Source organism: Ranitomeya imitator, chromosome 4 (assembly GCF_032444005.1).
Source record: "Ranitomeya imitator isolate aRanImi1 chromosome 4, aRanImi1.pri, whole genome shotgun sequence".
Taxonomy (NCBI): Eukaryota; Metazoa; Chordata; class Amphibia; order Anura; family Dendrobatidae; genus Ranitomeya; species Ranitomeya imitator.
In genome coordinates, this window is record NC_091285.1 from 140,389,982 (window position 1) to 140,534,160 (window position 144,179).

At 44.1% G+C, this 144,179-nt stretch overlaps 1 protein-coding gene across 1 annotated transcript; it reads right to left on the reverse strand.

Annotated features, from left to right (window-relative positions):
- Window positions 1-31,192: 31,192 nt before the first annotated feature.
- GRK6 (G protein-coupled receptor kinase 6) lies at window positions 31,193-115,135 on the reverse strand. Its single transcript, XM_069763972.1, has 16 exons — window positions 114,994-115,135; window positions 111,039-111,134; window positions 104,551-104,663; window positions 104,386-104,463; window positions 90,518-90,618; window positions 90,271-90,363; window positions 87,999-88,062; window positions 64,568-64,708; window positions 62,303-62,493; window positions 60,137-60,174; window positions 59,712-59,801; window positions 59,427-59,635; window positions 39,137-39,274; window positions 38,333-38,470; window positions 37,857-37,991; window positions 31,193-34,530 (listed from the first exon to the last, which is right to left on the reverse strand). Exons 1-16 carry the CDS (start codon window positions 115,043-115,045, stop codon window positions 34,480-34,482), a joined length of 1,728 nt encoding a protein of 575 aa, XP_069620073.1. The 5' UTR covers window positions 115,046-115,135; the 3' UTR covers window positions 31,193-34,479.
- Between the last annotated feature and the right edge of the window lie 29,044 nt (window positions 115,136-144,179).

The window sequence follows — 144,179 nt, forward strand, 5'->3', positions numbered from 1 at the left end:
TATACATGGTTATTAGATCGCCCCTCAGTCGTCTTTTTTCTAGACTAAATAATCCTAATTCCGCTAATCTATCTGGGTATTGTAGTTCTCCCATCCCCTTTATTTGGTCTGTTTGTTCTTATCTCCTCCTTATCCTCCTCATCCAGAACCACAGAGACGGACTACACCTCAACAAACCTGGGAAACACACATTCGCCAGAAGACTCGCTACACTCATCAGGAGGGCGTTAAACTAGAAGAAGAGGGGACGGGAAGAAAAACATTAGACTCGAACCAAGACGACCCAGGAAAACATACTCAGAAGGGAGGTAAGAACATTTCTAAAACAATCCACAGTGAGGAGATTGGAACAAAACAAAATCCTCTAAACTGCATGCTCGCAAACGCCAGAAGCCTGACAAACAAGATGGAAGAACTAGAAGCAGAAATATCTACAGGTAACTTTGACATAGTGGGAATAACCGAGACATGGTTAGATGAAAGCTATGACTGGGCAGTTAACTTACAGGGTTACAGTCTGTTTAGAAAGGATCGTAAAAATCGGAGAGGAGGAGGGGTTTGTCTCTATGTAAAGTCTTGTCTAAAGTCCACTTTAAGGGAGGATATTAGCGAAGGGAATGAGGATGTCGAGTCCATATGGGTTGAAATTCATGGAGGGAAAAATGGTAACAAAATTCTCATTGGGGTCTGTTACAAACCCCCAAATATAACAGAAAGCATGGAAAGTCTACTTCTAAAGCAGATAGATGAAGCTGCAACCCATAATGAGGTCCTGGTTATGGGGGACTTTAACTACCCGGATATTAACTGGGAAACAGAAACCTGTGAAACCCATAAAGGCAACAGGTTTCTGCTAATAACCAAGAAAAATTATCTTTCACAATTGGTGCAGAATCCAACCAGAGGAGCAGCACTTTTAGACCTAATACTATCTAATAGACCTGACAGAATAACAAATCTGCAGGTGGTTGGGCATTTAGGAAATAGCGACCACAATATTGTGCAGTTTCACCTGTCTTTCACTAGGGGGACTTGTCAGGGAGTCACAAAAACACTGAACTTTAGGAAGGCAAAGTTTGACCAGCTTAGAGATGCCCTTAATCTGGTAGACTGGGACAATATCCTCAGAAATGAGAATACAGATAATAAATTGGAAATGTTTAAGAACATCCTAAATAGGCAGTGTAAGCGGTTTATACCTTGTGGGAATAAAAGGACTAGAAATAGGAAAAACCCAATGTGGCTAAACAAAGAAGTAAGACAGGCAATTAACAGTAAAAAGAAAGCATTTGCACTACTAAAGCAGGATGGCACCATTGAAGCTCTAAAAAACTATAGGGAGAAAAATACTTTATCTAAAAAACTAATTAAAGCTGCCAAAAAGGAAACAGAGAAGCACATTGCTAAGGAGAGTAAAACTAATCCCAAACTGTTCTTCAACTATATCAATAGTAAAAGAATAAAAACTGAAAATGTAGGCCCCTTAAAAAATAGTGAGGAAAGAATGGTTGTAGATGACGAGGAAAAAGCTAACATATTAAACACCTTCTTCTCCACGGTATTCACGGTGGACAATGAAATGCTAGGTGAAATCCCAAGAAACAATGAAAACCCTATATTAAGGGTCACCAATCTAACCCAAGAAGAGGTGCGAAACCGGCTAAATAAGATTAAAATAGATAAATCTCCGGGTCCGGATGGCATACACCCACGAGTACTAAGAGAACTAAGTAATGTAATAGATAAACCATTATTTCTTATTTTTAGGGACTCTATAGAGACAGGGTCTGTTCCGCAGGATTGGCGCATAGCAAATGTGGTGCCAATATTCAAAAAGGGCTCTAAAAGTGAACCTGGAAATTATAGGCCAGTAAGTCTAACCTCTATTGTTGGTAAAATATTTGAAGGGTTTCTGAGGGATGTTATTCTGGATTATCTCAATGAGAATAACTGTTTAACTCCATATCAGCATGGGTTTATGAGAAATCGCTCCTGTCAAACCAATCTAATCAGTTTTTATGAAGAGGTAAGCTATAGACTGGACCACGGTGAGTCATTGGACGTGGTATATCTCGATTTTTCCAAAGCGTTTGATACCGTGCCGCACAAGAGGTTGGTACACAAAATGAGAATGCTTGGTCTGGGGGAAAATGTGTGTAAATGGGTTAGTAACTGGCTTAGTGATAGAAAGCAGAGGGTGGTTATAAATGGTATAGTCTCTAACTGGGTCGCTGTGACCAGTGGGGTACCGCAGGGGTCAGTATTGGGACCTGTTCTCTTCAACATATTCATTAATGATCTGGTAGAAGGTTTACACAGTAAAATATCGATATTTGCAGATGATACAAAACTATGTAAAGCAGTTAATACAAGAGAAGATAGTATTCTGCTACAGATGGATCTGGATAAGTTGGAAACTTGGGCTGAAAGGTGGCAGATGAGATTTAACAATGATAAATGTAAGGTTATACACATGGGAAGAGGGAATCAATATCACCATTACACACTGAACGGGAAACCACTGGGTAAATCTGACAGGGAGAAGGACTTGGGGATCCTAGTTAATGATAAACTTACCTGGAGCAGCCAGTGCCAGGCAGCAGCTGCCAAGGCAAACAGGATCATGGGGTGCATTAAAAGAGGTCTGGATACACATGATGAGAGCATTATACTGCCTCTGTACAAATCCCTAGTTAGACCGCACATGGAGTACTGTGTCCAGTTTTGGGCACCGGTGCTCAGGAAGGATATAATGGAACTAGAGAGAGTACAAAGGAGGGCAACAAAATTAATAAAGGGGATGGGAGAACTACAATACCCAGATAGATTAGCGAAATTAGGATTATTTAGTCTAGAAAAAAGACGACTGAGGGGCGATCTAATAACCATGTATAAGTATATAAGGGGACAATACAAATATCTCGCTGAGGATCTGTTTATACCAAGGAAGGTGACGGGCACAAGGGGGCATTCTTTGCGTCTGGAGGAGAGAAGGTTTTTCCACCAACATAGAAGAGGATTCTTTACTGTTAGGGCAGTGAGAATCTGGAATTGCTTGCCTGAGGAGGTGGTGATGGCGAACTCAGTCGAGGGGTTCAAGAGAGGCCTGGATGTCTTCCTGGAGCAGAACAATATTGTATCATACAATTATTAGGTTCTGTAGAAGGACGTAGATCTGGGGATTTATTATGATGGAATATAGGCTGAACTGGATGGACAAATGTCTTTTTTTCGGCCTTACTAACTATGTTACTATGTTACTATGTTACTATGTATATCACAAGGGTGAACGTGGTCTGTACAGTGCATTTTAGCCAAGGGTGCTGTGTTGGCACTCTTTATTTTTTAAAAAAAGGATTTTACATTGGGGAATTGGGCATGACATTACATTGGGCCTACTTCTTAACTCGATCTCCTGCAATCTGTCCTGTACCTGCCACTAGATCACCAGGGTGAACGTGCTCTGTACAGTGCATTATGGCCAAGGGGGCTGTGATGGCACTCTTTTATTTTTTAAAAAAAGGATCCCACATTGGGGAATTGGGCATGACATTACATTGGGCCTACTTAACTTGGTCTCCTGCAATCTGTCCTGTACCTGCCAGTAGATCACCAGGGTGAAAGTGCTCTGTACGGTGCATTTTGGCCAAGGGGGCTGTGATGGCACTCTTTTACTTTTTTTTTTTTAAAAAAAAGGACAACACATTGGGGAATTAGGCATGACAACACATTGGGGAATTAGGCATGACAACACATTGGGGAATTAGGCATGACATCACATTGGGCCTACTTCTTAACTCAGTCTCCTGCAATCTGTCCTGTACATGCCAGTAGATCACCAGGGTGAACATGCTCTGTACTGTTATAGTCCAGTGAATTTTGGGTAAGGGGGCTGTGATGGCACTATTTTTTTAAGTCCAAAAAGGACAACACATTGGGGAATTGGGCATGACATTACATTGGGCCTACTTCTTAACTCGGTCACCTGCAATCTGTCCTGTACCTGCCAGTAGATCACCAGGGTGAACGTGCTCTGTACGGTGCATTTTGGCCAAGGGGGCTGTGATGGCACTCTTATTTTTTTAATAAAAGATCCCACATTGGGGAATTGAGCATGACATTCCATTAGTCCGACTTCTTAGCTTGGTCTCCTGCAATCTAAAATGTACCTGCCACTAGATCACAAGTGTGAACATGCTCAGTACTGTTATAGGCCGTTGAAGTTTTTGCCAGGGGCATGCGATGGCACTAGTGTATTTTTTAAAAAGGTACCCCCATTGGGGAATTGTTTGGCAGATCATGCACTGCATTACAAGTCTCAGAGACCCACACCACTGCATTGGCCCTAATTCTTAACTCTGTCTCCTGCAATGTCTCTTCCTTATCTCCAATGACATGGCCTGGGTAAACATGCTTTGTATTGTTATAGCCCCTTGAAGTTTGGGCATGGGCTGTGATGGCAATAGTATATTTTTAAAAAAGGTACCTTCATTGGTGAAACCACATCCTTGATGGCAAACACTTCATATTTGTGTACCTTGAAGAGCTCACTTGAAAAGCTCCTTTTTGTGCTGCCTGGTTGCTCAAATTGGACACAATACACTTCATATAAATTTGATAAAGCAATGCTGTTAGTTTGGCTCAGTAGTTCATTAAAAATATAGCTTTGTCCACTATTAGTTTCTCTCCTTTGAGAGCCATAACTTTGGCTGCCTCAAATGTACAAATGGCGAATATACAAATGGCGATTTATAAACAAGATTGAAATACTGTACACCGAATGTATTCAATCATATAGCTGCATGTCTTGTAAAACATTTACAGATGTGACAGACAATGCTCATAGTGACACAATCTTGATAAATGTTTGTTTACTCACTTCACAAACAGTTTGAAGCCTCTATATGTTTGCTGTTTGTCATTGTAAAACATTAAGGTTTACTGAAACTCTGCCTGTGGTGGTTTGATCTAAATCCTTGTGGCTTTTATTTTCTAGGGTTTAATGTCCTCGTCTGATGTGTCCATCTCAGTTTCACCCAACCTTGAAAAGTGGCCACTTGAAGGTCTGGGTGAAACTAGAGTTACTACATAGTGTAAATCACTATATAAGAACAGAGAAATATGACTAAGACAGATGCCAAAACTGGGGTACCTGTACATGTACGGTGTGCTGATGCACATGGAAAGAAAAATCCAGCTGAAGTCTAAGAGCGCTGTTTGTGCTCGAAACGCGTCCAGCGACTACATGGTAGCTTCCATCCAAATGATGTAACTTTTTGCTTGTCAGCAGTTTTCCATATTTTAATATGTTTAAACAAATTTTTGATACTTTTTATTCCTGGAGCTGGATTTTTCTTTCCATGTGCACAAGTTTCAACGTCAGACAGAGATGTTTTTTCCTTGCTCGGACACTATGTGGACTACAGACGAATGTTTCTACTGGCTGAGCTGAAAACTTTTTCTGCTTTCCTACAGTGTGCTGATACCTGCATAATTGGGGACGTCCATGCAGTGTAGGTAATCTCCCAGGGGTTCTCTGTCTTGGTGTTGCTTCTCGGATATTCCAGACGGATGATGTTTAAAAGCCTCTTGGTGATGATCTAAGTAGACTGTATGAAGTTAATTTTCATATATACGTAATCAGTATATTTATGTAATCCTTATATGCACTTATTAACCTTTGTATGTTGTTGTTAACATATACAAAAATGTACGCACTCACACTATTCAATCTTAATATTCCTTAAATTTTGTAGTTTGCAGTGAAATTGCTTTGTTTTGCAATGATTAGCCTTTTTTAAAGCCGTATCTGAACCTTAGTGTTAAAAACATGGCAAACACAATTGCCAAATTCTCCTGTAAATAATTCTGCAAAGAGGGCACAATCATACCATTAAAAAATACGACTGGATTTTCATGGGCCCATCCAGTATGTGGGTTCCAAGGCCTAATGGGGTGCATATGATTGCCTTGCTGGCAATGTGTAAAACCAAGGAGTACGGGATGTGACAAAACACTCTGGGATCGCCTTTGCTGGGGTCAAAGGACACGTGGTTTGTGCATTGAATCTGAGGCGTACAGCAGGTTTCTGAGCAGGCTGACCTCAGGTCAGATTTATTAACGTGAAAGCACAAAAAACAAAACATAAAAATAAATCCTAGCCTGTCCGGCACTAACTAAACAAATACGTTGCTATCTCAACAACTGGGGGGCTTCTCCCACCCAGCTAACATCATACAGATCTTGAGCAGAGCTCTTCACTCACGTTTGTCTCACACAGGCAGGCAATCTGTGTGCCCCAGGCAGAGACTGGAAACACCCAGCTGGTCATCTTTTATTCCTGCAATCATTAACCCATTAGCACCCTGAAGATACTGAGTGGCCTAATTCACATAGGACAAACACCTGGGCGAGATATACCTGCCTCCATCTACCACACCAGCATGAGTCTTACATATCCCCCCCCCCCCTTGCTCAGACCACTCCGGTCGAGCAAGAACACTTTTGAAACAGTGCACTCGGGATAGGGCATCGGCGTTCCCCATCTGCACCCCAGGTCGGTGCTCCACCGTAAAAGAGTAAGCCTGCAGGGCAAGGAACCACCGGGTTACCCGACTATTACGGTCCTTGTGGAGGTGCATCCACTTGAGAGGGGCATGGTCTGTGACCAGCCTAAACTTCCTACCAGCCAAGTAATACTTGAGGGAGTCGAGAGCCCATTTAATGGCTAGGCACTCTTTTTCAACCACCGCATACCTCTGCTCATGTACATTCAGTTTCCGACTGAGATAGAGGACCGGGTGTTCGACTCCGTCCCTCACCTGGGAAAGTACAGCTCCGACACCAGTATCAGAGGCATCAGTTTGTACCACAAACTCGCTGCTGAAATCAGGAGTCACTAGTACGGGCTGAGAGCACAAAGCCCGTTTCAGGCTGTGGAAGGCCTCTTCAGCAGTTGAGGTCCATTTTACCATGACGGAACCCTTCCCCTTGGTAAGATCCGTCAAGGGAGTAGCCATGGCTGCAAAATTGGGTATGAACCGGCGATAATAGCCGGCAATCCCCAGGAAAGCCTGCACTTGTTTCTTGTTCACTGGTTGTGGCCAGCCCTGAATTGCCTGTATTTTGTCGATCTGGGGTTTAACCACTCCTCGGCCAATCACGTAGCCCAAGTATCGGGCTTCTTCAAGCCCGATGTGGCATTTCTTGGGGTTTGCCGTTAAACCTGCATCTCGCAGGTCATCAATCACGGCTTGTACCTTCTGTAGATGAGTTTCCCAGTCCATGCTGTAAATTACGATGTCATCCAGGTAGGCAGAAGCGTACTGTCTGTGAGGTCTCAAGACTCGATCCATCAATCTCTGGAACGTTGCGGGAGCTCCGTGAAGTCCAAACGGCATATAGACATACTGGAACAGACCTTCCGGTGTAGCAAATGCCGTCTTCTCTCTGGCCGCCTCGGCCAGAGGAATCTGCCAGTACCCCTTTGTTAAATCCAGGGTCGTAATGTATCGGGCTTTACCAAGCCGGTCGATCAACTCATCGACCCGGGGCATAGGGTACGCATCAAATTTAGAAACTGCATTCAGTTTCCTAAAGTCATTACAAAACCGGATGGAGCCATCCGGTTTAGGTATCAACACAATTGGACTGGACCAGGCGCTGTGTGACTCCTCAATGACTCCTAAGTCCAACATTGCCATCACTTCCCGGGAGACGGCTTCACGGCGGGCTTCCGGAATCTGGTAGGGCTTCACATGAACAGTGACGCCAGGCTCTGTGACAATCTCATGTTTCACCAACTTCGTCCGGCCAGGTTTTTCGGAGAAGAACTGTCGGTTCTGTAACAAAAATTGCTTAACCTCAGATTTTTGTCGTTCTGAGAGAGTCTCAGCAACCTGCACCTCTGGTACAGTAGGTGAACAAACCGGACGGGGCAGATCCGCCGTTAGGGCAGAGCGGTCTTTCCAGGATTTTATCAGATTCACATGATAAATCTGTTCCGGTTTTCTCTTACCCGGCTGGTACACTTTATAGTTCACTTCACCAACTCTTTCTCGGACCTCAAACGGGCCCTGCCATTTTGCCAGGAATTTACTATCCACCGTAGGGATTAGGACCAACACCCTATCGCCGGGTGCAAATGTACGGACCTTAGCGCCTCTATCATAACTTTGCCTCTGGGCTCCCTGGGCCTGTAACATATGGTCCCTAACAATGGGCATGACAGCGGCAATACGATCCTGCATTTGTGTTACATGGTCGATCACCGTTTTAAAGGGAGTGACTTGACCTTCCCAGGTTTCTTTTGCGACGTCCAGCAGTCCCCGGGGACGACGGGCGTACAACAGTTCGAAAGCCGAAAATCCTGTGGAAGACTGGGGAACTTCCCTAATGGCAAACAGCAAATAGGGTAACAAGTAATCCCAGTTCTTCCCATCTTTGTCTATCGCCTTCCGGAGCATCTGTTTTAAGGTTTTGTTGAAGCACTCAACCAGGCCATCTGTTTGAGGGTGATAGACAGACGTACGCAACGGGTCTATTTGTAAGAGCCTGCAGAGCTCCTTCATTACCCTCGACATAAAGGGAGTCCCCTGGTCGGTGAGTATCTGTTTTGGAATTCCCACCCGACTAAACACTTGTACCAATTCCTTGGCGATCGTCTTGGTAGCTGTGTTACGCAAAGGGACGGCTTCCGGGTAACGAGTGGCATAGTCCACGATGACGAGGATATGTTGGTGCCCACGTGGGGATCGGGGAAGGGGCCCAACCAAATCTATCCCAATTCTCTCAAAAGGGACCCCGATGATAGGAAGGGGTACCAAAGGGCTACGGAACTGAGATTTAGGGGCCGCGATTTGGCACTCTGGACAGGACTCACAATAGTTACGCACATCACAATGTATTCCAGGCCACACAAAACAATGCAATATCCTTTCTGTGGTTTTCTGTACCCCCAGATGTCCCCCCATTATATGTCCGTGGGCCAAATCCAGTACCTTCCGCCGATAAGGTTTGGGTACCACTAACCGTTGCACTGTGTCTTCCCCTTTTTTTTCTACCTGGTAGAGCAAATCATTTTCAAGAACCATATACGGGTACGCTAGCCTGGCACAGAACTAACATCCATCTTCTCTCTTCACACAGGTATTAACTCCCTCTGCTTGCTGTCTCCTGTTTTGCAATCAAATGGTGCAACTTCCTACCTCTGATAGCTGTCCCATCTGCTGCAATAGACTCTAATGGTATTAACTCCCTCTGCTTGCTGTCTCCTGTTTTGCAATCAAATGGTGCAACTTCCTACCTCTGATAGCTGTCCCATCTGCTGCAATAGACTCTAATGGTATTAACTCCCTCCTCTGCTTGCTGTCTGTCATCTGCTGCTTTACCATCTAGAAACATAATTTAATGTGTTTGCTAATTCATTGGTATAATTTATCTGTTGCATTGCACTTAAAACTTACTGTCCACTTACAATCCATGACTGGGATCAGTGTAGATCTTATCTGGTGGAAGGTGTGAAAGTAGATTTTACCAGGCTGAGTGTCTTTGATCATCTTTTCAAAGAAAAAAAAAAACCCCTGGTGTGCTAGCCAGCTGCCAAATTATCCTCAACCAGTTCCCACAATCCATCTCTTCTGGGCTATAAATTTAGAACCTTCCTTAGGGGTGCACGCAAGTGGGGGTGGACGCTAGCGTCCCATAAGCAAAGCGTCACAGAAGATAAGCGTCGTGACACCGCAGTTATTCCATGGCAGTTAGTCAGGGCAGGAGTCAGGTAACCCACACTCTGCTCTCCCTTGTATCCATGTGCATTATTCCTATCCTCCCTTGCAATCCACATTCACTGCCCAATCTCCCCTCCATCACGACTCATATACATCAGCTCCTCTCTCCTTCCCTCTCCCATGTACAGCTCCCATGCACTTCTCACCTTCCTGAAAAACCTCAGTCCATCTTACCCAAACAGACTGCATAAAAAAACTTCATACAATCCCAAAAGCTACTTGCTTTTTATCTTCCTACTCCTGCTGATATCAGGAGACATCTCCCCAAACCCCGGTCCACCATCCACCAACCTCAACCCCTACCCTACCTCACATCGAAACCTTACTAATCTTACTAATATTAATTGCACTCCTTCATCCCCTCCTTCTTTTAATTGTGCCCTTTGGAATCCACGGTCTGTATGTAACAAGCTTCCTTTCCTACACAATTACTTTCTGAAAAACTCTCTGAATCTGCTGGCCCTCACGGAAACCTGGATTCAGGATTCTGACACTGTCTCTCCTGCTGCCATTACCCATGGTGGCTTACAATTCTCCCATTCGCCGAGACCAACAAACAGACCTGGTGGTGGAGTTGGCATACTCCTGTCCCCACAATGCACTTTCCAGGTCATCCCCTCAGTTCCATCACTCTCATTCCCTTCTTTTGAGGTCCACACCATCAGGCTCTTTCGCCCCCTCTCCCTCAGAGTAGCGGTCATATACCGGCCCCCAGGCTCACCCACCCGCTTCCTGGACCATTTCTCTGCCTGGCTGCCGCACTTCATGTCCTCAGAACTACCAACCCTTATCCTGGGAGACTTCAACATCCCCATTAACAGCCCCACTTCCACATCTGCATCCCAGCTTCTGTCACTAACCACTTCTCTCGGCCTCTCACAGCTCTCAACCTCTGAGACACACAAGGACGGTAACACCCTGGACCTGGTTTTTGCCCGGCTCTGCTCAATCTCCTACATAGATAACTCACCGCTTCCCCTCTCTGACCACAACATTCTCTCCTTCACACTCACATATCCTCGCTCACCCCAGCACCCTCCTACACACCATTCAGTCAGAAATCTACAAGCCATTAACCCTCTTACACTTTCAGACTCCCTACGCTTATCATTGTCCCCAATCTCTTCCTTTTCCTGTCCTGATCTGGCGGTACATCACTTCAATGACACTCTTAGAAGCACCCTTGACCAAGTAGCTCCCCTCACCCTCAGGACCTCCAAACACAGAATAAAACAGCCCTGGCTCACATCGCAAACCCGATTTCTCCAGCGATCCTCTAGGTGTGCTGAACGCTTATGGAGGAAAACACGCACACCAGAAGACTTCATACACTTCAAATTTATGTTAAGGACCTATAACTTTGCCCTTCACTTCGCTAAACAGACCTACTTTACCACTCTGATCTCCTCACTATCCAACAACCCCAAGAAACTTTTTGACACCTTTCACTCCCTCCTCAGGCCAAAAGCACAAGCCCCTATCACAGATATTTGTGCTGGTGACCTGGCCTCCCACTTTATAGAGAAAATAGACAATATCCGTCAGGAAATCCGCTCCCAACAACTAAGTTCAGTGACTCCCATCCCTCCCCTCATTGCCCCTGGCTCACTCTCCACATTCGATCCCATCACAGAAGAAGAAGTCTCCAAGCTCCTCTCCTCTTCTCGTCCGACTACATGCACTACCGACCCCATTCCCTCACATCTCCTCCAGTCTCTCTCTCCAGTTGTCACAAGTCACCTAACTACAATCTTTAATCTCTCCCTCTCCTCTGGCATTTTCCCCTCCTCCTTCAAACACTCTCTCATTACTCCATTACTAAAGAAACCCACCCTCGACCCATCCTGCACAAACAACTACAGACCGGTCTCCAATCTCCCCTTCATCTCTAAACTCTTGGAGCGCCTGATATACTCCCGCCTTACCCGTTACCTCTCCACTCACTCCCTCCTAGACCCTTCACAGTCCGGTTTCCGCCCCCTACATTCGACAGAAACTGCACTCATCAAAGTGACCAATGACCTTCTGACAGCAAAACGTAATGGTGACCACTCTCTGCTCATTCTTCTCGACCTTTCTGCAGCTTTTGACACTGTTGACCACCCTCTCCTGCTCTCTAGGCTCCAGTCACTAGGCATTAAGGACACTGCTCTCTCCTGGTTCTCCTCCTATCTTTCCGACCGCTCCTTCAGTGTTCTGTTCTCTGGCTCCACTTCATCTCCTCTTCCTCTCACTGTTGGGGTACCTCAGGGCTCAGTCCTTGGCCCCCTTCTGTTCTCTCTCTACACGGCCCCAATTGGACAGACCTTCAGCAGATTTGGCTTTCAGTACCATCTTTATGCCGACGACACACAACTATATACGTCATCCCCTGACCTTACCCCCGCTGTACTACAGAATGCCACTGACTGTCTGTCCGCAGTCTCCAACATCATGTCCGCTCTCTATCTGAAACTCAACCTCTCCAAAACTGAACTTCTTCTGCTCCCACCATCTACTAACCTCCCTAAATCTGACATTTCCCTCTCCGTGGGTGGCACCATAATAACACCCCGGCAGCAGGCGCGCTGTCTGGGTGTTATGTTTGACTCCGATCTCTCCTTCACCTCCCATATACAATCTCTTGCCCGCTCGTGCCGCTTACACCTAAAGAACATCTCTAGAATCCGCCCTTTTCTCACCATGGAGACAGCTAAAACCCTCACGGTCGCCCTGATCCACTCCCGCCTGGACTACTGTAACGCTCTATTAATTGGCCTCCCCCTCACTCGACTTTCCCCTCTCCAGTCCATCCTTAATGCAGCAGCCAGGGTCGTCCATCTGGCTAATCGTTACTCGGACGCGTCCGCTCTTCGCCAGTCGTTACACTGGCTGCCCATTCATTACAGGATACAATTCAAAGTACTTGTTCTCACCCACAAAGCTCTCCACAGTGCGGCACCCCCTTACATCTCCTCCCTCATTTCTGTCTATCAGCCTAACAGACCACTGCGCTCTGCAAATGACTTTCGGCTAACCTCTGCACTAATCCGTACCTCCCACTCCCGACTCCAAGACTTCTCCCGTGCTGCGCCAATCCTCTGGAATGCTCTACCCCAAGATATTAGGACCATCCATAATTTGCATAGTTTTAGGCGCTCGCTCAAAACACATTTGTTCAGAGCGGCCTATCACGTTCACTAATCAAAGTTATGTTATGTTTGTGTGTAGCCCATTCACTATCCCCATCTATTCCCCAACCCCTGAAGATGGCTGGACCATGATTGTAAATACATCATTGTAAATACACACCTGTACTTTGTATCTCCCCCACCTCATTGTAGATTGTAAGCTCTCACGAGCAGGGTCGTCTTATTTTGCTTTAATTATTGTATTGTTAACGTTGTTACTTATGACTTTTGTGTTTGAAACTGTTAAACTGTAAAGCGCTGCGGAATATGTTGGCGCTATATAAATAAAGATTATTATTATTATTAGTGTCAGGTTCTACGGGTACCCCATCTATCATTTTTACATTTTTCCTAGCCGGAGTCAAGGTAGGATCTTTCATTTGCTCGCTGTGGAAGTCATCCACCTGGACTCCCAAATCTGGCAGGCAGGGTGCCGGATGGCTGTCTGCCTCCGCCTCTCGCTGAGGTTCTTCAGTTTCCTCTGTTTCCCCCGCCATGACGGAGAAGGGGTACTGAAGGTTAGATTCACTAACCTCCCCAGCAACATCTTCCTGTGGGGTCCCCTCTAGGGACTCGGGACCTCCAGATGGCATGGGAGAAGATTCACGGGTACAGCTACCGTGAAGGAGCAACTGATTCTCCCACAACTGCCAGAAATAGGGAAAATCCCTGCCCAGGATTACATCATGTAACAATGCGGGAACGAGTCCCACTTTGTGCTGCACTGACCCATAGGGAGTAGAAATCCATATGACCGCTGTTAAGTACGAGCGGGTGTCACCATGCACACACGTCACAGAAAACTTGTCAGACGGACCAGACGGAAGTGCCACTAGACTAGCTTTAACCAGAGTCACCACACTTCCAGAGTCTAGTAATGCCACAACATTTTTCCCATCAACAGATAATTCACACAGGTGTTTCACTGTATCATTTTGACCCGCATTCACACTCACTAGCTGTGTAACCAAAGACATGCGTTTTCTAGAGTCTATAACGTCGCACTGCATGGGTTCAGCGGTAACAGGACAGTTCGCAGAAACATGACCCTTCTCATGGCAGCGGAAACCCTAACAGGTCCCCTACTGAGACCACCGTCCAATACTCTTGGTCTCGGAGTGCGAGCAGTCCCGGACTCCTCCCCCACAGTTTTAAGCGATTTTCCTTCACCCGTGGTCCCTGGAACAGTCTTACCGGTTCCACGAGGAGGAGGCACAGACCGGGGGTTGGCGGTGTCGTCGGGAAGTCCTTCTGCCACGGAATAACGCTCGACCAACTCCACAAGTTGATCCGCTGTCGTGGGATTTCCTTGGCTTACCCACCTTTTCAGCGCTGGGGGTAGTACTCTCAGGTACTTGTCCAGGACAACCCGCTGGATTATTTCGGGTATTGTCAGTACCTCAGGTTGCAGCCATTTCTTTGTCAAGTAGATCAGGTCGAACATCTGAGACCGCGCTGGTTTATCCTGCTGGTATGTCCACTGATGTACCCTCTGTGCACGGACAGCCGTCGTCACACCCAGCCGGGCCAGGATCTCAGCTTTCAGCTTCTCAAAGTCCTGAGCGACCTCCGGGTCCAAATCATGGTAAGCTTTTTGGGCCTCGCCGGAGAGAAACGGGGCAATCAAATCGGCCCATTGTGCCTTCGGCCACTTCTCTCTCAATGTCGTCCGCTCAAACGTTGTCAGATATGCCTCGACGTCATCTTCTGCAGTCAGCTTTTGCCAGTATCGACTCACATGGATCCTTCTGGACTCTGCTTCCGGGTCAGCGTCAGGCATGCTCACCAGGCGCTGCGCCACCTGTTGGAGAAGTTGGCGGTCTGCAACCGTCATGTCCAGTAACTCCTTCAGCTGTGCGGCCATCAAGCGATTAGCTCCGTGCTGTGCGGCAGTGGCCTGCTGCTGTACGGCAGTGGACTTTACTAAGGCTTTCACCACGTCTTCCATGCTGTCGCCTGTGCCACGGTATGACCGCATTCTCCACCACAATGTGACAAAACACTCTGGGATCGCCTTTGCTGGGGTCAAAGGACACGTGGTTTGTGCATTGAATCTGAGGCGTACAGCAGGTTTCTGAGCAGGCTGACCTCAGGTCAGATTTATTAACGTGAAAGCAACACAAAAAAACAAAACATAAAAATAAATCCTAGCCTGTCCGGCACTAACTAAACAAATACGTTGCTATCTCAACAACTGGGGGGCTTCTCCCACCCAGCTAACATCATACAGATCTTGAGCAGAGCTCTTCACTCACGTTTGTCTCACACAGGCAGGCAATCTGTGTGCCCCAGGCAGAGACTGGAAACACCCAGCTGGTCATCTTTTATTCCTGCAATCATTAACCCATTAGCACCCTGAAGATACTGAGTGGCCTAATTCACATAGGACAAACACCTGGGCGAGATATACCTGCCTCCATCTACCACACCAGCATGAGTCTTACAGGGAGTACAAAATGCATATTGTGAAGTGGATTTTCATGGGCACATCCACTATGTGGGTTCCAAGGCCTAATGGCGTGCATATGACTGACTACATAGCAGGGCTCGCCTTGCTGCCAATGTGTAAAACCAAGGAGTACAGGAGTACAAAATGCATACTGTGAAGTGGATTTTCATGGGCACATCCACTAGGTGGGTTCCAAGGCCTAATGGGGGTGCATATGACTTACTATGCAGCAGGGCTGGCCTGGCTGGCAATGTGTAAAACCAAGGAGTACGGGAGTACAAAATGCATATTGTGAAGTGGATTTTCATGGGCACATCCACTATGTGGGTTCCAAGGCTTATTGGGGTGCATAAGAATTGGTAGCAGGGCAGGCCTTGAATTCAATGCAACACTTTTTCAGGAGTCCCCCCTGGACATCTTATGACAGAGGTAGTGTGGTGCGTCGTAATTCTAGGCAGCCCATCCACTCACAGCATAGGCTACAACAGCTTAGGAGACCCACTGTTTCATAATGGCCCTTTAACTCCTTAAGCCCCAAGGGTTGTTTGCACGTTAATGACCGGGCCAATTTTTACAATTCTGACCACTGTCCCTTTATGAGGTTATAACTCTGGAACGCTTCAACGGATCCCGGTGATTCTGACACGGTTTTCTCGTGACATATTGGGCTTCATGACAGTGGTAAAATTTCTTTTATATTACCTGCGTTTATTTGTGAAAAAAACGGAAATTTGGCAAAAATGTCTCAATTTTCCAACTTTGAATGTTTATGCCCTTAAATCGCAGAGATATGTCACACAAAATACTTAATAAGTAACATTTCCCACATGTCTACTTTAAATCAGCACAATTTTGGTTAAAATTTGACCAGCGATTTCTCATTTTTATAACACCATAGTTTTAGGGGCCACATCACATTTGAAGTCACCTTGAGAAGTGTATGTGATAGAAAATACTTAAAAGTGACACTATTCGAAAAAATGCACCCCTCAACGTGCTCAAAACCACATTCAAGAAGTTTATTAACGCTTCAGGTGCTTCACAGGAATTTTGGGAATGTTTAAAAAAAAAAAATGAACATTAAACTTTTTTTTCACAAAAAATGTACTTCAGATCCAATTTGTTTTATTTTACCAAGGGAAATTGGACCCCAAAAGTTGTACAATTTGTTCTGAGTACGCCGATACCCCATATGTGGTGGTAAACCACTGTTTGGGCGCATGGCAGAGCTACTGCTGTGCCTAAACATTGAAACCCCCCACAAGTGATGCCATTTTGGAAAGTAGACCCCCTAAGGAACTTATCTAGATGTGTGGTGAGCACTTTTACCCACCAAGTTTATAGTGCAGAGCCGTAAAAATAAAAAATCATATTTTTTCACAAAAATGATCTTTTTGCCCCTAATTTTTTATTTTCCCAAGGGAAAGAGTAGAAATTGGACCCCAAAAGTTGTTGTGCAATTTGTCCGGAGTTCGCTGATACCCCATATGTGGGAGTAAACCACTGTTTGGACGCATGGCAGGGCTCGGAAGGGAAGGAGCGCCATTTGACTTTTCAATGCAAAATTGCCTGGAATTGAGATGGGACACCATGTTGCGTTTGGAGAGCCCCTGATGTGCCTAAACATTGAAACCCCCCACAAGTGACATCATTTTGGAAAGTAGACCCCCTAATGAACTTATCTAGATGTGTTGTAAGAGCTTTGAGAACTTTTTTTCCCCACAAAAATTATTTTTTAGCCCCCAGTTTTGTATTTTCCCAAGGGTAACAGGAGAAATTGGACACCAAACGTTGTTGTCCAATTTGTCCTGAGTACGCTGATACCCTATATGTGGGGGGAACCAATGTTTGGGCGCATGGCAGAGCTCGGAAGGGAAAGATCGCCATTTGGAATGCAGACTTACAGTCATGGCCAAAAGTATTGAGACCCCTGCAATTCTGTCATATAATACTCATTTTCTTCCTGAAAATGATTGCAAACACCAATTCTTTGGTAATATTATTTTCATTTAATTTGTCTTAAATGAAAAAACACAAAAGAGAATGAAGCAAAACATTGATCATTTCACACAAAACTCCAAAAATGGGCCAGACAAAAGTATTGGCACCCTCAGCCTAATACTTGGTTGCACAACCTTTAGCCAAAATAACTACGACCAACCACTTCCGGTAACCATCAATGAGTTTCTTACAATGCTCTGCTGGAATTTTAGACCTTTCTTCTTTGGCAAACTGCTCCAGGTCCCTTATATTTGAAAGGTGCCTTCTCCAATCTGCCATTTTTAGATCTCTCCACATGTGTTCTATGGGATTCAGGTCTGGACTCATTGCTGGCCATCTTAAAAGTCTCCAGTGCTTTCTCTCAAACTATTTTCTAGTGCTTTTTGAAGTGTGCTTTGGGTCATTGTCCTGCTGGAAGACCCATGACCTCTGAGGGAGACCCAGCTTTCTCACACTGGGCCCTACATTATGCTGCAAAATTTGTTGGTAGTCTTCAGACTTCATAATGCCATGCACACGTCAAGCAGTCCAGTGCCAGAGGCAGCAAAGCAACCCCAAAACATCAGGGAACCTCGGCCATGTTTGACTGTAGGGACCGTGTTCTTTTCTTTGAATGCCTCTTTTTTTCTCCTGTAAACTCTATGTTGATGCCTTTGCCCAAAAAGCTCTACTTTTGTCTCTTCTGACCAGATAACATTCTTCCAAAACATTTTAGGCTTTTTCAGGTAAGTTTTGGCAAACTCCAGCCTGGCTTTTTTATGTCTCGGGGTAAGAAGTGGGGTCTTCCTGGGTCTCCCACCATACAGTCCCTTTTCATTCAGATGTTGACAGATAGTACGGGTTGACACTGTTGTACCCTCGGACTGCAGGGCAGCTTAAACTTGTTTGGATGTTAGTCGAGGTTCTTTATCTAACATCTGCACAATCTTGCGTTGAAATCTCTTGTCAATTTTTCTTTTCCGTCCACATCTAGGGAGGTTAGCCACAGTGCCATGGGCTTTAAACTTCTTGATGACACTGCGCACGGTAGACACAGGAACATTCAGGTCTTTGGAGTTGGACTTGTAGCCTTGAGATTGCTCATGCTTCCTCACAATTTGGTTTCTCAAGTCCTATGACAGTTCTTTGGTCTTCTTTCTTTTCTCCATGCTCAATGTGGTACACACAAGGACACAGGACAGAGGTTGAGTCAACTTTAATCCATGTCAACTGGCTGCAAGTGTGATTTAGTTATTGCCAACACCTGTTAGGTGCCACAGGTAAGTTACAGGTGCTGTTAATTACACAAATTAGAGAAGCATCACATGATTTTTCGAACAGTGCCAATACTTTTGTGCACCCCCTTTTTTATGTTTGGTGTGGAATTATATCCAATTTGGCTTTAGGACAATTCTTTTTGTGTTTTTTCATTTAAAAGAAATTAAATGAAGATAATAATACGAAATAATGTGTTTGCAATCATTTTCAGGAAGAAAATGAGTATTATCTGACAGAATTGCAGGGGTGTCAATACTTTTGGCCGTGACTGTAGATGGATTGGTCTGCAGGCGTCACGTTGCATTTGCAGAGCCCCTGATGTACCAAAACAGTACCGTTCCATGTTTAGTAAAATTGATAAAGCAGTTTTATTCTTCGAGTCAGTACAATTACAGTGATACCTCCTTTATATCATTTTTTATGTTTTGGCACTTTTATAGGATAAAAAATATTTTATAGAAAAAAATAATTATTTTTGCATCGCTTTATTCTGAGGACTGTAACTTTTTTGCTGATGATGCTGTATGGCGGCTAATTTTTTGCAGGACAAGATGATGTTTTCAGCGGTACCATAGTTATTTATATCCGTCTCTTTGATCGTGTGTTATTTCACTTTTTTGTAGTGGTACAACACGGCACTCGTACTATCATGCAAGTTAGATGCTCAAGTAGGCCATCCAGCCCAAAGCAATCCAGACAATAGAGAAACTTGGCAATGCGCACCTCACCATGCGACTTCTGTCGCCCTCCATGTGCGCGAACACACTCAGGATTCCTCTTCGCATCCAGGCTTCCTTGAAAACTTTGTTGGAACCAGTTTTGACAGGATATACGTATTTCCCAGTATACCAGTATAATTGCCCTGTTGAAGGTCCGGATGTTGACCGAAAACGTTCAACTCTTGTCTCTATGGATGCACATTGAATAAATAACTATCCACGCTAAAGTATTTTTGAGTGCCAAGTTTCTCTATTGTCCGTTATTTCACTTTTTGTTCGGCGGTATGATAAAGCGTTTTTTGCCTCTTTTTTTTTACTGTGTTCACTTAAGGGGTTAACTAGTGGGACAGTTTTAGGTCGGGTCGTTACGGACACGGCGATACTAAATATGTGTACTTTTATTGTTTTTTTATTTAAAATAAAGAAATGTATTTATGGGAACAATATTTTTTTTCTTCTTTATTTAGGATTTTTTTTTTTTTTTTACACATCTAAACATTTTTTTTCTTACATTATCACATTGTCCCGGGGGGACATTACTATATAGTGACAGACCGCTGATCTGACACATTGCAGAGCACTGTGTCAGATCGGCGATCTGACAGGAGTGCTCCTGGCTTACAGGCCCCTGCTCTGAGCAGGCGCTTGTAAGCCACCTCTCTGAAGGACCCGAAAGTAGCCCCGTGGCCATTTTGGATCCGGGGCCTGCAGAGAGATGCTCGGTGCAAGGTGAGCACATCGCCTTGTACCGAGGGTCTCAGGGAAGCCCGCAGGGAGCCCCCTCCCTGCGCGATGCTTCCCTATGCCCCCGGAACGCTGCGATCATGGTTGATCGCAGTGTGCCGGGGGTTAATGTGCCGGGAGCGGTCCATGACTGCTCCTGGCACATGGTGCCGGAAGTCAGCTGCGATAGTCAGCAGACACCCGGCTGCGATCGGCCGCGCTCCCCCCGTGAGCATGGCCGATTGTATATGAAGTACTATCCCATCACTGGCAAGTCCCAGGTCACTTCGACAGGATAGTACATTATATGGGATTAAGAAGATTAATGCCGCCTGATTCAGCAGTAAAAATAGGCCCTATGACTTTAAGAGTCCCTCCTTTGTAAATGAAACAAGATGGGTCTGCTTATGTGTCACACACCACATAGCCAGCTTGGGGTGTTAAATGCTACAATGACATTTCACAGTGAATGCATTTGTAGTGGTTGAAAGCAATGTTAAAGTTGAAAAAAGCTTCAAAAACGCTGCGTCTGAACTAAGCCTAAGTGGGAGAGGAAATTTTCAGTATGGGGTTAAATATTTGGCCTTACAGGCAAGTCATTAACCTGCAAAGGATGTACCTTGACATATTTCCTAGAAAAACCCATTTTGGTTTCGTTTTCATGAGTTTTTTGTGGCACCGGGAAAAATGGCATGAATCTCGGAAAAAAATGATTAAAGCTGTGAACTAGGAGTCAGGAATGCTTCCAGGGGCGATCCCAACGAGGTTCCTGTGTCATTTGAGCAGTATTTCCATCATTTTCAGACGTTTTTAGACCTTAGAAGCACCCCGGGGGGGGGGGGGGGGGCGGTGGGGGGGATGGGGGACAGGGGAGGGAGGGGGTCGCGGTAAAAATCCTCGGGTCTCCGATAGACTTAGATTGGGCTCGTTGTTCTGGCCGAGTACCCCAATTTGCTCGACCCAAGCAACGAGCACCCCACCCGAGCATTTTAGTGCTCGCCCATCACTAGTAATGACTACAGACAGACCCAATGATAATCAGACTTGGGATAAGAAAAACAGACAAGCAAGAGCTACTATCTGATTAGTGGAGGATGATCAGTTAATCCACATAAGGAATGAGAATACAGCAAAGGGAATGTGGGAAGCATTGAGAAAGCTACATGAAAGATCCAGCTTAAATCACAAACTATTCCAGCTAAGAAAACTTTACAAGATGAGATTAAGTACAAGGAATGACATGCAGGAGCATATAAACTCCATAATGGAGGTGGTAACACAGCTGAGATCAGTCAGTGAAGACACTAAGGAAAGCCCTATAGCAGCAATATTATTGTGCAGTTTACCAGATTCACTGCTCTGATAAATGCACTAGAGACAATACCTGAAGCAGACATTACACTAGAGTTTGTAAACACCAGACTTATAGATGAATATCATAGAAGGAAAGAGCAAACAAACGATTCCACTGAAAGGGATAGTGAAAATGCTCTTAAAGCAACAGACAAGAAGCAATGACAGCTATTTCTCTGCAAAACAGACTTTCAAGAAAACTGAAAAAAAAAACCCATATGAACTGTGGCAAGGTAAGAAACCAAGTGTGAATCATTAAAGAGGTTTTTGCTGCAAAGTTTTTGTGTTATTCCAGAAGAAAAATGCTCCAAACTTCAAAACAGAGCCATTGAAGAAATATTTGTCGGATATAGTGACAATTGCAAAGGATACAGAATCCTAGATCCCAAGACAGACAGAATTAGTGAGTAACAGTGTAACATTCATTGAAGAAGATCTAAATGATGACATAATGACATCACTAGAAACGAAAAATGAGAGAAACGACAGTGATATAACTGCAGGAACATCTGATGGGAAAGAGAAAATCGATGAAAATAAAAAAAAAACTGAAAATCAAGAGATACAGCTCCATACAGACACAGAACCAAGACACTCCATAAGAGAAAACAAGGAAAGACCACCAACATCTTTCATACAAGGCAAGTATAAATAAAATTTATGAATCTACATCTTGGGAGGACATATTTCAACTTTCAGAAGAAGAGGCCAACAAATGGATAAAGGCTGTAGAAACAGAAATAAAATCCATGCATGATTCAAAGACATGGACACTGACAGAACTACCAGAAGAAAAAAAAGGCTATAGGATGTAAATGGGTTTTTAGGGTATGTGCACACGCTGCGGATTACTCTGCGGATTTTTCCAGACTGATTTTGGGAAATCCACAGGTAAATCGTACTGCGGATTTCCTGCAGAATTACCGCGATTTTTTTGCGGATTCCACCTGCGGATTCCTATTATAGAGCAAGTGTAAACAGCTGTGGAATCCGCACAAAGAATTGACATGCTGCGGAATAAACAACGCTACGTTTCCGCGCGTTTTGTTCCGCAGCATGTGCACTGCAGATTTTGTTCTCCATAGGTTTACATGGAACTGTAAACTCAGGGAAAACTGCTGCCAATCCGCTGCGGATCCGCAGCAAAATCTGTAACGTGTGCACATACCCTCAAAGTAAAATACCAAGCAGATGGCACAGCTGATCGATATCTAGCAAGATTCGTAGCTAAGGGGTATTCTCAGAAATATGGAGAAGACTATGATGAGACATTTGCTCCAGTTGTCAAACACACCACAATCAGAACTTTGTTTGCAGTTGCAGCAACGAAACAAATGCTGTTGAAACATCTGGATGTAAAGGCATCATTTCTGAATGGAGACTTAACAGAAGACATTTACATGGAACAACCCACAGGATTCAAGGATAAAAGGAAACTAAACATGGTTTTTAAGCTACAGAAAAGTATATATGATTTAAAACAAGCCACTAAAGCATGGAATGATAAAATCACAGAAGTACTCATAAACGAACAATTTTCAAAGATGCAAAGCGGATCCTTGTCTATATACAAAGAGACTGACAAACAGATGTAGTTAGGGCCAGAAATATTTGGACAGTGACACAATTTTCGCGAGTTGGGCTCTGCATGCCACCACATTGGATTTGAAATGAAACCTCTACAACAGAATTCAAGTGCAGATTGTAACGTTTAATTTGAAGGGTTGAACAAAAATATCTGATAGAAAATGTAGGAATTGTACACATTTCTTTACAAACACTCCACATTTTAGGAGGTCAAAAGTAATTGGACAAATAAACATAACCCAAACAAAATATTTTTATTTTCAATATTTTGTTGCAAATCCTTTGGAGGATATCACTGCCTTAAGTCTGGAACCCATGGACACCACCAAACGCTGGGTTTCCTCCTTCTTAATGCTTTGCCAGGCCTTTACAGCCGCAGCCTTCAGGTCTTGCTTGTTTGTGGGTCTTTCCGTCTTAAGTCTGGATTTGAGCAAGTGAAATGCATGCTCAATTGGGTTTAGATCTGGAGATTGACTTGGCCATTGCAGAATGTTCCACTTTTTGGCACTCATGAACTCCTGGGTAGCTTTGGCTGTATGCTTGGGGTCATTGTCCATCTGTACTATGAAGCGCCGTCCAATCAACTTTGCAGCATTTGGCTGAATCTGGGCTGAAAGTATATCCCGGTACACTTCAGAATTCATCCGGCTACTCTTGTCTGCTCTTATGTAATCAATAAACACAAGTGACCCAGTGCCATTGAAAGCCATGCATGCCCATGCCATCACGTTGCCTCCACCATGTTTTACAGAGGATGTGGTGTGCCTTGGATCATGTGCCGTTCCCTTTCTTCTCCAAACTTTTTTCTTCCCATCATTCTGGTACAGGTTGATCTTTGTCTCATCTGTCCATAGAATACTTTTCCAGAACTGAGCTGGCTTCTTGAGGTGTTTTTCTGCAAATTTAACCCCTTTACCCCCAAGGGTGGTTTGCACGTTAATGACCGGGCCAATTTTTACAATTCTGACCACTGTCCCTTTATGAGGTTATAACTCTGGAACGCTTCAATGGATCCTGGTGATTCTGACATTGTTTTCTCGTGACATATTGTACTTCATGACAATGGTAAAAATTATTTGATATAACCTGCGTTTATTTGTGAAAAAAACGGAAATTTGGCGAAAATTATGAAAATTTCGCAATTTTCCAACTTTGAATTTTTATGCAATTAAATCACAGAGATATGTCACACAAAATACTTAATAAGTAACATTTCCCACATGTCTACTTTACATCAGCACAATTTTGGAACCAAAATTTTTTTTTGTTAGGGAGTTATAAGGGTTAAAAGTTGACCAGCAATTTCTCATTTCTACAACACCATTTTATTTTAGGGACCACATCTCATTTGAAGTCATTTTGAGGGGTCTATATGATAGAAAATACCCAAGTGTGACACCATTCTAAAAACTACACCCCTCAAGGTGCTCAAAACCATATTCAAGAAGTTTATTAACCCTTCTGGTGCTTCACAGGAATTTTTTGAATGTTTAAATAAAAATGAACATTTAACTTTTTTTCACAAAAAATGTAATTCAGCTCCAATTTGTTTTATTTTACCAAGGGTAACAGGAGAAAATGGACCCCAAACATTGTTGTACAATTTGTCCTGAGTATGCCAATACCCCACATGTGGGGGTAAACCACTGTTTGGGCGCATGGCAGAGCTCGGAAGCGAAGGAGTGCCATTTGACTTTTCAATGCAAAATTGACTGGAATTGAGATGGGACGCCATGTTTCGTTTGGAGAGCCCCTGATGTGGCTAAACATTGAAACCCCCCACAAGTGACACCATTTTGGAAAGTAGACCCCCTAAGGAACTTATCTAGAGGTGTGGTGAGCACTTTGACCCAACAAGTACTTCACAGAAGTTTATAATGTAGAACCGTAAAAATAAAAAATCATATTTTTTCACAAAAATTATCTTTTTGCCCCCAATTTTTTATTTTCCCAAGGGTAAGAGAAGAAATTGGACCCCAAAAGTTGTTGTACAATTTGTCCTGAGTACGCTGATAGCCCATATGTGGGGGTAAACCACTGTTTGGGCGGATGGGAGAGCTCGGAAGGGAAGGAGCGCCGTTTGACTTTTCAATGCAAAATTGACAGGAATTGAGATGGGACGTCATGTTGCGTTTGAAGAGCCACTGATGTGCCTAAACATTGAAACCCCCCACAAGTGACACCATTTTGGAAAGTAGACCCCCTAAGGAACTTATCTAGAGGTGTGGTGAGCACTTTGACCCACCAAGTGCTTCACAGAAGTTTATAATGTTGAACCGTAAAAATAAAAAATCATATTTTTTCACAAAAATTATCTTTTTGCCCCCAATTTTTTATTTTCCCAAGGGTAAGAGAAGAAATTGGACCCCAAAAGTTGTTGTACAATTTGTCCTGAGTACGCGGATACCCCATATGTGGGGGTAAACCACTGTTTGGGTGGATGGGAGAGCTCGGAAGGGAAGGAGCGCCGTTTGACTTTTCAAAGCAAAATTGACAGGAATTGAGATGGGACGCCATGTTGCGTTTGAAGAGCCACTGATGTGCCTAAACATTGAAACCCCCCACAAATGACACCATTTTGGAAAGTAGACCCCCTAAGGAACTTATCTAGAGGTGTGGTGAGCACTTTGACCCACCAAGTGCTTCACAGAAGTTTATAATGCAGAGCCGTAAAAATAAAACAAAATTTTTTTCCCACAAAAATTATTTTTTTAGCCCCCAGTTTTGTATTTTCCCGAGGGTAAGAGGAGAAATTCGACCCCAAAAGTTGTTGTCCAATTTGTCCTGAGTACGCTGATACCCCGTATGTTGGGGGAAACCAACGTTTGAGCGCATGGCAGAGCTCGGAAGGGAAGGAGCGCCATTTGGAATGCAGACTTAGATGGAATGGTCTGCAGACGTCACATTGCGTTTGCAGAACCCCTAATGTACCTAAACAGTAGAAACCCCCCACAAGTGACCCCATATTGGAAACTAGACCCCCCAGGGAACTAATCTAGATGTGTTGTGAGAACTTTGAACCCCCAAGTGTTTCACTACAGTTTATAACGCAGAGCCGTGAAAATAAAAAATCTTTTTTTTTCCCACAAAAAATATGTTTTAGCCCCGAGTTTTGTATTTTCCCAAGGGTAGCAGGAGAAATTGGACCCCAAAAGTTGTTGTCCTATTTGTCCTGAGTACGCTGATACCCCATATGTTGGGGTAAACCCCTGTTTGGGCACACGGGAGAGCTCGGAAGGGAAGAAGCACTGTTTTACTTTTTCAACGCAGAATTGGCTGGAATTGAGATCGGACGCCATGTCGCGTTTGGAGAGCCCCTGATGTGCCTAAACAGTGGAAACCCCCCAATTATAACTGAAACCCTAATCCAAACACATCCCTAACCCTAATCCCAACAGTAACCCTAACCACACCTCTAACCCTGACACACCCCTAACCCTAATCCCAACCCTATTCCCAACCGTAAATGTAATCTAAACCCTAACTGTAACTTTAGCCCCAACCCAAACTGTAGCCCTAACCCTAGCCCTAACCCTAGCCCTAACCCTAACCCTAGCCCTAGCCCTAACCCTAGCCCTAACCCTAGCCCTAATGGGAAAATGGAAATAAATACATTTTTTTAATTTTTCCCTAACTAAGGGGGTGATGAAGGGGGGTTTGATTTACTTTTATAGCGGGTTTTTTAGCGGATTTTTATGATTGGCAGCCGTCACACACTGAAAGACGCTTTTTATTGCAAAAAATATTTTTTGCGTTACCACATTTTGAGAGCTATAATTTTTCTATATTCTGGTCCACAGAGTCATGTGAGGTCTTGGTTTTTGCGGGACGAGTTGATGTTTTTATTGGTAACATTTTCGGGCACGTGACATTTTTTGATCGCTTTTTATTCCGATTTTTGTGAGGCAGAATGACCAAAAACCAGCTATTCATGAATTTCTTTTGGGGGAGGCGTTTATACCGTTCCGCGTTTGGTAAAATTGATGAAGCAGTTTTATTCTTCGGGTCAGTACGATTACAGCGACACCTCATTTATATCATTTTTTTATGTTTTGGCGCTTTTATACGATAAAAACTATTTTATAGAAAAAATAATTATTTTTGCATCGCTTTATTCTCAGGACTATAACTTTTTTATTTTTTTGCTGATGATGCTGTATGGCGGCTCGTTTTTTGCGGGACAAGATGACGTTTTCAGCGGTACCATGGTTAGTTATATCTGTCTTTTTGATCGCGTTATTCCACTTTTTGTTCGGCGGTATGATAATAAAGCGTTGTTTTTTGCCTCGTTTTTTTTTTTTTTTTCTTACGGTGTTTACTGAAGGGGTTAACTAGTGGGCCAGTTTTATAGGTCGGGCCGTTACGGACGCGGCGATACTAAATATGTGTACTTTTATTGTTTTTTTTTTTTTATTTAGATAAAGAAATGTATTTATGGGAATAATTTTTTTTTTTTTTTTTCATTATTTTGGAATATTTTTTTTTATTTTTTTTTACACATTTGAAATTTTTTTTTTTTACTTTTTTACTTTGTCCCAGGGGGGGACATCACAGATCAGTGATCTGACAGTTTGCACAGCACTCTGTCAGATCACTGATCTGATAGGAGTGCAGGCTGCTTCACAGTGCCTGCTCTGAGCAGGCTCTGTGAAGCCACCTCCCTCCCTGCAGGACCCGGATCCGCGGCCATCTTGGATCCGGGGCTGGAGGGAGCAGGGAGGGAGGTGAGACCCTCGCAGCAACGCGATCACATCGCGTTGCTGCGGGGGGCTCAGGGAAGCCCGCAGGGAGCCCCCTCCCTGCGCGGTGCTTCCCTGTACCGCCGGCACATCGCGATCATCTTTGATCGCGGTGTGCCGGGGGTTAATGTGCCGGGGGCGGTCCGTGACCGCTCCTGGCACATAGTGCCGGATGTCAGCTGCGATAAACAGCTGACACCCGGCCGCGATCGGCGGCGCTCCCCCCGTGAGCGCTGCCGATCGCATATGACGTACTATTGCGTCCTTGGGAAGTAAAGCCCACCCCACATGGACGCAATAGTACGTCTAATGGCAGAAAGGGGTTAACTCTGGCCTGTCTATTTTTGGTATTGATGAATGGTTTGCATCTAGATGTGAACCCTTTGTATTTACTGTCATGGAGTTTTCTCTTTACTGTTGACTTAGAGACAGATACACCTACTTCACTGAGAGTGTTCTGGACTTCAGTTGATGTTGTGAACGGGTTCTTCTTCACCAAATTAAGTATGCGGCGATCATCCACCACTGTTGTCATCCGTGGACGCCCAGGCCTTTTTGAGTTCCCAAGCTCACCAGTCAATTCCTTTTTTCTCAGAATGTACCCAACTGTTGATTTTGCTACTCCAAGCATGTCTGCTATCTCTCTGATGGATTTTTTCTTTTTTTTTCAGCCTCAGGATGTTCTGCTTCACCTCAATTGAGAGTTCCTTTGACCGCATGTTGTCTGCTCAAAGCAACAGCTTCCAAATGCAAAACCACACACCTGGAATCCACCCCTGACCTTTTAACTACTTCATTGATTACAGGTTAACGAGGGAGACGCCTTCAGAGTTAATTGCAGCCCTTAGAGTCCATTGTCCAATTACTTTTGGTCCCTTGAAAAAGAGGACGCTATGCATTACAGAGCTATGATTCCTAAACCCTTTCTCCGATTTGGATGTGGAAACTATCATATTGCAGCTGGGAGTGTGCACTTTCAGCACATATTATATATATAATTGTATTTCTGAACATGTTTTTGTAAACAGCTAAAATAACAAAACTTGTGTCACTGTCCAAATATTTCTGGCCCTAACTGTATCTATGTGCTGATGTATGTGGACGATATTTTAGACGATCTGGGAAATGTGAAATTGTACCTAGGAATACAGATAAAAAGAGAAGACAGGAGTTTCCTTCTTAATCAAAATCACATTATTCAAGACATAATCAAAACACTTGGATTGAAAGATTCAAAACCAGTAAATTCTCCAATGGAAACCAACTATCTGAAGGAAATAAACAGTGAACAGAATCTGTTACAATACAGAAAGGCAATAGGAAACGGATTATATCTTGTAACTGTTACAAGGCCAAACATTGCAGCAGCAGTGGGAATTTTGAGCAGGAAGGTGTCAAAGCCAAATAAAATGGATTGGAATCCAGTGGACAGTGTAATCTGTTATTTCAAAGGGACTAGCAGGGTTAAACAAACTACCTGCAAGGGAGAAATGCATTTTAACCGGATACATTGATGCAAACTGGGCTGGAGATCCAATTGACAGGAAATCTACCAGTGGCTCTTTTCTTGCTCTCAAGCGGACCAATTAATTGCACTAGTAAGAAACAATCTATATTAACACTGTCATCGACAGAAGCAGGATATGTCGCCGCATCACACACCAGTCAAGAAGTTCTATGGTTAAGACAACTGCTAACAGACTTAGGACAACAATTGGGACCAACAAAGATGGAGGACAATCAAGGATGTCTAGTTCTTGCTCAGATGGAAAGAGTTAATCCAAGAACTAAACAGATTGATGTAAAGTTTCACTTCTTGAGAGATCACCAGGAACAAGGAATCCTAAATTTAGAGTATTGCCCAACTGAAGATATGACAGCAGATAATTTCACAAAGGCATTGAATGCTGAAAGACATCAGAGACTGATGAAGAAATTAGGCTTAACTGAGTAAGTCCTTATTGTTGAGAAAGGGTGTTGGCAGATATGCAACAGATAGACTTATTTGTGTGCAGGAGTTTACACTTTTCTGACAGTAGATGGCGATGTTACTGTTATATGTTTAGTTGAATGTAATGCATATACTTGTACTTTGGTTTCACTTTCTCTCTGGTAAAAAGGTCTTTTAGACTTCCTGTTATGCTGTATTAAGAAGCTGATGCATGTACCTCATGTTCTGTGTAGATAAAAGATGAATTACCCCATATAATCTACTCTCACAAGTTTCTTCTGCGACCCAACTATGCAACAAGTGTATTGTATGACCCACAAACTTTTTTTAAAGTTGGAGTTTGTTTATCTCTAATGACAACCCATCCATTCAGTTACCTGATCTTCGAGGTCACAAATTGGCCAACAGATGCCAATACATGCCACACTTTACTGCCATTCATCGGAGAAATTCCTCTGATGCATCTAGCATAGTGCCTCAGAGCCACTTATCAATTGTAAAAGATTTATAACAGATGCAAAATATTGCAGAATATCGTATGTTTAATTCCCTGACCTTAATGGGGTTGCGGGGGGTTTATCATCAATCTTCAGGAGCACACCGCCTCCGCCTCCCAAAGTACAGCTGCCTGGGAGAAGGGGGCAGTGTACTCTTGCTTGAGCAACAGTTTGGGTCAGTGCTAAGGTTGACCAGCTCACCCAGACAGTGCACTCTCTGAAGATACAAGTAGAGGCAATATCAGAAGAGAGGAGGGAACTGATCTAGGCAGGTTTAGAAGACTGTCCACAAGCTCTATCGGAAAAAACTTGTCATCACTGCACTGCACAAATACTGAAGACGTGACTGGAAACCTAGGACACAAGTGGTATATGATAAAATTAAAAAAAAAATTGTAATAACCAGATTTAATTAAAAAATAAAAATTCTTAATAAAACGCAAATTACAAAGCTACTGGTTTTTATGAGCACTTTGGAATTTCAAACAGTTAAGATGAGAAACCCATTCAAAGAATTTTTAGGAAACGAGTAGAATACCTTAAAAAACAAAACAAAAAACACCAACTTTTTTTTCTTTCTCTGTTTATAGTGTACTGTCAGTGTGTCAATATACTCAAAGTCTATGGGAGGGCTTATTTAAAAGCTCTATGGAGGGCTCTACAGAACTATAAATATAACAACCTCGATAGGCATTTTTTCACTTAAATGTATGTTCTTTAGCTAAAAATATTTTTTTTAATATTTGTTGTTTCAAGAAAAATCTTAAATCTTTTGGTTTTGGCAGTCTCTACGCTTGACTGTTCATAGTAGACTGCATAATGAGTTAGTAGCGAATCAGTCATTGAGCTTTCTTCTCTTGAACTTCTCTATGCGGATTTACGATCATATCAAACTTGAGCTGAATTCTAATGTGGCCATAAATCAGCTTAGCCGGTGTTCAGGAACAGAGCGAAAGGCTACAAGACCACCAAACATCTTTATTGTCAGACTCCATTCATTTATTTTGCAGCCAGCTTTCAGTAAAGCACATAGCCCACAGAACTCTTTTGACATTTTTAACGAAAGCCAATTGCACAAATTATTTTAGCCCAAAATCCATGCATTTAAATAAAAATGCTCCTGAAGGCGCCCATATATTCTAAGGCCTTCCTGCTACATGATGTACTGTTATGTCATGGAGCTGCGCCCATTCTGTCTTGACGCTGAAACATTGTGTGCCGTTTTTTCATCTTGATATGCATTTTGTCTTAGATATATCCAAGGTACTAGAAATACTTATGTTGGATTTTTTGGCATTCAGTGGAGAGCTGCCCCAAGGAGACACGGAAAGGAGTAATGCAAGGAATGTTACTACAGGGCAGATACTAGCTGTGCTGTACAGCTGACACCTGCCTCTTAAAGAGAACCTGACGACAGGGCAGTGTGTCAGGCAATGACGGCATGACGTCAGCCATGTTTGTCTGACAAATTCTATGGGGAATCAAGAAGACTTACTTTCAGATGCAGTTTGGGAAAAAGCCAAACAGGGGACTAGTGACACAGGCAGGTCCCTGGTAATTTCTCCCTGCTCGCACCCTTAAAGTGACAGGTCTCTCAGAAAGTGTGCGTGTATATGGAGAGATCTGTCAGTCATTGATATTGGGCAGTAATGCACTGGGGACCTGCTTGTCTGTCTAATCTCCTGTACCACTTGGTCCCATGTCTGGATTTTAACGTATATGCTTTTTATCTGAAGCCCCTCAAGAGTCAAACATACATGGATAAAAAAAATCATACAGCCAATGTCTGATACATGCCTCCCACGGATCGGGCAGCATGTGTCAGATGTCAAGTTCCCTTAAAGTGCAAATTCAGAACGAGCTCCAATTGCTGAACCACTGAATCTTTAACAGCGCCAGCTAAGTGGTACAATCCTGGTGGCTTGTCTGTTTTAATATTTTAAAAATATTTTAAAAATTAAATACAACATAAAACTTTGAATCACCACCTCTTCCCCCCCATGCAAAAATAATAAAAAAAAGTATATTTCCATAAAATTTTGATGTTTCAAAATATAAAAGTTACTGAACTCATGCAGTAAAAGATACAAGTGAAAACAATATTCAAATGTCAGAGTTGCCATTTTATGGTTGCTGCACCTCCCTCTAGAAACTGCAGCACAAAGCAACCAGTGTCGTAAGTACCACGACCTGTTGATGAAAACATATAAAAAAAAAAGTTATGAAGTTGAGGAAAACAAAAGTGCAACAACCTCCCCCCCCCCCCAAAAAAAAAAAAAAAAAAAAAATTGGCTTGGGTTTTAGGTGGATAAAACATTTGGACTCCAGTTTGATTCCAGTCAGGGGCAAACATATCACTGGTGCAACCACACAGGGGCCCCAAGAGGTAAGGGGGCTCTTTTCTGCGTTCTGATGCGCTACTGGGATGCAAAGGGCCCCTACACTGTTCTTGCACAGGAGCTCTGTCCCGATTGTGTCTGCCAGTGATTCCAGTACATGAGGATTTACCTGATTAACAGTTTTCATTGACAAAAAAATAAATATCCTAGTTGATGCATTATTTCGTATTGTAAAGTAAAATGGTTGTGCAAGAAATTCACCACTAGATGGCATAAAGCTAGCGGATATGAGATGTTATAAAGCCAATAGTAAACATCAAAGACCTCTTACTCCTCATTTAGACCCATGACTTAAAACTCAGCACTGTAATATGTATAGTCAAGCTTTGTGCTAATCACATGGTTGTATCCCAAACAGACACGGACAAGACAATTTTTTTGTAAGAAAATCAAAATATATAAAATCAACACGTTACAAAGAAAAAAAACAAACAAAAACAATTCAGGCATTTGGTGACATTGCAGCAGTGCTGTCAAGTAGTAGTGCTGTGGGAAAAGATAACACATACACAGATACAGAACCAAACATTCTTACAGACCAAGAATAAAAGATTGAACAACCCTGGTCAACGGTTAGCTCGGTCCTTCTTCCAGCCTGCTGGGAGGACATGTAGCTAAGAAAGTGTTAGGTACTAAAGAAGCTCTGCCGCATCATGCAACTCAGTGTTCTGCAGTTCGAGAGACGACTCTTAACAGTGTGTGACACCATGTGTAAGAAATTGCTACAAATGACTTGTGCTACACAGGCTATATATACAATAATAGGGGAGGTGGAGTTCATGGTCTACATAAGGATTGTATATAAATGTGATCCTTAATAAATAAATTACTTTTTTTTTCCTGAAAACAGAAACTATATAAATGCACAGTGCACTACAAATCTCAATCCTTCCGATGTTTGACATAATATACTAATGTCCGGCTCTTAATTCCCAGTGTGACCCTAACAAGCAATAAATTATTGACATTAAAATGACACATTACACTGCTTACAGAGTCCATATCATATATAGGGGTACTAAGAGCTCACCCTTTCTTATTTAATTTACATAGTGCTATAAAAAAAAAAATACAAAAAACAAAAAAAAAACCAGTATTTAGAAAGATCCTTTATGATGATATTTAAAAATGTACGGACCCAGCACCTTTATCATGTCTCCATCATCTCCTGCATTTGTCCCAATGACATGGTCCACACCAATTAGATTGTATATGTGTACATTGGTTTATATTCATAAAAGTCCCAATGACACCGCTGTGCCACCAGAGCATAGGTCAAGAGTCTTGTACTGCTGTTGGATCAGACTCTGCAGAAATTGGGCCAGGAACTTCAATAGGTAACTTTTCACATTTCTTTTTTTCTCCATAATAACTTTTATATAGCACTTCGGAGTTCTCCTTTGAGATGCGGAGAAAGACATTGCGTTCAGTAATCTGCACATTCCTCTCTAAATGTTTATATACATATTTTCTACATTAAAAAAAAAATACATTTTCTTCAACAAAATAAAAACATCTCTTTGGACAAAAGTAAAAAGAGGAGGACACTTGATATTGTGGATTTCACATTAGCCAGTCCTTCCTGAGAGGCCCGCTTTGGCCTATGGCAGCAACCAAGGAGTTATTGAAGGCGGTGAGGGCAAAACATTGAAAGTATATGTTCCCATATATATATATATATATGTGTTAATTTATGCATGTACAATATATTTAACACATTTTCTTTAGCAGAAGATTGAGGCACAAAAGAGAGCAATAAGTTGTAATGCCGCTCTGCCAGGAAAGTGTGGGCCAATAAATGTGCAAAAAAAGTGTAAACTCGTTTAGGTTGGTTGTCCAGTCAGGGCTATAAGCGAGTAGGTTCATCATCACTGTCGCTACAATTGCCACAACAGTCCTGAAAATGAAAGCAAAGAGATATGATTGGAAGAAAAGTCACACGTTCTCACATGTCATATGAAACCTTACCTTAAAGGGCTTGTCCACTACTAGGACAACCCTTTCTCAATATGAATGTTTCCCCACCTTAAATATAACATTAACAGCATATATAATGCACAAGTATAATTGTGCCTTTTATAAGCTGTAAAACATTTTGTGCTTTGAATAAAATTTTGTATACTTCAATGGTTACTTTTGTACATGGCAACATTATATATAGCATGCCGCTGCAAGATGCTGTGGTAGCCATGTTGGTTCAGTATGCCTTCAATTTTGAATGAATCCCCAAGAGTGTCACCAGCAAAGCACCCCCACATCATCACACCTCCTCCTCCATGCTTCACGGTGGGAACCAGACATGTAGAGTTCATCCGTGCACCTTTTCTGCGTCGCACAAAGACTCATCAGACCAAAGCAAAGATTTCCACTGGTCTAATGTCCATTTCTTGTGTTCTTTAGCCCAAACAAGTCTCTTCTGCTTGTTGCCTGTCCTTAGCAGTGGTTTCTTAGCTGTGTAAGGGCTATTTGACCAAGAAGGAGAGTGATGGGGTGCTACGCCAGATGATCACCAGACCTGAACCCTATCGAGATGGTTTGGGGTGAGCTGGACCACAGAGTGAAGGCAAAAGGGCCAACAAGTGCTAAGCATCTCTGGGAACTCCTTCAAGATTGCTCGAAGACCATTCCCGGTGACTCCCTCTTGAAGATCATCAAGAGAATGCCACGAGTGTGTAAAGCAGTCATCAAAGTAAAATGTGGCTACTTTGAAGAACCTAGAATATAATACATATTTTCAGTTGTTTCACACTTTTTTGTTAAGTATATAATTCCACATGTGTTAATTCATAGTTTTGATGCCTTCAGTGTGAATGTACAATTTTCATAGTCATGAAAATACAGAAAAATCTTTAAATGAGAAGGTGTGTCCAAACTTTTGGTCTGTACTATCTATCTATCTATCTATCTATCTATCTATCTATCTATCTATCTATCTATCTATCTATCTATCTATCGTGAAGTGCACCAGTCCCTCATGCAGCAAAACAACCCCCACAACATGACGCTGCCATCGTTGTGGTTCACAGTTGGGACGGTGTTCTTAGGTTTACAAGCTTCTCCCTTTTTCCTCCAAATGTATCAATGGTCAATATGCCCAAAAAGTTCAACTTTAGTTTCATCAGACCACAGGACAGGTCTCCAAAAAATTAAGGTCTTTGCTCCTGTGTGCATTTGCAAACATTAATCTGGCTTTTTTATATTTCTTTTGGAGTAATGGCTTCGTCCTGGCAGAGTGGTCTTTCAGCCCATGTTGATACAGTACTCTCTTCACTGTGGATATCGTCACAATCTTACCAGCTTCCGCCATCATCGCCATAAGGTCTTTTGCTTTTGTCCTTGGGTTGATATGCACATGTTGGACCAAAACACGTTCATCTCTGGGACACAGAACCTGTCTCCTTTCTGAGCGGTATCATAGCTGGACATTCCCATCTTGTTTGTACTTGCATATGATTGTTTGTACAGATGAACGAGGCACCATCAGCTTTCTTGAAATTGTACTCAAGGATAAGACAGACTTGTGCAAGTCCACAATTCACTTTCTGATATCTTGTCTGATTTCTTTAGACGTTCCCATAATGCCACACATAGAAGCAGTGTTTCAGGTGTGTATTAAAATACATCCACAGCTGCGTCTCTAATTAACTCATATGTTGCCAAAAACAGAAGCTTCCAAACACATGATATCACCATATGGGCAGACCAGAATTGTTTAAAGGGACTCTGTCACCTGAATTTGGCGGGACTGGTTTTGGGTCATATGGGCGGAGTTTTCAGGTGTTTGATTCACCCTTTCCTTACCCGCTGGCTGCATGCTGGCTGCAATATTGGATTGAAGTTCATTCTCCGTCCTCCATAGTACACGCCTGCGAAAAGCAATCTTGCCTTGTGCAGGCGTGTACTATGGAGGACAGAGAATGAACTTCAATCCAATATTGCAGCCAGCATGCAGCCAGCGGGTAAGGAAAGGGTGAATCAAACACCCGAAAACTCCGCCCATATGACCCAAAACCAGTCCCGCCAAATTCAGGTGACAGGTTCCCTTTAAAGGCATAATAATCTTTGTGTATATAAACTTTTGACTTTGCAGTAAGTAATACAAATGCCATAAAACATTCTCTCTCTCATTATTCTGGCATTTGGCAAATAATAATTATGGCAATCCTAATTGACCTAAAGTGGAAAAGGTTTATTCTGATTTCATGTCAGATATTTAAAGAAAAAAAAGAATCTTTTTATGTAGTGTCTCTATTGGTAGTTTTCCGCACCATGTAAGATAACAATACAATGGCTTTAAGCAAAACAGATGTCTGCAACTCACTAAGTTGTGCAATCTGCTACTTCAAATATGTGAATGTTTTAGAGAAATAGAAATACACATGATAATATCCCCACTTATACTAAATATTACAAGTTGAGACGGCAGTATGTCGCAAGTTAAGGTACCGTCACACTAGACAATATCGCTAGCGATCCGTGACGTTGCAGCGTCCTCGCTAGCGATATCGTCCAGTGTGACAGGCAGCAGCGATCAGGCCCCTGCTGTGCTGTCGCTGGTCGGGGAAGAAAGTCCAGAACTTTATTTGGTCGCTGGACTCCCCGTAGACATCGCTGAATCGGCGTGTGTGACACCGATTCAGCGATGTCTTCACTGGTAACCAGGGTAAACATCGGGTAACTAAGCGCAGGGCCGCACTTAGTAACCCGATGTTTACCCTGGTTACCATCCTAAAAGTAAAAAAACAAACAGTACATACTTACCTACAGCCGTCTGTCCTCCAGCGCTGTGCTCTGCACTCCTCCTGTACTGGCTGTGAGCGTCGGTCAGCCGGAAAGCAGAGCGGTGACGTCACCGCTCTGCTTTCCGGCCGCTGTGCTCACACAGACAGTACAGGAGGAGTGCAGAGCACAGCGCTGGAGGACAGACGGCTGTAGGTAAGTATGTACTGTTTGTTTTTTTTACTTTTAGGATGGTAACCAGGGTAAACATCGGGTTACTAAGCGCGGCCCTGCGCTTAGTAACCCGATGTTTACCCTGGTTACCGGCATCGTTGGTCGCTGGAGAGCGGTCTGTGTGACAGCTCTCCAGCGACCAAACAGCGACGCTGCAGCGATCCGGATCGTTGTCGGTATCGCTGCAGCGTCGCTAAGTGTGACGGTACCTTTAATCTATTATGAGAGCACGTTGCCAATTATAAACTACAACCTTCCTTTCCCTATTACCTGTCTGCCGAAGAATCGTTGTAGCAGCCCCTTTTTTGGTTCCGGGGAAGGAAGACCCCTCCAGTCCAGGTCCGGCGGGACAGATCCATCAACGGGAATGTTACTGAGTTCTGTAAAGCAGTCTGTCTCTATCATCTACAATAGAAGATATATAAACATGGATTCAACAGTTTTTCATTATGTTTTCCTTGTTATAATTGACACTGGAGAAGAGAGAAGCGATTTGCATGACTCTGGTCCACAGGCCACATCAGTAATCTGTGGCAGCCGGATAGGAGGCCACCTGAATCTCCTTGCCTCCCGGCATTACTAGCTATTCTTTTGAGCCGGGTTTGTGCAATATCATGGCAAGACGAACACACCCCAGCGGGAATGCTGGGAGATCAGGAGATTCGTAGGTCTCCCATGCAGCAGTCACAAAGTACTGACCTGGTTGATGCGACTTGACTCATCCAGCTGACGTTTGCACAACCTACCTCATCCTGCCAGGGTATTGGCACGCATCCCGTGGCAAAATTGCGATAAAAGTCACTATCGGTTTGCTCAAGCTCCACACCTTTTACGGTTGAGAACTGCTCAATATCCAGAACATCTTTGCAGTAGATTGCCTGAGGCTGAAATACAAGAAAACTACATTTTCAAACACATTTTTAGAGATTGTAGATTGGGACAGCGATACGTGTCATTCACTGTAAATTTGTACGATAATCCTTTTAAAAGAAAACTGTTACCTGGTTTTTGCTACCTCTTCTGAAAGCAGCATGAGAGAGAAACCCTGATTCCAATGATGTATCACTTAGTTTACCGGGTGCAATCACCATTTTCTTTGCTACAGATGTTGATTCCTGAATAACCCCAACCCCACACCTGATTGGCAGCTTTCCGTGTACAAGCTATATTTACAGAAAGCTGCTAAATCACTGGTGGTTGCGTAGTTGGACTAGGAGGCATGAGACATCTAGTCCCGAATCTAATCTTCTGTTGACGAAATACTGATTTTATTGAAACAACACACAGCCTAGTAATTGACACATTGCTGGAATCAGGTTCTCAGACCCTACCGTATGCTGTTCTCATATTACATAGATCAAAAGCTTGCTGACAGATTACCTTTAATGCCAGTCATGCCACTCTATGATCCTAGAACAAAGAACCACAAAAGGTGTCTCCTTAGAAGAACCACAGTCAATGATTTGTACTCCACCCTAATCATAAAGTTCTCAATAGTCCTCATCTTATACATTCTCCAAACAGGTTCAAAGATACAATGGGAAACTTACATCAGGTTTGAATGGTGGTTCTAGAATCCCAGCTTCAAGTCTCTTGAAATTAATATGCTTGAAGAGCTCGTGCTCTTTCACCTCTTGTGCACCTCGTCCACGACTCCCTAATCGTTGTTCAGGGTCTTTACACAGTAACTGCAGAAAGTAAAAGTACATATAATAGTATTATAGTCAGTTTTATATACATCTATATATATAATTGTCTAAGGGTTTTTCCGTCTGTCTGTCTGTCTGTCTGTCCAGGAAATCCTGCCTCTCTGATTGGTCGAGGCCTGTGCCCGTCGCTGATTGGTCGAGGCCTGGTGGCCTCGACCAATCAGAGACGCTGGATGTCTACGTCCTTTATGACATCATCGTCGCTGTGCCGGTCGCTGATTGGTCGAGGCCGCCAGGTCTCGACCAATCAGCGACCGGCACAGCGACGATGATGTCATAAAGGACGTAGACATCCAGCGTCTCTGATTGGTCGAGGCCACCAGGCCTCGACCAATCAGCGACGGGCACAGCGACGATGTCATAAAGGACGTAGAAATCCCACGTTTCTGATTCAGCGACGGGCACAGTATCGACGTAGATGTCATAATGGTTGCCATGGCGACGATGATGTCATAAAGGTTGCCTCGACCAATCAGCGACGGGCACAGTCTGCCGCGAATTCTGGAATCATCATTGTCCATATACTACGGGGACATGCATATTCTAGAATACCCGATGCGTTAGAATCGGGCCACAATCTAGTGTATATATAAAGGCTTAACAAAATGTAAAATGAGGTCACTTTATTAATTATTAGGCTAAATAATCAAATGTGCTGTATGCAAATGGTGAGGGTTGTGGATTTATTTGTGGCTGAAGAAATTAAGTATTAAACACATCACCAGTTTTTTTAGTAAATATATTTCTAAAGGTGCTATTGACACTAAATTCTCACAAGATGTCGATAACAACCCATACAGGCAAAATAATCAAACCACAGATGTCCATAAAGCAAGTTATGTGTAATAAATGAGAAATGACACAGGGAAAAAGTATTGAACATGAAGAAAGAGGTGCAAAAAGCCATGGAAAGTCATGGCACCAGCTGAAATCTATCAATAATTTAAAATCAATCCTGCCACTTAGTGAAAAATATCAGCTGGTTCAACTGATGGCCTATAAAAAGGTATCTCATTACCAAGGTGCCACACAAGAAACATCTCATGGTGGGTAAAACCAGTGAGTTGTCTCAAGACCTTAACAACCTTATTGTTGCAAAACATACTGATGACATTGGTTACAAAAGAATTTCTAAACTACTGAAGAGTGAGCAATGTTGCGGCCATAATCCAGAAGGGGAAAAAAAACATAATTTCACTATAAACTGGCCATGGCCAGGCGCAGCCCACAAGAGTTCAGACAGACGAATGAAAAGAATTATCAGATGAATTGTCCAAGAGCCAAAGACCACCTGTGGAGAGCTACATAAAGACATGGAATCCGCAGGTACAATTGTTTCAAAGAAAACAATAAGTAATACACTCAACATCCTTGGCCTGTGAAATATTGGGAGAATATAGTCCGGTCAGATAAGACCAAAATTGAACTCTTTGGATGCCATAATGCACATTATGATTGGAGGCCAAAAGGCACTGCATATCACAGCGAAAACACCAGACCAACAGTGAAGTTTGGAGGAGGGAACATCATGTTGTGGAGCTGCTTTTCAGCATGTCGCACTTACAAACTTCATGTAACTGAAGGAAGGATCAATGGACAAATGTACTGAGACATTCTTGATATAAATGCCATCTATCAGGATGATGAAAATGAAACGAGGATGGACATTTCAGAAAGACAATGATTTCAAACACACAGCCAAGAAAACTCTCAATTAGTTTTAGAGAAAGAAAATAAAGATGCTAGATTGGCTCAGCCAATCACCTGACCTAAATCCAATAAAATAAAAAAAAAATGTATTACAGGCACTAAAACTCAGAGTTCATAGAAGGAGCCCACAGAACTTTCAGGATTTGAGTGTTGGTGCAGAAGAATGGGCTAAAATCACACCTGAACAATGCATGCAACTAGCTTCTCCATAAAGAAGGAGTCTAGAACCGGTCTTCACTAACAAAGGCATAGTATTAACCCCTTCCAGACATGCGCCGTATATATACAGTCCAGCGAGAAGTGCGTTCCCGCAAAGCACCGCTATTTCCGGTAACCGCACAGTCACCGAATTAAGATGGCTGCGGTGTCTGACAGCAGGCCATCCCTGCACTTCGCCCCGGGTGTCTGTACCGCCTCCCCGCGTTGGCAATCACTGCGATTGGCTGACTGACCAGCCAGTCACAGTGATGTGACTAAGTTGTAAAAAAAATAAAAATAAATCATGCGACACCCTGTGATCGGTGCTGTCTGAGACAGCACCAATCACAGCAGTCACAATGGATGGTGTGATTGCGACGTCACCTCTCCTGACTAACCCCTTTGGCGCTGATTGATCAAGAACTATTATTCAGCCAATCAGTGCCAAAGGATTTAATCTAAAATAGCAATCCCCACGCTGCACGCCATCTTTACCTCATAGTTGGGGTGCAGAAGGGTTGAAGATGCCCTTTGCGTACCCGAGAGTGAGAATTGCATTGGTGGCCAGTGCGATCTCTCTGCGATACGTGCCTTGCTCCTGCGATCTCCTGCTGTGCACTGGCAGCTGTATGACTGATCTGTGATCATAGTAATAGCAGCAGTTCCCCAATCCCTGTCCCAGTCAAAAAAGGTGCAGAGTATGCTCCAAGAAGGGAATTCAAAAAGACACCATTTACCATTATAATCATTACTACAATTATGCCGCTATAAAGAATTCCTTGAGGGGTGTAGTTTACAAAATAAGGTCACTTGTGGGGGGTTTCCACTGTTTAGGCACATCACGGGCTCTGCAAACGCGACATGGCACACGCAGACCATTCCATAAAGTCTGAGCTCCAAACCGCAACTCCTTTCCTTTCATGCCCTCTTGTGCACCCAAACAGTAGTTTTACACCACATATGGATATCAGTGTACTCTGGGAGAAAATGGACCCCAAGAACTGTAGTACAATTTCTCCTGTTAGATTTGTGAAAATAAAAAAAATTTAAAAAAAAAATTTAAAAATGGGGTGAAAACATTTTTTGAGGAAAAAAGTGATTCATTTCCACGGCTCAATGTTATAAATTTTTATGAAGCACCTCGGGGTGCGAGGTGCTCACCACACATCTAGATAAGTTCCTTGAGGGGCCTATTTTCCAACATGCAGTCACTTGTGGGGGGGTTAAAGTGAAAGTGGTCAGGATTGTAAAAATTGGTCTGGTCAGGAGGAGAAAACAGGTTAAATATAATTCAGCAAGTGTGTTTAATACTTTTTCCCTGCGTCCTTTCTCATTATTACACTTAATATATGGACATCTATAGTTTGATTTCTTGTGGCTTGGATGTGTTGTTACCGACATCTGGTGAGAATGTCATGTGAATAGCACCTTTAGATATAAATTTACTTTGAAAACAGGTGACGTGTTCAATACTTATTCAACCCGCTGTAGATACTATTCCCTTAGTTCTCCCAAGCATACATTATTCAACTCTACAGTTAATTCCACACTATCATGGCAATAAAAGTAAAGTGGGAATTTTCTTAAATTTTAGCCCAAGCAGAAAAGCAAAGTATTTGATATTACCTTTTACATATCGCAAGATATGCCTTTGCTGCAGACCTCGTAAAGAGATCCGTGACCTCCCAAATCCGCCTTCTTTTCTATAGTGCTCATTATTTTATAATTTGCTGTATAAGGGAGATATCAGGCCTGGCTTCGTCCCTTATTACTCACCAACACAAATTATACTTTAAGAAAACCACAATGTAGAGGAAATGCAGGCACTTGTCAATTAAAACGCAATTAAAAGATGAGCGCCGTTGCCAATTTATCATGTCATTAGTGAAAGTAATTGGATTTCCATTCTGCTGTACACTTATTCATACATAATGAAAGTAGGCTGATGAGAAGGAGCCTTTTACATCAATTTACACAAAAAAGGGGTAATTCAGCATTTATATCAATAAAGTAAAGAAATGGAGACAGCAGGACATGGATGATCTCACTTCATCCCACAAGACTAAGCATTGAACAGCTTGAAGGGCTTTTGTGTCATTAGGTCTATGACATCACGTGAATAAAAACAGACAAGCTGAATCCTTTATGCTCTATGTAGAAACAGGAGGTCAATTTTCTCCATATAACTCATCAGTCACTGCAAAAGTCTATGGCGGGGGGATGGGCAGTGAAGAGGGGAATGATTTTTACAGGGACAAGAGACTTCATGTTTCTACATAGAGCAGATACAAAAAGAATAAGTAGCTGGGTAGAAAGGCAAAACGAGCAATTGTAAGTACACAGTGCTATTTAACATGATGACTGCAATATAATAAAAAATTTGATGGGAAAGTTTTTTTAAATAGATTTCTTATACCTCACAAGACCAGTGTACTTACTGTGAAAATCCAATGTCAGCATGGCTGTAGAATAATTTTTGAAGGCTTTCCTGCCCGATATTAAAATAAGCATTTGCTGGATTTATAAACCGCTCATCTTCAGATTAGGATTTCACAATCATACTGAAATGGATTTCCAAAGTAAGTACACCAGGCTCATCGGATCTAAGAACCCTATTGAACAATGTATGCAGTTTGTATAGTAAATAAAAGTTAACAGATCTACTTCTTAGGCTGGGTTCACACTACGTTACAGCAGCCCGTTCAACACATACGTTAAACAGGCTGCTGTAACGCAAGTGCCGACTTTGGCACATCGCAAGCGCAGAGAGAGCATCTGCTAGCTCCATCTGCGCTAGCAGTGACGGACCCGGAAACGCTGCAGCCCACATCTCAGGGTCCGTCACTCAATGACGGCACATGACTAGTGCAAGCCCATTGTGGGCGTGCGCTAGCGATGCGTCCGACATTGGAGTCAATGGCGGCGCTAGCGGACTACGTTACACCGCGTTATGCCACGGTGTAACGTAGTCCGTCTAACGGACTGGGGGAACGCAATGTGAACCCAGCCTTAGGAAGGTTCAATCCTGCAACTCTTTATTCTTAAGATTCATGGGGGTCACACAGGTTGGACTACACAGTCACAAAACAATTGCACAGCGAGCAACATATCAATTTATAAAATGAGAATATAGCTTTAATGACATCTGTTATACATGTACGGTGCAGGACGGTAGCAGATGTATGGAGGGGCGTCATACACTGCAGATAATGGCCTGTGGCTAGATGGTCAATTTTACTATATGTGGTATTGCTGTATATAGCACAAGCAATCAGACGATTGCAGGTTAAAGTTCCCAAAGGGGACTAAAATACAATAAAAAAAAAAATTAAAATATGAAAAAAATCATACATAACAGTCTTATCTATCAAAACTGGGGGGTCTGCAATAACCTATCTTGAGGTTATTACACTTGGGGCTATTTAGTTTGGAAAAACGAAGGCTAAGGGGTGATCTTATGTTAATGTATAAATATATTCACTATTCATTTGAAACAGAACAAATACTCACCATATGTATTTGTATATTCTATATCCTGGCTGCCACATTCACTCACATTCACCGCCCTTGCATAAACTCTTTACACTCCATCCATATCGGCCCCTCTGTCCTTGCCTCTCCTATGTATAGCACTCATGCTCTGTTCACATTGCTTAACAGCACAGATCCATTCAGTCCCACTATCCAACACAAGAGACGCTCTCACAAATCACTTAACCATCTGCTCACTCTTTCTATCCTCCTTCTCCTAGTCGCTGGAGACATCTCTCCCAACCCCGGCCCCCCATGTTATAGCCAGTCAAACCTCCCAACTGCTACATTCAGAAACCCCTCTAACCTTATTAATATACCATGTATGCCTTCTGTATCTTTCAATTGTGCCCTTTGGAATTCTCGCTCTGTGTGTGATAAACTCTCCTTCATTCAGGACTTCTTCCTTTCTGTCTTAATCTCCTGGCCCTTACTGAAACCTGGATCCAGCAGTCAGACACCACCGCTGCTGCTGCTCTTTCATATGATGGGCTACACTTTTCTCATACCCCAAGATCAAACAACAGAGCAGGTGGAGGCGTTGGTCTGCTGCTTTCACCCAAATGTACCTTCCAAATTATAGCCCAAGTGCCCTCACTTGTCTTCCCTTCCTTTGAGGTCCATGCTGTCAGACTCTACGTCCCCCTCTCCATGCGAGTGGCGGTGGTGTATCGTCCTCTCGGCCCCTCTCATCAGTTCCTGGATCACTTTGCCACCTGGCTTCCACACTTTCTCTCCTGTGACACCCCCACCCTAATCATGGGTGATTTCAACATCCCCATGGCTTCTCCCCTCTCCCCATCTGCTTCTCACCTTTTATCTCTAACCTCCTCTTTCGGCCTCTCGCAGCATACTAACTCTCCAACACATGAAGATGGAAACTCCCTTGACTTGGTCTTCTCCCGGCTTTGCTCAGTGGATGATTTCACAAACTCCCCTCTCTGACCACAACCTTCTTTCATTCTCTATCAAGAACTGCCATCCCGCTCAGGTCAACCCCACTGATTCTGCTCTGAAGCATTACAATGAAACCCTGCAAAGTGCCGGCGACAACCGTGGCACACGTTGCAAACACGTTTCCTGCAGCGGTGCTCCAAACATCTGTGTAGAAAATCTAATCTACCCGAAGATTTCATCCATTATAAGTTCATGCTAAAAACATACAACTCTGCCCTTCACCTCTCCAAACAAACCTATTTTAACACCCTCATCACCTCACTGTCCAATAACCCTAAACGTCACTTTGACACTTTCCAGTCCCTACTCAACCCAAGAGTGCAGGCCCCAACCACGGATCTCCACACTGACGATCTGGCCAATTACTTCAAAGAAAAAATTGACTACATTCGACAGGAAATCATCTCCCAATCTCTTCATACCATGCACTGTCCTACCTCCCTCACTGCATCTAGTTCACTCTCTGACTTTGAACCAGTTACAGAAGTAATCAGGCTCCTTGCATCTTCTCGCCCGGCCACTTGCACCAGTGACCCCATTCCGTCACATCTCCTCCAGTCCCTTTCCCCGGCTGTCACCTCTCACCTAACAAAAATATTCAACCTTTCTCTCACTTCCGATATTTTTCCCTCCTCATTTAAGCATGCCATCATACATCCATTACTTAAAAAACCATCCCTCGACCAAAACTGTGCCGCTAACTATAGACCTGTCTCTAATCTTCCCTTCATCTCTAAACTCCTCGAACGCCTGGTCCACTCCTGTCTTATCCGCTATCTCTCAGATAACTCTCTTCTCGACCCTCTTCAATCTGGCTTCCGCTCTTTACACTCTACTGAAACTGCCCTCACTAAAGTCTCTAATGACCTACTAACAGCTAAATCTAATGGTCACTACTCCATGCTAATTCTCTTGGATCTCTCCGCAGCATTCGATACTGTGGATCATCAGCTCCTCCTCAATATGCTCCGCTCCATCGGCCTCAAGGACACCGTTCTCTCCTGGTTCTCCTCCTATCTCTCTGACCGATCCTTCACTGTATCTTTTGCTGGTTCCTCCTCCTCTCACCTTCCCCTTACTGTAGGGGTTCCTCAAGGATCAGTCCTAGGCCCCCCTCCTCTTCGTATACTGCCCCTATTGGACAAACAATCAGTAGATTTGGTGTCCAGTACCATCTCTATGCTGACGACACCCAATTATACACCTCTTCTCCTGTTATCCCCCTGACCTTTTTAGAAAACACCAGTGATTGTCTTACCGCTGTCTCTATCATGTCCTCCCTCTATCTGAAACTGAACCTGTCAAAAACTGAACTCCTCGTGTTTTCTCCTTCTACTAACCTACCTTTGCCTGACATTGCCTTCTCCGTGTGCGGTTCCACCATTACTCCAAAGCAACATGCCCGCTGCCTTGGGGTCATCCTTGATTCCGAGCTTTCATTCACCCCCCACATCCGATCACTGGCTCGCTCTTCTTATCTGCACCTCAAAAACATTTCTAGAATTCGCCCTTTTCTTACTTTCGACTCTGCGAAAACTCTTACTGTTTCACTTATTCATTCTCGTCTGGACTATTGTAAGGCCATGTTCACATGTTCCTGATTTCCCTGCTGTTTTTTCTGCACTAAAAACCGCAGCTCTTGGCAGAAAACGCAGGTGCGTTTTTTGGTGCATTTTTTTATGCGGTTTTTAGTGCGGTTTTTTATGCAGTTTTCTCTGCAGAGTCTGTGTGTTTTCTAGGAAGATTTTTTAGGGTTAAATGGCTGAAAATACCCTAACCCTACCCCTACCCCTAGTTCTAACTGTAGTGGGGGGGAAAAAAAAAATTCTTTATTTTATTATTGTTACTACCTATGGGGGTGATAAAGGGGGGGGGGTCATTTACCTTTTTTTTTAATTTTGACCACTGTGAGGTTATCACAGTGATCAAAATGTGCCTGGAACGAATCTGCCGGCCGGCAGATTCGGCGGGCGCACTGCGTATGAGCTCGCCATTTTGGAAGATGGCGGCGCCCAGGGAGTAGACGGACGGACGGACACCGGGTGGCCCGGTAAGTATAAGGGGGGGAGATGAGGGCACGGGGGGGGGGGGGGGGGGCGTCGGAGAACGGGGGAGTGGGTGGCATCGGAGCATGGGGGGTGGGATTGGGGCACGGGGGGACAGCCACACTCCGCCCACGCACTTCCTGCTGCAGCGGTTCTGCACCACAAACCGCAGAAAACCCGCAGATATTTTTTTCGTCTGCGGGTTTTACTGCGGGTTTGACCCTCACAATGGAGGTCAATGGGTGCAGAACCGCTGCAGTTCCGCACAAAGAAGTGACATGGTCCTTCTTTTTTACCGCAGCTATTCAGCGCGGCTTTTTTAGTGCATTTCCGCAATGTGGGCACAGCGGTTCCTGTTTTCCATAGGGTACATTGTACTGTACACTGCATGGAAAACAGCTGCGGACCCGCAGCGGCAAAATCGCAGCGGTCCCGCAGTAAAAAACGCATTGTGTGAACATGGCCTAACTCTCTACTAATCGGCCTCCCTCTTACCAAACTCTCCCCGCTCCAATCTGTGCTGAATGCTGCAGCTAGGATCATATTCCTCACCAACCGTTACACCGATGCCTCTACCTTGGGCCAGTCATTACACTGGCTACCCATCCACTCCAGAATCCAGTACAAAACTACTACCCTAATCCACAAAGCTCTCCATGGCTCAGCACCACCCTACATCTCCTCTCTGGTCTCAGTCTACCACCCTACCCGTGCCCTCCGCTCCGCTAATGACCTCAGGCTAGCATCCTCAATAATCAGAACCTCCCACTCTCGTCTCTAAGACTTTACACGTGCTGCGCCGATTATTTGGAATGCACTACCTAGGTTAATACGATTAATCCCCAATCCCCACAGTTTTAAGCGTGCCCTAAAAACTCATTTGTTCAGATAGGCCACACAGGGATCGTTAGGTTAATGTGTTGAGGCGGTAGGCCAATCATAAAAAAACAAAAAAACAAAACAAAAAAAAACCCATAATCAGGTTCCTTGTATCATGTTCTCATACACTTTATGCAGTTAATAGCCCTCTGTGTCTGTACTGCTACATACTTAGGCAGTTAACTGGTTCATGCAGCTTTACATGAACACCTGAGCCTTACACTATGGCTGGTCCGAATAACTAAAGCAATTGTTACCATCCACCTCTCGTGTCTCCCCTTTTCCTCATAGATCAGGGGTGGGCAATTAATTTTGCCATGGGGCCGCATGAGAAAGAGGGATGGTTTTAGAGGGCCGAACTAATATAATTACCGTATTTTTCGTACTATAAGACGCACCGGTCCATAAAAGGCGCACCCCAAATTTGGGGTGAAAATTGCAGAAAATAAGATTTTTTATAAGATGGGGGGTCCGTCTTATTGTCCGAATTTACAGTATCTTACGGTAAGATTCTTACCTGAGGGCTGGCGGTGGCAGAGCAGGGTTACAGGAGGCATGGTGCCGGCAGAGGTGGGGTGATGCGGTGTGGCGTGCGCCTGAGCAGGGTCACTTCCTGCTTAGGCGGGCGACGCCAAGGCCTGGTGTCCATGGGGGGGTTGCAGCAGTGGTGGTGTGGCGGCAGAGGTGCGGTATGGCGTGCGCAGGGTCCCTTCCATCAGTGAGGTGACGCAGCGGCCAGGAATGCGATGTGCGCACCAGAGCCGGGTTGAATATCGGTGGCGGCGGCCATCTTCCCGAGGCCGCGCCTGCGCAGATGGAGTGCTCTGCTTCATGGGGCTTCAGGAAAATGGCCGCGGGAGGCCGTGCATGCGCAGATGGAGATCGCGGCGGCCATTTTCCTGAAGCCGAGATCTAAATCTGCAATCTCGGCTTCAAGAAAATGGCCGCCGCGATCTCCATCTGCGCACGCGCGGACTCCCGCGGCCATTTTCCTGAAGCCCCGTGAAGCAGAGCACTCCATCTGCGCACGCGCAGCCTCGGGAAGATGGCCGCCGCCACCGATGAATAAGTAATCAACCAGGCTCTGCTCCTCCTCAGAAAACGGCTGGCCGAGCGCGGCTGTCAGAAGTGACAGCTGGCTGGCGGGCCGCTTAAAATCATCAGGCGGGCCGGATGCGGCCCGCGGGCCGCATCTTACCCAGGTCTGTCATAGATTGTAAGCTTGCGAGCAGGGCCCTCACTCCTCTTGGTATCTATTTTGAACTGTGATTTCTGTTATGCTGTAATGTCTATTGTCTGTACAAGTCCCCTCTATAATTTGTAAAGCGCTGCGGAATATGTTGGCACTATATAAATTATAATTATTATTATTATTATTATATGAGGGGACAGTACAAAGACCTTTCTGATGATCTTTTTAACCCCTTAATCCCATATGACGTACTATCCCGTCCAGGTGACCTGGGACTTAATTCCCATGGACGGGATAGTACGTCATATGCGATCGGCCGCGCTCACGGGGGGAGCGCGGCCGATCGCGGCCGGGTGTCAGCTGCCTATCGCAGCTGACATCCGGCACTATGTGCCAGGAGCGGTCACGGACCGCTCCCGGCACATTAACCCCCGGCACACCGCGATCAAAGATGATCGCGGTGTGCCGGCGGTGCAGGGAAGCATCGCGCAGGGAGGGGGCTCCCTGCGGGCTTCCCTGAGACGATCGGTACACGGTGATGTGCTCACCGTGTACCGAGCGTCTTCTCCCTGCAGTCCCCGGATCCAAAATGGCCGCCGGGCTGCATCCGGGTCCTGCAGGGAGCACTTCCGGGTCAGGATCAGGCTGCAGCTGCAGCTCTAATCCTGCCCGGCTGTATGTCAGATCACCGATCTGATAGAGTGCTGTGCACACTGTCAGATCGGTGATCTGTGATGTCCCCCCCTGGGACAAAGTGAAAAAGTAAAAAAAAAAATTTCCACACTTGTAAAAAAAAAAATAAAAAAAAAATTCCTAAATAAAGCAGAAAAAAAAAAATATTATTCCCATAAATACATTTCTTTACATAAAAAAAAAACAAAAAAACAATAAAAGTACACATATTTAGTATCGCCGTGTCCGTAACGACCCGACCTATAAAACTGGCCCACTAGTTAACCCCTTCAGTGAACACCGTAAGAAAAAAAAAAAAAAAACGAGCCAAAAAACAACGCTTTATTATCATAACGCTGAACAAAGAGTGGAATAACACGCGATCAAAAAGACGGATATAAATAACCATGGTACCTCTGAAAACGTCATCTTGTCCCGCAAAAAACGAGCCGCCATATAGCATCATAACCAAAAAAATAAAAAAGTTATAGTCCTCTGAATAAAGCGATGCCAAAATAATTATTTTTTCTATAAAATAGCTTTTATCGTATAAAAGCGCCAAAACATAAAAAAAATGATATAAATGAGGTGTCGCTGTAATTGTACTGACCCGAAGAATAAAACTGCTTCATCAATTTTACCAAACGCGGAACGGTATAAACGCCTCCCCCAAAAAGAAATTCATGAATAGCTGGTTTTTGGTCATTCTGCCTCACAAAAAAATCGGAATAAAAAGCGATCAAAAACTGTCACGTGTCCAAAAATGTAACCGATAAAAACGTCAACTCGTCCCGCAAAAAACAAGACCTCACATGACTCTGTGGACCAAAATATGGAAAAATTATAGGTCTCAAAATGTGGAGACGCAAAAACTTTTTTGCTATAAAAAGCGTCTTTTAGTGTGTGACGGCTGCCAATCATAAAAATCCGCTAAAAAACTTGCTATAAAAGTAAATCAAACCCCCCTTCATCACCCCCTTAGTTAGGCTAGGTTCACATTGCGTTAATGGGTTAACGCTAACGGACAGCGTTGCACGGCGAAAATGTCACAATTAACGCCGTGCAACGGGTCCGTTAGCACAACCATTGACAGCAATGTGATTTTCAGGTGTAGCGCATCGCTAGAGCGTGCCATTTTCGGCTCGCGCTAGCAAGGTGCCATTCTTTTGTGGCGCGCCTCAGACGCTGCTTGCAGCGTCCGCGGCGCGCCCGAGGTCCGATCCCCGATCTTCCAGAGCGGGGACGTTAACGCGACCACTAAACACGACACCTAAAAAGACATTGTGTTAGCGCAATCCGCTAGTGCTAAACGGATTTCCCTAACGCAATGTGAACCTAGCCTTAGGGAAAAATAATAAAATTAAAAAAAATGTATTTATTTCCATTTTCCGGTTAGGGTTAGGGTTAGGGCTAGGGTTGGGGCTAGGGTTAGGGTTTGGATTACATTTACGGTTGGGATTAGAATTAGGGGTGTGTCTGGGTTAGGTGTGTGGTTAGGGTTACAGTTGGGATTAGGGTTAGTGGTGCGTTTGGATTAGGGTTTCATTTATAATTGGGGGGTTTCCACTGTTTAGACACATCAGGGGCTCTCCAAACGCGACATGGCGTCCGATCTCAATTCCAGCCAATTCTGCATTGAAAAAGTAAAACAGTGCTCCTTCACTTCCGAGCTCTCCCGTGCGCCCAAACAGGGGTTTACCCCAACATATGGGGTATCAGCGTACTCGAGACAAATTGGACAACAACTTTTTGGGTCCAAGTTCTCTTGTTATCCTTGGGAAAATAAAAATTTGGGGGGCTAAAAATCATTTTTGTGGGAAAAAAAAGGATTTTTATTTTCACGGCTCTGCGTTGTAAACTGTAGTGAAACACTTGGGGGTTCAAAGTTTTCACAACACATCTAGATAAGTTCCATGGGAGGTCTAGTTTCCAATATGGGGTCACTTGTGGGTGGTTTCTACTGTTTGGGTACATCAGGGGCTCTGCAAATGCAACGTGACGCCTGCAGACCAATCCATCTAAGTCTGCATTCCAAATGGCGCTCCTTCCCTTCCGAGCTCTGCCATGAGCCCAAACAGTGGTTCCCCCCCACATATGGGGTATCAGCGTACTCAGGACAAATTGAACAACAACTTTTGGGGTCCAATTTATTCTGTTACCCTTGTAAAAATACAAAGCTGGGGGCTAAAAAATCATTTTTGTGAAAAAAAAAAAGAATTTTTATTTTCACGGGTCTGCGTTATAAACTGTAGTGAAACACTTAGGGGTTCAAAGTTCTCACAACACATCTAGATAAGTTCCATGGGAGGTCTAGTTTCTAATATGGGGTCACTTGTGGGGGGTTTGTACTGTTTGGGTACATCAGGGGCTCTGCAAATGCAACGTGACTCCTGCAGACCAATCCATCTAAGTCTGCATTCCAAATGGCGCTCCTTCCCTTCCGAGCTCTGCCATGCGCCCAAACAGTGGTTCCCCCCCACATATGGGGTATCAGCGTACTCAGGACAAATTGGACAACAACTTTTGGGGTCCAATTTATTATGTTACCCTTGTGAAAATACAAAACTGGGGGCTAAAAAATTTTTGCGAAAAAAAAAATAAATTTATTTTAACGGCTCTGCGTTATAAACTGTAGTGAAACACTTGGGGGTTCAAAGCTCTCAAAACACATCTAGATAAGTTCCTTAGAGGGTCTAGTTTCCAAAATGGTGTCACTTGTGGGGGTTTTTAATGTTTAGGCACATCAGGGGCTCTCCAAACCAACATGGCGTCCCATCTTAATTCCAGTCAATTTTGCATTGAAAAGTCAAATGGCGCTCCTTCCCTTCCGAGCTCTGCTATGCACCCAAAAAGTGGTTTACCCCCACATATGGGGTATCGTCGCACTCAGGACAAATTGCACAACAACTTTTGTGGTCTAATTTCTTCTCTTACCCTTGGGAAAATAAAAAATTGGGGGCGAAAAGATCATTTTTGTGAAAAAATAAGATTTTTTATTTTTACGGCTCTGCATTATAAACTTCTGTGAAGCACTTGTTGGGTCAAAGTGCTCACCACACATCTAGATAAGTTCCTTAAGGGGTCTACTTTTCAAAATGGTGTCACTTGTGAGGGGTTCCAATGTTTAGGCACATCAGGGGCTCTCCAAACGCAACATGGCGTCCCATCTCAATTCCAGTCAATTTTGCATTGAAAAGTCAAATGGCGCTCCTTTCCTTCCGAGCTCTGCCATGCGCCCAAACAGTGGTTTACCCCCACATATGGGGTATCGTCGCACTCAGGACAAATTGCACAACAACTTTTGTGGTCTAATTTCTTCTCTTACCCTTGGGAAAATAAAAAATTGGTGGCGAAAAGATTATTTTTGTGAAAAAATATGATTTTTTATTTTTACGGCTCTGCATTATAAACTTCTGTGAAGCACTTGTTGGGTCAAAGTGCTCACCACACCTCTAGATAAGTTCCTTAAGGGGTCTACTTTCCAAAATGGTGTCACTTGTGGGGATTTCAATGTTTAGGCACATCAGGGGCTCTCCAAACGCAACATGGCATCCCATCTCAATTCCAGTCAATTTTGCATTGAAAAGTAAAATGGCGCTCCTTCCCTTCCGAGCTCTGCCATACGCCCAAACAATGGTTTACACCCATATACGGGGTATCAGCGTACTCAGGACAAATTGGCCAACAATTTTTGAGGTTCAATTTCTTCTCTTACTCTTGGGAAAATAAAAAATTGGGGGCGAAAAGATCATTTTTGTGAAAAAATATGATTTTTTATTTTTACGGCTCTGCATTATAAACTTCTGTGAAGCAATTGGTGGGTCAAAGTGGTCACCACACATCTAGATAAGTTCCTTAAGGGGTCTACTTTCCAAAATGGTGTCACTTGTGGGGATTTCAATGTTTAGGCACATCAGGGGCTCTCCAAACGCAACATGGTGTCCCATCTCAATTCCTGTCAATTTTGCATTTAAAAGTCAAATGGCGCTCCTTCCCTTCCGAGCTCTGCCATGCGCCCAAACAGTGGTTTACCCCCACATATGGGGTATCAGCGTACTCAGTACAGATTGTACAACAATGTTTGGCATCCATTTTATCCTGTTACCCTTGGTAAAATAAAACAAATTGGAGCTGAAATAAATTTTGTGTGAAAAAAAGTTAAATATTCATTTTTATTTAAACATTCCAAAAATTCCTGTGAAACCCCTGAAGGGTTAATAAACTTCTTGAATGTGGTTTTGAGCACCTTGAGGGGTGCAGTTTTTAGAATGGTGTCACACTTGGGTATTTTCTATCATATAGACCCCTCAAAATGACATCAAATGAGATGTGGTCCCTAAAAAAAAATGGTGTTGTAAAAATGAGAAATTGCTGGTCAACTTTGAACCCTTATAACTCCCTAACAAAAAAAAATTTTGGTTCCAAAATTGTGCTGATGTAAAGGAGACATGTGGGAAATGTTACTTATTAAGTATTTTGCGTGACATATCTCTGTGATTTAAGGGCATAAAAATTTAAAGTTGGAAAATTGCGAAATTTTCAAAATTTTCGCCAAATTTCCGTTTTTTTCACAAATAAACGCAAGTTATATCGAATAAATGTTACTACTAAAATGAAGTACAATATGTCACGAGAAAACAATGTCAGAATCGCCAAGATCCGTTGAAGCGTTCCAGAGTTATAACCTCATAAAGGGACAGTGGTCAGAATTGTAAAAATTGGCCCGGTCATTAACGTGCAAACCACCCTCGGGGCTTAAGGGGTTAATCATAGACCTGCGACAGGGACAAGGGGGCATCCTCTACATCCGGAGGAAAGAAGGTTTAAGCATAATAACAGACGCGGATTCTTTACTGTAAAAGCAGTGAGACTATGGAACTCTCTGCCGTATGATGTTGTAATGAGTGATTCATTACTTAAATTTAAGAGGTGACTGGATAACTTTCTGGAAAAGTATAATGTTACAGGGTGGCCTGTATATACTAGATTCCTTGATAGGGTGTTGATCCAGGGAACTAGTCTGATTGCCGTATGTGGAGTCGAGAAGGAATTTTTTTCCCCAGTGTGGAGCTTACTATTTGCCACATGGGTTTTTTTTTGCCTTCCTCTGGATCAACATGTTGGGGCATGTTAGGTTAGGCTATGGGTTGAACTAGATGGACTTAAAGTCTTCCTTCAACCTTAATAACTATGTTTCTATGTTACTATGTAAAATATAAAAATAATCAACCAGATCTGTAAATACAGTAAACAAAACAATTTTTTTCAAACAGAAAAGAAGTGATCGAAGTGTCATATCTATTCCAAAATGGTATCAATAAAAATGCTGTCTTACCCCGCACCTAACACATCTCCATCAACCAAAAAATGAAATTGTTACAAGTCTTGGAGTATGGCGACACAACAGATGAGGAGAATCATATCGCCAGGGCATTTTTACCACACAATGTACACCATAAAAATAATTCCTGAAAAATAGTGTCAGAACTTAGAATTATTTTTTCTGTTTTCCAGTACACGATGTGGTAAAATGAATAGAGTCATACAAAAGTACCATTGGGCTGACAAAAAACCAAGCCCTCATATGTCTATGTGGAGGAAAAAAAAAGTTCTGGCTCCTGGAAAAAAGGGACGAAAATAACGCAAAAATGGAAATTGGCCATGCTGGGAAGGAGATAATGGTTGCGGTTTCTTTCCTTAAATGGACTCTTCTTTAGATTTTTTTTTGTTTCAAATAGTCTCATCCGAAAGCCAAACAACTGAAAATGATGCACTCTTCCTTTGCCAGAAGACTAAAGTTATAGTTGAAAGATAGTGTCGATGGATAATAAGTGAATCACCCAATCATTTCAAGTCATTGCTTAAATAAAAAAAAACAGTTAGAGGACCTTTCACTAAATTTTTCATGTTGAACTGGACACACACAATGCACTAGTGGCTGCAAAGAGAAACAAAATGTTGTTGTTTTTGTGCCCGATCATACGCAGGTAGCAACACCCAATAGAAAGAAGAACATGCCCCCATCATAGCTTAGAGCAGGTTTTTAAGTGTGCGAGATGTAATGATACAGCGCCAATCTCCTTGTCCAAGATCCTACATGTGTCAGTGTGGGGGAAGGGGCAGTACAACACAGGTGACTGCTATGAAAGGAGGAGAGCTGATAGAATGGTTTGTAATGTGGCACAACTAAACTCAACTGTGCTGTCGCTTCTTTCACCCTGACTTATGCAGGAGGTTAAACCAGAAGATCAGGGCTGTATGATTATATATCACACAGGGAGAAAGCGGCTTTAAGCTTTGGTAAGAGTGTGTTCTTCTTTCCTTTGAATGCTGATGACTGCTTGTGATTATTGGAGTATTGGAGCTGCACTATATGACAAAAGCATCTCATTCTAAAAACTACAGGCATTAATATGGAGTAGGTTCCCTCCTTGCAGGTAAAACATCTGCGGTCAAACATTGATGCTGGACATATCTCACAATCTCCATTTTAGTTTATTTCAAAGATGTTTGCTGGTGCTCAGGTCATGGCTATGTGTCGCTGAGTCAAGTTCTTCCACACCAACCTCATCCAACCATGCATATTGACTTTGCTTGGTGCACAAACTATTCCCACTAAGTTAGAAACTTACAATTATTCAAAAGGTTTTGATATGCTGAAGTAGTAAGTTTTCCTTTCACTAAAGCTAAGGGGCCCTGGCCAACCGCTGAAAAACAAATCAAGAGCACTGTTCCTCCGTCAACAAACATTACAGTTGGCACAATGGAGGTAGGCAGTCTCCTGGCATTTGCCAAACACAGACTCACAAATCAGAGTGCCAGATGGAGAAGAACATTTTCTTATATTTTACTTATGAACGCATATCTAAAGTGCTTTATACCACTCCATGCTTGGCGCTGTAAGGCTTGCATTTAGCTGTTCGGCCATGGAAACCCAAGCCATGAAACTGCAGGCCAACCGTTTTTGTGCCAATGGTAATTCTAGATGAGGTCTGGATTCGGCAGCTATAGGGAAAGAGTGTTGGTTACTTTTATACACTATGCACCTCATAAGTCTGTGATATCGCTCTGCACTTTCACACAGTCTGACACTTTATGGCCGAGTTACTGTGGTTCTGAAATACTTACAATTTTCAATGATCGCACTCACAGCTGATGGTGGAATATTTAATGGGGGAAATATTTCAAACTGCAGTGGTGGAATCCTATTAGAGGACCACGCTGGAATTCACCTAGCTCTTCAGAAAGATTCATTCTTTCACAAATATTAGTAAAGGCAGACTGCATAATGAGGCACTGGATTTTATACATTGGTAACGCAATATTTTCATTTCACTGTATTTTAACCAGAAGTAACAGAATAAATAATGGCACTCTAGATAAAGATTACACAATCAAGTATTCTTCCTTTTTCTGCGGTCTTCGAATGACATAAATATTGCAGATGATAGTGGTAACTGGGCAGATCGGGCTTCCTGTTAGCAGATGCTTCACTCGTGCAGAGGTCTACCACACTAACATCCTGGACAAATCAGAGGCATAGTGACATCAAGCCCGGAGAAGATCTCACAGTACTCCCCAAACTGGTCACATTCATAAGCCTGGGCGATTAGGGCCACTGTATGTTTGGTGACGTGGAAGAACACTTCCTTTTACTTTCACCTAATAGTATAGAACTGTAATGTCAGACAGTTCTCAGTGGCATCATAATGATACAGTACCTGCAGTTTAGTGCTTATGTAATGATGGTGTGCACACAATAGGAGCTATCACCTACTCGAAAACACCCTCCTCAATTACTATATACCCCCATGTAAATTAACAGCTTGTGCTCCTCTCCTGTGCCATTCCAGCAATGTCGGCGCTGGGGCTTGCGCCACACTGTCACGTGAGCCCTGCATCCACTCGGTGGCCGATAATGAAGAGCTTGACTTGCATTTCTTTCGGATGAAAATAACAACCAGAGGAAGTCACAGCAGCAACTCAAACGTTCTTTGGTGTCAGTTTCATCTAAAGAAGAGCGAAGAAGCATCTGAATCTCACGGAGGGGTCATGTCACAGAAGAACACACACTACACATTACTTGGCCGTGGTTTGCTTTTTTCACCCCGGGGAAGCCCACCCTCTATTCTGGACCTTTCTAACGTTGAGTAAATATACTATTACAGATACTTCCGTTGAAAGGTAGCTACACAAAACAAGTATTTTTTCATACTGACTGCTGTGTAATCTATAGATATGTAAAATTGTAATTAACCCTTTCCATGAGCCTTATGGTATGCGGTTCCTTCCCTTTATTTACCGCGGATATACAAGAGCTCAGCATTTGGCTCCAGTGGAATTAGCACCCTACACAAATCCATACTGTCCATTAAGGACGTGCTACCCTACCAGTTATTTAGGTGACATAAGAACGTCACATGAACCCTGGCACCGACATCGCCGGAATGGTGCCGGAACCGAAAGAGAGTACAGGCTGTTATTATTTTACATGGAGAAATATAGTAATTCAGAAGGGGTCATTCAAGTAGTGGGCAACAGTTTTAAAGAGGTTAGTAATAGTGATGAGCGAGTGTGGCCGTTACTCAAGTTTTCCGAGCATGCTCGAGTGTTTTCCGAGTATCTTGGGTGTGCTTGTAGATTATGTTTGAGTCCCCGCTGCTGCATGATTTGTGGCTGCTAGACAGCCTGAATACATGTGGGGATTCCCTAACAAACAGGCAATCCCAGCATGTGCTCAGGTTGTCTAACAGCCGCAAATCATGCAGCTGCGGGGACACAAACATAATCTATGAGCACGCCCAAAATACTCGGAGAACACCTGAGGATGCTCAGAAAACTTGAGTAACGAGCACACTCGCTCATCAGTAGTTAGTAGTCAAGAGACAGAGAAAGGCTGACAATCAATTCATTTCTGGCTAGTATGTACTACTAGTAATATACTCACCATAGTACAGAGAGACTTTGCTTCTGGAGAAAACTTGGTAGAATATTCTTCTTGGCCCTCCTTTACAAGTCGCTCCACTTCCTCACGCTTTATCTTTCTCTTCCTCTGCTGGAATGGAGACTGTCCTTCAATCATTTCATACAGAAGACACCCAAGTGCCCACCAGTCTGGGCTGAACGTGTAGCGCTCGTTTCTGACCACTTCTGGCGCTAATAGAGAAAGATGCGTAATGTAGCAACTCTTCAAAGTCATCAAACTCACCATAATCCAGCGTTTTGGCCTTACCCATATATCCTACAGTTCCTACTCTTCCTTTAATAGTCTCACCCTCTGGAATGTGCACCGCAAGTCCAAGATCTGAGATCCGTATGTGTCCTTCAACAGCAAAACAAATCATGTATAGTCAGATAGTCATGTGCTACACAACCTTCCTGCCAATATACACCCCAAAATGGGCAACTCTACCCAGAACATAGATATGTATTAGAAGAAAATATCATTGTTCATCACTGATTTCCAGAAAATTCAGAAGAACAGAGATTATATTTCATGGAAATCCAGGGCAAGTAACCATTCCACTCAATGTAAATTTACTCTGATAATGTCACAACTATTCATCGCGTTAAGATCCTGATGCGTCTCTATGCTAGGTCTAGCCATACATTTTGGGTGGATTTTGCCTTAGTGGCATATAGTATACTTTTTCTCACCATGATCATCCAGCAAAATATTTTCTGGCTTTAAATCCCTGTGAAATAAAGAAATTTTAGCTGATTAACAAAAGCAAGTAATCACTTATTTGTCTCACCAGGGAAGATCCTAAAATTGTAGATCTGAACAGTAATTAGATAGTTCATAAAGAAAGGTTACAGTTTGGGAAGTATTAAAGGGAAGGTTTACATTAAAGTGTAACTCATGACATAGCGGTGTTTAAAAAGAGCAGGAGTGTGATATGTGGAGTACTATTATTTAAGAAGTACTCCACCTATCAAAGTTTTTATCCCCTTACTACATTGCAGTCATTATATTACACAGCACTATGTACTTACAATTGCTCATTTTGCCTTTCTACCCAGCTATTTCATCTCTTTTCCATTAGGTCTATGACATCACATGATTAAAAACTGACTACCTGAATCCTTCTAAGCTCTATGTAGGAACAAGAGGTCAATTTTCCCTGCACAAGTCATCAGTCACTGCAAAAGTCCATGGAAGAGGAAGGATTTGAAGAGGGGAGTGATAAATGCAGGGACAAGAGACTTCCTGTTTCTATATATAGCAGAGCTTTATTATATGATGACTGCAAAATAAGAGGATAGCAACTTTTATGGGCTTCTTTAAGCCCCATTAATTCCAGGGTACTGTACGTGTGACCTTGTGTTTGGGGTGCTTTTCCTCAGTCCTTTCAAAAATATTATATTGGCAGTAAATCAAGAAAACAGCCATGTCAATGAGTGCTTGGCGAAATGATCATGAACACATTAATGCATAAAAAGTAAAGCATCTAGTGATCTACATAATTTGATCCCCTCAAAAATCAGTGCACACACCAACTTATTGAGGTTTCTGGTTTTGTAGGTATCACTGGATACGTCTGAAGGTTCAAAAAGATTCTGACACCGACTGCGAGGACCTGCTGGCAGAACAAAAGTGGCCAGGTATTGCTTTTACTCCAGTCTTGCTGTTCTTCTGAGTATTTATTTTTTAATCCACCATACAGCTGCAGAGATATTGCCTTTTTATTTAATGCTAATTTTTATTGTCTTTGTCAAGGGGGAGCGGCTCACAGGGATCCCTGGGGGGGGGTGTTTTGGGGATGATCTACATTATTATCCTGAGAGCAACGCCCCTTTGTTAAAGATTATAAAAATTAGTACTAAGTAAATAAGGTCTGTGTCTTTGCAAGTGTTTGGCAGATTAAAAAAAAAAAAAATCAAATAAAAAAACGGAATAGTCAGGTGAGCAGTGGGAATAAAATCCGAGCAAAAACTGGCAACTTATGATCTGGTGACGGATCCTCTTTAAAGGTAGCCATGTACAGAAGGCACTACAGGGACAGTTCCTCCTTTTTGAATGTAGCCATTTGCATACATACACTCATGGAGGATTGGCCTCTAAGGGTCTGTTCACATGATGTGGCGTTTTTGCTGCTAATTTTTCACAGCGTAAATATGCAGGATTTTACAGCACCAGCAAAATCAATGAGATTTCTGAAATTTCATGCACACTTGCTTTTTTTAACCTTGTGCATATTTTTAACTCTGCAGATCATTTTTTCCAGCATTTTTCACCCATTCAAATGAATGGGGTAAAAAAAGTATACACATCAAAAACAAGCATATTGTATTTGGTGTTTTTCCTGTCAACATTCTGGTTTTAGGCGCAGAAAAAAAATGCTGGAAAAATGCAAAGTGTGAGGATATCCTAATCCTCACTCGCTCTTGTATGTGTGACGGTTTTCGGATAACCTTTTTTTAAATTTATCTTGTTTAATCATTTTATCCTCACTGCAAATGTATAGTCATACATAGAAGGTAACCAAAATATGCAGAGCTGCGGGGGAAGGGGGAAAAACCAGCAGGCTGCACACATGATGCGACGGGGCGAGTCTCAGACTACCTTACCATACCTGGCAGGCACTGCGATCAGTAGTCACAGGCCATAGCTGCCCTACTGGAACACAGCTAAAAGTCAGCCAGGCAGCAAGTACTGTGAAATACACCAAGTAAGGGTGATCTCTGGTACTTGCTTACACACTATATAATTAGTGGAGGCAATGACTGGACCACGGCAAGGGGAATCTGTACCTTCCAAGACACCAACACAACAGGATTTCTATGCTAAATCAAGTGATTAATGGAAAGTTTCATGATTACCTATACACTATTCTCTCTTCCTGTAGATCCTGAAGTCCGCAGCAGATTTCCGCAGCATAAAACACTGCTCGTTCCAGATCAAATCCAGCTTCCCCCATGTGATAAATGTGAAACTTCAGATCTCCACCATTCATTAGTGTTAACACCAGGCACAGGGCATCTTTTGTTTCATATGCATAGGCCAGACTGACCTGCGGTGTGAATGGGACAAGATAAGTATTCAACTTCTTATTCTTCAGCAATATTCTAGCTTATTTATTACATGTCCTGTAAGATCTGTGTACAAAGCCTCAGTCAGAGGTAGAGAGCGAAGATAGGACATGCAGACTTTCACATTTCAAACAATCCATTTTGAAAGAGGTTGCCCGCTTTTTGATGACATTTCGAAAATGACAAACAATCCTACACTGGAGAAGAAAACTCACTTATAGGCCTCCAGCTGCCATGGATTCAGCATTGAAAAACCAACTGAATTTACATTTCAGATGTATTTTAGATGATAAAATACTTTATTATTTCTCCTGATATTTAACAATTTCCTTTTACTTAACACTAAAGCAGATATCCATTTTGTTAGTATTCTTTATGGAAAAAAAGGATCATAGAAAGAACAAAAAAACAAAACATTTTTCCTAATCAGCCACATTTTTTCTACCCCATTTGAAAGAAGCTACCAGTTCACTGGACACTGAGCTCTGTATAACCCCGACCTTACCACTGATTGGCAGCTTTCTGTCTATGCATTGTGTACACAGAAAGCTGCCAATCAGTGATGTGGGCAGGGTTATACAGCGCTTATGTATGCTCTCCACGCCGAGACTATGTGCGTGGAGAGCAGTGAATATTCATTGCTCTTTAATAGCGGGCACAGTGTTAGCCGCAGGCTTCCTGCAGCTGACAGGCGTTCACGCCTATGGGAGTGGAGAGCAGTGAATATTCAATGCCTTAACTAGGGGGCAGCTGCAGGAAGCTCATGGGCGTGGAATGCAGTGAATATTCATTGCTCTTTAGCAGCGGGCACAAGAGTCAGCCGCCGGCTCCTGCCTCCTGTAACCTGCTGCTCCGCCACTTCCCCACCGCAGCCAGAGCAGGTACATTCGGACTCTAAGACGCACCCCCATTTTTGGAGGAAAAAAAGGTGTCTTATAGTCCAAAAAAATATGGTAGATTGATCTCAAAGTGGCCAATTTACATTTACATGGATGAGGTGACCATTGATATTTTTGAATGAAGACGCCTTTGATCCGATACTTGCCCAATAATCATTACTATTTACAAACTCCACATTTCCTTGGTGGTTTATGGGGATCTTCAGCGCAAGATCATGCTCTCTCCTCCATGCATAGCACAGCTGAGCATAGAGTAGCTGAGCTATGGCTCAACATGGCTGTTGGGACAATGAAGGTGTAGTGATAATATTTAGGAAGTGTTTTATTAGACAGGGCAATAGGTGCACTTGTGATTATGAATTACAAAGGGTCAGTTGATGCAAATGCAACTGATATTAAGGTGTTACAACCCAGCTGTTAAGATGTTTTATTAAGCAGTTATTAGGTGCATCTGAAAAATGTAAAATAGAATTAATTGAAGAAAGATCCAGTGGCAGCAGAGGATGAAGAGAGACTTGGGGAGCCATTATTACTGGGGTGATATTTTTAATATGCAGTGATTTACAGCTATGTTGCATTGGCACACATGATTAATTCTGTATGTCCAGAAAACTAAGGCTACCTTATGTTTTGGGGAATAACCCCTTAGGCTACTTTCACACTAGCGTCGGACTCGGCCCGTCGCAGTGCGTCGGGCCGAGGTTCCGACGCTAGCAGTGAATGCGCCGCACAACGGAGGCAGCGGATGCATTTTTCCAGCGCATCCGCTGCCCCATTGTGAGGTGCGGGGAGGTGGGGGCGGAGTTCCGGCCGTGCATGCGCGGTCGGAAAAAGCGGTCTGTCGGCAGCAAAAAACGTTACATGTAACGTTTTTTGCTCCCGGCGGACCGCCACAACACAGCGCAACCGTCGCACGACGGTTGCGACATGTGTCAATGCGTCGCCAATGTTAGTCTATGGGGCAAAAACGCATCCTGCAGACAATTTTGCAGGATGCGTTTTTTCCCCTAAACAACGCATTGTGACGTATTGAAAAAAACGCTAGTGTGAAAGTAGCCTTAAGTGTATGGATAATTTATACATAAACTGGAATAACGCATTGTTACTTAATGCTACAATTGCCCGCCCCTGGACCTACAGATGGATCTGTACTTACTACAAACCTGCTGTTGACTCTCTCCAGGATCTGTTTCTCATTCAGGGCCATGGATTCCCCTTTCCTTTTTTTAATACGTTTCTTCTCCAATTTCTTACAAGCATACATTTTTCCTGTTGCTCGCACTTGGCAGGCACAGACCTAGAGACAAGATGACATTTAATAAAGAAAGGCATTTTCAGATTTTGCTATTAAACAAAGTCTTGGCACACTCACAGCAACACAAATAAAATATGGAGTTTTAATGTCCTGTTTCCTTCAGCACAAGACACATTTGGTTGGCAATAAGCTGGACATCATCCCTTCACATACAAGAATACATCTTACTCTGTTTTTTGTTTGAATGTGTGATTTTTACATGTGACATCAATAGCCCAAACTGTATAAAGGGCAGAGATGGGAACAGGTATAACAATAAGTCATCCGCTGCATTTACACACACCGGGTCCATGGTAGGATGGTAAAAAAACATTCATCCATGCCGGAAAAAGAAAATTCTAATATTCTTTAAGTTAACCTGTTACCTGATTTATACAGCCAAACCACAGGATGCATGAATCTGCCCATTGTTCAGCCAGGTATTTTTTTCTCTGTAATGCTTTAATATACTTTAAAGGGGTTGTCCACTACTAGGACAATCTCTTCTTAAACTAAATGGCTGGCCCCAATAAAATAATAATGCTTATACTCCCCTCCCGTGCCGGCTCCAATCCAGCAATGTCAGAACTCGCGGTCCCGGTGCTGTGATGCGGTGTTATGACATGTGATGCCCAGCACCCAATCAGTGCTGGCGTCACTGTCTCCGCCTTTGTACGAACTGAACACGAAGAGGAAGTCCAGGGTCAGCTGAAGCCTTTGCTTCCTCTTCATGTTCAGTTCGTACAAAGGCAGAGACAGTGACACCAGCGCTGATTGGGCGCCGGCATGATGGGTCACAACAGCATGTCACAGCAAAGGGAGCAAGTGCCGACACTGCAGGGATGGCGCCAGCACGGGAAGTGGATATAGGTTTTATTATCTTATCGGAGCTGAACATTTAGTTTAAGATGGGTTTGTCCTAGTAGTGGACAACCCCTTTAAGATTCCTATCGGAAGACCATGCCTGAGATAAGACTCGTCTGGTGCTGCACCGGCCCACCTCCTCCCAGCACCACTCTACAAGACTGACCGGTCTCTGGTCATGCACCCACGAGATATTGACAGCTCTATAATAATAATAATTTTTATTTATAGAGCGCCAACATATTCCGCAGCACTTTACAATTAAGCGGGGACATGTACAGACAAATTCTGTACAAGATAAGACAATTTAAACAGTGACATTAGGGGTGAGGTCCCTGCTCGCAAGCTTACAATCTACAAGGAAATGAGGGGAAACAATAGGTGAAAAGTGCTTGTTATTTCAGGTCTGGCAATTATAATAAATAGGGATTTTCATATAAAGCTGCATGATCCTGTCATCAGCCCGTGTGTTTAAGTGCAATAGTCAAGTATCAAGTGCAGTTATCGTGTGCATGGAGGGTGTGGAGACAGATGAATAGTAGGGTGCAGATTCACATGCAGATAATATTTGGAAGGAGGGAACAGGACAAATTTAGTTTACTGAGTAGTTGATGTGGTAGGCTTGTTTGAAGAGATGGGTTTTTAAAGCGCGCTTGAATAGGTCGGTGCTAGGTATCAGTCTTATCGTCTGGGGAAGTGCATTCCAGAGAGCTGGCGCAGCACGAGAGAAGTCTTGGAGATGGAGGTGCGAGGTTCAGATTACGGGGATGTTAGTCTTAGGTCATTTGTAGAACAGAGGGCACGTGTAGGGCGATAGACGGAGATGAGAGAGGAGATATAAGGCGGTGGAGAACTGTGGAGAGCAGAGAGATGAGTTTATACTGGACCCTGTAGCGAATGGGTAGCCAGTGTAATGACTGGCACAAGATGGAGGCATCGGTGAAGCGGCTGGACAGAAATATGACCCTGGCTGCAGCATTCAAGATGGATTGGAGAGGAGTAAGTTTGGAAAGAGGGAGACCGATCAGAAGAGAGTTGCAGTAGTCCAGACGAGAATGAAGAGGAGCGACAGTAAGAGTCTTAGCAGTTTCTACGGTGAGAAAAGTCGGATTCTGGAGATGTTTTTAAGATGCAGGTGACAGGAGCGAGTGAGTGATCGGATATAGGGAGTAAAGGAAAGTTCGATGTCGTATATGACCCCAAGACAGCAGGCATGCTGTTTGCGAGTTATGGTTGAACCCTGCAGGGTAATTTCGATGTTGGGTAGAGTGAGGTTAGTAGAAGGGAGAAACACAAGTAGTTCAGTTTTGGAGAGATTTAGTTTCAGATAGAGGGAGGACATGATGTTAGAGACAGCAGACAGACAATCCTTGGTATTTTGAATTAGGGTAGGGGTGATGTCGGGGGAACAAGTGTATAATTGGGTGTCGTCAGCATAGAGATGGTACTAGAACCCAAATCTGCTGATTGTTTGTCCAATAGGGGCAGTGTACAGAGAGAAGAGGAGGGGGCCTAGGACTGAGCCCTGCGGAACCCCGATAGTAAGGGGACGAGGAGAGGAAGAGGAGCCGGCAAAAGATACAGTAAAGGAGCGGTCAGAGAGGTAGGAGGAGAACCAGGAGAAGGCTGTGTCCTTGAGGCCTATGGAGCTGAGCATAGAGAGGAGGAGCTGGTGATCCACAGTGTCAAATGTGATTTACCAATCACAGGCAAACAAGAACACAGGTGTTCACAAAATTAACCCCTGTGTCCGTTAGGAGATATTACCACCATAACGGTCCCGTACACACAATATGTATATAAACCTACAGATAAAGTACTGAGACAGACCTCAAAATATGAACAAATATATCAAATTTTATTAAGACATACACTTAAAAGAGACCACCATTGATGGTGCACAAAACCAGTCATAAAAGACACCATAGACATGAGGTATGTATCATATACAGTTCTTAGAGCCTCCCATATAGTCTACACCTATCGTGCCATAGTCCGTGGCGCCAATAAGGCCTACCCTAACAGTACCCGCCGATAGTGAGACAAAAAGATGGCATAATAAAGCAAAAAAGTACCTCCCTTACCTCAGGTCTAATGGTGCCACGTCCCCTACGCGCGTTTCGGCTGCGTCCGCCTTCTTCCGGGGTAGTGGCAACATCAGATCCCTGACCAATTAAATAGTAGATCCCACCCAATCAACATACGTATACAAAACGTCATGTGTCCGCCTCCCATAGAGCGGCGCATGCTCCGTACCGCCGTCACACAGCCCGAGTCCCCTGCGGCGTCATCAGGCAAGCACGCCCACACAAACGTCCACCAGGCTATCATGTGCACGCCAAGCCCGATATAGACACCCGCGGACAACGCAAGGCCAGCGACGTGGAACGCGCATGCGCACAGGAGCGGACACAGACGATCCCACCGCTTGCGTGTAAAATCCATTAACCCTACTTGCTGGCTAAAACCCGAAACTCCCATAGACCACAACGGAACGAGAAACACCATTCATAAGGAGCAACCAATACACAGTCACTCCATACAGATAAGTGAATATATACAGCACCAGATTATACATCCAATAGTGAATATATCTACAGAAAATATCATATATAAATACATAAAATGAGTACATAGTAATCACTGAAATACACAAATAAATACCGTGAGCATCCATGTGCATACAATATATCAATAATAGATATACATATATCTCCATACTATACAATCTACATAGACATGATACAAGGTGCATTTAATGAACATATCTTCCAATATTCGTCCAAATTGAATCCCTTTCAAGGTGAGCCAGCATGGACATGAATATGAACATACATAAACGGAAAGTGAAGTGCATATAGTGAGAATATCTTCCCCTTTTCGTCCAGATTGAATCCCTTTCCAGGTGGGCCAGCAATAAACATACAAAACGGAGGCTGAAAATTAACATATACATATTAAAAAAACCTTATAAAAAAACATCAAAATTAAAATCAGATGAACCACAACACACATATTAAAAGGTAACCATACTAAAGAAAAGGCGCAAAGTTTAATGTTTCATTTAAACCGTCTGGTTTCAATGTCCGAAGTTCCCAAATCCAACGGGATTCTTTTTGGGCCAGGGCTCTGCTGACATTACCCCCCCGTGGATTCAAGGGAATACAATCTATCCCCTTTACCCTCAGACCTGAAGGATCACGATCATGAAATTGTTTGAAGTGCCTGGGGACACTTTTCAATAGATCCAGGTTCTCTTCCTGTTTTCCAGCAAGAATGTCCCTTACATGCTCCCTAATCCGTATCTTAAGAGCCCTAGTGGTCAATCCTACGTAGATTTTACTACATGTACAATACGCATAGTACACCACAGCAGTGGTAGTACACGTTATTGCATGTGTGATGTTAAATTTCCGTCCGTCTGAAGACACGAATTCGGTTGCTGTATCCACATTTGGGCACGCCACACATTTCCCGCATGGTTTACAACCCCATGGGGGCCTAGTTTGTCTTTGTGACCCAAATAATGGCCGTACTTCCGGGACATACAAGCTCCTAACCAACGTATCCCTCAGGCTTTTAGATCTCCTCGCAGTGAGAGATGGTTTCTCCGGCAGGTACTGTTTAAGTACCGGATCTGCTAGTAAAATGGGCCAGTGTTTGGCCACACACTCCCAGAGTTTTGTCCATTGCGAGTTATAGGTCGTCACCAACCTTACCTGATTTGTAGCCGTTTTTTTCTTTGATGAATAAAGAAGTTGATGGCGATCCGTATTTCTCGCACGGTTGTATGCTCTTTTAATACTTCTCCGGCTATATCCCCTCTCCAGGAATCTCCCCCTCATTTCCAGTGCACGTTCTTCAAAGGCCTCCATAGTAGAACAGATTCTTCTTATCCGAAGGAATTGACCATATGGAACTGCATTGATTACATGAGAGGGGTGAGAGGAGCTGGCATGTAGAACAGAATTTACCGCAGTATCCTTACGGAAGGCATCGGAGACCAAAAGACCATTGGCGTCCCTCCTGACCACAACATCAAGGAACTCAATCTGTTCGAAACTGTGTCTGTATGTCAAATGAATATTGTACTTATTATTGTTCAAAAACTGAAAAAAGGTTTTAAGTTCAGATGATGTACCACGCCAGATCATAAAGATGTCATCGATGTAGCGGGTCCAAAAAATGACCCGCTCCATCGATGTACCCTGATCTGACGTGAATAGATCCCTCTCCCACAGCCCCAGGAACACATTTGCATACGAGGGCGCACAAGCCGCCCCCATCGCAGTGCCCTGGAGCTGCAGGTAGAGGGATCCATTAAAAATAAAAAAATTGTGCGTCAAAAGAAATTGAAGCAGACACACTAAGAAGTCGATTTCCTCCCTCGAAAAATTTGTCATGGTCAAAAAATGAGAGACCGCCCCCAAGCCATCGTGGTGCCTGATGTTAGTGTAAAGCGACTCCACATCGCAAGTCACTAAAAGCATGTCCTCCTCAATATGTACTGAATCTATCTTTTTCAAGAAGTCAGATGTATCACGAGTATATGAGGGTATGGCTTCCACCAATGGCTTGAGGAACATGTCTATGTATCTCCCGATGCCCTCCGTAAGGCTGCCTATCCCGGAGATGATGGGCCTCCCCGGAGGGTTTTTCTGATTTTTATGCACCTTTGGCAATAAGTACAGAGTCGGGATACGTGGATCTTTCACTAATAAACTCTCCCTCACCTTCTCTGTTATAATGCCTCCCTCCTCTGCTTTCTCAAGGATCTTACGTAATTCCTCTTTATATGAGGCAAGAGGATTAAACGTTGATTTTCTATAACAAATCGGATCTCTCAACATCCGATACGCCTCTGCCTCATATAAGTTAGTAGGCCAAATTACAACATTCCCCCCCTTGTCCGCAGGTTTTACCAAAATATCCTTCTGTTTATTCAGGGATTGTATTGCTCGATGTTCATTCTTAGTTAAATTGTCCCGCCAAACTATAGGTGGAATCCCTTCAAGTTCTTTTGTTACTAACTGGATAAATATGTCCACATTTGGACATAGGGACAAGGGAGGGAATTTCTTTGATTTGGGGCGGAGTGATGGAGGTACCTTACCTAAAGATGGTCTGATGTGCTCCTCTGCCAGCTCCTCCAAATCCCTCAATACAGCTTGCTCCTCAGGTAGAGGGAATAACTTCTGAATCTCTTCACTATGGTGCAATTTTTTGAACAATAACGATCTCTCGAACACATGCAAATCCTTGATCACCGTAAAGGTGTCAAGCCGCGTGCTAGGCGAGAAAGTGAGACCCTTAGATAGTACAGACAATTCCTCCACACTCAATTCATGATCTGATAGGTTAATTACCTTTAAAGCATCATTCCTGGAGCCAGAGGTCTGCGGACGTTTAATGGAATCCACCTTTTGATCTTTTTTCCTTTTATTATTCCCAAATCTAGTTTCAATTGAATACTGGGTTCCATCAGATCTCCCTCCAGATGATGCTAAAGATGACACTGAGGAGGTTCTCCTAATATGGGTCACCGACATTTTCCTCCTCCATCTATACACTCATCAATCTCAGTCTCTCGTCTGGTTCACAAACGAACTAAATTATGGTGGAATAGGGCATTCCTTGAGAACTATTTGAAAAAGAAGCTGATTCCAAGAGGCCTGAGGATCCAGGTGTTCCCCTCATTTCCAGTGCATGATGAGAGTTTTATTGCTAAATGGGAGGAGGTGTGCAATGCAGCTTCCTTCCAGTTTATGGAATTATTAATTGAACTTAACAAAAAATCTGTAACGGCCTTGGAGACGAGTCCTATGGAAATTTGAAAAAACTAACATCTGTAGAGTCCTTGCTGGCGTTTAATCAAAGTATGGATAAGAACTCAGACGAATGGGAAGCACAGATTAGGAAAGTACAGGCCAAAAAGGTGTCACGGGATAATGGAGATTTCCAACAAGGCACAGTGTATAGATGGAGGAGGAAAATGTCGGTGACCCATATTAGGAGAACCTCCTCAGTGTCATCTTTAGCATCATCTGGAGGGAGATCTGATGGAACCCAGTATTCAATTGAAACTAGATTTGGGAATAATAAAAGGAAAAAAGATCAAAAGGTGGATTCCATTAAACGTCCGCAGACCTCTGGCTCCAGGAATGATGCTTTAAAGGTAATTAACCTATCAGATCATGAATTGAGTGTGGAGGAATTGTCTGTACTATCTAAGGGTCTCACTTTCTCGCCTAGCACGCGGCTTGACACCTTTACGGTGATCAAGGATTTGCATGTGTTCGAGAGATCGTTATTGTTCAAAAAATTGCACCATAGTGAAGAGATTCAGAAGTTATTCCCTCTACCTGAGGAGCAAGCTGTATTGAGGGATTTGGAGGAGCTGGCAGAGGAGCACATCAGACCATCTTTAGGTAAGGTACCTCCATCACTCCGCCCCAAATCAAAGAAATTCCCTCCCTTGTCCCTATGTCCAAATGTGGACATATTTATCCAGTTAGTAACAAAAGAACTTGAAGGGATTCCACCTATAGTTTGGCGGGACAATTTAACTAAGAATGAACATCGAGCAATACAATCCCTGAATAAACAGAAGGATATTTTGGTAAAACCTGCGGACAAGGGGGGGAATGTTGTAATTTGGCCTACTAACTTATATGAGGCAGAGGCGTATCGGATGTTGAGAGATCCGATTTGTTATAGAAAATCAACGTTTAATCCTCTTGCCTCATATAAAGAGGAATTACGTAAGATCCTTGAGAAAGCAGAGGAGGGAGGCATTATAACAGAGAAGGTGAGGGAGAGTTTATTAGTGAAAGATCCACGTATCCCGACTCTGTACTTATTGCCAAAGGTGCATAAAAATCAGAAAAACCCTCCGGGGAGGCCCATCATCTCCGGGATAGGCAGCCTTACGGAGGGCATCGGGAGATACATAGACATGTTCCTCAAGCCATTGGTGGAAGCCATACCCTCATATACTCGTGATACATCTGACTTCTTGAAAAAGATAGATTCAGTACATATTGAGGAGGACATGCTTTTAGTGACTTGCGATGTGGAGTCGCTTTACACTAACATCAGGCACCACGATGGCTTGGGGGCGGTCTCTCATTTTTTGACCATGACAAATTTTTCGAGGGAGGAAATCGACTTCTTAGTGTGTCTGCTTCAATTTCTTTTGACGCACAATTTTTTTATTTTTAATGGATCCCTCTACCTGCAGCTCCAGGGCACTGCGATGGGGGCGGCTTGTGCGCCCTCGTATGCAAATGTGTTCCTGGGGCTGTGGGAGAGGGATCTATTCACGTCAGATCAGGGTACATCGATGGAGCGGGTCATTTTTTGGACCCGCTACATCGATGACATCTTTATGATCTGGCGTGGTACATCATCTGAACTTAAAACCTTTTTTCAGTTTTTGAACAATAATAAGTACAATATTCATTTGACATACAGACACAGTTTCGAACAGATTGAGTTCCTTGATGTTGTGGTCAGGAGGGACGCCAATGGTCTTTTGGTCTCCGATGCCTTCCGTAAGGATACTGCGGTAAATTCTGTTCTACATGCCAGCTCCTCTCACCCCTCTCATGTAATCAATGCAGTTCCATATGGTCAATTCCTTCGGATAAGAAGAATCTGTTCTACTATGGAGGCCTTTGAAGAACGTGCACTGGAAATGAGGGGGAGATTCCTGGAGAGGGGATATAGCCGGAGAAGTATTAAAAGAGCATACAACCGTGCGAGAAATACGGATCGCCATCAACTTCTTTATTCATCAAAGAAAAAAACGGCTACAAATCAGGTAAGGTTGGTGACGACCTATAACTCGCAATGGACAAAACTCTGGGAGTGTGTGGCCAAACACTGGCCCATTTTACTAGCAGATCCGGTACTTAAACAGTACCTGCCGGAGAAACCATCTCTCACTGCGAGGAGATCTAAAAACCTGAGGGATACGTTGGTTAGGAGCTTGTATGTCCCAAAGGACGGCCATTATTTGGGTCACAAAGACAAACTAGGCCCCCATGGGGTTGTAAACCATGCGGGAAATGTGTGGCGTGCCCAAATGTGGATACAGCAACCGAATTCGTGTCTTCAGACGGACGGAAATTTAACATCACACATGCAATAACGTGTACTACCACTGCTGTGGTGTACTATGCGTATTGTACATGTAGTAAAATCTACGTAGGATTGACCACTAGGGCTCTTAAGATACGGATTAGGGAGCATGTAAGGGACATTCTTGCTGGAAAACAGGAAGAGAACCTGGATCTATTGAAAAGTGTCCCCAGGCACTTCAAACAATTTCATGATCGTGATCCTTCAGGTCTGAGGGTAAAGGGGATAGATTGTATTCCCTTAAATCCACGGGGGGGTAATGTCAGCAGAGCCCTGGCCCAAAAAGAATCCCGTTGGATTTGGGAACTTCGGACATTGAAACCAGACGGTTTAAATGAAACATTAAGCTTTGCGCCTTTTCTTTAGTATGGTTACCTTTTAATATGTGTGTTGTGGTTCATCTGATTTTAATTTTGATGTTTTTTTATAAGGTTTTTTTAATATGTATATGTTAATTTTCAGCCTCCGTTTTGTATGTTTATTGCTGGCCCACCTGGAAAGGGATTCAATCTGGACGAAAAGGGGAAGATATTCTCACTATATGCACTTCACTTTCCGTTTATGTATGTTCATATTCATGTCCATGCTGGCTCACCTTGAAAGGGATTCAATTTGGACGAATATTGGAAGATATGTTCATTAAATGCACCTTGTATCATGTCTATGTAGATTGTATAGTATGGAGATATATGTATATCTATTATTGATATATTGTATGCACATGGATGCTCACGGTATTTATTTGTGTATTTCAGTGATTACTATGTACTCATTTTATGTATTTATATATGATATTTTCTGTAGATATATTCACTATTGGATGTATAATCTGGTGCTGTATATATTCACTTATCTGTATGGAGTGACTGTGTATTGGTTGCTCCTTATGAATGGTGTTTCTCGTTCCGTTGTGGTCTATGGGAGTTTCGGGTTTTAGCCAGCAAGTAGGGTTAATGGATTTTACACGCAAGCGGTGGGATCGTCTGTGTCCACTCCTGTGCGCATGCGCGTTCCACGTCGCTGGCCTTGCGTTGTCCGCGGGTGTCTATATCGGGCTTGGCGTGCACATGATCGCCTGGTGGGCGTTTGTGTGGGCGTGCTTGCCTGATGACGCCGCAGGGGACTCGGGCTGTGTGACGGCGGTACGGTGCATGCGCCGCTCTATGGGAGGCGGACACATGACGTTTTGTATACGTATGTTGATTGGGTGGGATCTACTATTTAATTGGTCAGGGATCTGATGTTGCCACTCCCCCGGAAGAAGGCGGACGCAGCCGAAACGCGCGTAGGGGACGTGGCACCATTAGACCTGAGGTAAGGGAGGTACTTTATGCTTTATTATGCCATCTTTTTGTCTCACTATCGGCGGGTACTGTTAGGGTAGGCCTTATTGGCGCCACGGACTATGGCACGATAGGTGTAGACTATATGGGAGGCTCTAAGAACTGTATATGATACATACCTCATGTCTATGGTGTCTTTTATGACTGGTTTTGTGCACCATCAATGGTGGTCTCTTTTAAGTGTATGTCTTAATAAAATTTGATATATTTGTTCATATTTTGAGGTCTGTCTTCGTACTTTATCTGTAGGTTTATAGTGTCAATTGTGGCAGATAGATCCAGGAGAATCAGCAGAGAGCAATGACCTTTGGATTTAGCTGTGATTAGATCATTAGAGACTTTAGTGAGGGCAGTTTCAGTGGAGTGTAAAGAGCGGAAACCAGATTGTAAGGGGTCAAGAAGAGAGTTATCTAAGAGATAGCGGATTAGACGGGAGTGGACCAAGCATTCCAGGAGTTTAGAGATGAAGGAAAGGTTAGAGACAGGTCTGTAGTTAGCCATGCAGTTCTGGTCCAAGGATGGCTTTTTAAGTAAAGGGGTAATGATGGCATGTTTAAATGAGGGAAAGATGCCTGAGGAAAGAGAGAGGTTAAATATTTTAGTCCGGTGAGTGGTGACCACTGTTGAGAGAGACTACAGGAGAGGTGAAGGAATGGGGTCACTATTGCAGGTTGTAGGCCGAGCAGAAGTGAGGAGCTTGGAAACTTCTTCTTCTGAAACAGGCTCAACGATGTCTAGTGAGCTTGAGGTGCGGCAGGGAAGAGGATCCAGGCACTGAGGAGATTGGGCTGAGATATCATGATGGATGTGGTTGATTTTTTCTAGGAAATAAGTGGCCAGATCCTCACCACTGAGATTGGAGATGGGGGCCTGTACTTTAGGTTTCAGGAGGGAGTTTAAGGTTTCAAAAAGTCGTTTTGGGTTGTTGGATAGTGAGGTGATGAGGGTGATGAAGTAGGATTGTTTGGCCCGAGAAAGGGCAGAGTTATAGGTTTTGAGCATGAACTTATAGTGGATTAAGTCTTCTCCACTGCCGCTCTGCACACCTTTAGCAGTGCTGAAGAAAGCGTGTTTGCATAGTGTGCCAGGGCTGCCGTTGTCCGTGTCTGTGTGTAGAAGGTGCTGCTTCATCCAGGGCATTCTTCAGTGTAATATTGAAGTGTGACAATGCTAAGTCTAGACAGGAGAGTGAGGAGATGGGGGCTAAAGATGTGTGGAGGTTGTCCATAAGCTGCTGCGTATTAATGGTACGTGTATTCCAATAAGTGCGGTAAGTGGGGGTGTCCCGGGTGAGGAGACAATTCTTGACAGAGAAGAAAAGAAGGTTGTGGTCCGAGAGCGGGAGAGTGGAGTTAGTAAAGTCGTGCAGCGATCCGGGATGGGAGAAAACCAGGTCCAGAGTATTCCCGTCCACATGCGTAGGAGAATTAGTAGACTGTGAGAGGTTGAATGAAGAAGTTAGAGAGAGAAGATGAGAGGCAGATTGGGAGAAGGGATCATTGATTGGGATGTTAAAGTCTCCCATGATGAGGGTGGGGATGTCACAGGATAGAAAGTGAGTAAGCCAGGTGGCAAAGTGGTCTAGAAACAGGCGGGAGGAGCCTGGAGGGAGATAAACAATCGCCACCCGCAAGGGGAGAGGCTTAAAGAGTCTGACGGCGTGGACTTCAAAGGAAGGAAATGTAAGTGAGGGAACCGGGGGGATGACCTGGAAAGCACATTGTGATGAAAGGAGTAAACCAACACCTCCACCACCTCCACCTCTATCACTTGCATTGGAGCTAGGAAGAGCTGTTCGGGGGATTTCCAGATTAGTCTGGTCTCTTGCTATGCTCCCTGGCTGGATCTTTGAGTACATTTTCCCTTAAGGATAGCAGAGCAAGGAAGACTTGCATCAGTGAATAAAAAGGATGTCCATGGAGCGACACATAAAGAACTAAGCATAGACAACAGCAGACAATCGGAAACTGTTGCCACATACTTACAATTTACCACTAACATCTATGGGGAGCCAAGCCTTAAACTTGTTGTTGTGTAGGACTAGGATATTAATCCGATATCCTTCGGACAGGTCAGATGCTATTATCAAGCCCTATGACCATCGGTAGAAGATACAATACAGAATCAAAGCACCACAGCACCGTCCAGTGCGTAACTGCCATTCTCAGGTGATGTAGCTTGGCTACCATTCACATTAATAGGAGATTGAGCTGCAATACCTAAGAAGCGCTACAATATATTGTATAAGGCTGTGTACTTTATTGGAGTACGTGACCTGGTAGTGGTTATTCAGTTGGGATGCCAGGTGTCAGACCTCCACTAATCTGACGTTGATGACCTATACTAAAAATATCTAATTAGTGGACAACACCTTTAATAAAGTACAAGTTATATATAATCTTGGCTAGAATGACAAAATAACACATTTAACTCATTGGTATTCTACTGCTCTTTTCTGTGCTGTGCTGCATCTCACTGTTGCAAAAATATTCACGTTTCTTTCTTCTGGAGCACACTATGTGAAATTTCTTCTTTGCAGTCCAACTGAGTGTCTCCTCAGTCTTCTCTGGGGACATGTGCTTTCCCCCCTCTCTCCCAGAATCTGCCAATCCCAGCTTGGGTGTGTGTGAGATTGATAGATGGCAATCACAGCTCATCAGCTAACGTAGCAAGCATCTGGGTGGGAGGGAGCGGTGAAAAAAGAAACGCCAAGTTGATCTGCAATGCAGAATTTCACATAGTGCCCCCCAAAAAAACAAATGTGTATAGCTCTTGCAATGGAATGAGCACGCAAAATAGAGAAGAGCTCAGGGATTTTTAAAAACTAGTCATACTTTTTTGAGTAAGTGACAGATCCTGTTAACCCTACTATGTAACGTATATGTGATGTAATGAAAACTTTCAAACTTCAAACCACAGTCTCTGTGACCATTAGATTTTGCATTTGATGAGTAATATATCTGTGCAATACTTATGTTATAAACATGCATTTTGCTTTCTTAATTTTACTGATATTATAGCAAAATCATAAAAAGAACTGGCAAATATTTATTTATATCGTTCTAGAAACAAAAAGCATAGTTACTTACCGATAACGGTATTTCTCAGAGCCCATGACAGCACCATGGAGAGAAGGGATCCGCCCTTCAGGGACAGGAAACCTACAGGACAAAAAGGGCGGAACCTCTCCCCCGCATCAGTTGGTTTACAGAGCATCGGAGGTCCTCCAGGTTAGTGACAACAATATACTTTTAGCACGTTGCTTAATAGGAATACACCGTGTCTATACGAAAAAAAATCACACATTATACAATAGAACGTGCTCACGGCACACGTGATGGGGTGGGGTGGGGGGGGGGGAATAAGTGGGTGCTGTCATGGGTTCTGAGAAATACCGTTATTTGTAAGTAACTATGCTTTTCTCAGTCCCCCATGACAGCACCACGGAAAGATTTATAGAGATTGTTGCTTAGGGAGGGACCACAGCCTGCAGAACCCTTCTTCCAAAGGTTAAGTCAGATGAAGAGGCTAGGACTAGGCGATAGAGCCTGAAGAAGGTTAAAGGTGATGACCAGGTGGCCGCCTTACAGATTTGTTCTAATGATACCTCCGACTTCTCTGCCCTGGAGGTCGCCATAGCTCTTGTGAAATGAGCTTTTAGCCCCTCTGGAACTACGTTCCCGGTAGATGAATATGCCAAGGCTATCGCATCTGTTATCCAACGTGCTATAGTGCCCTTGGAAGCTTTGAGTCCTTTCCTGTGGAACCTGGATGCTACTTTTGGTAGATAAGCAGGGTGAGGTTTTAGGATCCTCAAAAGGGATATTTTCTCTTAAGGTAGGGTACAACCGAGTTCTTCCTTTCTGGTTTTTCCTACTCTTTTTTTGATTAGGGCTTGGATATTTTCATCTATGGGAAAAACTTTTCGACGTTTTTGGCCTAACCCCCCAAACATTATGTCCTAGACCGTTTTGTCAGGGAGAGGATCCAGCACACCCATAGTAGATCTTACCGCCTTCACAAGTGCATCTACTTCATCTAGGGGAAAACAGTGACGGCCCCTGCTTTCATCATACGAGGAAGAGAGGGTAGAGTCCAGTATCTCTGAATCCCTAACCTCGGCGCTAGAGGAATCGGAGTGGGAATAAACTATAGACTCCTTCCTCTTGACTTTCTCCCCTTCTTTGAGGGACTTAAATACAGTCTCGACCTCTGACTTGATTACAGATCTCAGTTCAGAGGTGAAGTTTGGGGTCTCCTCGCAGAGAACCCGTCCTATACAGGAGTTGCAGAGCTTCTTATCCAAGGACTGTGGTAGGGGTTTCTTGCACAAGGGGCAGGACCTGTGTTTTGTCTTTTCCTTCCCTAAAATAAACGGAAGAGAGGGAACCCCAATTTTAATAGTGAACTTTCACGAAGATCACTCACCAATCTGACCCCACAGGTACCGGTTCTGGAGGAGGGGTAGGATCCTATAATGTGAGATCCGTAGGTGGTAGCTGGTTCATCACGCTGGAGTTCTTGCTACGCTGCGTGGAATGGATGCTGGACCAAGTACTCTGGGTGTCAGCAGAAGATCGCTTCCTCTGCACATCCGGTTTCTGTTGCTGGTGGTGGCGCTGCTGCTGCGGTGGTGACTGCTGCGGCTGGAGCTGCTGATCACTGTCCTCCATGGTTATCCCTTGGGACGGCATGCAGCAGGGAGCTCCATTACCCTCCGCTTTTTAAGACTTGGCGCCCATTACCAGCCCCTCCCCCGGTGGCTGCGTTACCGGTGAAGCGCTGTCTTTTTTTTTCTTCTCTGCGCATGCGCGCGCTGCCAGGGACCCGGAAATGATGCTTATGTATCCGGGGCGGCAGCCATCTTGGTGCACCCTGTGCACTCACTGCGCATGCGCCCACCCCGAACCGGAAGTCGTTTATCATTTCCGGTGCGGCATCCATCTTGAAAGCACAGGATACCTTCTCATGTGTGCTGCCAGATCCCGGAAGCCCCTATCTCCTATCCGGAGTGGCGGCAGTGCTTCCCCCTGATCACGCTCCAGACCCATCGGTCGCAGCAGTGGTGGCTTCGGACACTGCACCAGCCATGGCAGGGGCCTCCCCACTGCCAGAACCCGGAATAGCCGGCTCCGGATCCTCGCTTGGTCTTCGGACGTCTCAGGTACCGACACCGAATAGGTTACCGTAAGGGACAGGAAACCAAACTTTTTATCCTATAGGTTTCCTGTGCCTGATGGGCGGATCCCCTCTCTCCGTGGTGCTGTCATGGGGGACTGAGAAAACTAAAACATGAGGCTAATTGCTACAATAATCATTTGACCCACCCAACAATATGAGCTGCATTTATATAACTAAATGCCCCTATGGCCATGAATTAAGATTGTTCTCTACTTGTTTGCACACTGTGGTTTTCAGTTCTGTAATATAGTTCTGTTTACAGAGATAAGAGGTTTCAAATTATTATCATTTTGTAAAACTACTTTCAGACTTTTTCAGTTTTGAATGTACCCTGTGAGTGGATTATAAAGGGTCTAGTTAAAAGTATTAATCCTCCCAACATCATTTGTGTCATGTGAAGTCACGCTAATGTACTGTTATATCATTTTGCCTGTGGTTGTATTCATGTACTAATACAAAAAAAGTATTATTAAATAAATACTTTTTACAAGTTGAATGCCACCATGCAATAAAAAGGTGAGGTATACCAAAAATGGAAAAGCTAAAATGTGCATAGATCATTAAAGAGGATCTCATGCAAATAACTTGGAAATAGAACCAACTTTAATTCTACGCAAACCTAGTAGTTAGTGATTGTGTCCAGTTACAGCTTTGACTTGGTAGAATTATGTTGTTATGAGACCTATGGCTACCATGTAAAATATATTTTTGTGCTGTTGTCCTCTACATATAATATTTGCACCACTTCTCTCCCCATCCCATTTGTACTTTTCTACGTTATACTACCTTTAATGTTATATCTACGCTTTACTCATGTATTGCATCCAAATTCAACTCCTTCTTGGTAATGTTATTGCATCTTATGTAATCCATCCCCGCAATCCACCCCTTATAATTAAGCTTATGTTCTTACCTCATTAGGTTATTATTATTCAGGTAGTGCCCACAACCTTTCATATTTATTATGTATCCAAGACAGATCATGGTTTCAGGTTACCATAGACTAATATCAAGAGTAAGGCAATCAACTCGTTATAGATTCTGGAACTATATTTATTCTTCCTTGATTTGATCTTTTGACAGTTATACTTTACTTAGCTTGTTCTTTATGTTCTATTTATTTTTGTAGTGTACATGAGGAGGTTCGGAGCTTCTGATTGAAATGACATATATTTGGATTGCTTAAAAATAAACCTCATTCTATTTCTGCTAAACAAGTGTCAAGTTATTTGCATTATATTGTAAAGAGGCAGGACCCTACTTGTGCACCATCTTCAGGAGTGTTGTATTCTCTATTTATTAAAGCAGATCTGTCACCTGAAATTGCAATACAAGCTGGATACATTACTACATACAGTACAGATGAAAAGTTTAGACACCCCTTCTCATTTAAAGATTTTTCTGTATTTTCATGACTATGAAAATTGAACATTCACACTGAAGGCTTCAAAACTATGAATTAACACATGTGGAATTACCGTATATACTTAACAAAAACGTGTGAAACAACTGAAATTATGTCTTATATTCTAGGTTCTTCAAAGTAGCCACCTTTTGCTTTGATGACTGCTTTGCACACTCTTGGCATTCTCTTGATGAGCTTCAAGAGATAGTCACCGGTAATGGTTTTCACTTCACAGGTGTGCCCTGTCAGGTTTAATAAGTGGGATTTCTTGCCTTATAAATGGGGTTGGGACCATCAGTTGTGTTGTGCAGAAGTCTGGTGGATACACAGCTGATAGTCCTACTGAATAGACTGTTAGAATTTGTATTATGGCAAGAAAAAAGCAGCCAAGTAAAGAAAAACGAGTGGCCATCATTTAAGAAATGAAGGTCAGTTTGAAAAATTGGGAAAACTTTGAAAGTGTCCCCAAGTGCAGTGGCAAAAACCATCAAGCGCTACAAAGAACCTGGCTCACTTGAGGACCGCCCCAGGAAAGGAAGACCAAGAGTCACTTCTGTTTCTGAGGATAAGTTTATCTGAGTTACCAGCCTCAGAAATCGCAGGTTAACAGCAACTCAGATTAGAGACCAGGTCAATGCCACACAGAGTTCTAGCAGCAGACACATCTCTACAATAACTGTTAAGAGGAGACTTTGTGCAGCAGCCTTCATGGTAAAATAGCTGCTAGGAAACCACTGCTAAGGACAGGCAACAAGCAGAAGACACTTGTTTGGGCTAAAGAACACAAGGAATGGACATTAGACCAGTGGAAATCTGTGCTTTGGTCTGATGAGTCCAAATTTGAGATCTTTGGTTCCAACCACCGTGTCTTTGTCCGACGCAGAAAAGGTGAACGGATGGACTCTACATGCCTGGTTCCCACCGTGAAGTATGGAGGAGGAGGTGTGATGGTGTAGGGGTGCTTTGCTGGTGACATTGTTGGGGATTTATTCAAAATTGAAGGCATACTGAACAAGCATGGCTACAACAGCATCTTGCAGCGGCATGCTATTCCATCCGGTTTGCGTTTAGTTGGACCATCATTTATTTTTCAACAGGACAATGACCCCAAACACACCTCCAGGCTGTGTAAGGGCTATTTGACCAAGAATGAGAGTGATGGGGAGCTACGCCAGATGACCTGGCCTCCACAGTCAACAGACCTGAACCCAATCGAGATGGTTTGGGGTGAGCTGGACTGCAGAGTGAAGGCAAAAGGGCCAACAAGTGCTAAGCATCTCTGGGAACTCCTTCAAGATTGTTGGAAGACCATTCCCGGTGACTACCTCTTGAAGCTCATCAAGAGCATGCCAAGAATGTGCAAAGCAGTCATCAAAGCAAAAGGTGGCTACTTTGAAGAACCTAGAATAGAAGACATATTTTCAGTTGTTTGACACTTTTTTAAGTATATAATTCCACATGTGTTAATTCATAATTTTGATGCCTTCAGTGTGACTGTACAATTTTCATAGTCATGAAAATACAGAAAAATCTTTAAATGAGAAGGTGTGTCCAAACTTTTGGGCTGTACTGTAGGTCTCTTAGACCGGATAAGAATGCTGCATTTACTTTGAAAATCCATATCAGAATGGCTGTATAATCCTTCTGAAAGTTTAATTTAATCTCTGTCCACACAGCCTGAATGAGAGTTTGCCAGCGTTCCTTCTCCCTGTTGAGATCTCACAATGCTCAGTACTATCTGCATCTGTCAGTCAGGCTGGGTGGGTAGCGTGGGGAGACTGAACATACTTTGGACTTTAGGTATTTAATTTATAACTGGAGTCGGTAAGCCAAACCTGACTCCTCACTTTCCCCGACTCCACAGCTTTGCCTCACAACTGAGCATGTACGTAAACTGCAGCACAGATTCATCTCAACTACGACTACACGGCACTGGTCACTACTAAGCATGTACACAAAGTGCAGCACAGATTCATCTCAACTACGACCCCACAGCCTCGCCTCACTACTGAGCATGTACACAAAATGCAGATTCATCTCAACTAAAAGCCGAGATTCTTAGATTAGGAACAGAACAGACATTTATAGGATATTTCAGAACTTTCACAAATTATAAAAAAAAAACAGGATTTTTGGTTGCTTACCGTAAAATCTGTTTCTCAGAGCCTTCATTGGGGGACACACGAACCATGGGTGTATGCTGCTGCCACTAGGAGGCGACACTATGCAAATAAAAAAGTTAGCTCCTCCTCTGCAGTGTACACCCCACCGACAGGAAGCAGGATGTTCAGTTAGTGAGAAAGCAGTAGGAGAAGCAACGTGTAAATGAGAAAGAATAATAATATAATAATAATAATAATCTTCATTTATACAGCGCCAACAAACCTAAGCAGCGCTTTACAGCTTAACAGTTTCAAACACTCAAAGAGCGTTCAAAGAACACAAATGTTAACAGTCTAACACAATAAATAAAGCTGTTCAACTTGGGAGGGTGCTGTGTCCCCCAATGAAGGCTCTGAGAAACAGATTTTACGGTAAGCAACCAAAAATCCTGTTTTCTCTATCGCCTCTCATTGGGGGACACAGGAACCATGGGACATCCCAAAGCAGTCCCTGGGGTGGGAACAGCAGAAAAACTCCATTCAGGTCGGAGGAATCACCACTGCCGCCTGCAAGATCCTTCCGCCTAGGTGGGCATCTGCCGAAGCGCAGGTATGGAGCTTATAACCCTTGGCAAAAGAGTGAACGGAACACCAGGGTGCCACCTAGCAAAGTTGTAGGGCGGATGCCCCATGGTGTACCACCCAGGAGGCGCCCACTGCCCGGGGCAGAGTGAGTCTTAATACCAGGAGGGGTCACTCTGTTCTTGACCCGGAGAGCCTCCAGAATGGCAGGTCTGATCCAGAGAACAGTTGTAACCTTGGAGGCCGGCAGGCCTCTTGGCGTACCGTCTGGAAAGATAAAAAGACATTCCGTCTTCCTAAAGAAGGCGGTCCTAGCCAAATAGATTCTCACCGCCCTGACTAGGACTAGCCTGTTCAGCGAACGCCCCAGAGAATCGAAAGGAGTAGGACAAAGGTGGGAAGGACGATCTTATTCAAGTAAAAGGAGGACACCACCCTGGGAAGAAAAGGAGACGAAGGCCGTAAAACTACCCTATCCTGGTAAAAAAACAAGAAATGGGGCGACAGGAGAAAGCCACCAACTCCGAGACGCGTGGAGATGGCCACCAGAAATGCCACCTTGCAGGACAGAACAGACAGTGAGGCTCATGGGGAGGCTCAAGGGGAAAATTCCACTGAGCCTCCAGAACAAGATTGAGGTCCCAGGGATCCACGGGAGTGTGGTACGGGGGAGCCGCATGCGCCACTTGAAGAAAAGTTCTGATCTGAGAACGAGACGGAAATAAATCTTCGTACCGTGATAACCAGTAGCTAAGGACCTCTGAAAGGGACTTCAGAAAAAGGATGGAAAGGGCTGCTATCTGACCCTTCAGAGAACTAAGGCAAGGGCAGCATCAAGTCCCGCCTAGAGAAAACGGCCAAAAAGGAAGGTTTCAACAGCAAAACTGTTAACTTGAGCCACCAAGAACTCTGCGGCAGATGGGTCCCCGGTACAGAAGATCTGAACTGACTGGGGGCCTCCAGTGGGAGTCCGCAAGGAGATGGACGATCTCAGCGAACCAGAACCTTCTGGGGCAATCTGGTGCAGTCAAAATGACCGGCACCCCCTCCGCATTGATCTTCAACAGCCTGGAAGTACAAATTGCGACCCAGGAATGGCCAAAGTATCGGTATCCACAACAAGAGGATCGCGGACTTGGAAACAAACGGTGGAACCTTCCTAAGCAGTTGGGCCGCCAGGAGATCCGTGTCCGGAGTTCCTCATCAAGGCAGATTTGAAGGAAGACCACCTGAAGCAGGGACCCCTGTCCTGCCGTAAGGCCCTCACGGCCGAGAAAAACACTGCGGCCTAGCTGTCCACGCTGGGGATATGCACTGCGAAAAGTGCCGAAACCGTCGCCTCTGCCCAGAGGAGGATCTTGGATACCTCCGCCATTGCCAAGAGACCGATTCCCTCCCTGGCGATTGACGTACGCCACAGCCGAGGCATTGGACATCTGGATTCTGACTGGCCGACCTCTGAGAAGCCACCCCTATCTCAAGGGTGTCGATCGGCGGAGAGGACTCTTGCTCCGACGAACGCCGTTCAATGACGGTTGGCGAGAAACGCACCCCAGCCGGGAAGGCTGGTGACCGTCGTCACCACATGCCTTGGGGAGGACCGGCATGGGGAAAGAGAGGGGACGACAGCCACCAGTTGAGATGCTATTAGAATCGGATGGAAAGTCGGATTGGAGAATCCATGGACAGCACAGACGTGTCCCACTGAGGAAGGATGGCCTGCTGAAGTGGTCTCAAGTGGAACAGCGCAAAAGAGAACGCTTACTGAGCTGTCACCATGCCTCACAGGACCGTCGTAGCTGAACGGAAGGGAGGCAGCCGAGGGCCCTGCAGAGAGCGAACACCGTATGGAGAATTGCCTGCTTCTCGAGAAGAAAAACCCCCGGCGGTGTCGAACATGCCCAAGAGGATGAGACACTGAAGAAGAGACTTTGTTCTGTTGTCCAGCCACCAGAAACGGGACAGGGAGTTGAGGACGATGGTCAGACTCTCCTGGGCCTGAGAGAGGGTGAGAGAGGGGCAGAGGCTTGATGAGTATGACTTCAAGGTATGGAATGAGCACTAGGCCCCTGATCCTCAAGGAAAATCAGGGCATGGAGCAAGGCATCTTGGATATCCATGGAGCACTGGAATTCCTGTGGATCCATGGAAGCCAGGACTGAACAGAGGAACGTCATCCTGAAATGCCGCATGCGGAACCTTCTGTTCACTAACTTCAGAGACAGAATAATAATAATAAATAATAATAATTTTATTTATATAGCGCCAACATATTCCGCAGCGCTTTACAAATTATAGAGGGGACTTGTACAGACAATAAACATTACAGCATAACAGAAATACAGTTCAAAACAGATACCAGGAGGAATGAGGGCCCTGCTCGCAAGCTTACAAACTATGGGGAAAAGGGGAGACACGAGAGGTGGATGGTAACAATTGCTTTAGTTATGAATGGGTCGAACTGCGCCGCTCTTCTTCGGCACTGCAAGCAGGTTTTAATAGAAACCTGGGAAGCGTACCTGCTGTCGGACGGAAACAATAACCTCTGAACAAGAAGGAAGATAATGGACACAAAGAAACCTGAGATCAGAGGAGGATTTTTAGAGGGCGGGATTCATAGAAGCGATTCCGGGCTGCGAAGCGAACCCTATCATGTATCCAGAGGATACCACCTCCCTGATCTAAGCGTCCTCCACCGAAGCCAGCCAAACACCTGAAAAAGGCAGGAGATACCCACCCAAACTGGAAGAAACGCTGGGCCGTTAGCACGGGTTATGCCGAGAAAGATTTGCCAGGTCTAGCCCTGGTGGACCAACCATGGGAGTTGCGGGAACGCCGGGAAGGGATAGGCTTAAAGGAAGCCCCCTTTTTTTTTTCCCTCCTTTCCTTTCTAGCCAGACGAGATCGCAGTCTGTGTTAGCTAGAGGAATCTTCCGACGCCGCAAAAAAGCGAAAGGACAAAGGGAACTTGTGCCTCCCGTGACATCATTAATAATTTATTCCAGCATGTAGCCAAAGAGACATGCCCCCTGTAAAGACAAGTCTGCCTGCTGTGTATAGAGACGAGACCGGACTTCTGAGCACGCTTGTGTGCTAGGATCTTGGTCCTGCTGAGGGATCTATGAGGATACGGGGTGGCAGTACACGCATATCCTGCTTCCTGTCGGTGGGGTGTACACTGCAGAGGAGCTAACTTTTTTATTTGCATAGTGTTAGCCTCCTAGTGGCAGCAGCATACACCCATGGTTCCTGTGTCCCCCAATGAGAGGCGATAGAGAAATTACAGCACATCCTGCACTGAACTACTGTACCCAATTTATTATATATTTTAGAAGTAAGTCCATTTTATACCAACTCCAACAGCGACTCCACAGCCTTGTTAGGAGGTGCCACCAAACAGACAGTTATCCCTTATTCTGTGAATAGGTGACAAGTTGCAATTCTGGGAACACTCCATTTAAAGCAATGGCATTTTTACTGTTAACAAAATGAAATATTTCACATGACAACAATACCGGATTTGCATATACAAGCAAAACAAAGAAGTAGTCTTTCCTGGGTATAACTAGTTAGACTAGTACAACTAATTAAATAATTCTAGAAAATTACTGATTACTGTATAGAAGGGACACATGAAGCATAGGAAAAAACAAAAGCAAAGAGGAGCAACTTACTTCTCCAAAACCACCTTTGCCAAGAACTCTGTACTGTCGAAATGTGTTCTTTGTGACTGGTTCCCTGTGTATAGTAATCATGTAGTTAAATATACGCAATGAAAAAACACACACGCACACACTATAAATAATTGTATATACGCATACATATAAAAATGATACTTGCTGAGAATATATATATATATTTATTTTATATATATATTTATTCTATATACACACACACACACAAACGCAATGCCACCCACTTGACAGAACATATAGAGTGACTGCTTGCTAAAAGAGCCTAATAAGATCTCACCCAGTCCAAAAAAATGAAGAAACGTAAGGAGGGTTCATGTAAAAGGGAAATAAAAGGAGAAGAAAAAAAAAAAAAAAAAAAAAAAAAAAACTATTCAGACATTATTGTCCTATTGTTTCCAAATGAAAAATAAATGACTATGCAACAAAACAAATGCTATTATATATATATATATATATATATATATATATATATATATATATATATATATATATATATATATATATATATATATATATATATATATATATATATATATATATATATATATACATATACAGTGGGGCAAAAAAGTATTTAGTCAGTCAGCAATAGTGCAAGTTCCACCACTTAAAAAGATGAGAGGCGTCTGTAATTTACATCATAGGTAGACCTCAACTATTGGAGACAAACTGAGAAAAAAAAAATCCAGAAAATCACATTGTCTGTTTTTTTTAACATTTTATTTGCATATTATGGTGGAAAATAAGTATTTGGTCAGAAACAAAATTTCATCTCAATACTTTGTAATATATCCTTTGTTGGCAATGACAGAGGTCAAACGTTTTCTGTAAGTCTTCACAAGGTTGCCACACACTGTTGATGTTATGTTGGCCCATTCCTCCATGCAGATCTCCTCTAGAGCAGTGATGTTTTTGGCTTTTCGCTTGGCAACACGGACTTTCAACTCCCTCCAAAGGTTTTCTATAGGGTTGAGATCTGGAGACTGGCTAGGCCACTCCAGGACCTTGAAATGCTTCTTACGAAGCCACTCCTTCGTTGCCCTGGCGGTGTGCTTTGGATCATTGTCATGTTGAAAGACCCAGCCACGTTTCATCTTCAATGCCCTTGCTGATGGAAGGAGGTTTGCACTCAAAATCTCACGATACATGGCCCCATTCATTCTTTCATGTACCCGGATCAGTCGTCCTGGCCCCTTTGCAGAGAAACAGCCCCAAAGCATGATGTTTCCACCACCATGCTTTACAGTAGGTATGGTGTTTGATGGATGCAACTCAGTATTCTTTTTCCTCCAAACACGACAAGTTGTGTTTCTACCAAACAGTTCCAGTTTGGTTTCATCAGACCATAGGACATTCTCCCAAAACTCCTCTGGATCATCCAAATGCTCTCTAGCAAACTTCAGACGGGCCCGGACATGTACTGGCTTAAGCAGTGGGACACATCTGGCACTGCAGGATCTGAGTCCATGGTGGCGTAGTGTGTTACTTATGGTAGGCCTTGTTACATTGGTCCCAGCTCTCTGCAGTTCATTCACTAGGTCCCCCCGCGTGGTTCTGGGATTTTTGCTCACCATTCTTGTGATCATTCTGACCCCACGGGGTGGGATTTTGCGTGGAGCTCCAGATCGAGGGAGATTATCAGTGGTCTTGTATGTCTTCCATTTTCTAATTATTGCTCCCACTGTTGATTTCTTCACTCCAAGCTGGTTGGCTATTGCAGATTCAGTCTTCCCAGCCTGGTGCAGGGCTACAATTTTGTTTCTGGTGTCCTTTGACAGCTCTTTGGTCTTCACCATAGTGGAGTTTGGAGTCAGACTGTTTGAGGGTGTGCACAGGTGTCTTTTTATACTGATAACAAGTTTAAACAGGTGCCATTACTACAGGTAATGAGTGGAGGAAAGAGGAGACTCTTAAAGAAGAAGTTACAGGTCTGTGAGAGCCAGAAATCTTGATTGTTTGTTTCTGACCAAATACTTATTTTCCACCATAATATGCAAATAAATTGTTAACAAAACAGGCAATGTGATTTTCTGGATTTTTTTTCTCAGTTTGTCTCCCATAGTTGAGGTCTACCTATGATGTAAATTACAGACGCCTCTCATCTTTTTAAGTGGTGGAACTTGCACTATTGCTGACTGACTAAATACTTTTTTGCCCCACTGTATATCTATCTCTACCTGTAGCATATGATATATGTGCTGTGATTTTTTTCTGCCCCAATTATCTAGATTGTTATATCCTCCTTGCTCACCTCTCCAGCGATTTCCATTGTAAGAAGCGGTTGTAATACTGGCTGTCCAGGTAATCTGAAAACGGAGCCATACTAAGGAAGTCATGGACAAGCCTGAAAGAAATGAAATGTTAGAACCATAGAAAGAAGGCGCCATGCTTAATTTTCACATGACCATCTTATCTGTTTGTGTCTAACTTCATTTTATGCCTCGGTCATGCTATGAAATAAATGACATTAGACTAGAATTATGTACAAGTTCACTTACTTGGAACAGTCTTTAAAAAGTTCTTTACAGGGATTGTTTTCTAAGCTCTCCTTACATTTGCCGACTAACTGCTCAGGGACCTCTGTGATATGGTCGTCACTCTGAGGGGACAAGAAACATCACCATTAGGAGATATGGTAGGTACAGTAACTGGAAGCAATTACGTAAAGCCCATGTCATTCATTACCAGTGGACTCTAGAAGACGTATAAAATGAGACACTGAGGCTGAAGAACTTGGAAAAGTGAGGACGGAGGATACATATGATGTGCATTAAAAAATAACCAATAGTATGTATGTATATATATATATATATATATATATATATATATATATATATATATATATATATATATATATATATATACACACACATATATACACACACATATATACACACACACACACACACACACATTTACAGTATACCATATATACACATTCAGTAAGAATCAAAGCATCAGTCTTTCCAGGTACACTTGTAAACAGTTTATGAAGGAACGCAGCAGGGAGGTTGTTCCAAACATGTTGGAGAACTAACCATAGATCTTCTGTGTATGTAGGCTTGCACAAATCCTTCTGTCTCATCATGTAATCCCAGATAGACTCAATATAGTTGTGGGTAATCTGCGCGCCTGCTGCCTTCCTTGGATGTGGTAGCCGTTTCTCAGGCTCCCTCTCCAGAATAGCACCCCGATTCTCCGTACTTGCCCTCCAATAGATCCTCGTTAAAGGATTTAAAGTGTACTCATTCTAATTACAGAGCTTCGAAAGAGTCCTGTGTTGTTATTTTTCGGAACTAACTCACCGGGTCGTGAGGTAGTGACAAAGTAACGAAACGGCTACCACATTCAAGGAAGGCAGCAAATCTCCACCTCCATTATATTGTTGTGCATAGTTGAGTCACTTTGCCTTGTTTCCATATCGAAGATGACTTTTTGGCTGAAATTCTTCCATAAACACCACTTCTGGCCAGGCTTGATTTGGTTTAGATTTCTCTTTGGTTCATTTACTTTACATTTTATTGATAAAACACTTCAATTTTTGAAAGCATCCTTACCCTGTACAATTTTTTTCCTCACTTGCCTAAAAGAACGGCTTGGGGCACCTCGCACTGAGGCTGGGCTTAGAATTTGGGAACCACAGAATTCGGCCAATACTAGATCTGCGTGTGCTGGGTCATGTCCTAGCTTTGGATATATACTGGATATATTTGGTATATACTTTTGTGGTTTCCCGATGAAATAGTCATAGTACTCCGAAAAGCGTTGAAAAAAAACAAAACACTTTTTCATCTGAATATCCATTTGGACTTCTATCTTTCAAGCAGCGTGGATTTAATCCACCTTTTTATCCCATTTTTTTTTACTCTGGCTGGTCACAAGGACACCGGTGGATCTGCAGCAGCTAATTTTTCTATGAGCCTGTGTTTGGGCTCTTTCTGGTGAGTAAAATCTGATTAGAGGTATCTCTTAATACCCAGATAAGACCCTATTGCGCTTTTCACTTTCCTTCCAGCTTTTTATTGAGCTTTGGATATAGGAATACTACGTATTTTGACCATTTAACTGTTGCACTTCAATTGACCACATGAAATGGGGAAAATTAGAACATGTATTCAGCATTGCTCAGCAGAAATTCTAGTTTGGAGTGTAATGTGGATAGTGGTCTTCATGCTGAAAACATTGGAGTCTGATCAATTGGGACACGACCCCTTTCATATATAACATGTTCATTTATTTGTGCAGGACAAAGTGGATCAGGAAGATCTTTGCTAAATGGCTTCTTCATATTGCGTCTAAATATATGAAATATGGATGACACTTTACAAGCGTTACACAAAGAGGTTTCGCCTGGGCACTCCATAAAATAAGCAAATGCTATTTACACAGCTCATCCCCAAATCGGAAACAAACATTATGCAAGAAAGAAAAGGCAAAGAGAACATTACTGCAATCACGACCCTATGTAGGCAAACAATAGTCACAGATAAAAACTCTTCAAAAGACCCGATACATGTTATAAAAGGTTATATATTCCTCCACCTATGTATGGCATAGGCTACGGTACATAGAAATAAAAGTTATAAGAAGAAAAAAAATAAAATAGTACTTCATCTCAGAATTCCAGCGGCCATAGGTTCTTCTTGTATGTTTCATCTACATTAATTCAACAGTTTTCACCAGTCAATAATGTGACACATTTACCATATTATTAATGGTTGGTGGTCACTGATGTGGAATATAAAATGGGTCCCTCTTATTTCTTGTCCTTTCACATTTCTACTTTTGTATCGTTTCCACATTTTTAATCTTATGGAAAATATATGGCTTACTGATCTTTTTTTTCTATATTATGTTATCCACTGGTAGATATCTATATGGCTGGACATTGACATGTGTCAAGGCCCATTATACTCTCATCTCTTTCTACACTAATACAAGTGTGATATCTTTCTCGTCCTGGTATAGGTTACCATTTCTCACTACAAGGACTTTTTGATCTCTTCGCCTTCAGACTCTGTTCTCTCCTCCATGTAAAAAAGTCTATAGACAGGGAGATGCTTGTCAGAGGAGGGCGCGTGGTCAGATGACTAGGCACAAGGCCACTACACTGGGCAATGATGTACTAGTGAGAAAACCTTCAATGTAAGTAAACAGCACGCAATTGTTGCATTCAGTGTGTTAACCCCTACTTCATGCTGTCTTCAGATTACATAGTAAAACTTGCTGACAGATTCCTTTTAATGAACTACATAAAAAAAGAACTCTACTTGAAGTCTAAGCGAATTACATTTTGCTCACCATTCACATACACTGTAGTAAATCCTCAGCTGCGAGCAGGACTAGAACCATACAAGAATTCGGTATCTGGAGCTAAACAGCAATGTTCTCATTCACCGAATACAAACAGAGAATTTGGTAAAAGAAATAATTAAAAGGAATCTGACACCACATTCAACCTATTTAAACTATTAAAGTAGGTTACAGAATGCTGGAAAAACTCATCCCTGTATGCCTCATATCAGATGCCTTTTTGAGAAATCACCATTAACACTTTATGTACAGGAGCTCTTCCAGGCTCTGGGGTGGACGCTGCCTGAAAGATAACTCTGCCTCCAGAGCTTATTTTACATGAAGGGAGCATTACCAGTGTGAGACAAGAACTAACACAGAACAGTAGAAATGAAATAGGTCTTCTTGCAATCACAGTTTTCGCTTCTCTCTTGAGCTCTGCTGTATTAGAACAATACTAGATGGCGGCCCGATTCTAATGCATCGGGTATTCTAGAATAGCCATGTAGTTTATTTATGAAGATTTAAGAGTAATGCAATGAATACACAGGATTTTCCGGGTAAAATACATATATTATCATTAAATTTTATTGCTCATAGAACTTAATACAACTGAACAAAATTATTAAACAGATCACCAAAATATAAAAACCATTACATGAATATCTAACTTTATTTAAATAAATCATCCTACGAAAGAAGTACATCGACACTAGAATATATTTGTGCGTGGCACTATGACTGACAGAACTTATTCAGTAAACGTGACTGAACTACGTGGCACTGTGACTGAGAACTTGTTCAGTAAACGTGACTGAACTACGTGGCACTGTGACTGACAGAACTGCACTTGTCGCTGGTCGCGGGCGGCTGCCACGACCAATCAGTGACATGGGATTTCCGTTACAGACAAACAAACTGAAGTAGACAATTATATAGTAGATTACAACCCTATCTGTCTGTGAGATGGACGCTGAAACTAAGAGGACCCTGCAGATGTGTCAGGTATAATCACACACAGCCCTGCAGTAAGTAGAGCAGAGTGCGGCCATTACACATCACACTGGTAACACTGAAAACCATCTCACTTGTAACTTCCCCTTCATGTAGAATAAGCTATGAAGGCAGAGTTATCTTCCAGGCAGCACCCTCCCCATAGCCTGGAAGAAGAAATTTATATAGAGTGATAAAAGAGGATTTCTCAACAAGACATCTGATATGGAGACCCACAAGTACAGTAGGACTGTTTTCTGCATTCTATAACCTGTATACCCATATTAAAGGGAAGGTACTGCGTTTGTAGATCATTAATAAATCACTGTAATGTAGCATAACATGCTGCTATAACCAAGTTTTAAATGCATGTGAAACAGATTACGTGTGTAATAGGAGTTTAAAGAAGGCACTGGGGTCTGACATCTTGGTTTCACAGCAGTTCACGACACTATCAGTGTCATTTTACAGCACCCCATGGACATAGGAGATAATAGACCGGCGCTGACCCGATCTGTAACATTGTAGCTGCTTTAGCAGTGAGCTGGGCACGCCTCTGTGGGCTGCACATCTCACTGCTGTAGGTGTGACTAGCTGCCATTTTATAATAGCCCAGTGCTATCTGCCGAGCTCCACTTACTCTCTATCGCAGGACAGAAGCACTCACTGGAACCGGAGGATGGGGAGTGCGGGTGATTTATCTCCATGCTCCTCTGTACTCCAGGCACTGCACTGCAGGTCCTGGGCAGACATCCTCTGCTCTCACACGCTGCCCTCCCTGTGTGCTTCTCCTGCTCTGTCTCCGCCTCCTCACACACAGACCCTGTGATCTCCGGTAAGCTGCATTCACAGCCTGCCTCTCTCTCTGCCATACAATGTATATCTCCCCTCCCTCCACAATGCCTGGCCATTCTCTGCAGAAATGGATCTCCTTGTTATCTTACTGAGGGATGAGTCACAGACAGCTCTGCTCAGATAATGCTGCTCCATACATAAACACCACATGTCTTCACTTTTCCTCCAGTCCACCATGCTGCTGAGCTGTGTTTTGCTTTTTTGTAAACTCTGTAGCTGTGTTTCTGGTGCAGTAACTGCTGGTGATCACAGGGCAATCACACACAAAATGGCTCTGCCCTGTGATGCTGCTCTTCATTCTGCCCCAGGGATATTAGACCACCCAAAAGGGGAGGGAAATGATGATGTCAGCAGTTACTGCTCCAATTTTCCAGCAAAGAGTAAAGCTGGTAAGTCTCACTATAGCTGCTTGAGGTCTAAAACGGAAAATGCTCCCCCTAGTGGTCAATATATATATTTGTAAGAAAATATATAATATTTTTCATATAGAAATGTTTGCAAACAGTGCAAACATTGCATTAATACATTTTATTTACTATTTTAAGCTTAATTTCACAAAAAAAAAAAACTACAAAAAAAACTGGTGGCACCTTCCCTTTAATAGTCTAGATAGGTCAAATGTGGTAACATATTCCCTTTAAAACGCAAATAATATTGAAAAGTTAAAGGGATTTTCCCACAAAGTAAATTTTAAAGTATATTTTAATCAATAGATCTTGGAATAATAATAGTAATAATAAGCTCCACAATTGGATGTGATTAAAAAAAATGTTCCTGCGCTGAGATAATCTTATAAATGTGCCCCTGCTGTGTACAGTGTAATGGCCGTGTCTGACCGTGCAAAAAGATGGTCTGATCATATCACAGCTCCAGGGCAGGAAAGGAAAAGAGTGTACAGACAGGACAGCATGGGGTCACCGCTGATTCTGTGAGGTAAAACATTGTTTAAAAACAGATGGTGAAATGTTTTACCTCACAGAATTCTTTGTGATCCCATGCCGTAATGTCTGTATCTACATCAACCCGTTTCTGTTCTATAAATTATTTTTAACCATTTGACTTTTTAATAACCTGATAATGTGATTATTCAAGGAACCAATCAAAATTTACTGACGAGTCTTGAATTTATGGTACATTTGTGCAACATTATTTCCCCCTAAAATCTGAGTACATAACAGTAAACTCTGCTCTTCAAGAAATTCCTTAAGTCTTGTACAACTGAACACTTATTAAACCTGTTAATCCTGTTTGCTCTAAAAAGTTACGTTTGTTAAGAAGGGTCTATCCTATAGAAATGCCAAAATCTCCACATGAGGTTTAGGCTGTGTTTACATCTTTGTTGGAGGTTCCACTAGTCACCTCTGTAAAATAATCCATTTGATGTAGCATCTAAAGGTACCGTCACACTGAGCAACTTTACAACGAGAACGACAACGATCCGTGACGTTGCAGCGTCCTGGATAGCGATCTCCTTGTGTTTGACACGCAGCAGCGATCAGGATCCTGCTGTGACATAGCTGGTCGTTGCTGAAAGTCTGGAACTTTATTTGGTCGTCGGGTCGGCATGATTCGTCATGTTTGACAGCAAAAGCAACGATGCCTGCAATGTTTCTTCATGGTGCGAACAACCAGCGAGAACGATAAGTACGTCACTGGATCGCTCCTGCATCGTTCTGCTGTTGCCGGTGTTTGACGTCTCTTAGCGACCTAAATAGCGACGCTGCAGCGTCGCTAAATGTGACTGTACCTTAAGGGGTAACCTTTCTTATTGTGGAGAGTGACATGCCTGGCCTGACATGCCAATGTGAGGGAGCTTATAAGCCATGCAATGCACCTTTGGGAAATTAAATATGCAAATTGCCTCTTCAGAGAGGAACAGGACTTGAACTCTAGCGCTACCTATCGGAAGTAGCAATCCAAAAAGTCACCATCAACAGGCTTTGCCACATGACTTCGGATAAAAGCAAAACTAGGCTCTCAATTTGCAGACAATGTGAAGAGTGGCAGTGCCGTATGTGTATGGAGGACACTGGGTCGGTACCCTGAGGCTTGCACCCGTTTGCTATATCAGTTTTGTGTAGTGCTACTTTCTTTTGAAACCATTTAGGATAAATTATGCTTTTTTTTTCCTCATATACGGAGTAAGCGTAATTTGTGTGAAACCCCTTAAATGTATTGTCATGCTCCCTTAAAAAATAAATCCATGGGAAGGGTGGGAGAAAACATGAGAAACTACAATGTAGACTATAAACTAAAGTGCAAGTGACATTTTTTTCTTGAGTTGTATAACGATCTTGGCACAACATTCTTGCTTGTAAAGTTCTTCTCGTCAGTTTACAAGGACATTGCCTGTTATTGAGCGCCTGCATATGCTAAACACGCAGTGAAAACAGGAAATGGCTACTTTTACATTATGCAGAATAGTGGCCTTTAACATTCTGCTGGTAATACAACTTGCAGCATGCAACTGAAAAAGAGAAGGAAATGCTGGGCGAACCATGTGCGCAGAGGAAATGGCTGTATCTACTGTGGATTTGTGTCCTCCTCGCAGAACCTGTCACTGATTTTATTTAAACTGGTAATTTACTAGTGTACTACGGCTCCGCGCAGCAGAGCACCACCGGCTGTAGGGTTCCATCCTATATGAGAACTGCATAATAGGACTTATGGTCATATTTCCAGCATGACCAAATATCCACAGGTGGTGGGCCACTGCGGATGATGATCCACCGCGTGTGACGATCCACCGCGGGTGACGATCCACAGGTTGTGGGCCACCGCGGATGAAGATCCACAGGTTGTGTGCCATCGCAGGTGAAGATCCACAGGCGGTGTGCCACTGCGGATGACGATACACTGCAGGTGACGATCCACTGCGGGTGACGATCCACAGGTTGTGGGCCACCGCGGATGATGATCCACAGGTGGTGTGCCACCGCAGGTGAAGATCCACAGGTGGTGGGCCACTGCGGATGAAGATCCACAGGTGGTGTGCCACCGCAGGTGAAGATCCACAGGTTGTGGGCCACCGCGGATGAAGATCCACAGGTTGTGTGCCATCGCAGGTGAAGATCCACAGGCGGTGTGCCACTGCGGATGACGATACACTGCAGGTGACGATCCACTGCGGGTGACGATCCACAGGTTGTGGGCCACCGCGGATGATGATCCACAGGTGGTGTGCCACCGCAGGTGAAGATCCACAGGTGGTGGGCCACTGCGGATGAAGATCCACAGGTTGTTGGTAGAGATGGGTGACCTCGAACAGTAAAGTTCGGCGTCCGTACCGAACACCTACTGTTTGGGGACGGACACCCAAAACGGACTTCACTAGCAAGTCCGTGTTACGGTTTGGGTTCGGCTGCCTGAACACCAGGTGTTTGTCAAGTGCATGGCAGAGCGGCAAACACTGCTTCTGATTGGCGGGGAAATCATCCTCGCCGGTCAGAGAGCCACGGTTCCCACGCTGTCAAAAGACAGCAGGAGCATTCAGCTGTGATTGGAGGTATAAAGTTTACCTCCGGTCACTGGTGTCAGCTGATGGGACTACTGTTCCCATCAGCTGACACTTGCTACCACTAATAACAGCAAGCGCAGGGGCGGCGGATGGCAGTATTCATTAGCCTCTGCTGCGCTGTAAATAATAATAAAAAAAAAAAAAAAATACAAAAACAGCGTGGGTTTCCCTGTATTTTTACTAACCAGCCAGACAAAACTCACAGCTGGGGCTGCAACCCCCAGCTGTCAGCATCAGCAAGCCTGGTTATCAAGAAAACAGGGGTCCCAACACTTTTTTTTAATTATTTAAATAAATAAAAAAAAAAAAGCATGGGGTCCCCCCCATTTTTGACAACCAACCTTGCTAAAGCAGACAGCTGGGGGCTCGCATTCTCAGGCTGGTAAGGGGCCATTGATATAGGTCCCCCCAGCCTAAAAATACCAGCCCGCTGCTGCCCAGAAAAGGCACAACTATTAGATGCGCCAATTCTGGCACTTTGCCTGGCTCTTCCAACTTGCCCTGTAGCAGTGGCAAGTGGGGTTCATATTTGTGGGGATGATGTCACCTTTGTATTGTCAGGTGACATCAAGCCCACGGCTTAGTAATGGAGAGGCGTCTGTAAGACACATGAAAGACTCTCACGGTGCTAGCGGGGATGTCACCAAGGTCACCGCAGTTCAGCACGGCTGGGAACGGAGTCTCAGTGACCGGACGTAACCTCAATGACGTCACCGCTGGACACTGAGACTGCGCTGTCAGCAGCTCATTCACCAGTGGTTTTCAGCCTGGACGGTCGCATCTTGGCACCGTCCAGGTTGAAAACTGTTTCTCCCCTAGACATGAATTACAGCGGGGGACATAACGACAGACAGGTATGGTATATTACTGTTTTTTTATTTTACTTTTATTAAAGGAAATCGAGGGTTTAGGTGGAATTAAGCGATGCAGTAAGTATGGTGTAACTGAGAATAATAAAGGTGTCTGTGCCATTTTTTCAATTAAAGGACTTTATTTTGGCTGTGTCTTTATTTACCATATAACTATAGGATTAGTAATGGATGGGTGCCTTATAGACGCTTCTCCATTACTAAGCTGTGGGCTTAATGTCACCTGACAATACAAAGGTGACATCAACCCCACAGATATGAACCCCACTTGCCACCGCCACAGGGCAAGTGGGAAGAGCCAGGAAAAGCGCCAGAATTGGCATATCTAATATACAGTGGGGCAAAAAAGTATTTAGTCAGTCAGCAATAGTGCAAGTTCCACCACTTAAAAAGATGAGAGGCATCTGTAATTTACATCATAGGTAGACCTCAACTATGGGAGACAAACTGAGAAAAAAAAAATCCAGAAAATCACATTGTCTGTTTTTTTATCATTTGTTTTGCATATTATGGTGGAAAATAAGTATTTGGTCAGAAACAAACAATCAAGATTTCTGGCTCTCACAGACCTGTAACTTCTTCTTTAAGAGTCTCCTCTTTCCTCCACTCATTACCTGTAGTAATGGCACCTGTTTAAACTTGTTATCAGTATAAAAAGACACCTGTGCACACCCTCAAACAGTCTGACTCCAAACTCCACTATGGTGAAGACCAAAGAGCTGTCAAAGGACACCAGAAACAAAATTGTAGCCCTGCACCAGGCTGGGAAGACTGAATCTGCAATAGCCAACCAGCTTGGAGTGAAGAAATCAACAGTGGGAGCAATAATTAGAAAATGGAAGACATACAAGACCACTGATAATCTCCCTCGATCTGGGGCTCCACGCAAAATCCCACCCCGTGGGGTCAGAATGATCACAAGAATGGTGAGCAAAAATCCCAGAACCACGCGGGGGGACCTAGTGAATGAACTGCAGAGAGCTGGGACCAATGTAACAAGGCCTACCATAAGTAACACACTACGCCACCATGGACTCAGATCCTGCAGTGCCAGACGTGTCCCACTGCTTAAGCCAGTACATGTCCGGGCCCGTCTGAAGTTTGCTAGAGAGCATTTGGATGATCCAGAGGAGTTTTGGGAGAATGTCCTATGGTCTGATGAAACCAAACTGGAACTGTTTGGTAGAAACATAACTTGTTGTGTTTGGAGGAAAAAGAATACTAAGTTGCATCCATCAAACACCATACCTACTGTAAAGCATGGTGGTGGAAACATCATGCTTTGGGGCTGTTTCTCTGCAAAGGGGCCAGGACGACTGATCCGGGTACATGAAAGAATGAATGGGGCCATGTATCGTGAGATTTTGAGTGCAAACCTCCTTCCATCAGCAAGGGCATTGAAGATGAAACGTGGCTGGGTCTTACAACATGACAATGATCCAAAGCACACCGCAAGGGCAACGAAGGAGTGGCTTCGTAAGAAGCATTTCAAGGTCCTGGAGTGGCCTAGCCAGTCTCCAGATCTCAACCCTATAGAAAACCTTTGGAGGGAGTTGAAAGTCCGTGTTGCCAAGCGAAAAGCCAAAAACATCACTGCTCTAGAGGAGATCTGCATGGAGGAATGGGCCAACATACCAACAACAGTGTGTGGCAACCTTGTGAAGACTTACAGAAAACGTTTGACCTCTGTCATTGCCAACAAAGGATATATTACAAAGTATTGAGATGAAATTTTGTTTCTGACCAAATACTTATTTTCCACCATAATATGCAAATAAAATGTTAAAAAAACAGACAATGTGATTTTCTGGATTTTTTTTTCTCAGTTTGTCTCCCATAGTTGAGGTCTACCTATGATGTAAATTACAGACGCCTCTCATCTTTTTAAGTGGTGGAACTTGCACTATTGCTGACTGACTAAATACTTTTTTGCCCCACTGTATATGCCTTTTCTGGGCAGCTTACCAGCCTGAAAATACCAGCCCCCAGCTGTCTGCTTTAGCAAGATTGGCTGTCAAAAATAAAGGGTGGACCCCACACCGTTTTTTTAAATCATTTATTTAAATAATTAAAAAATACGGAATGGAGATCCATCTATTCTTGAAAACTAGCCTTGATAAAGCTGACAGCTGAGGATTGCAGCTCCCAGGTGTGAGTTTTGCTGGCTGGTTATCAAGAATACAGGAGAACCCATGCAGGTTTTGTTTTTTTTAAGTATTTATTTACAGCACAGGAGCAATGAATACTCCCATCATCCGCTCCTGCTCTCATTGTTATTAGCGGCAGCAGATTTCGGATGATGGGATCAGTTGTCCCATCAGCTGACACCAGCGACTGAAGGTAAACTGTACACCTCCGATCACAGCTGAGCTGCTCATGCTGTCTTTTGACAGCGTGGGAACCGTGGCTCTCTGACCGGCGGGGATGATTTTACGGCCAATCAGAAGTGGTGTTTGCTGCGCTGTCATACATATGACAGGGCAGCAAACACTGGATGTTACGGGTCCTCCATTTAAGCACGGTAAATGGGCTCCGGGTTCAGGTACTGTTCTGGTACCCAAACCCAAACTTTTTGTAACTTTTCATCCGAACCCGAACATCCAGGTGTCCCCCTATCTCTAGTTGTAGGCCACTAGAGATGAAGATCCACAGGTTGTGCATCTGATAGGTGTGTGCAGCTGTTTTCCATGAGTTTACAGAACCATGTAAACCTATGTAAAACAAAATCCGCAGTGCACATGCTGCAGAAAAAAAAGGTGCAGAAACATAGCGTTGTTTATTCCGCAGCATATCAATTCTTTGTGCGGATTCCACAGCGGTTTACACCTGCTCCATAATAGAATCAGAGGAATCCCCAAGTGTAAAACCGCAGTGGAATCCGCACAAAATCCGCACAAAAAATCACGGTAAATCTGCGGTAATTCCGCAGGTAATCCGCAGTGCGGTTTACCTGCGGATTAACCAAAATCAGTCCGGAAAAATCCGCAGGACTTTCAGCAACGTGTGCATGTAGCCTAAGGGGGTAAAGCTTGACACTAAAGGTACCTTCACACTGAGCGACTTTACAACGATATCGCTAGCGATCCGTGACGTTGCAGCGTCCTGGATAGCGATATCGTTGTGTTTGACAGGCAGCAGCGATCTGGATCCTGCTGTGACATCGTTGGTCGGAGCAGAAAGGCCAGAACTTTATTTCGTCGCTGGATCTCCCGCAGACATCGCTGAATCGGCGTGTGTGACGCCGATTCAGCGGTGTCTTCACTGGTAACCAGGGTAAACATCGGGTTACTAAGCACAAGGCCGCGCTTAGTAACCCGATGTTTACCCTGGTTACCATTGTAAATGGAAAAAAAAAAAAACAGTACATACTTACATTCCGGTGGCTGTCCCCTCACCGTCAGCTTCCCGCACTGACTGTGAGCGCCGGCCGGCCGTAAAGCACAGCGGTGACGTCACCGCTCTGCTTTACGGCCGGCCGGCGCTGAGACAGTGCAGTGAAGCTGAGGCCGGGGGACAGACACCAGAATGTAAGTATGTAGTGTCTGTTTTGTTTTACATTTACAATGGTAACCAGGGTAAACATCGGATTACTAAGCGCGGCCCTGCGCTTAGTAACCCGATGTTTACCCTGGTTACCAGGGGACTTCGGCATCGTTGGTCGCTGGAGAGCTGTCTGTGTGACAGCTCTCCAGCGACCACACAGCGACGCTGCAGCGATCGGCATCGTTGCCTATATCGCTGCAGCGTCGCTTAATGTGACGGTACCTTAAGGCAGCGACAGTTGTAGGGCCAATTTACAATGACTTGAATACAGTCTACAATGAATAAAAAAGACTTCCCAAAATGATAGAGACATGCCAAGAAATCCCAAATCCTGACAAGACGGCTGAAACGATTCTACAGACCTGTTCCAGATAAAGCACTCACGAGTGTCTTTCTTGACAAATTTGAGGGCTATTTTTTTTTTTTACCTAAATGCATACAAAAAGCATTTTTGCCATATGGTTTTTTTTTAAAAATGTTAGACTGTCTAGCTTCTTTGTATCATCGTGCATAGCAAAACAGACTGTACAATAATTTAAAGGGGCAACCCCACCTTGTACAATGATGGCAAAATTACAGCATACGCCATAAATGAATAGATTATGCAACTTTCTTGAAAGCGAGGCCCTGATTTACGTTGTGGACAGTGTATGCTTTGTAGCCAAACAAAACATGCATTTAAATGAAATCTGTCAGCAGGTTTTGTGATGTAATCAGAGAGCATTGCGGTGTTGTGAAAGACAGCTTGATTACTGCGATGTGTCACTTTCTGTGCTGTTTCAATACATCTTTTATTAGCAGAAGATTATCACTACGTGACTACTGGCCTCGCGCTTGCTAGTCCAACCACGCTCACAGCAATGCTTAGCAGCTCTCAGTCACTATACAATCTCCACAGAAAGCTATGGTGTGGGCCAGTTATACACAGCTTAACAACTTTGCTTTGCTAGATCTGCAGCTGAGAAAATTGTGTTTCTATAGAATAGTATTCCAGCAATGTAAAATAAGTGATACGTCGCTGGAATCAGGGTCTCTAACCCTACCCCATGTTACTGTCTTCAGATTACATAGCAAAAACTTGCTGACCGATTACCTTTAAGTTAAAAAAAAAGGGAAAAAAAAATTATTTCCCAAAAAAGTTTCAATATCCTTTAACTGTCCCCATTATCTGCTGGATCTACCACATCTAGCAGAAGCCCCACTAATGTGGAAAGATGACCAGGCAGATCCCAACAAATACTGAAACTCCTGGAAAATCTGGTGATCTATAGGTCCTCACAATTCCTAGAAAGCTTACCGTACTAATGAGATACTGTTCAATCAGCTGATGTCCACATTCTTTGCGCTTTTCATCTGGGGACACCTCATACTCCACCTAGAGATAAACAGAACGTGATTCAGAAACGCGTACCCCTATGTGGCTCTTATGGCGTCATATATGATGGTGTCACTAAAGTCCTACCACAGCATCCAGAAAGTGGACACAACGCAGCAGCTCAGGCCGAGTCTCACAGAACTGGCGAAAGAGGAGACGTCCAATTGGTTGGCGGTCGCATAGACTGTGATAGTCCCGCTCTATTGTACATAGAAAGAAATCGTGAGGTAAAATATCAGTGGTGTAAAAGACATGAAGACAACCTCTATCTTGTGCTCTACACAGTGATGGATTTCATCAGGCTCGGACTGGCCCACAGGAGAATTCTCTGGTGGGCTCCTGTGTAGCAATGGGCCACCTCCCTCTCATATGAGCAGTACTTGGCACAATATACATGAATCACTATGTACAGACATAGCCAGCATCTTATTTATTTACCAATCTACCCAGTACGAGGACAACGTGACATTTGCATGATCCGTAGTTGAAAAGAGGGGCCCTGGAGTTGGTTACTGGTGGGCCCTTGGCACCCCAGTCCAACACTGGGTTACACAGCATGTAGAATAACAGGCCGATAGAGAACAGGGACAATAAGTGCCAATAAGCCATGTACACAAAATATCTGCAGATCGGACACTGCCTACACAGTATGGTAGAACCGTGATCCGTCACCTCAGATGGCTGCCAGCGTAATACCCATCACTGGATATTTTTCCATACAAACCATATTACCTATATGGGACTTTTCGTGTCAAATTTCAAATGAAATATCCACCTTTGTAACCATTTTCAACTCCCCATATAAGATGTAAGGACAGGTAGGCCCAAAGTAAAGAGATAGATCCGGTATGCCTATCACATAAGCCCACCTTTTATTACGGATATAATGCCCTAGATAGATGTGCACTTTACTCATGGGCTCAGATATGTGATAGGCATACCGGATCTATCTCTTTACTTTGGGCCTACCTGTCCTTACATCTTATATGGGGAGTACATTGTGTTTTTCCTCCTCTCCTTTGGGGTCTTTTTTGCAGTACTATTGGGGTACATTGGAGTGGCAGTTCCTCTTCTATTTTGTATTGGAACCTATGCAATATGACGCACTACTGATTGAAATTTTAATCTTTGTATGTATATCAATAAAGATTTGTTTATATATTATCTCATGGTATGCTCCTCGTTCTCCTCCTTTTTGAGATTATATATATATATATATATATATATATATATATATATATATATATATATATATATATATATATATATATATATATATATATATATATATATATTTGCTTATGAGCTCACACTTGAGTTGAGTTAGCAAGCAGTGAATAGCTTTACTCACCATCTCCAGGTCCAGCATGGAGTCTCTGTTGCTGATCGTGGTTTCCAATATTGGCTACGGACTTGACATCACATCCACAGCTCAACAGTCAATCAGTGAGCTCAGCGGATCTAAGCGGGGGTGGGGCTTTCACTCTAAATGGACAGAGCCACCGAGTTCATTGGTTTACTGCCGAGCTGTTCAGGTGATGTCAGCGCTACCGCAAACACAGAATAACCGAAAAAAGCAACAGACTCACTGTGGACCCAAGGACGGTGAGTAAAGCGCAGCTTGCTTGTGTTTTTTTTTTTGTTTTTTTTTAAAGAGTGCACTGCATACGAGGACCAACATTTTCTCAAAGCGGAAACCCCTGTAGCTGAGCTGCCTGATTCATCCTCAGCTACGGACAATGACTTGCACCACTTTCCTTAATCAGCCATCTCCAAACTACTCTCCCAAAACCTTCCCACACAATCTCCGGTCCACCCTCATGTTCCTCAACCAATCGCCTCAAAGATCTCTGCTTGGCATCCACTAGGAGTATTGTACTTTCTTGTATGTAAAACCCTTTTCACAGGTTTAGCCCCCCGGAATTAATGGTCTGGTCTACTACTGGAAACCCCTACTTAATTACTAGGGGTTATTATTACCATAGTCCTATTTTAGCAATGGCTAGGTCACTTCAATGATACATTGATAACATATTCTGATATGGTAGGTACCATAAAAGAAAGGAAGTGAAAGGTGCAATTTAAGAATAAATATTTATTTGTAAATAATTTAAAAAAAATATGTTCCTACATAAAACAATAACAAGAGGGGGGGGGGGGGGTGACCTCCAAATACAGAGGGAGATTGCCCAGCACTAGTCTATGATCTACTATATAATTGTCTAAGGGTCACTTCCGTCTGTCTGTCTTTCACGGAAAGCCCAGGTCGCAGATTGGTCGTGGCCGCTTTGCCACGACCAATCAGCGACGGCCACAGTCCAGCGGCAAAATGTCCGCTCCTTACTCCCCGCAGTCAGTGCTCACAAAGGGTTAATGGCAGCGTTAACGGACCATGTTATGCCGCAGTGTAACGCACTCCGTTAACGCTGCTATTAACCCTATGTGACCAACTTTTTACTATTGATGCTGCCTATGCAGCATCTATAGTAAAAAGATCTAATGTTAAAAATAATAAAAAAATCATTATATACTCACCCTCCGTTGGCCCCCCGCATCCAGTCGAGGCCTTTCCCGCTCCTCGCGACGCTCCGGTGACCGGTCCATGCATTGCGATCTCGCGAGATGATGCGCTCTTGGGACCGGAACATCGCGAGGAGCATCGGTAAATGCCTCGGCTGGATCCGGGGGGCCGACGGAGGGTGAGTATATAACTATATTTTATTTGAATTCTTTTTTTACACAGGGATATGGTGCTCACATTGCTATTTACTATGTGGGCTGTGTTAGATACTGCATGGGCTGTGGTATATACTACATCTCTGTGCTATATACTATGTGGCTGTGCTATATACTACGTGTCTGGGCAATATACTACGTGGCTGGGCAACATACTGCATGGCAATTTGAACCACGTTTCACTAATTGGTTGCGGCCGGCCGGCCGAATCCTGTGTATTCATTGCATTATTCTGAAAACTTCATAAATAAACTACATACAGATTCTAGAATACCCGATGCGATAGAATCGGGCCATTATCTAGTTGTAAATAATCAAGAGTAATCAGATTACGGTATAGTTGATCATAAGCATTACAATAAATAGACTGCACAGTGACAATGTATTTAGCCAGTAAAGACAGGTAGTTGACACATAAATCATGGATTTCTATGTTCCCTAAAGGAGAAGGCAGGCTGAAGTCTACCCAGCAATGCAAACCTTTTGCTAAATTATACCGAGAGATGCTGCATGCACTAAACAACCCTATATGTCACCTTAAGAGGGGGCGCCCCCTCTGAAGAAGCCATTTGCGAAACGGCGCTCGTCGGGCGTAGGGGAGTAACACCAGCACTCTTCACACAGCGCACAGATCTGTGACATCAACAGCTTTACCACAGGTAATTGCCTTATACCATGCCCTGCTGTCTCCCTTTCTGTTGTTAAGGTGACATATAGGTTGTTTAGTGCATGCAGCACCGCTCAGTAGAATTTAGCGAAAGGTTTGCATTGCTGGGTAGACTTCAGCCTGCCTTCTCCTTTAGGGAACATAGAAATCCATGATTTATGTGTCAACTACCTGTCTTTACTGGCTAAATACATTGTCACTGTGCAGTCTATTTATTGTAATGCTTATGATCAACTATACTGTAATCTGATTACTCGATTGCCCAGCACTAGTCTATGATTGTAAACAATCACCCCCTGTATTTGGAGGTCCCCCCCCCTGTTTTTTGTTTTATGTATAAACATACAGTATTATTTTAATTATTTACAAATAAATATTTATTCTTAAATTGCACCTTTTACTTCCTTTCTTTTATGGTACCTAACATATCAGAATATGTTATTAATTACTAGGGGGCCACATTTAGGGTAAGTTCACACAGGGCGTTTTGCTGCGTTTTTTTTCTGCAGCAAAACCTGATCTTCTTGGCGGGAAAGAAGCTGCGCTAAAAACGCAAGTCAGGTGTAGGTGAGTTTTTTGTGGCGTTTTTTTTTCTCCTTGTGCATGCCAATAAAGTTGAGTGCCCACAGAGAAAAAAAAAACAACTTCCTGTAGATAGATAGAATAGATACATTCCCTGCCGTATCCTCTTCCCCGGCATTTTCCCACAGTCCAGAGGTCACCTCAAGTCAGGCAGTGAGGGAGCGCAGGCTCGGTGACGTCACCGCTAGTTACTGAGCCTGCGCCCGCTCCATCTCCTTCATTCCCCAGTAGCTCATAGCCAGGAGTGGTTAATTAGTATAGGATTAGTAATGGATAGGAGTCTTATTGACGCCTCTCCAATACTAAGCTGGCTTAATGTCACCTTACAATAGCAAGGTGACATTAACCCCTCATTACCCCACTTGCCACCTCTACAGGGCAAGTGGCCTGCCCCACTATGGCCTGCCTCATTATGATGACTTGGCGTGGCGGGGTGGCTCAAAGAATTGATCAATTGTTTGCTAAATGTCTCATTTTGTAATACAGCTAGAAATCAATACGTGCATGTGCACTTTATGTATTGCGTTCTGACCATAAGCAGCGCTGGCTTCTCCCCTTTTTTATATTTTGATACAGGGCAAGTGGGAGAATTGGCGCATCTAATAGATGCGCCTTTTCAGGGCAGCTGCGGGCTGCTGTTTTTAAGCTGGGGGGGGGGGGGGGGGCCTATATCAATGGCCCCTTACCAGACTGAGAATACCAGCCCCCAGCTGTGAGTTTTAGCAAGGCAGGTTGTCAAAAATTCGGGGACCCCACGCCGTGTTTTTTAATTATTTATTTAAATAATTAAAATAAAAAAATAAAGCATGAGGACCCCTCTATTCTTGATAACTAGCCTTGCTGAAGCTGATAGCTGAGGGTTGCAGCCCCAGCTATGAGTTTTGTCTGGCTGGTTATCAAAAATAAGGGGAACCCACGCAGGTTATTTATTTATTTATAGCGCAGGAGCGGCAGATGAAAACTCCCATCAGCTGCTCCTGCTCTCACTGTAATTAGTGGCTGTAAGTGTCAGCCGACCACAGCTGAGCGCTTCTGCTGTCTTCTGACAGCGTGGGAACCGCGGCTCTCTGACCAGCAGGGATTATTTCCCCACCGATCAGAAGTGGTGTTTGCTGCGCTGTCATGCATATGACAGCGTGTCAAATACTGTATTGTCGGACCCCCATTCAAGTGAATGGGGTTCGGGTCCGCTCTGCTGAATGACAGGCTGTATGGACGCATCATGCAGCCTGCCATCTATAGGTAGCAGAGCCGAGTGTGACGTCACACCCATCTCTGCTTGACTTTTCTGCAGCAAATAAGCTAAAAGAAAAAGTCAACCTGTGTATTTGCAGCATTTTTTTTTTTTCACCATCCATTCAAGTCAGTGGGTGGAAAACGCCGAAAGAAGGGACATGCTCTACGTCCAAAAACCATCAAAGCACAAAATACTGATCACACAAACAAACAATGTGTATGTATGAGATTTCTGAAATCTCATAGGCTTTGCTGGTACTGTAAAAAGCAGCTGAAAATTAGCATAAAAAAGCAGCAAAACGCAGAAAAACGCCCTGTGTGAACTTAGGCTACTTTCACACTAGCGTCGTTCGACGCACGTCACAATGCGTTGTTTTGAAGAAAAAACGCATCCTGCAAAGTTGCCTGCAGGACGCGTTTTTTCTCCATAGACTAACGTTACCGACGCATTGCGACGGATTGCCACACGTTACATCCGTCGTGCGACGGATGCGACGTATTTTTGCAGTCAGTCGGGACAAAAAAACGTTGCTTGCAACATTTTTTTGTCCGTCGGGTCCTCTTTTTCGACCGCGCATGCGCGGCCGTAACTCCGCCCCCTCCTCCCCGGACCTCACAATGGGGCAGCGGATGCATTGTAAAACTGCATCCGCTGCCCCGTTGTGCTTTTACTTCACAGCATGCGTCGGTACGTCGGCCCGACGCACTGCGACGGGCCCGTACCGACGCTAGTGTGAAAGTAGCCTTACCCTTAAAAGAAGTCCAATGACCTCCCACAGCACTGCAGTTCCTGCAATGTCAGCATTGGTATGTGCCATTTTGTGTCACATGACCGCTGCAGCCAATCGTCAATATTCCATTTTAACTAAATAGTAAAAGCTGCAGCCAATCACGAGCCACTGATTGGCTGCAGCGGTCACGTGACACAAAACCGTCATATGAGCCGCCAGGAATTGCAACGTCAACATAACTAGAACAGCGGATCTGTGGAGGCGAGTATCCATTGTATTTACTATTTAACCCTAAAGTGTCTAAGCTCCAGAAGCCCACTAGACCAGGACCACGTCTGTTTCCCCTGATCCATCCCACAAGACTGGAGCAGAAGGTTCTCCCTCCATCATGTCATGTGAACACTACGCCCGGCAGAAGCATTTTCTCTTCTTCGGTTACTTGTGAAATCCGTCCGCTCACACATTTACACATTTGTGCAGGAAGTGGTAAGAACCCCATTGCAAGAGGAAGCGATGAAATGATATTGGCCAACCCCACCTGCGCTGGAGACGTCTCTCGATGTCACGGTGTGGGCGCGGGCGGACATTTCCAGGGCACGTCACACATGACCTAGCGGACTCACCTACGGTACGCCTTAACTCCTCGCACTCACTAATGTGAGGAAACTGCAGCATCTGTCGCCATTTCTTGCTCTTTCCCTTGCGGTTCCCGCCACCACCTGTGGAGAAAGGTGAGAGATGTCAGATGGCGTCCCGCAGAGCAGATGCTCCATGGCTCTAGGCAAATCCACCGCCACGTTTGAATAGGCCTCGCACGCTTTTCAGGAAAAATATTGCTAACATGCAAAGGAAATGGAAATGACTTGGTGTTTACTCACACGGCACTGGTCACCCTGACAGTCATTACCTGTCCATTTACCTCAGGGCTGACTGATAACAGGACTGAGGGAAGGCAGGAGCTGTCCAGCTACAAGAAGCCCCTGTCGGTCAGTCCGCTCACACCGGTCACCCTGACACGTCATTACCTGTCCATTTACCTCAAGGCTGACTGATAACAGGACTGAGGGAAGGCACGAGCTGTCCAGCTACAAGAAGCCCCTGTCGGTCAGCTCGCTCACACCGGTCACCCTGACACGTCATTACCTGTCCATTTACCTCAAGGCTGTGTGATAACAGGACTGAGGGGAGGCACGAGCTGTCCAGCTACAAGAAGCCCCTGTCGGTCAGCCTGCTCACACCGGTCACCCTGACAGTCATTACCTGTCCATTTACCTCAAGGCTGACTGATAACAGGACTGAGGGGAAGCACGAGCTGTCCAGCTACAAGAAGCCCCTGTCGGTCAGTCCGCTCACACTGGTCACCCTGACACGTCATTACCTGTCCATTTACCTCAAGGCTGAGTGATAACAGGACTGAGGGAAGGCAGGAGCTGTCCAGCTACAAGAAGCCCCTGTCGGTCAGTCCGCTCACACTGGTCACCCTGACAGTCATTACCTGTCCATTTACCTCAAGGCTGACTGATAACAGGACTGAGGGGAAGCACGAGCTGTCCAGCTACAAGAAGCCCCTGTCGGTCAGCCTGCTCACACCGGTCACCCTGACACGTCATTACCTGTCCATTTACCTCAAGGCTGTGTGATAACAGGACTGAGGGGAGGCACGAGCTGTCCAGCTACAAGAAGCCCCTGTCGGTCAGCCTGCTCACACCGGTCACCCTGACACGTCATTACCTGTCCATTTACCTCAGGGCTGTGTGATAACAGGACTGAGGGGAGGCACGAGCTGTCCAGCTACAAGAAGCCCCTGTCGGTCAGCCTGCTCACACCGGTCACCCTGACAGTCATTACCTGTCCATTTACCTCAAGGCTGACTGATAACAGGACTGAGGGGAGGCACGAGCTGTCCAGCTACAAGAAGCCCCTGTCGGTCAGTCCGCTCACACTGGTCACCCTGACACGTCATTACCTGTCCATTTACCTCAAGGCTGTGTGATAACAGGACTGAGGGGAGGCACAAGCTGTCCAGCTACAAGAAGCCCCTGTCGGTCAGCCCGGTCACACCGGTCACCCTGACACATCATTACCTGTTCATTTACCTCAAGGCTGACTGATAACAGGACTGAGGGGAGGCACAAGCTGTCCAGCTACAAGAAGCCCCTGTCGGTCAGTCCACTCACACCGGTCACCCTGACACGTCATTACCTGTCCATTTACCTCAAGGCTGTGTGATAACAGGGCTGAGGGGAGGCAGGAGCTGTCCAGCTACAAGAAGCCCCTGTCGGTCAGTCCGCTCACACTGGTCACCCTGACAGTCATTACCTGTCCATTTACCTCAAGGCTGACTGATAACAGGACTGAGGGGAAGCACGAGCTGTCCAGCTACAAGAAGCCCCTGTCGGTCAGCCTGCTCACACCGGTCACCCTGACACGTCATTACCTGTCCATTTACCTCAAGGCTGTGTGATAACAGGACTGAGGGGAGGCACGAGCTGTCCAGCTACAAGAAGCCCCTGTCGGTCAGCCTGCTCACACCGGTCACCCTGACACGTCATTACCTGTCCATTTACCTCAGGGCTGTGTGATAACAGGACTGAGGGGAGGCACGAGCTGTCCAGCTACAAGAAGCCCCTGTCGGTCAGCCTGCTCACACCGGTCACCCTGACAGTCATTACCTGTCCATTTACCTCAAGGCTGACTGATAACAGGACTGAGGGGAGGCACGAGCTGTCCAGCTACAAGAAGCCCCTGTCGGTCAGTCCGCTCACACTGGTCACCCTGACACGTCATTACCTGTCCATTTACCTCAAGGCTGTGTGATAACAGGACTGAGGGGAGGCACAAGCTGTCCAGCTACAAGAAGCCCCTGTCGGTCAGCCCGGTCACACCGGTCACCCTGACACATCATTACCTGTTCATTTACCTCAAGGCTGACTGATAACAGGACTGAGGGGAGGCACAAGCTGTCCAGCTACAAGAAGCCCCTGTCGGTCAGTCCACTCACACCGGTCACCCTGACACGTCATTACCTGTCCATTTACCTCAAGGCTGTGTGATAACAGGGCTGAGGGGAGGCAGGAGCTGTCCAGCTACAAGAAGCCCCTGTCGGTCAGCCCGCTCACACCGGTCACCCTGACACGTCATTACCTGTCCATTTACCTCAAGGCTGTGTGATAACAGGGCTGAGGGGAGGCACGAGCTGTCCAGCTACAAGAAGCCCCTGTCGGTCAGCCCGGTCACCCTGACACGTCATTACCTGTCCATTTACCTCAAGGCTGTGTGATAACAGGGCTGAGGGGAGGCACAAGCTGTCCAGCTACAAGAAGCCCCTGTCGGTCAGCCCGCTCACACCGGTCACCCTGACACGTCATTACCTGTCCATTTACCTCAAGGTTGTGTGATAACAGGACTGAGGGGAGGCACGAGCTGTCCAGCTACAAGAAGCCGCTGTCGGTCAGCCCGCTCAAACTGGTAATGGCGCACTAATATACGCTGCGGATCTTTGCCAGACACAGAACAGGGATTCCTGTCTCCGTAAGTGACCAGTACTGTGCATGAAGGGGGAACACTTAAATAGGCAAGCCAGCCTCCTTATGTCCATACACTGACAGGAACAAGAAGGGGGCTGGCTTAGGCACTGAAATGATCAGCTGGCCAGACCCCTTCTCAGTCTATACATAGACTGTGATAAGAGAAGAGGGCTGGAAAAGCTATTGAAATGTTCAGCCGGCCACCTCCTTTCTTGGTCCACTGATTGACAGACAAGGAGGCTGGCTTAATTATTGCAGCAGTCGGCCAGCACCCTTCTGTCTATACACTGACTGTGACAGAGGAGGCTGGCTTAGCTATAGTAATGATCAGTCGGCCAACCCCTTTAGGTCTATCACACTTACTGTGATAGAGGAGGATGGTTTAGCTATAATAATGATCGGTCGGCCAGCCCCTTTAGGTCTATACACTCACTGTGATGTAGGAGGCTGGCTTGGCTATAGTAATGAACAGTCAACCAGCCCCTTTAGGTCTATATACTGACTGTGATAGGTGAGGCTGGATTGGCTATAGCAATCATCAGTGGGCCAGCCCCTTTATGGCTATACACTGACTGTGACAGAGGAGGCTGGCTTGGCTATAACAAAGATCAGTCGGCAAGCCCCTTTATTTCTATACACTGACTGTGACAGAGGAGGCTGGCTTGGCTATAGCAATGATCTGTGTCACATGTCCTATGTCAGGCACCAGCAGAGGAGCTGGCTGGAGCTGAGCTTACAGTAGAATATTGGGGCACATGTGATGTATATAGTAAGTGCATAACTCAATTCAATCGGGTTTGTCTCCAATGGTTCTGAATGGAAGCCTCTAGACCCGTCCCCAGTGCTAATCAGCATCTGATGACAAGTGATTGCTGTGAGTGATGTCTTGCCCAGTGCCTGCCAGCTCCTGCCCTCCTCCCCATTACACCCAGCATACACTACATTCATCCTCACCCATGGCTGCACATCCAGGCTGGTACACAAGTGTAGCCTGCCGCCGACCTGCCCATATGCAGACATGTAACTTTCCCCGGCGCATGCACATACACACCTTCCCTGGCTTTCAGCAGCACGGTGTTGGCTACTATGTTCTCGAGCTCCATAGGTCGGCCTGGCCGGGCACTCCGAGCCTCGGGCGGCCACTCACTTTCTGCCAGACTCCCAGCACCCTGCTGCCAATGACAGGCCCCACCCACTCCAACCAATCACCGATCAGCCGCACCCCCGGACTTACCGCTCATTGGTGGAACCTTACAATCGGTATTAACTGTATTCCCGTTCACACGGCCGTAGTAGTAGCTGTCATTGAGCTCTTACGCTGATTGGGAGAACAGCCCTGAGTGGGCGGGATTATTAGTGAGATCTGGAAAGTGATTGGCCACCGGGATTGTCACTTAAAGTCTCCCTTAGTTATGGGAATCCTAGGCGATGCTACAGAAGTCTGTTCAAACCAGCATGACGTCACGGCGGCCATGTGTTGGTTGGCGGATGCTGAATTGTTTGGTGTGATGGTGGTTGGCATGATGATGGTAGTACGAGCAGTGCTCTGCATCGTCTGTCTCCTGTTATGGGCAGTGTGGCCGGCCTGGCACGTAAAGCTGTGCCCCTTCTCCTGCAGCAGGGCTTCATTCCACCAAGTGTTGGAGCCAGTGTAATGAATATTACATAGAAGTGTGGAGGACTCAGGCGTGCAGCACATTAGTGAGGAGCTCAGAATTAAATAAATAATATATTAGACATTATTAGCATGGCCGGATAATCGCTGATGGAGAATGGCGAGACCCTCACGCCAACGTTTATTATTCTTCAGTTTCTTAATGTTCTTTTATGGGTTTTTTTTATACAAATTTAATGATCACAATAATAAAATATAATGCAATGAGGAGCCCAAAGACGAATACACGCGAAAGCAGCTAAAAAAAATATACAAGGGTCCAAAATGGGCACCAAAGGGTGTTATCAAAGGGATTCCATGGCTGGGCTGACGCATAGGCGGGAATGGCCCGCATAAGTTTAGGCTGACCCACGGGTTCTGGGCATCACATCGGGCAGACACAATATTCACTGCCGTGAGAAAGCCACTGGTTCAATGTTCAGTTATTTTGGACCACTAATATCACCCCACAGATAGTGATGCACGGTATCAGGGTCCGTTCATTAAGGCCAGCCCACACGTGTTCTGGGTATAACAGCCGCCATCGAATAGGCAGGCGACCAATTCCCACAGGTGTAAGTAAGTAGCTAGTGTTTTTAAAGGGTTAAAGGAATTTGCGCCACTGGCATCGCACAAAAGGGCGTGAAATTCAGCCCACTCTAGTCTTGCCCAAACAGGTTCTGGGAATAAGAGCTGGCATCAAAGCGGGCAGACAATATTCAGAAATTCGAATGAGTGACACGTGTTTTTAAAGGGTTAATTCACCTTTAACCACGGATCTTACATCAGCAACAGAATGGAGGGGATACCCCACATAAAAGTCAGTTCAGTCATGTCGGGTCCAAATGGATTCTAGGCAAAAGAGCTGGCAGGAGGTTTATTCAAAACAAGACACTTCTGTTTTAAGGGGTTAAATGACTTTGGACCGCTGCAGACACACTGTAGCCAAATTCAGGACCAAACGGGTTCTGTTCATTACAGCTGGTGTTAAAGTGGGCAGATAGCAGATTTTCACAGATTTGAAGAAATGGTGTTTTTGAGCCACTGACTCCACACCTCCAACACACAGGCGTCAAACCCAGTCATCTGTAGGGTGGCTCTGGGCATAAAAGCTGGCATCAAAGTTGGCAAGTGGTCAATTTTTAACCATTTGAATAAGTGACTGGCATTTCCAAAATGTTCAATGACTTTAGTCCACTGACTTTGGGCACCAATAACCGTTATAGTGTTTGCTGTCTGGAATCGTGTTATTTTGCAGCCATAGCTGTCCCAATAATGGTTAATGGGAACCTGTAGCAGGTATATACTGTGCTATAATTTCACTGTATGTTGCTGCTGACATTTATCTCATCGTGTATTAACTGCACATTATTAGCACAATTCTAGACACTATGATGGTTACTACCAGTAGTTATTGGCCACAGCTGAATTGTCATAAATCAATAGTACAAATGAAAATAAGCCACTTTGTTATATAGCTTATCAGAGAAATCTGTTTGTTTTTTTTTCTCCTCCTGTATTGGCCTTTTATTCTCAAAATGTTCAATTCATTGATAAAATCTGTATTCAGTGAAGACAGAATTCTACATTACTGATATAGAATCTTATCAGGAGCAACTGTCATCTCCTACATAGCAGAGGGAGGATGTCACAAGTGTGTTGCGTCCTCCTCGGAGATCTGGGGTTAGAAGATCACTATGTAGTGTGAATCGCAGATCTTCCATTTAGGACTCCTCACTTGTGAGAAATACATCCGAGTCTCACAGGTTAAAACCCTGTTCTGGTGCCGGCACTCCAGAGCGGAGTGTGCAGCCGCACAGCAATACATGGAGCTGCACGGTCTGCTCTGGAGTGCCGGCGCCAGAGCAGGGTTTTAACCTGTGAGACTCAGACGTATTTCTCGCAAGTGAGAAGGAGCCCTTAGACTGTGTGTTTGTGTCCTATATTAAATGGAATTGGGTTTTTTTGGTACTGAAGAGGTTAACAACCCTTTCTATGCTGGTCAGAGACTTGCAGCTCCATTTTCATTTTCAGCTGCTTCTGATCTGGTCATTACCTTTCCCTATAAAACCAGGCCAGACCATCTCTGTCTTGCCAGTGAAAGCTTTGCTTCCTAGCTCTTTGGAAAAGCTGTGCTGGATAGGAGATCATTGTTGCTGCTGAAGATTGTTGCATGCTATTTTTGGGTGTATGCTTTCCTCATTGTGCTATTCCCATTTGGTTGGTACATTCCTATCTTTCCTTATATACCTCTCTACCTTTAGTGAGTGTTTGTATGTTTGTTTCTTTCTGTTATCCCTGTTTTGTCTTTGTGTCTCGTTTACCTTACATTTCTGTACCATACCTCAAGTGGTGGGTGAAGGGACAGATCAGGGTTTAACAGGAGCACAATAAGGTCGGAGACTCGGGCCTCTCTACCTTCAAGAGTACCCCAAAACAGAGATAGTTAGAGTTCCGGTTCCAGGGACAGTTTGAGACCCCCTTCCTAACTGAAGGCCATCATGGGGGGAGCAAGTAGAAGAGCTTTAGCCTCCTCTCCCCTCCTGTCATGCATGTGCCACGTTTTGCTGTAACCTGTACAGCTGAGATTTGAAGATTGCGTTGATCAGCTGTGCACCGGTCTTCTTTATATCTAAACTGCCATTCATGATTTAACAAGTTTCTTGTGGCCTGAAAAGGGTTTCGAGTTCCTAGAGGTCTATTTGCAGTGCTGCTTATTGGAACCACACCCTTCCATTATATAAGTCTGTGTCAGGCTTCCCACCATGTGAGCAATAGAATCTTCATTCTGTTCCTGGTGGCATTGGAGAATGTGTTCCGAAGAATCACTCCTGTTGTTTTGAGATTGTTGCATGTGTTTTTTTTGTGCATACCTCTACCTTCCCTTTCTGGTGTTCTTTTGTGTTGCTTTTCTGCCTCTTTACTGTGTACCAATTTTCCCTTTGCATTTTAGCCGGTGTGTCTGTTGTTTGATTGTGCCTTAGTTTCCCCCTGTCTGTCCAGCTGATGTTATCCTTTTACTCCTGCCCCTTTTCTCCCTGGAGGAAGGGTGAGAGCTGTGTAGGATTTTGTAGGAGCACAGCGTGGTACGAGACCCGGGCATCTCCACCTTCAGGGGTAACCCCGGGATAGAGTAGGACCTTCCTAGATTAAGGAACAGCTGAGGGTACCCCCTCCCTGACTCTTCATCGGTCACAGCTTGACACCTCTATCTCTATAGAAACTTACAAGTAGTGACTTCCATCTAATATTTCAGTCATGTAAATATCTGTCTTCAATACAGACTTTACCCTTTGAGAATTATGATAGTGAAAGATCAGTCCCGGAGGAGAAATAAGCTGATTTTCTCTGATAAGATATATTACATAGTTGCTTATATTCACTTTTACTATTGAATAAAGAAGTACAAATTTAAACAACAGTTACACTTTAAGAGGTTTAGTTTGTATCACTGCGTTCATTAAAGCCCTATCAATAAGGCCGGCATCACACTAGAGAGTTTTACGGACATATGAGAGGCGCAAAAACTACGCATTGCACACGGACCAATGATTCTCTATGGGGCAGCTCCTATCTGCCGTATATTTCACAGCCGTATTTTACGGGCGTAGAAAATTGCAGCATGCTGCGTTTGTCAGCGTATTGCGCAAAAAATCCGCCAATGAAAGTCTATGGGTGCGAGAAAAATACGGATTACACACGGATCAGCAGTGTGACTTGCGAGATATACGCCAGACATCCCCAGGTGCCAGGAAATGTGCCAAGCCCTCAATCAGGAAGCTTAGACATGCTAATTAGCTGAAAAAGCCACACAGACATCCCGGAAGTCTGGCGCACGCCTCCATGGAGTTGCAAACAGCATGGCAAACATAATCAATGTGGATATGCTCCTGGTCCTGGTCCAGGAAAGGCCCGAGATTTGAGACCAACGGGATGCCAATTATGCCAACAGGGCAAGGAAAGAGGCTGCTTGGAGGAGCATTTGTGGGATCCTTTTCCCAAATTTTGACCAGCGACCACGTGAGGGACAGAGGCAACTAAGTAAGTACACTCCTGATTATCAACTATTTCATATTGCAAACTGCAGTAAGAACAATATTTTTTCACAATTATTATTTATGTTAGCCTGATTTTGTATGTATATTACAGCATTTATGTAATGGTGCTGGACATGATAAAGGGGTTACGTACAGCATTTATAGATGTTACCTACAGTTAGCAAATTGACAATGACAGACTGGTCTAGAGGGGACAGGACCCTGTTCTTGTGTACTTACATTCTATGGTGTCCCCCTTTTATGGGATAGTGGTATTTGTGTGTTTATTTTGCTAATTGCAGATACAGTATTAAGTTAGAAATGCAGCTTATAATAGGGCATATTTAAATCTGTGGAATCACTGACACCTTGTGTTACCAATGTGTACAATGTCCTTAGACATTATTTTCTTCTCTGCCATTATAGTGGAAGATGTTATGAGATGTTGGAGAAGCATTCGGGACCAGTACCGAAGAGAAAGTCAGCAGCGGGCTAGGAGTGGCTCATCTGCTCCAGCCAAATGAAAATACATTTATTTTGACTGGCTGTCCTTTCTGAATCCCAGTATGGATCTCAGACCGTAAGTACAAACCTCACATCACAATACACATATGTTAGGAATGGGCATAGATGATTGTAATTTTTTTTTTAATTTTTCAAATAACAGAACTCAATCCAACCTCACTGAGAGGGAGACAACAAGTTCAGATTCAGAGGCACTCATAGATCCTGTTGGTGAAGGAGAAGAGGTGGCTGGACCATCTACGGCTCCTTCTAGGATTCTCCCTCCGGATCCATCTTCGGATGCCCCTCATGTTTCCCAACCACCTGGTCCTGATGCTGCAGCACCACCCACAGATGCATCAGCTTCACTGATGCCCGAGGATACTGGCCACAGCAGCAGCCCCACTGTTCCGCTTGAGGCCTCACCACAGCCTGCTGTGACCTCACACCGTGGCTGCAGAAGGAGAGAGATTAGTGCAAGCCGAAGGAATGTGGACACTGGTTTCTTAAATTATATGGCCAGGGCTACTCAGGATGAGGGTGAGGAGTCATTTGCTCGTAGCCTGGCCCGGTATCTCCGTCCCATTCTCCGTGAGGTGAGGCTACGTGTGAGAGGGTGCATGCAGATCCTTCTTGATGCATGCACCCTCCAAATGACCCTAATAATTTGAGTACATTGAGAGTTGGCAGATGTCACCATGTAGCCTCTTACGTATGCCAAGAAATCAACCAGTGCATGCTCAAGAGGGATCTGAAGCACCTCCTCCACGTGGGCCTACACATCAACCCTATCCCCAACAAAACCCACCAATGTCAACCTCACAACCCTATCCCCAACAGAACCCACCAATGTCAACCTCACAACCCTATCCCCAACAGAACCCACCAATGTCTACAAATTACCAAATGGCATCCTTCCAGTAACCTTACCAATATGGGCACTTGTCCTGGGTTTGGACGACATGGTCATTTTGGTGGGGGTTATGACTCACACGACTTCTATTATCGTCATGATGCCCATAGTATGAACCCAGGCCAGTACTCAAGTGGGCAATCTGAGCAGGGCCAGATTTTGGGGCAGGGCCAACAGAGATCACACCAACAGGGTGAAGGGCAATTGGGGCAACAAAGGCCACGAGAGCAGCAACCAGAACTGCCGCCATCACCTCCACCAACATATCAGAATCTATAAAAACTGGTTGATTCTTGTTGCAAATTGTGTGTGATATACACACAAATTGATAATCTGCTGTGATAGCAAAGTGTTTTTGTTTATTATTTGGCTCTGGTCGAGTTTTAATGGCCACAAAAGCACATTTATAAAAACGAGTTTGAAAGCCAATTTCTTTGTATTTGTCCAATCATTATGACATCATATACTGTACAATCATATTATGTTCATCAAAATCTATTAATTAAGTCAAAACAACACACATAGTTCAGTAAGTAAAGTACATTTTTATTTTTTTCAGATAGTATAGTAATAAAGAAAACAATTACAACTGAGATACAGCATAATCCTGCCAGGGAGTAGCACCCTGAGGAGAAACAAAATAATTTGTGTAAATATCCCTCACTTTTAGGCCAGAAAGTGGACGCCGCGGAGGAGGGCCATGTGGTGTAGGACTACCCATATTAGTTAACATGTCTTCACCACTAGCAGTTGAGGAGCAACAATCATGATGTAGCGTAAAATTGTGTAAAACAACACACGCTTTTATCACTTCGTTAACATTAGCCTCACTCAGCTGAATGGCAGACTGGAGAACTCGCCACTTGGCACACAGAATCCTGAAGGTGCACTCCACCAGTCGCCGCGCCCTGGAAAGCCTCAAATTAAACATCCGCTGCCGGTGGTCCAGGCCTCATCTCCCACACGAACATATGGCACTGCTTCAGCATTAGAGCCTGGGAGTTGTCGTGGTGGTGGGAGGTCAAACTGGTTTTCACGTAGCTGCCGACCCATAATGGACGAATTGAAGACCCTAGAGTCTCCAGTTCGCCCATAGGCCCCAATATCTACAATTATAAACCTGTAGTTACTGTCAACAACAGCTAACAGAACTACAGAGAAAAAATGCTTATAATTGAAGAATTGGGTGCCCGAGTTCGGCGGCTTACGCACCCTGATATGTTTCCCATCCAGGGCTCCGATGTAGTGAGGGAATTGGCAAGTGACATTAAAGCCACGGGCTATTTTGATCCAATCATCCATTTTGGGCTCAGGCATGACAAGTTCGTGGAGTTTTGCCAATATTTCCATACATGTTGCACGCACAATGCCAGAAATAGTGGATCGTCTGATGAGAAACTCCAGATGTAGGCCGCCATAGGACAATCCAGTTGACAGGACGCTGAAAGCACAGAGCAAATAATATTAGCTAAGTAAAAATACTTCTCCAAAACCAGAGTTAACACAAGTAATTTGGAAATGTAAAAAGGCAGGATTAACAGTCTAACTTTCAAACTCTACACTGGGTACGTAATTGAGCATTTTAAATACATATTTTGGACCACCTTTGGCTATAATTTACACATATAATTTTATGGAGCTGCTAAGAAACAACATAAAAACGAAAACATCATCAACATATAGTATGTGAGGATGGTGAATACATACCGTAAGGTAAGGAGAAGACGCTCCTCTGCGGATATGCATTTTCGCATCCTGGTGTCCTGAAATGTTATTACTGGACGTACTGTCTCCAACAAGATGTTAAAGGTTGGTATTGTCATTCGACAGTATAGTTAAAAATTTTCAGGTTGTGCCCGCAGAGCTCTATACAGCCTCTGAAAATGTCCTTTTAGTGACGCGTTGTCTCAAAAGTGGATGCACCCACATTCTTCTCCTCCTTTGCGGATCCACTATCACGGGGTATGGCTGGCCAAAGCGACGAGACAACACCCAGTTAAATAACACCCGCTGAGTTGGGGTGAAGTGCAGCAGCTCAGACATGTTGCCAACATAACAATACACCAACAGATGCACACCCACAAAATGGCCAGATGGGAGTGTGGCACCTGTTGTAGAGGAGGGTTGGTGATGATGATTAAAATAAAATTCAGCCCTGAAAACCGTTAAATGTCAATTTTGTAAGGTTGCGATAAAAAAACGCATTACGGATGTCATACGGATTACATATGCAGAAGTACATGCGCAAAATACGCAGCCACACCCTGCCTACAGATGACATACGGATCACTATTTTGGAAACATTTCTGCGTATTATGCATGTAAAATACGGACCGTATTTCCCTACTCCTAGTGTGACGCTGGCCTAAAAATATAACAAATTAATCCGATCGGGAAAAGGCGTAACAAGAAAAAAAATAACGCCCAAATTATGTTTTTTGGCCCCCACAACATTGCAATAAAATGGAATAAGTGGTGATCAAAACATTGTATCTACCCCAAAATGTTATCAGTAAAAATGTCAGCATGCAAAAAAATAAGCCATCACCCCGCCACGTATCCTGAAATGTGAAAACGTTAGGGGTCTGGGAAAATGACAGCAAAAGCAACACTTTTTTTTATCTTACAAATCTCTGAATTTTTTTCACTACTTAAATAAAAAAAGTCAGATTTACCATATAGTGAACATGGTAAATGAAAAACACACTTTTTCTGCCATTTCAACATAGTTGGAATTTTCTTCTCGTTTTGTGATACACCATATGATAAAATCAATGGTGTCATTCAAAAGTACAACCCGTTCGGCAAAAAGTAAGCCCTCATACTGCTAGACTGATTATAAAATAAAACAGTTATAGCTCTTGGAAGAAGGGGAGGAAAACATGGAAAATGGGCAAGTCATGAAACGGGCATTGCGCTCTGTCACACCTGAGGCCCTTTAAATGTCCAGACAAAAGACAAAAGTGTGTCTAAACCAGGAAAAACAGTATAATCAGAGAGCTGTCATATACCTGTGGCTTAACCCACTCCCGACATGCTCCGTATATTTACTGCACTGCGAGAGCTGCGTTCCCGCCAACCACAGTACATGTATGGAGTCGCGATCGTGCGGCCTCATGCTGAGCGCCGGTACGATCGGGTGCGGGTGTCTGCTCTGTATGAGAGCTGACACCCTGTGGCAATGCCCATGATCAGTGCTAGCACCGATCCCAGGCGTTTAACCCCTCTGATGCAACTGTCAATATGGACAGGGACATCGAGGAGATCGCACGCAGGGAGGGGGTTCCCTGAGTGCTCCTATCAGAACAACACGATGCTATCAGATTGTACTGATGATCTCCATGGAGACCCCCGGCCACAAGATGACCACGGGGTCCTTCAGGGAAGGTGGTGGCATGTCAGTGCCAGCTCAGAACAGGACCTGAGACACCTCCTTCCTTGCCTGTCAGACGTAGATCTGATGCTCTGCAGTGCAGAAGCATTGCAGAGTATCAGATTAGCGATCTGGTACTGAACAGTGATTTCCCATCCTGGGATAATATAAAAAGTACAAAAAATATTAAAAAGGGTACAAATATTTTTTAAAAATCCCCAAATAAAGAATAATATATATATATATATATATATATATATATATATATATATATATATATATATATATATATTTTTCCAATAAATACAATTACAGTATTTATGTAAAAAACAAAAACAGAAAACGTGCATATATTTGGTATTGCCACGTCTATAACGAGCCGCACTATAAAACTGTTCCACTAGTTAACCCCTTCAGTGAGCACAGTAAAAGAATAAATAAAAAACGAGGCAAAAAACTTTGCTTTATCATCATACAGCTGAACAAAAAGTGCAATAAAACACATTCAAAAAGATAAATGTACCGTATAAATTCGAGTATAAACTGACCGGAGAAGCCGAGACCCCTAATTTTGCCACAAAAACCAGGGAAAACTTATTGACTCGAGTATAAGCCTAGGGTGGGAAATGCAGCAGCTACTGGTAAATTTAAAAAATAAATATAGATACCAATAAAAGTAAAATTAATTGAGACATCAGTAGGGTAAGTGTTTTTGAATATCCATATTGAATCAGGAACCCCATATAATGCTCCATACAGTTCATGATGGGCCCCATAAGATGCTCCATACAAAATACACCCTATATAATGCTGCATAAAGTTCATGATGGGCCCCATAAGAAGCTCCATAATAAAATATGATCCATATAATGCTCCATAAAGTTTATGATGGGCCCCATAAGATGCTTCATACAAAATATGCCCCATATAATGCTGCACAAAGGTTGATTATGGCCCCATAAGATGCTACATAGAAACATTTGCCCCATATAATGCTGCATAAAGGTTGATTATGGCCCCATAGGATGCTCCATAGAATATTATGCCCCATACAATGCTGCATAAAGGTTGATTATGGCCCCATAAGATGCTCCCTAGAAACATTTGACCCATATGCTGTTGCTGTGCACACTAAACACGTCATCATGCCCTCTGACCTGAACGTCACAGCCAGAAGACGCGGCGCACGGCTGGGGAACGGGGACAGGTGATTATCTTAATGCTCACCTTCCCCGTTATACTCACCCTCCCGGCATGGTCTGCACGTCCCTGCTTTTCCGATGCGATGGTCTCTGACGCCGGTAGCTTGTTCCTATGTCCAGCGGTCACTGGTACTGCTCATTAAAGTAATGAATATGTAAGATGAGGAAAAAGCGTGTACTCCAGCTCCTAAAATCTTGAATCCTTTATTGGTGCATATAATGAAAAAAATGACGTAATTTCACTTTATACGTGTATACCGCATGATGCTGCCATGAAAGCTCTGGAGTTTCATCTTAATAATTATAATCTCTATTCACAGGATCTGATACAATATATATTGCAAGTGACGTTTTTCTTACTTAAGCACAATGTTTTTTCATTCAATAAGATCATCTATAGACAGAGGACTGGAGCCCCTATAGGAGCTAAGTACTCCCCATCGCTTGCAAATTTGACTATGGCATATTGGGAGTCTGTGTACATTTATTCTGTTGATAACCCGTTTCTTGATTGTTCTGGTATGGCAGATACATCGATGACACCCTCATTATTTGGGTGGGCGATGTGTCTGCCATACCGGAATTCATGGAATATATTAATGGCATTGATTTTGGTGTCAGGTTCACTCATAGACATAACAGAGAATGTATTTCGTTTCTCGATTTGGAATTGAAGGGGAAGTGCGGTAAATTTATTCGCAGTAAAATGCACGTTAAACCTATGAGTGGAAATATGGTCTTAAGGTACCTTCACACTGAACAACTTTCCAACGAGAACGACAACGATCCGTGACGTTGCAGCATCCTGGATAGCGATCTCGTTGTGTTTGACACGCAGCAGCGATCAGGATCCTGCTGTGACATCACTGGTCGTAGCTAGAAGTCCAGAACGTTATTTGGTCGTCAGGTCGGCGTGATTCGTCATGTTTGACAGCAAAAGCAACGATGCCTGCAATGTTTTTTCATGGAGCGAACAACCAGCGAGAACAATAAGTACGTCACTGGATCGCTCCTGCATCGTTCTGCTGTTGCCGTGTTTGACATCTCCTAGCGACCTAAACAGCGACACTGCAGCGATCGGCATCGTTGTCTATATCGCTGCAGCGTCGCTAAGTGTAACGGTACCTTAACATGCTAAGAGCACTCACCTCTCCCATACAATTAGGTCTATACCGGTGGGAGAGTTTACCAGACTTAAGAGAAACTGCAGTGAAGTAGAGGACAGAGAAAGGGAGTTTGATCATTTGGAAATACGTCTTGATAAATGCAATTATCCTAAATGGTGCTTGAAAAGAGCCCGAAATTTGGTAGGCAAAAAAGATAGAGAAAATTTATTGAGACCTAATCTTAGGTCTAATATTAACAGGACAGCTAAACAAAATAAACCTTATGTTTGCCTTCAGTATAGTACTCATTTTAATTAGATTAAATCTATTATACAAAAGCGGTTACCAATTTTGGAACAGGATGATACTTTATCAAATATGCTAAATGACGGCATAAATATAGTAGCTAGAAAAGCTCCTACCATAGGGGATATAATCTCTCCAAGTCAATATATACCCAAATTGAGATCCAATACATGGTTGGAATGCAAAGGCTTCTATAAATGTGGCACCACTGCATGTAGTACATGTACCCTAAGCCAATTAGGCAATACATTTACTAATTATGATAACTCCAAAAGTTATAAAATTAGAGATTTCATAAATTGACATTCTAAAAATGTGGTATATAAAATCAATTGCGCACAATGTAAAGTTTCATATGTGGGACGTACCACCAGAAAATTAAAAACTAGCATCTTGGAACATATCAGAGATACAAGTAATTTTAATGGCAGTAATAGAAATGTATCTATGTCGCTAAACATTTTGCTATCAGCCATGGAGGTAATATTGCAGCGATGTCCGTTCAGGGCATAGAACTAGTGAAGTGTTCAAATCGTGGTGGTGATATCAAAAGACGCCTCCTAACTAGGGAGGCGTACTGGATATACACCTTACAAACAAGATCACCTTTGGGATTAAACAAGAAAAACGAAATATTATATCACTATTGTTGAAAAAGTTTCTTTTTTTATTCTATTGAGTTCATTTTAGATTGATTCATGTTTGTAGTAGTCTGATAGGACCTGTGATTTCCAGACATGGGATTGCGAAACCTAAAGTGATAGGTAGGGTTGAGCGAAACGGGTCGTTCATTTTCAAAAGTCGCCGACTTTTGGCAAAGTCGGGTTTCATGAAACCCGATCCGACCCCTGTGCGGGGTCGGCCATGCGGTACGCGACTTTCGCGCCAAAGTCGCGTTTCAATGACGCGAAAAGCGCCATTTCTCAGCCAATGAAGGTAAACGCAGAGTGTGGGCAGCGTGATGACATAGGTCCTGGTCCCCACCATCTCAGAGAAGGGCATTGCAGTGATTGGCTTGCTGTCCGCGGCGTCACAGGGGCTATAAAGGGGCGTTCCCGCCGACCGCCATGTTACTGCTGCTGATCTGAGCTTAGGGAGAGGTTGCTGCCGCTTCGTCAGAAGCAGGGATAGCGTTAGGCAGGGTCCATTAACCACCAAACCGCTTGTGCTGTAGCGATTTCCACAGCCCAACACCACCTTCGGTGTGCAGGGACAGTGGAAGCTACATTTTTTCTTTTTCCTCAGCGCTGTAGCTCATTGGGCTGCCCTAGAAGGCTCCCTGATAGCTGCATTGCTGTGTGTACGCCGCTGTGCAAACCAACTGCTTTTTTCAAAGCACAAATCCTCTTGTTCCTTCCTTTCTGCACAGCTATCTTGTTTGTTTGTCCACACTTTTTATTTAATTTGTGCATCAGTCCACTCCTTATTGCTGCCTGCCATACCTGGCTGAGATTACTGCAGGGAGATAGTAATTGAAGGACAGTTCCTTTTTTTTTTTTTGTGGGAGATTAAGATTGGCATTTCTGCTAGAGTGCCATCCCTGTCTGTGTCATCTCTCACTCAGTGGGCCATAGAAAGCCTATTTATTTTTTTGCTTGATTTGGGTTCTAAAATCTACCTGAAAAAATCACTACATCAATCAGTGGGAGAAAAATATTGGCCTCAGGGCTTGTGTGCCACTCCTTACTCTTGTGTGTGCCATCTCTCACTCAGTGGGCCATAGAAAGCCTATTTATTTTTTTGCTTGATTTGGGTTCCAAAATCTACCTGAAAAAATCACAACATCAATCAGTGGGAGAAAAATATTGGCCTCAGGGCTTGTGTGCCACTCCTGACTCCTGTGTGTGCCATCTCTCACTCAGTGGGCCATAGAAAGCCTATTAATTTTTTGGCTTGATTTGGGTTCTAAATTCTACCTGAAAAAATCAATAAATCAATCAGTGGGAGATTAATATTGGCCTTTGGGCTTGTGTGCCAGTCCTAAGCGTGCCATCTCTCTCTCTCAGATAGTGGGCCATAGAAAGCCTATTTATTATTTTTTTTATTGGGTTTATAAATTTTCCCTTGAAAAAAAAAAAAAAAGTGGGAGATTAATATTGGCCTCTGGGCTTGTGTGCCAGTCCTGAGTGTGCCATCTCTCTCACAAATAGTGGGCCATAGAAAGCCTATTTATTTTTTTGGTTGATTTGGGTTCTAAATTCTACCTGAAAAAATCAATAAATCAATTAGTGGGAGATTAATATTGGCCTTTGGGCGTGTGTGCCAGTCCTAAGCGTGCCATCTCTCTCTCTCAGATAGTGGGCCATAGAAAGCCTATTTATTATTTTTTTTATTGGGTTTATAAATTTTCCCTGGAAAAAAAAAAAAAAAGTGGGAGATTAATATTGGCCTCTGGGCTTGTGTGCCAGTCCTGAGCGTGCCATCTCTCTCACAAATAGTGGGCCATATAAAGCCTATTTATTTTTTTGGTTGATTTGGGTTCTAAATTCTACCTGAAAAAAATCAATAAATCAATCAGTGGGAGATAAATATTGGCCTCTGGGCTTGTGTGCCACTCCTGACTCCTGTGTGCGTCCTCTCTCACTCAGTGGGCCCTACAAAGCCTATTTTTTTTTTTATTTGTTTTCTAAATTCTCCCTGAAACAATCATTTTATTTTATTTGGTTTCTAAATTATTCCTGAAAAAATCATTTTTTTTGTATTTTTTTTTTCTAAAGTCTCCCTGAAAAAAAAAAAAAATCAAATCAGTGGGAGATTAATATTGCCCTTTCTGCTTGTGTGCCAGTCTTGACTCCTGGGTGTGCCATCTCTCTCTCTCCAATTGTGGGCCATAGAAAGCCTATTAATTTTTTTGCTTGATTTGGGTTCCAAAATCTACCTGAAAAAATCACTAAATCAATCAGTGGGAGATAAATATTGGCCTCTGGGCTTGTGTGCCACTCCTGACTCCTGTGTGCGTCCTCTCTCACTCAGTGGGCCCTACAAAGCCTATTTTTTTTTAATTTGTTTTCTAAATTCTCCCTGAAACAATCATTTTATTTTATTTTGTTTCTAAATTCTTCCTGAAAAATTCATTTTTTTGTATTTTTTTTTTCTAAAGTCTCCCTGAAAAAAAAAAAAAATCAAATCAGTGGGAGATTAATATTGCCCTTTCTGCTTGTGTGCCAGTCTTGACTCCTGGGTGTGCCATCTCTCTCTCTCTCTCCAATTGTGGGCCATAGAAAGCCTATTAATTTTTTTGCTTGATTTGGGTTCCAAAATCTACCTGAAAAAATCACTAAATCAATCAGTGGGAGATAAATATTGGCCTCTGGGCTTGTGTGCCACTCCTGACTCCTGTGTGCGTCATATCTCACTCAGTGGGCCCTAGAAAGCCTATTTTTTGTTTTATTTGTTTTCTAAATTCTCCCTGAAAAAATCATTTTATTTTATTTGGTTTCTAAATTATTCCTGAAAAAATCATTTTTTTTGTATTTTTTTTTTCTAAAGTCTCCCTGAAAAAAAAAAAAAAAATAAAATCAGTGGGAGATTAATATTGCCCTTTCTGCTTGTGTGCCAGTCTTGACTCCTGGGTGTGCCATCTCTCTCTCTCTCTCCAATTGTGGGCCATAGAAAGCCTATTTATTTTTTTGCTTGATTTGGGTTCCAAAATCTACCTGAAAAAATCACTAAATCAATCAGTGGGAGATAAATATTGGCCTCTGGGCTTGTGTGCCACTCCTGACTCCTGTGTGCGTCCTCTCTCACTCAGTGGGCCATAGAAAGCCTATTTTTTTTTTATTTGTTTTCTAAATTCTCCCTGAAACAATCATTTCATTTTATTTGGTTTATAAATTCTTCCTTAAAAAATCATTTTTTTTTATTATTTTTTTTTTTCTAAAGTCTCCCTTTTAAAAAAAAAAACAAAACAAATCAGTGGGAGATTAATATTTACATTTGCGCTTCAGTGACAGTCCTGCGTGTGTGGCATCTCTCTCATTTGTTGCCACCAACAACAGAGTGTGTAACATTGTGCCTGATTTTCGTTGTGGTCTCACCCACCTGTAAAGGGGTAGCTAAATCATACTGAAGTTATAGCTCACCATGTAAGTTGTGTGACAGCAACAAATACCGTTAGTTTGGTAACGTTTTTAAAACAATGAGGAAGTCTGGTGGAAGAGGTCGTGGCCGGGGGCGTTCATTGTCAGCTGGTAATGAGGGTAGTGGTAGTGGTGGAGCATCAGGTGGTCGTGGGAAAAAAAATATTGCACCTAAGTCTGGAGCTGTGGAGCCAGGTTCGTCGTCTGGCTACACAAGGCCTCGAACGCTCCCTTTTCTGGGAGTAGGAAAACCGCTTTTAAAGCCGGAGCAGCAAGAGCAAGTTTTGGCTTATCTTGCTGACTCAGCCTCTAGCCCTTTTGCCTCCTCTCGTGAAACTGGTAAAAGTAAAAGCAGTGCGTCGTTAGTGGATGTTCACGGTCAGGGACAAGTCGCTTCCTTGTCCTCTTCAGCAAAAACAACAACAGAGAAGAATGCAGCAGGCGACACAACGGGTTACTCCATGGAGCTCTTTACACATACCGTCCCTGGCTTAGAAAGTGAAGCAGTTAACAGTCCATGCCCATTACAAGTTGAATCTGACATGGAGTGCACTGATGCACAGCCACAGCCAGACTACTATGCTGGTCCTTTGACTCAGACCACAACATTGCCCTCGCAGGGTGCTGATCAAGAATCAGACCCTGATGAGACTATGTTGCCCCATCACGAACGCTATACCACCGACCGACACGGTGACACAGACGAAGTTGCACACGAGCTACAAGAAGAGGTAATAGATGACCCAGTTCTTGACCCCGATTGGCAGCCATTGGGGGAACAGGGTGCAGGCGGCAGCAGTTCTGAAGCGGAGGAGGAGGGGCCGCAGCAGGCATCAACATCGCAACAGGTTCCATCTGCCGGGCCCGTATCTTGCCCAAAACACGTGGCAAAGTCAAAACCTGTTGAAGGACAGCGTGGCCATCCGGTTAAAGCTCAGTCTGCAATGCCTGAAAAGGTATCCGATGCTAGAAAGAGTGCAGTCTGGCATTTTTTTAAACAACATCCAATTGATCAGCGCAAAGTCATCTGTCAAAAATGTTCAACTACCTTAAGCAGAGGGCAGAATCTGAAAAGTCTCAATACAAGTTGCATGCATACACATTTAACCACCATGCATTTGCAAGCTTGGACTAACTACCAAACGTCCCTTAAGGTTGTAGCACCCTCGGCCAATGAAGCTAGTCATCAACGCAACATCCCTTCCGGCAGTGTAGGGCCACCATTTTCTGCACCACCTGCAGTATCTGTGCAGGTTTCTTTGCCAGGCCAAAGCAGTCAGGGTCAGGGAATCACCAGTTTCGTAGTAGGAAACACTGCATCTAGGGCACCGGCGGCAACAATACCATCTCCCACCGTCTCTCAGTCTGCCATGTCCACCGGCACCCCCGCTAGTTCCACGATCTCCAGCTCTCCAGTCCAGCTCACCCTACATGAGACTATGGTTAGAAAAAGGAAGTACTTAGCCTCGCATCCGCGTACACAGGGTTTGAACGCCCACATAGCTAGACTAATCTCGTTAGAGATGATGCCCTACCGGTTAGTTGAAAGCGAAGCTTTCAAAGCCCTGATGGACTACGCTGTACCACGTTACGAGCTACCCAATCGACACTTTTTTTCCAGAAAAGCCATCCCAGCCCTCCACCAGCATGTTAAAGAGCGCATCGTCCATGCACTAAGGCAATCTGTGAGCACAAAGGTGCACCTGACAACAGATGCATGGACCAGTAGGCATGGCCAGGGACGTTACGTGTCCATCACGGCATACTGGGTAAATGTGGTGGATGCAGGGTCCACAGGGGACAGCAAGTTTGGGACAGTTCTGCCTAGCCCACGGTCTAGGAAACAGTTGGCTGTAGCCGTTCGCACCCCCTCCTCCTCCTCCTCGTCCTCCTGCAGAAGCGAGACCTCGTCCACAGACCGCAGTCGCACAACCACTCCATCCGCAGCTGCCACTGTTGCACACCAGGTCTCCCATTATGGGGCAGCTACTGGCAAACGTCAGCAGGCTGTATTGGCTATGAAGTGTTTGGGCGACAACAGACACACCGCTGAAGTTCTGTCCGAGTTCTTGCAGAAAGAAACGCAGTCGTGGCTGGGCACTGTAGATCTTGAGGCAGGCAAGGTAGTGAGTGATAACGGAAGGAATTTCATGGCTGCCATCTCCCTTTCCCAACTGAAACACATTCCTTGCCTGGCTCACACCTTAAACCTGGTGGTGCAGTGCTTCCTGAAAAGTTATCCGGGGTTATCCGACCTGCTCCTCAAAGTGCGTGGACTTTGCTCACATATCCGCCGTTCGCCCGTACACTCCAGCCGTATGCAGACCTATCAGCGTTCTTTGAACCTTCCCCAGCATCGCCTAATCATAGACGTTGCAACAAGGTGGAACTCAACACTGCACATGCTTCAGAGACTGTGTGAACAGAGGCGGGCTGTTATGTTTTTGTGGGAGGATACACATACACGGGCAGGCAGTAGGATGGCAGACATGGAGTTGTCAGGTGTGCAGTGGTCGAAGATTCAAGACATGTGTCAAGTCCTTCAGTGTTTTGAGGAATGCACACGGCTGGTTAGTGCAGACAACGCCATAATAAGCATGAGCATCCCCCTAATGCGTCTGCTGATGCAAAGTTTGACGCACATAAAGGATCAGGCGTCTGCAGCTGAGGAAGAGGAAAGCCTTGATGACAGTCAGCCATTGTCTGGCCAGGGCAGTGTACAGGACGAGGTAGCGGGCGAACAGGAGGAGGAGGACGAGGAGGATGATGGGGATGATTATATTTTTAATGAGGAAGCTTTTCCGGGGCCAGTGGAAATTGTTGGCGCGGCAAGGCCGGGTTCTGGTTTTTGGAGGGACACAAGTGACGTGGATTTGCCTGAAACTGCCCCTCAACCAAGCACAACCACAGATTTGAGAACTGGAACTTTGGGCCACATGGCGGATTATGCCTTACGTATCCTCAAAAGGGACACACGCATAACAAAAATGATGAACGATGACGATTACTGGTTGGCCTGCCTCCTTGATCCTCGCTATAAAGGCAAATTGCAAAATATAATGCCACATGAGAACTTGGAACTAATATTAGCAACCAAACAATCAACTCTTGTTGACCGTTTGCTTCTGGCATTCCCTGCACACAGCGCCCGTGATCGTTCTAACACGAGCTGCAGGGGCCAGCAGACCAGAGGTGTTAGAGGGGCAGAAATCAGAAGTGGCGTTGGCCAGAGGGGTTTTCTGACCAGGTTGTGGAGTGATTTTGCTATGACCGCAGACAGGACAGGTACTGCAGCATCAATTTAAAGTGACAGGAGACAACATTTGTCCAGTATGGTTACTAACTATTTTTCATCCCTTATCGACGTTCTCCCTCAACCGTCATTCCCATTTGATTACTGGGCATCAAAATTAGACACCTGGCCAGAATTGGCAGAATATGCATTGCAGGAGCTTGCTTGCCCGTCAGCTAGTGTCCTATCAGAAAGAGTATTCAGTGCTGCAGGTTCAATACTAACAGAAAAAAGGACTCGTCTGGCTACCCAAAATGTAGATGATCTAACCTTCATTAAAATGAACCACAACTGGATTTCGAAATCTTTTGCCCCACCTTGCCCGGCTGACACCTAGCTTTCCTATGTAAAGGTCTTGCCTGTGGACTATTCTGAACGACTTTTCCAATCTCGTAATTTGCAGCACCTGATTGTCCAGCATCCGACATGTTAACACCTCCCTAAATGGCCAAAGTCCCCACACGGGGCCGTGGTATCGCCACTTGGCGCCAGCACCCGTGAGAGTACTGTTTGTCTGAGGAGGTGGGTGTGCCCGCTTTTGGTCGACGGCACTGCCACTAGGTCCCTCATAGTACAATAAAGTGTCTGGCGGTGGTGGTGCGCACCCAACGTCAGACAAACCGTTGTAATATGAGGGGCCCTGGGCCTGTACCGCCGGCCACAAGACAGTCCCCCCCCCCAGCTCAAACAGTGCTCTGCCACTTGCAAAATTTTCTCTCACAGCTCCACCAATGTTTAGTCTATGCGCTGACATCCTTCAATGCCTGGCACTGTCAATACCATTGTATTGACATTTTTCTTATGTTAGGCCTTCGAAGCCTGTCTGCGGTCACTCCTTCCACTAGGCCTCCACTGACCTGTCTACTGCTGCCCATGTTCCCCTGGAACCAATTTTAAATTGCCTACATCCCAATTTTTGTTATGTTAGGCCTTCGAAGCCTGTCTGCGGCCCATTCTTTCCACTACTACTACACTGACCAGGCCACTGCTGCCCGTGTTCCCCTGGAACCAATTTAAAATTGCCGACAGCAAGCCCAATTTATTATGTTAGGGCTTCGAAGCCTGTCTGCGGTCCCTCCTTCCACTAGGCCTCCACTGACCTGTCTACTGCTGCCCGTGTTCCCCTGGAACCAATTTTAAATTGCCTACAGCCCAATTTTTGTTATGTTAGGCCTTCGAAGCCTGTCTGCGGCCCGTTCTTTCCACTACTACTACACTGACCTGGCTACTGCCGCCCGTGTTCCCCTGGAACCAATTTAAAATTGCCGACAGCAAGCCCAATTTATTATGTTAGGCCTTCGAAGCCTGTCTGCGGTCCCTCCTTCCACTAGGCCTCCACTGACCTATCTACTGCTGTCCGTGTTCCCCTGGAACCAATTGTAAATTGCCTACATCCCAATTTTTGTTATGTTAGGCCTTCGAAGCCTGTCTGCGGCCCGTTCTTTCCACTACTACTACACAGACCAGGCCACTGCTGCCCGTGTTCCCCTGGAACCAATTTTAAATTGCCTACAGCCAGCCCAATTTATTATGTTAGGCCTTCGAAGCCTGTCTGCGGTCCCTCCTTCCACTAGGCCTCCACTGACCTGTCTACTTCTGCCCGTGTACCCCTTGAACCAACATCAGAAAATATAAAAATAAGTATTTTGCTTATAAAAAAGAAAATACTGGAGAGATATCAAATGCAGACATTTTAACATTAAAAACAAACACATACAACAAAAAACTGGTACAGTACTAAAAATGGCCACCAGCTACAATAACTTTCTCCTGCAAGTAGTTAACTGAAAGTTTTTTTCAATTTAAAACACAGATATGGCATCCACCGAGTGTTGTCCTGTCCCGTCTTCTTTATATTATTGCCAAGAAGATGCAAAACAATGAAAATAATAAAATCATTATTTACCAAAAAAATAGAGTAAGTCAAAACCACATTGCAAATAAACATTCATTACAAATAAAGAAGCAGGGCGCGTCCGAGGGTGAGTATATACCTAATAAGAATATAATCACCCTCGGACGCGCCCTGCTTCTTTCCGACAGCCTTCCTTCCTAAGAATCAGCCCTTCCGTGGTGTAGAGAGAGGGTGTGTTACACTCCAAGGTGTTCCCCAGGTTGCCTTTCCTGAGCTTCAATCTTCATGCTCTCGTTTAGTAGTTGTCGGAAAGTAGGCTGCATTAGGCCTACAAATTGGGTATGGGGTGGAGAGAGATGGTGTGTTACACTCCAAGGTGTTCCCCAGGTTTCCTTGCCATTGCTTCGGTCTTCCGACTCTCGTTTAGTAGTTGTAGAAAACTACACTGCATTAGGCCTACAAAATGGGTATCGGGTGGAGAGAGATGGTGTGTTACACTCCAAGGTGTTCCCCAGGTTTCCTTGTCATTGCTTCGGTCTTCCGACTCTCGTTTAGTAGTTGTAGAAAACTACACTGCATTAGGCCTACAAAATGGGTATCGGGTGGAGAGAGATGGTGTGTTACACTCCAAGGTGTTCCCCAGGTTTCCTTGCCATTGCTTCGGTCTTCCGACTCTCGTTTAGTAGTTGTAGAAAACTACACTGCATTAGGCCTACAAAATGGGTATCGGGTGGAGAGAGATGGTGTGTTACACTCCAAGGTGTTCCCCAGGTTTCCTTGCCATTGCTTCGGTCTTCCGACTCTCGTTTAGTAGTTGTAGAAAACTACACTGCATTAGGCCTACAAAATGGGTATCGGGTGGAGAGAGATGGTGTGTTACACTCCAAGGTGTTCCCCAGGTTTCCTTGCCATTGCTTCGGTCTTCCGACTCTCGTTCAGTAGTTGTAGAAAACTACACTGCATTAGGCCTACAAAATGGGTATCGGGTGGAGAGAGATGGTGTGTTACACTCCAAGGTGTTCTCCAGGTTGCCTTTCCAGAGCTTCGATCTTAATGCTCTCGTTTAGTAGTTGTTGGAAACTACACTGCATTAGGCCTCCAAATTGGCTATGGGGTGGAGAGAGATGGTGTGTTACACTCCAAGGTGTTCTCCAGGTTTCCTCGCCATTGCTTCGATCTTCCGACTCTCGTTTAGTAGTTGTAGAAAACTACACTGCATTAGGCCTACAAAATGGGTATCGGGTGGAGAGAGATGGTGTGTTACACTCCAAGGTGTTCCCCAGGTTTCCTTGCCATTGCTTCGGTCTTCCGACTCTCGTTTAGTAGTTGTAGAAAACTACACTGCATTAGGCCTACAAAATGGGTATGGGGTGGAGAGAGATGGTGTGTTCCACTCCAAGGTGTTCTCCAGGTTGCCTTTCCTGAGCTTCTATCTTCAGGCTCTCGTTAAATTGTGGTTAAATGGAACAACTGCATTTGGCGTACTAGTTGGTTTGGGGCCTACTAACAGTGTCTGCCGCTCCTTGCTGTTCTCCTGGTTTCCTGTCCTGAAATTCCGTTTTCAGGCGCTCGTTAAGTAGTTGTTAATGTTAGACTGCATTTGGCCTACTAGTTGGGTTGGGGCCTACTATCGGTGTCTGCCACTCCTTGCTGTTCTCCTCCACTGAACAAAGCTGTGCCGCCTGTTTACTACGGTTGCCAATTTTGAACTGCATTTCGACTACTTACTGATTTGGGCCTACTCTCTGTGTCAGCCTCTCATTCCAGTTGTCCTCCACTGCAATGCCCCCTGGTTATTCCTGTGTTACCAATTTTGAACTGCATTTAGCCAACTTTATTCTTTGGGCCTATATCTGTGTTTCCTCCTCATCCTGCCCATTGCCCAGCCAGTGATAGATGAGTCTGCTGGTACATTGACCCATAACGCAACATTCCCCGTGCACGCTACACAACAACATTGTGACCCTGCTGAAAGTCAGGTTGCTCTTCCCGCATACCATACCACCTTACACGGGGACAAAGAGGAAGGTGCAGATGAAAGTGCAGGTTCCTTCATCAGGTGGGGGGAGGAATACTAGTTGGCGACGTCACTGGCACAGGGCCTCTCATAGTACGCAAAAGTGTTGCTGCCGGTGGGAGGCGCCCCCGCCGTGCAAACACACCGCTGTACTTTGAGGGGCCCTGTGCCAGTGCCAATGCCAACGAGTGGGCCCCCCCTGCTTGCTCAGGTTCACAGCACTTGCAAAGTTGAAATACTTACCTCTCCCTGCTCCACTGCCGTGACGTGGTCCAGATTTCCTGGGCCCACTAATTACTTGAACCAGCCCTACCCACCACAACTTTAGCCAAATGACCCCCAATTTCAAATGCCTTCCAATTATTATAAGGTAAATTACGCTTGACAAGCTTCATTAAGAAGAATGGATGGTTTTGACATTAAAATGGGCACTCTAGGTGTTTTCCTGGCCCCCACTCACTGCCGACTATGCTGCCCCATTGACTTGCATTGGGTTTCGTGTTTCGGTCGATCCCGACTTTACGTCATAATCGGCCGATTTCACTCGACCCGACTTTTGAGATAGTCGGGTTTCGCGAAACCCGGCTCGACTCTAAAAAGGTCAAGGTCGCTCAACTCTAGTGATAGGCTTATCAGCACTATGTATACCGGCAATGTTCATATGCTGTTAGACATGATTAAGATCGCATAGATCAAAACGCGTTGTCTATCCTCATGACTGCATCCTTTTTTTTGCAAGGACTTTTATCACGCTATATTTATATGTACCAACAAAGGATTCAAGATTTTAGGAGCTGAAGTACACACCTTTTCCTCATCTTCCATTGCTGCACGTCCTGGTCGAGACTATATCCCCGTGCTCCTTCGGTCTGTCGGTGAGCTGGCTGTGGCTTACAGCCTTATTTTTCTATATAAATGAATATGTACTCCACCCCTATGGGAGTGGAGTCGCATCCATATTCATTACTTTAATGAGCGGTACCATGTGACGACTGAACACAGGAAGAGCTGTGGGCACCGGAGAAGCAGGGACATGCAGAGACGCACCAGGAGCAGGTTAGTATGATTTGACAGCTGCCACTCCCCTCTCCCGCCGACCCCCTGGGATAATGACTCGAGTATAAGCCGAGAGGGGCACTTTCAACCTAAAAAAATGGGCTGAAAATCTCAGCTTATACTTGAGTATTTACAATAAATAAAAATAGTACAGATGAAAACGTCATCTAGTCCCGCAAAAAACAAGCCATCATCCAGCTACATAAGCAGAAAAATAAAAAAAGTTATAGCTCTCAGAATAAAGCAATGCAAATTTAATTATTTTTTCTATAAAAAAGCGGCCCTGCGCTTAGTAACCCGATGTTTACCCTGGTTACCGGCATTGTTGGTCGCTGGAGAGCTGTCTGTGTGACAGCTCTCCAGCGACCAAACAGCGACGCTGCAGCGATCCGGATCGCTGTCGGTAACGCTGCAGCGTCGCTTAGTGTGACGGTACCCTAAGTCTCCCTCCTCATTCACAGGTCAGGAGGGGGAAGGTCTCAGGGGCTCATTGTTTCAACAAGCTAGGTCAACATGTCATTAGCATATTAGCAAACAATACAGTACTGTGGGAGCTGATATCAGATGGCAGCAACAGCCATTCATCAATTAGCAAATAACTTCTTCTACAAGAGAACACCATGAAAATTAGTAAAATAGAAATATACACAAAAATGATACCCATATAGCATATCACACCATCACACATAGAAAAAATATAAATGGGGTATCGCTGTAATCATACTGACCCAAAGAATATAGCTGCCTTACTAATTTTATCGCACTCGGAACAGTAAAAATTGCTGTTTTTTGTTCATTCTGCCCCCAAAAAATCAGAATAGAAAATTATAAAAAAAAGTAATGTGCCTGAAAATGGTACCAATAAATACGTCAACTCATTCTGCAAAAAGACAAGCCATAACTTGACTCTGTCGACTGATATATGGAAAAATTATAGCTCTCAAAATATGGTGATGCAAAAACTAGTTTTAGCAATAAAAGGCGTCTTTTAGTGTGTGACAGCAGCCAAATATAAAAACCCGCTATAAGTCCGGTATCGCTGTAATCGCACCGACCTGAAGAATAAAGTTGCCTAATCACTTATACCAAACGAGGTACCGTGTAAAAAATAAATGAAATCAATTCTTCACCTGCTGTCGATTTTTCATTCTGCCTTCCAAAGATCGCAGTAAGGCTCGGTGTACATTTATCCTCTGCTCTGTGCTGAGCGCTTACATCGGGGTTTCCATGTAAATATCTGAAATATATGATTCAGAAAGAATCTCTGGCAGAAGATTCCCTATAATGAGGCAAATGGAGGCAATGTGGACACTATAGGATCTGTGATCCGGCGGTGTCTGTATTTTTAGGATTGCATAAAAGTGCAGTCAGCCACAGTTTTGTGCACTTCTGAAAAGAAGGGCACCACTGAACAGAGGCCAGACGGAGTCCAGAGTAACTCTGCTGCCTCATTATAGTGAATGGATCCCTCAAGGCTTCATCTGAATCACGTCACTCAGAAACTTAGATGGAAACTACAAAGTAAGTAAGTGCTCAGCGTAGAGCGCCGGATAAATGTGATCCCAAATCCTTACTCAGGTCTATCATCTGTTAACAGAAATATAGAAGGCTTACACTTTATTGGTAGTACAAAGCCTCTGGAAAAGCTAAATGGCTCCTCGCCCTTCAAAAGAAATTCAGCAAATTCTGCACTCTCAAATCCAAATGCCCCCCATTCTTTCTGATCCCCAGTGTGCCTAAACCACATACAGCACCACATGTTTGGCATTTCTGTAGTGATGAGAATCCGCCTATTTTACGGGTGAGTGTCTCCAGAAGCAAGAGCTGGGCATAATGTACTGTTCACTACAATGTACTGGTCACTACAGTGTACTGGTCACTAAAACGGCAGTTTGCAATTTTCCCTCAGCAACATCCGCTGCTGCTTGTTTCTGGAAAACACCCATGCAGACAAAATCGTCACTACACTTGTAGAAAAATTCCCAAAGAGGTATAATTTCCAAAATGGGGTCTCTTGAGGTGGTATTTAGCTTTTCTAGCATGTAGGGGCTCTCTATATGGAGTCTGCAAACTATTTAAGAAAAATCTGCGCTCCAGGAGGCAAATAGCGCTCCGTCCCTCCCGAGTCTCTTCATATGGCTAAGCAGTAATAAACAGCCACATATGGGGTATTTCTATATTCAGCAGAAATTGTGGGACAAATTTTGGTGCCATTTTCCCAGTATGAAAAATGAATTATTTTTATTCACTGCCCAATGTTATAAAATTCTGTGAGGCACATGTGGTGTCAAGATGATCTCTGCACCCCTAGATTAATTTATTAAGAGGTTTAATTTGTAAAATAGGGCCACCAAAATCTGCACTGCAATATGGCGCTCCTCCCCTTCTGAGCTTTGCACTGTGCCTCAAAAGTAGTTTTCGATCACATAAGGTAAATCGGCAAACTGTCACAGATGTGTCAGAGGCTGCAGACTGCATCTGTCTGCAGACGGTCTCAGCAGTTTGCTTTGCAGACTTCTGCCTGGTCCTTCTGATGCTAGGACCCAGTGGTCACCTCCCCCGGCTCTAATGGTCACACCTGAATCTGGGCATTGATAATTTCCAACTTGCCGTTGGGAGTTGTGGTTTATATTTCCATTTGCATTTCTCTGTTGATGCTAGGAGCTGCAGCAATCGGCTATCGTCCTCTTTAGAGTTTGGAGGACGTTGGTGTTTCTCTATGAGTCTTCTCAAGCTAAGTGTTCCCTTGTTTCGTTTGTGTATCCCAGTTGTCTTTAGCGTTAGTGGGGATTGACTAGTGCTCATCCTGTCCTTCCCCATGCAGGGCTTATCGCCAGGGTAAGGCAGGGATTAGGTATCCTTCTCGGTGATAGGTGCAGAACCTATATAGAGATGAAAGGGCAGACAGGGTGACATTACATCTGTCTAGGGGTCTCCACTCCCACCTTTCCTAGTGTTTGGTTCCCTTTCCCTTATCCCTTCGTGTTGCACTTAGCCTTTCGTTCACGTTGCATGACATGAACTCATGAGAAATTGCATAACAAATTTTGGGGTCAAATTTCTCCCGTTACCTGTGTGAAAATACAAAATTTGGGGTTAAAAATTATTTTTGTGTGAAAAATGGGATTTTTTTTTATTTTCATGGCTTAATGTTATAAACTTCCATGAAGCACCTGGGGGTTCAAGGTTCTCACCCCACATCTAGATATGTTCCCTGAGGGGTCTAGTTTCCAAAATGGTGTCACTTGTGGGTGGCTTCCACTGTTTAGGCACATCAGGGGCTCGCCCAACATAACATGGCATCTGCTGATTATTCCAGCAAATTTAACATTCAAAAAGTCAAATGGCGCTCCTTCCATTCCAATCCCTGCCGTGTGCCCAAACAGTGGTTTTCCTCCACATATGGTGTATCAGCATGCTCAGGAGAAATTGCACAACAAATTGTATGATGCAATTTCTCCAGTTACCCTTCTACAAATGTGAAGTTTGGAGCTAAAAATTATTTTTGTGGGACAAGTGTATTTTGTTTATTTTCACGGCTCAACGTTATAATCTTCTGTGAAGCACCTGGGATTTCAAGGTGTTCAATACACATCTAGATATGTTCCCTGAGGGGTATAGTTTCCAAAATGGTGTCAGATGTTTGAGGTTTCCATTGTTTAGGCACATCAGGGGTTTTCCAAATGGGACATGGCTTCTGCTAATTATTCCAGCAAATTTTACTTTCAAAAAGTCAAATGGCACTCCTTCCCTTCCGAGCCCTGTCGTGCGCCCAAACAGTGGTTTTCCCCCACATATGGGGTATCAGCATGCTCAGAAGAAATTGCCCAATAAATTGTAAGGTGCAATTTCTCCAGTTACCCTTATGAAAAAAAAAGTTTGGGTCTAAAGGACATTTTTTGTGAAAAAAAGTTATATGTTTATTTTTTACTTCCACATTTCATAGATTCCTGTGAAGCACCTGAAGGGTTAATAATAGTGATGAGCGAGTGTGCTCGTTTCTCGACATTTCCGTGTATGCTCGGGTGTTCTCCAAGTATTTTAGGCATACTCGTAGATTATGTTTGTGTCCCCGCAGCTGCATGATTTGCGGCTGCCAGACAGCCTGAACACATGCAGGGATTGTCTATTTGTTAGGCAATCCCCACATGTATTCAGGTTGTCTAGCAGCCGCAAGTCATGCAGCTGCGGTGACACAAATATAATCTACGAGCATGCCCAAAATACTCGGAGAACACCCGAGCATACATGGAAATCTGGAGTAACGAGCACACTCGCTCATTCCCACCCTCATCATGGGAGACTTTACCATCCCCATCAATGATCCCCTCTCCCAATCTGCCTCCTGCCTCTCATCTTCTTTCTCTAACCTCTTTATTTGGCCTCCCACAGTTTACTAATTCTCCTACGCATGAGGTCGGGAATACTCTGGACCTGGTTTTCTCCTGTCCCAGATCGCTGCACGACTTTACTAACTCCCCTCTCCCGCTCTCGGACCACAACCTTTTTTCCTTCTCTGTCAAGAATTGTCTCCTCACTTGGCACACCCCCACTTACCACACTTATCAGAATACACGTTCCATTAATACCCAGCAGCTTATGGACAATCTCCACACATCATTAGCCCCCATCTCCTCCCTCTCCTGTCCAGACTTAGCATTGTCACACTTCAATAATACACTGAAGAATGCCCTAGATGAAGCATCACCTTCTACATGCAGAAAGACCTGACACAGACAACGGCAGCCCTGGCACACTATGCAAACACGCTTTCTTCAGCGTTGCTCAATGTGTGCAGTGCGGCAGTGGAGAAAATCTCTCTTAGGGCTCCTTTTCACTTGCG

Coding starts and splice junctions, on each gene's coding strand:
- GRK6 (XM_069763972.1), bottom strand. CDS start 115,045: ATGGAGCTCGAGAACATAGTAGCCAACACCGTGCTGCTGAAAGCCAGG. Junction 104,664..111,038: donor GGAGTTAAGGCGTACCGTAG/GTGAGTCCGCTA, acceptor TATGTACAATAG/AGCGGGACTATCACAGTCTA. Junction 90,619..104,385: donor AACAGTATCTCATTAGTACG/GTAAGCTTTCTA, acceptor TTGTCCCCTCAG/AGTGACGACCATATCACAGA.